The sequence below is a fragment of the Oncorhynchus keta genome, chromosome 33 (assembly GCF_023373465.1).
Source record: "Oncorhynchus keta strain PuntledgeMale-10-30-2019 chromosome 33, Oket_V2, whole genome shotgun sequence".
NCBI lineage: Eukaryota > Metazoa > Chordata > Actinopteri > Salmoniformes > Salmonidae > Oncorhynchus > Oncorhynchus keta.
In genome coordinates, this window is record NC_068453.1 from 23,198,439 (window position 1) to 23,342,617 (window position 144,179).

The 144,179-nt window shown below is 42.4% G+C and overlaps 2 protein-coding genes, 2 long non-coding RNA genes and 3 gene segments (V, D, J or C); 4 read left to right on the top strand and 3 right to left on the bottom strand.

Annotated features, from left to right (window-relative positions):
- Positions 1-21,011: 21,011 nt before the first annotated feature.
- On the bottom strand, positions 21,012-21,711 carry LOC127914654 (probable non-functional immunoglobulin kappa variable 6D-41). The segment is given in 2 exon segments: positions 21,012-21,370; positions 21,505-21,711. Coding segments are annotated over 2 exon segments (387 nt in total).
- Positions 21,712-36,467: 14,756 nt separating this feature from the next.
- On the bottom strand, positions 36,468-52,849 carry LOC118365995 (Ig kappa chain V region 3381-like). The segment is given in 3 exon segments: positions 36,468-36,539; positions 51,031-51,293; positions 51,432-52,849. Coding segments are annotated over 3 exon segments (408 nt in total).
- Positions 52,850-54,121: 1,272 nt separating this feature from the next.
- Positions 54,122-89,414, top strand: LOC118365996 (Ig kappa-b4 chain C region-like). The segment is given in 4 exon segments: positions 54,122-55,106; positions 55,343-55,392; positions 55,555-55,614; positions 88,831-89,414. Coding segments are annotated over 4 exon segments (462 nt in total).
- A 4,957-nt stretch (positions 89,415-94,371) lies between these two features.
- On the top strand, positions 94,372-110,118 carry LOC127914656 (uncharacterized). Of its 5 annotated transcripts, XR_008089248.1 has the most exons (7): positions 94,372-94,430; positions 108,037-108,147; positions 108,444-108,665; positions 108,814-108,887; positions 109,443-109,516; positions 109,702-109,849; positions 109,924-110,118. It is a non-coding gene; the product is annotated as an uncharacterized LOC127914656 (long non-coding RNA). The 5 variants fall into 5 exon arrangements; XR_008089247.1 differs by lacking the exon at positions 94,372-94,430 and having other exon boundaries at positions 107,830-108,147; positions 108,407-108,665; XR_008089246.1 differs by lacking the exon at positions 94,372-94,430 and having other exon boundaries at positions 107,830-108,147.
- Positions 104,244-104,754, bottom strand: LOC118365904 (uncharacterized). The gene is made up of 3 exons (XR_004821852.2): positions 104,707-104,754; positions 104,484-104,585; positions 104,244-104,390 (listed from the first exon to the last, which is right to left on the bottom strand). It is a non-coding gene; the product is annotated as an uncharacterized LOC118365904 (long non-coding RNA).
- Positions 110,119-122,321: 12,203 nt separating the features above from the next.
- LOC118366422 (angiopoietin-4-like) lies at positions 122,322-125,257 on the top strand. Its single transcript, XM_035749069.2, has 7 exons — positions 122,322-122,487; positions 123,117-123,195; positions 123,290-123,317; positions 123,407-123,498; positions 123,707-123,824; positions 124,024-124,212; positions 124,442-125,257. The coding sequence occupies exons 2-7, from the start codon at positions 123,130-123,132 to the stop codon at positions 124,741-124,743; spliced, it is 795 nt and encodes a 264-aa protein (XP_035604962.2). The 5' UTR covers positions 122,322-122,487; positions 123,117-123,129; the 3' UTR covers positions 124,744-125,257.
- Positions 125,258-139,712: 14,455 nt separating this feature from the next.
- The window catches only part of LOC118365905 (angiopoietin-4-like), a 25,335-nt gene continuing 20,868 nt past the window's right edge, over positions 139,713-144,179 (top strand). Inside the window, exons 1-4 of one of the 2 annotated variants that reach the window (XM_052492509.1) lie at positions 140,159-140,922; positions 141,116-141,233; positions 141,432-141,620; positions 141,858-142,258. In XM_052492509.1, coding sequence (XP_052348469.1) covers positions 141,128-141,233; positions 141,432-141,620; positions 141,858-142,174 — 612 coding nt within the window. In that variant the 5' untranslated portion in view covers positions 140,159-140,922; positions 141,116-141,127 and the 3' untranslated portion in view covers positions 142,175-142,258. Of the gene's footprint in view, positions 140,923-141,115; positions 141,234-141,431; positions 141,621-141,857; positions 142,259-144,179 lie in introns of those variants that run through there. The other variant, XM_052492510.1, reaches the window with a different exon arrangement.

Here is a 144,179-nt window from a genome sequence, read left to right on the forward strand (position 1 = left end):
GGTAACACTATTGCATTATCCTCTGTGTAGTTGTTGATGAAGTTCACCACTCGCTGCAAGTCCTCATGCTTCAGGTGTAGTCTGTGCTTGCTTGGGCCAGCTCTCTTTTTGATGGGAGGCATTACACCATTCTCCTAGTATGACTGGTGGAGGAGAGTCAGGCATGTTCTACTGATGCTGAACGACAAGTTCCAGATACAAATATTTAAGCATTATTATACAATAGATGCAAAATGGCATTCTGAGATATCATTACACACAGTTCGTACACGTAATAATGTAATAACTAGCGATGCGAAATGACACTCTGAGAAAACATCACTAACGTTACACACACTTCATACATGTAAATTAATCTACAATGTCTTCAATGAAAATGTTTTTACCTAAATCAGGGATTTCCTCATCGTCTGATTCATTTTCAGAGAGTCAGAGAGAGTCAGCATGGCACGAATGTCCTCCAGGAAGTAGTTGATAAGAGAATTATGTTCTCCAGGTACATCACCCAATTGAATTATATTACTCTCAGTCTGCAAACCAGAATTTGTAAGATCCTGGTCGAATGAAAACAGACAGAGGCCCAGTCTACCACAGTTAAATGTTTATTCACAGGAACGTTCTGAAGTCAAGAATACAAATCAATTCATTTTATACTGACTTCTCACGTCCACACACACACAGCCATACGCACACGCAGACACACACACACACACACACATACACAGCCATACGCGCACACACACACACACACACACACACACACACACACACACACACACACACACACACACACACACACACACACACACACACACACACACACACACACACACACACACACACACACACACACACACACACACACACACAGCCACACACACACACACACACACACACACACACACACACACACACACACACACACACACACACACACACACACACACACACACACACACACACACACACACACACACACACACACACAAACAGACGCACACACATGTCCTGCTACACACACTGTCTTTCTCACTATCCAGCCGACAGAGATAGTGACCTAGTCCTTGAGACATACTCCCCGTTCTCTCCCAAATCTCTAGTCAGGTCGGCACCGAGCTCAGACAGTCTGTGTTTAAAATACCATAAAGACATATTGTTTTACCCTAATTCTGACTAGGACTACACATTTATTGATTATGATTTTATAAATTCTAATCAATTCCATACAATTATATGTTTCAGGACGGAATATTCTAATCATTCAATTAACAGACAATTCTCACCTATCAGTAGTCCATCACAACATTTTACCACTGGCCTTTGTCAATAGCTCCTGTTAAATGCAGGGCAGCAATGTTATTGAGAGCAGTAGGAACATATTTGTAGTTCTCTGTGGCTAACGTTATATCTTTCAGAAAAAAACTGCAGTAGAAAGGATTATCTACTGTTAAGATATTTTATCAAGGTTTAAGATAAATGATTAAATAATTATACCCAGAAACTTAACCATTAGAATTGGAGGTTATGTAGCATGAACAAGGAGTAATTAAAAATAATAAACACAGCTCCAACTAGGTTGGAGGGGGGAAGAGAGGAATGCATGTGTGTGCTTAACGAAAACAAAGAGGATCCTTAACCTATGTTTGAACCGACCCAGCTATAACTGTGGACATATTATAAGACAGCGAGAGCCCCTCCAGGTTTTACATATCTGGGGAGGGGGACTGGAACTGCCAGCTAAGTGGTAATAAACTGTGGTGAGACTTCAGGAGATAATCCAGATATAGTGTGTAATGTATGTGCGTTAGTGGGTTGGAATTGACTTTTTTTTCTGCTTTGTCTTTGTCGGAGAAGAGGAGGGACATCTAAAACACTTTGACGAAATGTGAGGTATATAAACCAATGTACATGGTATTATGACCAGCGCTCTCGAGACTAAACACAATTGGCTCATTTTGGTATACTGGTCTCAGTCTATTTTATGCAAATAAGGATCTTACAAATTCTTAGAAACAGACAGAGTGATTTAAATTGATTTGGTTAATGAACACATAGGAAATGTTAAATTCCTTTAACATCTACTGTTACTGTAATTTAATTATGCCAATGTGCTTTCATTAATTGAAAACGGAGACCAGTCTTTTTAATAATAGTTAACAGAATTTATTCTCGGAGCGCACTCCCATTTCACCACGAGCAACAGTTTATATAGAAATCATGACGTCATTTCATTGCTTTAACCTTTTAAGGATAGGGGGCAGCATTTCCACTTTTGGATAAATAGCGTGCACAAATTCAACTTTCTGGTACTCATGCCAGGAATATATTATATGCATATGATTAGTAGGTGTGGATAGAAAACACTCAATCATGTCTGTGACTATAACAGAACTTATGTAGCAGGCAAAACACAGAGGAAAAACTGTTCAGAATTTATTTTATTTTTTTCCTCTGACGGTTCCCTCAGTTGTCTTTGCCAAGGGATATTTGATAGCGACCATTTTACATTTCCTACGACTTCCACAGGATGTCACCAGTCTTTGGAATTGGGTTGAAGTTAATCATTGGTGCAACGAAGAAGAGGCACATCCTGGAACAACGTTACACTGTTGAGAGTTACGCAAGAGGGAAAATGGTGCATGTTTTGTTTACTTGCTCTATTGAATACAGATTGCCCCGTCTACAATTTGATCGATTATTAACGTTTAAAAATACCTAAAGTTGTATTACAAAAGTAGTTTGAAATATTTTGGCAAAGTTTGTAGGCAACTTTTGAAATGTTTTGTAGTGACGTTGTGTTTTGGCAAGCTGTTTTTTTCCGGATCAAACCTGCTTTATAAATGGACATTTTGGGTATACATGGACGGAATTAATGGAAATAAAGAACCAATTGTGATGTTTATGGGACATATTGTAGTGCCAACAAAGAAGCTTGTCAAAGGTAATGCATGTTTTATATTTTATTTCAGCCTTTTGTGTAGCGCCTGCTACGCTAGTTCTTTTGTTTACAACTGGTTCAGGTGGGTGCATGCTATCAGATAATAGCTTCTCATGCTTTCGCCAAAAAGCATTTTTAAAAACTGACATGTTGGCTGGATTCACAACGAGTGTAGCTTTAATTGAATATCCTGCATCTGTGATTTAATGAAAGTTTGAGTTTTATAGCATTTTATTTGAATTTGGCGCTCTGCATTTCCCGAGGCTATTGGCCACTTGAGACGCTAGCGTCTCACTATCCCCAAGAGTTAACAGAATCCCCTCCTCTCGCCCGGGACAAAGTGAGGTGAAAAGTTCATTCTAACTTACTAACACACTCCCAGGTAACTTTTGACCCCTAAACATTATCGATCAACACTGAGCTGACAGTTCTAATTAACCTCTTGCTTCTACCTGACACGCAGGCGTCCCATCTAGACATCTGGAAATGCAAATGCGCTACGCTAAATGCTAATAGCACTCGTTAAAACTCAAACGTTCATTAAAATACACATGCAGGGTATTGAATTAAAGCTACACTCGTTGTGAATCCAGGCAACAAGTCAGATTTTTAAAATGCTTTTCGGCGAAAGCATGAGAAGCTATTATCTGATAGCATGTAACACCCCAAAAGACCCGCAGGGGACGTAAATAAAATAATTAGCATAGTCGGCGCTACACAAACCGCACAAATAAAATATAAAACATTCATTACCTTTGATCATCTTCTTTGTTGGCACTCCTAGATGTCCCATAAACATCACTATTGGGTCTTTTTTTCGATTAAATCTGTCCATATATAGCCTAGATATCGATCTATGAAGAGTGTGTGATCAACGAAAAAAATAGCATTTTAGAACATAACGTCATATTTTAAAATTTAAAAAGTTGACGATAAACTTTCACAAAACACTTCGAAATACTTTTGTAATGCAACTTTAGGTATTAGTAAACGTTAATAAGCGATCAAATTGATCACGAGGCGATGTATATTCAATAGCTGTACGTCTGGAAATAATGTCCGGGTAAATCTCAACCAAAATATCCGGTCCGAGACCTGAAGAAATGGGCTGTCTCTTCTTCGTTTGACCAAGACACAAAGCCTAGGCAAATGACAAGACTGTTGACATCGTGTGGAAGCGGTAGGTATTGCAACCTCGGCCCCATTTCATCTGGTTCACCTTTATCAATCGGTTGAAGTGGCGCATGGATATTTTTTTCCATTTTCAGTGATCAAATTTTCCTGCACTTTCGATGAAACGCACGTTCTGTTATAGTCACAGCCGTGATTTAACCAGTTTTATACCAAGATGGCGTAGCAATAAGTTGTCCTGTCATATCGTCTCTCTGTAAATATTGTCTCTTTTTCGTTTTAGATATTTTTTCTTCGCATATCTTTAAAAACATTTTGCTAAACCTAAGCTTCCAAATACTCTTCTGCAACCCGCCAATGTAGGTACTTTTCCTAAAGTAGTTATATTTACTTCAGACCCCCTCAACTGAAGCTAGCCAGCTAACTACCAGCTATGCTAGCGGTCTTCAGCTAACCGGTCATCAACTAACCTTCAGCTCGGAAAGCTCTCGCCAGTTCGAACAACGCAACGCTAACCAGAGCATAACGGACCTATTTAATTTTTTACCCCCGGATTCCCACCACAAACGGAACATTCTTCAGCTGGATCTTCACAACTAGCTATCGAGCTAAACAGCAACCCTGGTTGATTACTCCTGGCTAGCGTTTCCACCCACGTAGCTTGAAGCTAGCCCGGCCAGAGCTCCTAGCATACTCCTGGGCTACAATACCTTGACCTACGACCGGTCTATCGATATCACTGCATGAAGAGGAATAAACAGACTCACCCCATCTCGACGTCCTCCAAAGGCTAACTCTCTAGCCCTCGCTATCTCCTTGCTTGCTAATTCGGCATGCTAACTGCTAGCTTGTTTAGCCCAGGTCCGCTAACTACTACCTTGTTTACCCCGGCCTGCTAATCTGTTAGCTTGTTAGCACAGGCCTGCTAACCGTCTGCATCGCCGCGTCCCAAAAACGCAGTGGCCCATATGTACTCTATCTCTTCCCGATTTAAAAAAAAATAATTGTTTGTACCTTCCGGAAACCTGCCTCACCCAATGTGATACGGAATCGCTATTATCTTTATTTTTAGAACACACTCAAGAACCTCCAGAAGCTAACCAGCTAGCTAGCTACAAGCTATTTAGTCATTGTTAGTTTTTTTTAACCTGGATAACACTCGCCAGCCCAGCCCCCCTGCCCCATCCACCGCTGCCCCCTGGACTCTGATCACTTGGCTACATAGCTGATGCACGCTGGACTGTCCATTAATCACGGTACTCCATTCTGCTTGTTTGTTTTATCTGTCGGCCGAGTTGCCTAGTCAATGCCATCTCACCTGCTGTTGTTATGCTAGCTGATTAGCTGTTGTCTCACCCACTGTTTTGCTAGCTTTCCCAATTCAACACCTGTGTTAACTGTATGCCTCGCTGTATGTCTCTCTCAAATGTCAATATGCCTTGTATACTGTTGCTCAGGTTAGTTATCACTGTTTTAGTTCACAATGGAGCCCCTAGTCCCATTCCTCATACCCCTGATACCTCCTTTGTCCCACCTCCCACATATGCGGTGACCTCACCCATTACAACCAGCATGTCCAGAGATAAAACCTCTCTCATCATCACCCAGTGCCTGGGCTTACCTCCGCCGTACCCGCACCCCACCATACCCCTGTCTGTGCATTATGCCCTGAATATATTCTACCATGCCCAGAAACCTGCTCCTCTTATTCTCTGTCCCCAACGCTCTAGGCGACCAGTTTTGATAGCCCTTAGCCGCACCCTCATACTACTCCTTCTCTGTTCCGCGGGTGATGTGGAGGTAAACCCAGGCCCTGCATGTCCCCAGGCACCCTCATTTGTTGACTTCTGTGATCGAAAAAGCCTTGGTTTCATGCATGTCAACATCAGAAGCCTCCTCCCTAAGTTTGTTTTACTCACTGCTTTAGCACACTCTGCTAACCCTGATGTCCTTGCCGTGTCTGAATCCTGGCTCAGGAAGGCCACCAAATATTCAGAGATTTCCATACCCAACTATAACATCTTCCGTCAAGATAGAACTGCCAAAGGGGGAGGAGTCGCAGTCTACTGCAGAGATAGCCTGCAAAGTAATGTCATACTTTCCAGGTCCATACCCAAACAGTTCGAACTACTAATTCTGAAAATGACTCTCTCCAGAAATAAGTCTCTCACTGTTGCCGCCTGCTACCGACCCCGCTCAGCTCCCAGCTGTGCCCTGGACCCCATTTGTGAATTGATTGCCCCCCATCTAGCTTCAGAGTTTGTTCTGTTAGGTGACCTAAACTGGGATATGCTTAACACCCCAGCAGTCCTACAATCTAAGCTAGCTGCCCTCAATCTCACACAAATCATCAAGGAACCCGCCAGGTACAACCCTAACTCTGTAAGCAAGGGCACCCTCATAGACGTCATCCTGACCAACTGACCCTCCAAATACACCTCCGCTGTCTTCAACCAGGATCTCAGCGACCACTGCCTCATTGCCTGTATCCGCTACGGTGCCGCAGTCAAACGACCACCCCTCATCACTGTCAAACGCTCCCTAAAACACTTCTGTGAGCAGGCCTTTCTAATCGACCTGGCCCGGGTATCCTGGAAGGACATTGACCTCATCCCGTCAGTTGAGGATGCCTGGTCATTCTTTAAGAGTAACTTCCTCACCATTTTAGATAAGCATGCTCCGTTCAAAAATGCAGAACTAAGAACAGATACAGCCCTTGGTTCACTCCAGACCTGACTGCCCTCGACCAGCACAAAAACATCCTGTGGCGGACTGCAATAGCATCGAACAGTCCCCGCGATATGCAACTGTTCAGGGAAGTCAGGAACCAATACACGCAGTCAGTCAGGAAAGCTAAGGCCAGCTTCTTCAGGCAGAAGTTTGCATCCTGTAGCTCCAACTCCAAAAAGTTGGCCTCCAACTGCTCTTAAACGCTAGTAAAACCAAATGCATGCTTTTCAACCGATCGCTGCCTGCACCCGCATGCCCGACTAGCATCACCACACTGGATGGTTCCGACCTTGAATATGTGGACACCTATAAGTACCTAGGTGTCTGGCTAGACTGCAAACTCTCCTTCCAGACCCATATCAAACATCTCCAATCGAAAATCAAATCAAGAGTCGGCTTTCTATTCCGCAACAAAGCCTCCTTCACTCACGCTGCCAAGCTTACCCTAGTAAAACTGACTATCCTACCGATCCTCGACTTCGGCGATGTCATCTACAAAACTGCTTCCAACACTCTTCTCAGCAAACTGGATGCAGTTTATCACAGTGCCATCCGTTTTGTCACTAAAGCACCTTATACTACCCACCACTGCGACTTGTATGCTCTAGTCGGCTGGCCCTCACTACATATTCGTCGCCAGACCCACTGGCTCCAGGTCATCTACAAGGCCATGCTAGGCAAAGCTCCGCCTTATCTCAGCTCACTGGTCACGATGGCAACACCCATCCGTAGCACGCGCTCCAGCAGGTGTATCTCATTGATCATCCCTAAAGCCAACACCTCATTCGGCCGCCTTTCGTTCCAGTACTCTGCTGCCTGTGACTGGAACGAATTGCAAAAATCGCTGAAGTTGGAGACTTTTATCTCCCTCACCAACTTCAAACATCAGCTATCTGAGCAGCTAACCGATCGCTGCAGCTGTACATAATCTATTGGTAAATAGCCCACCCATTTTCACCTACCTCATCCCCACAGTTTTTATTTATTTACTTTTCTGCTCTTTTGCACACCAATAGCTCTACCTGTACATGATCATCTGATCATTTATCACTCCAGTGTTAATCTGCAATATTGTAATTATTCGCCTACCTCCTCATGCCTTTTGCACACATTGTATATAGACTCCCCTTTTTTTCTCTACTGTGTTATTGACTTGTTAATTGTTTACTCCATGTGTAACTCTGTGTTGTCTGTTCACACTGCTATGCTTTATCTTGGCCAGGTCGCAGTTGCAAATGAGAACCTGTTCTCAACTAGCCTACCTGGTTAAATAAAGGTGAAATAAAAATAAAAAAATAAATAAAAATAAACGTCTGAGTGTTTTCTATCCACACATACTAATCATATGCATATACTATATTCCTGGCATGAGTAGCAGGGCGCTGAAATGTTGCGTGATTTTTAACAGAATGTTCGAAAAAGTAGGGGGTAGGAGTAACAGGTTAACAGAGAACCTAAGAATGCACTCACTGTCTTATCTAAAAAACCCAAAGGCCCGTTCTGTAGGTTAACGACCTTATGTGTTTACACAGTCCATAACCCATTTGTTTCTTCCTAGTTGGAATGGTGTTCATTAACTTGAATTACTCCTTGTCCTTGTCACACAATCCCTTCTTATGAACTCATATTGTTAATCAGATATAATAAAACATAGTATAAGTTTTACTTCGTTACAGTTCCACTTAAAATGATTTGTTCAGTCATTTAATCATAATTTTCCCAACATCTACGCATAACGAGCAGCTCATTTTATAGACACAAGATGCTACACCCCAGACCAATCTGAAACTCATCTCTCGGCATGTCCAGCCAACTCATTATTCTTCAAAGGGAATCTTTCTGGATCCACAGGCTCAACACACTGCGTCATCTTGACCTTAACGAGGAGTTTGACTTGAAACTGTTTTTATAAATTCTAATATTCTAATTGAATATTTTATGTGTATTACTGTAAATATTGAACACATTCTCTGTGTATGATCATATATTTTGATACATTGAATGATAATATTGTGAAACTATGTTATACATTTTTACCTTTTTCAGGAAGTGATGTCACTGAGTACTGCCCCTATATAGGACCTTCCACCTCCACCTGGGATATGGATACCTAAGGATCGAAACTTTGTTGTAAATAAATATCAGCTGGGAGCATGAGCAGCAGTGTGCAGCATTTTCCTTTCTGTTTTCATGAGTTTGCCACCAATCCAGCACCTGCGGAAAGTAGCTGGATGTGCGTATGTTCTTCAGCTTTTGAACATGAACTCTCCATCATACAGCACTCCTTTTTGAGACTCTCTTTCCACAAGTCTAGCTGTCTTTTGACGTTATGGCTGAAATAGCAGACTCTCAAATGGCAGGCCAAGTAGGTCATTTGAGTTCTCAGATGATAATTATTCCCGGATCTTAATGAAGGACTCACTTTTTGATGAAACTGGCCCAACAACAGACTGCAATGCAGACTTAGTTATCAAATCTCTCAAGAATCTACGGATCCGTGAGACAAAACAATATTATCATGCAGTCACCTTAAGTGATTGTCACCGGCCACGAGGAGCACCACCTCTGGATGAGCGTTTTCCGGACCAGGATGTCTTGCTCCCAGGCAGACTAAATTACTTTTTTTGCCCGCTTTGAGGACAATACAGTGCCACTGACACGGCCTGCAACGAAAACATGCGGACTCGGACTCTCCTTCACTGCAGCCGAGGTGAGTAAGACATTTAAACGTGTTAACCCTCGCAAGGCTGCAGGCCCAGACGGCATCCCCAGCCGCGCCCTCAGAGCATGCGCAGACCAGCTGGCCGGTGTGTTTACGGACATATTCAATCAATCCCTATACCAGTCTGCTGTTCCCACATGCTTCAAGAGGGCCACCATTGTTCCTGTTCCCAAGAAAGCTACGGTAACTGAGCTAAACGACTACCGCCCCGTAGCACTCACTTCCGTCATCATGAAGTGCTTTGAGAGACTAGTCAAGGACCATATCACCTCCACCCTACCTGACACCCTAGACCCATTCCAATTTGCTTACCGCCCAAATAGGTCCACAGACGATGCAATCTCAACCACACTGCACACTGCCCTAACCCATCTGGACAAAAGGAATACCTATGTGAGAATGCTGTTCATCGACTACAGCTCGGCATTCAACACCATAGTACCCTCCAAGCTCGTCATCAAGCTCGAGACCCTGGGTCTCGACCCCGCCCTGTGCAACTGGGTACTGGACTTCCTGACGGGCCGCCCCCAGGTGGTGAGGGTAGGCAACAACATCTCCACCCCGCTGATCCTCAACATTGGGGCCCCACAAGGGTGCGTTCTGAGCCCTCTCCTGTACTCCCTGTTCACCCACGACTGTGTGGCCACGCACGCCTCCAACTCAATCATCAAGTTTGCGGACGACACAACAGTGGTAGGCTTGATTATCAACAACGACAAGACGGCCTACAGGGAGGAGGTGAGGGCCCTCGGAGTGTGGTGTCAGGAAAATAACCTCACACTCAACGTCAACAAAACTAAGGAGATGATTGTGGACTTCAGGAAACAGCAGAGGGAACACCCCCCTATCCACATCGATGGAACAGTAGTGGAGAGGGTAGTAAGTTTTAAGTTCCTCGGCATACACATCACAGACAAACTGAATTGGTCCACTCACACAGACAGCAACGTGAAGAAGGAGCAGCAGCGCCTCTTCAACCTCAGGAGGCTGAAGAAATTCGGCTTGTCACCAAAAGCACTCACAAACTTCTACAGATGCACAATCGAGAGCATCCTGGCGGGCTGTATCACCGCCTGGTACGGCAACCGTAAGTCTCTCCAGAGGCTAGTGAGGTCTGCACAACGCATCACCGGGGGCAAACTACCTGCCGTCCAGGACACCTACACCACCCGATGTTACAGGAAGGCCATAAAGATCATCAAGGACAACAACCACTCGAGCCACTGCCTGTTCACCCCGCTATCATCCAGAATGCTGGCACTAAGACCGCACTCAATGAGCTGTATACGGCCAAAAGCAAACATGAATCAAATCAAATCTAATTTGATTTGTCACATACACATGGTTAGCAGATGTTAATGCGAGTGTAGCGAAATGCTTGTGCTTCTAGTTCCGACAATGCAGTAATAACCAACAAGTAATCTAACTGGACAGTCACATTTTATCAGTACATGTTGTGTGATGTGATGTAGAAACATGATAACTATTTAATCACTGACATGGTTTCTGATAGAACTGCTGAATTGGGAGTGATATATTGATTTTAGACATCTACAATTGAAGCATGTTGTTACTACTGTGTATTAGATCAGACAGTATCTTATTTCTGTCTCCCTCCAGGGGTCAAGATTAGTAACTGCAGTCTTAGTGTGGACTGTGTGATTGATCTAAAGGGGAGATCTCCAGAGCTCTGACGTCTCGAGTCTCCTGCTTCACCTGCTGCTCTCTGGAACTACCACAGTGGTGCGAGGGAGAATGTCTGGGTAGTGTTTAGGGGCTTTATTGTATGTGTTTGAATCATGTTGATGAAATTCTAGCTATTCAAAGTGCAGGTCACTATATATTTTATATTTTACCTCTTGGTGATGTCATTCGGAATCATAATGCTAACTTTCACTGCTATGCGGACCATACACAGCTGTACATTTCGATGAAACAAAGCAAAGCCCCAAAATTGCCCTCCCTGGAAGCCTGTGTTTCTAATTTAAGAGGATGGCGGCAAATATTTTTACTTTTAAACTCTGACAAAACAGAGATGCTAGTTCTAGGTACCAAGAAACAAAGATATCTTCTGTTGGATCTGACAATTATTCTTGATGGTTGTACAGTCGTCTCAAATAAAACTCTGAAGGACCTCGGCGTTACTCTGGACGCTGATCTCTCTTTTGACGAACATATCAAGACTATTTCAAGGACAAGTTTTTTCCATCTACGTAACATTGCAAAAATCAAGAACTTTCTGTCCAAAAATGATGCAAAAAAGTTAATCCATGCGTTGTCACTTCTAGATTATAATACTGCAATGCTCTACTTTCTGGCTACCCGTATAAAGCACTAAACAAACTTCAGTTAGTGCTAAACACGGCTGCTAGAATCTTAACTAGAACCAAACAATGCTAGCCTCTACACTGGCTTCCTGTTAAGGCTAGGGCTAATTTCAAGGTTTTACTGCTAACCTACAAAGCATTGCATGTGCTTGCTCCTACCTATCTCTCCGATTTGGTCCTGCCTACATACCTACAAGTACGCAATGGCCACAAGACTTATTGTCCCTCGAATTTCTAAGCAAACAGCTGGAGGCGGGGCTTTCTCCTATAGTACTTCATTTTATCCATGTGAGAGACGCAGACTCAGTTCTCGACCTTTATATCTTTATTGAAGACTCATCTCTTCAGTAGGTCCTATGATTGAGTGTAGTCTGGACAGGGGAGTGAAGGTGAACGTAAAGACAATGGAGAGACGAACCGCCCTTGCTGTCTCTCTCTGGCCGGTTCCCCTCTCTCCACTGGGATTCTCTGCCTCTAAACTTATTACGGGGGCTGAGTCACTGGCTTACTGGTGCTCTTCCATGAAGTCCCTAGCATGGGTGCGTCACTTGAATGGGTTTGAGTCACTGATGTGATCTTCCTGTCCGGTTTGGCGCCCCCTTCGGGTTCGTGCCATGGGGGAGATCTTCGTGGGCTATACTCAGCATTGTCTCAAGATAGTAAGTTGGTGGTTTGAAGATATCCCTCTAGTGGTGTGGGGGCTGTGCTTTGTCAAAGTGGGTGGGGTTATATCCTGCCTGGTTGGGCCTGTCCGAGGGTATCGTCAGACAGGGCCATTGTGTCTCCAGACCTCTCCTGTCTCAGCCTCTAGTATTTATGCTGTTATATCTTGAGTATTTCTCCAGTCTTATCCGGTGTCCTGTGTGAATGCTCCCTCTAATTCTCTCTCTCTCCCTCTCCCTCTCCCTCCCCTCCTGGAGGACCTGAGCCCTGGGTCCATGCCTCAGGATTACCTGGCCTGATAACTCTATCCTGTCCCCTGGTCGTGCTACTGCTCCAGTTTCAACTGTTCTGCCTGCGGCTATGGAACTCTGACCTGTTCACCGGATGTACTACCTTGTCCCAGACCTTCTGTTTTCGACTCTCTCTCTTTACCGCACCTGCTGTCTCTAACTCTGAATGCTCGGCTATGAAAAGCCAACTGACATCTACTCCTGAGGTGCTAACCTGCATGCACCCTCTACAACCACTGTGATTATTATTATTTGCCCCTGCCGGTCATTTATTAACGTTTGAACATCTTGGCCATGTTCTGTTATAATATCCACCTGGCACAGCCAGAAGAGGACTGGCCACCCCTCAGAGCCTGGTTCCTCTCTAGGTTTCTTTCTAGGTTCCGGCATATCTAGGGAGTTATCCCTAGCCACCGTGCTTTTACATCTGCATTGCTTGCTGTTTGGGGTTTTAGGCTGTGTTTCTGTATAGCACTTTGTGACTTTGGCTGATGTAAGAAGGGCTTTATAAATATATTTGATTGATTGATTGATTGATTTATTGATTGATTGATTGATTGATTAAGGTCATCTTTAGGGGTTTTGATCATTGCACATCATCTCTATTCAGATTGGTTGATGGTTTTCCTTGAGTTACTCAACAGAGTCATGTTATAGAAAAATGACATATTTACCTGGTTTGTTTGATATTAATAGTTAGCAATTAATACTTAACAAAAAGGAAGACATTTCTGTTCTGTTTAATTCTGTGTTTCTGTAAAGAGATGGTTTCCACTCTAGCTTCCTGCAGTTAGTCTGGGCGTAGGGTCAAGGAAATGGGTTTTGCTAGATAGCTTGGGCTGACAATGGCTTGGTGATAATTACCTAAATCTGTCATTATATAGACAAGATGTGGTGTGGTGTGTGTGACCCAAGATAGAGATAGCCTGGAAGAGTTTAGAACAATGCCTCATTGTCTCATCTTCCTGGCATCTGGGAAACTAAGCTGAGTTGGGGGTAAAACACCATCCTGTGTAGATAAACAAGATGGCTTATTGAGTTGGACCCAGTCTGACTTAGCATTTTTAAGTCCTATATAAGGTCTCTTTTATCATTATCAGTTAGGCACTCGGACCAACAGTCAAGACTGTTGGGTCGACGGTTTCACTATTGCAATAATGAATCAATATTGAATTAAGATGATTGTTTGAAGAAATGACCAAGTCTCTCTCAGAACTGAATTTCCACAACATTTTTGATAACGAGGGGGATCTCTGCAACTTCCCCTGTTGACCACTCCTGAAGATCTGGGTAAATTAGGGTAAGTAAGGGTAGGTAATCCTTCTCCCCCCCCCAACAAGATTTAGATGCAAGTGGCTGTTCCACTGGTTGTCATAAGGTGTATGCACCAATTTGTAAGTCGCTCTGGACAAGAGCGTCTGCTAAATGACTTAAATGTAATGTAAATGTAAACTGTGCACAGGGGATCAGGAATTGGGGTTTAAGGGAAAAAACACACTCATTATTGAGCAGCTGGACCCTCCTATGATCTGAGAGTTGCCGGCATGCGTGAATACCAGAGCTCGGACATAGTACTGAGAGAGGTAGGCTTGGACAATTTATCAATACATGGATGAAATTATGAAGGAAAAAAAATGTCAAAAAAATAAAAGCCTCTGTTGAGGGTACACTCAACAGAGGCTCAGCATTTTCACTTTTGGATGAATAGCGTGCCCAGAGTAAACTGCCTCCTACTTAGACCCAGATGCTAATATATGCATGTTATTATTGGTATTGGATAGAAAACACTCTGAAGTTTCTAAAACTGTTTGAATGATGTCTGTGAGTATAACAGAACTCATATGGCAGGGAAAAACCTGAGAATAAATCCAAACAGGAAGTAGGAAATCTGAGGTTTGTAGTTTTTGAACTCAGCCCTATCGAATCCACAGTGGGATATGGGTTATTTTGCACTTCCTAAGGCTTCCACTAGAAGTGGGAGCGAATGAGAGCTGTTTGACTAAGGGTTCTGGCAGCAGCCTCTTTCTCAGTCACGCGCAATCACATGAGAGGTATCTCTCGTTCCATTGCTTTTCTACAGACAATGGAATTCTCCGGTTGGAACATTATTGAACATTTATGCTAAAAACATCCATTGATTATATACTTATTTTGACAAGTTTCTTTGACCTGTAATACAACCTTTTGAACTTTTCGTCTGACTGGACCTGAACGTGCGTTTGGATTTGTTTACCTAACGCCCTAACAAAAGAAGCTATTTGTATTTTCATCAACATTTATGAGTATTTCTGTAAATTCATGTGGCTCTCAGCAATATCACTGCATGTTTTGGAACTACTGAACATAACACGCCAATGTAAAATAAGATTTTTGGTTATAAATATGAACTTTACCAAACAAAACATACATGTATTGTGTAACATGAAGTCCTATGAGTGTCATCTGATGAAGATCATCAAAGGTTAGTGATTAATGTTATATCTATTTGTGCTTTTTGTCACTCCTCTCTTTGGCTGGAAAAATGGCTGGGTTTTCTGTGAGTTGGTGGTGACCTAACATAATCGTTTGTGGAGCTTTCGCTGTAAAGCATTTTGAAATCAGACACTGTGGCTGGATTAACAAGAATTATATCTTTAAATGGTGCCTAATACTTGTAATTTTGAGAAATTTGATTTATGATATTTCTGGTGATTTGTATTTGGCGCCCTGCAATTTCATTGGCTGTTGGCAAGGGCTTCCGCTAGCGGAACGGGGTTTTGATACGGTGTTTTGATATTCCTGGTACTTAGAAAATATGAAGTAAGATTGGATTTTGGGACCGTGTTACAAAGTTAGGTAGGAGACATGGGTACTCTGTAGGTAGTTTTGCACGTTTGGATAGATGTAACTTAACCTCTCTTGGGTAGGGGGCAGTATTTTGAAGTTTGGATGAGGATACATGTGGAGTATTATTCCAATTGGGTAGCGTCCGGCAAATTTGATGATTGATAAGATTTGAGATTTGATAAAGTAATACTGGGAATATAATGAGATGCAACTTAAACAACCCCTACGTACGTCTACGTACTAGAAATTGCTCCCAAGGATGAACCAGACTTGTGGTCTACAAAAAAAATTTCGGAGGTGTTGAAATAATCTGTCTGTAAACAATTGTTGGAAAAATTACTTGTGTCATGCACAAAGTAGTTGTCATAACCGACTTGCCAAACTATAGTTTGGCAACAAGAAATGTGTGGAGTGGTTCAAAAACAAGTTTTAATGACTCCAACCTAAGTGTATGTAAACTTCCGACTTCAACTGTAAATTTACTCTCATGTTTTCAAACAGAATTAAAAGGGCATCTGATCCAACAAATACCCTGCAATAATTTCTACAACTGCTAATTTGATAATAAACCTTGAAGGTTTGCTCTCAGAAATCACACTGCTAAACTGTTACATTCCATGACATACTGGATATATTTATCATGTTTAATTCCAAATATGATTTTATTAAATGATATGTTTTAGCAATGGTTTTCTTCAAAGTGTAGTCTACACTTCATTATATTTCCCCTGGTCTTCTCTACCTCCAACACTCTGGGAACAGAGTGAACATCTGGTGACAGTGTTGCTCTATTCTGGGACAAGCAGAACCACCCAGCCCTGTCTATGTAAATCTCAAATTCACTCCCACAGCTACCAGTCTCGCAGTTGAACAGTTTCACTGCCTGAAATACCCTGGACTGGGCCAGATGTGAGGTAGTGACTGGTTTTAACCTTTATGGTGGATTCAGTGAAGGAGACATAACACATATACCATCATATAAATAATGACAGATGAAATTTCTATTATACTTTATGTAGATAGTGTAGGTCTCTACACGAATGTGTCAAATGTTTGATCCCAGCATCATGTCTCCTTCACAGATGTAACAGTCAGTAAGTAACCTGCTGATCAAAATAGTTCATATAATGCTAGATGATCAATATCTGGTTGTGAGTGTTATGCACGTGAGTGAGGACCCAAAAGCGGTTTAACAAATACAGAGTCCTTTAATGTCAAAACACAGGGAAGACATAGATCCTCTTCAGATGTATATAATGGCAAAATAGACAACCCGCAGAGAGGGCGACAAATGAATCATAAAGTCCTTCTGATAATTACAGAAGAGTCCCCTTCTTAGCAGCATAGGATAATAGCTGGGTTAGAGTCCCCTTCTTAGCAGCAGAGGAGAATAGCTGGGTGAGCGGCGACAGACTGCTGGTCTCTCTGGGTAGGCGCGGGTCGTAGAGGACAGAGGTACCTGATCACACGTAGCATCAGATGAACAGGTAGATTCCGACAGGACGGGACAAGGGTGAAGCAAACAAGACGATAGTTTGGTTCTGGCATGAGAAACTCAAACGAGAATCTGACAAAGACAGAAGCAGGAACAGAGAGAGAAATAGAGACCTAATCAGAGGGAAAAAGGGAACAGGTGGGAAAAGGGTGAACGAGGTAGTTAGAGAAGATGAGGAACAGCTGGGGGAAGGAGAGGAAGAGAAGGTAACCTAATACGACCAGCAGAGGGAGACGGAGTGAAGAGAAAGAACAGGAACAAGACATAATATGACAATACATGACAGTGAGGTTCATATGGGGATTGTATCTAGGGAGGCTGATGCTGATGTCACATCACCTTCTTTTTCTTTACTTCATCTTATTTTACATGTTGGACTGGTATTGTGGGTATTTCAGAACTTCAAATAACTTTTGTAGGTGCACTACAATGATGATGATGATGATGATGATGATGATGATGGGGAACGTGTGATCTGAGTGATGCTTTCTAAACATATTCAAAGCTGACTTCACTCTCCTAGTGTTCCATGTCACTGTCTCTTCCCCCTGAGCATCTGCAGTAGGTCCCAGCTGTAAATGTGGTTGAATCTTTGTTTGAAATTCACTACCGGCCAGAGCGATCTTAGAGACTGAGGGTTTTTATTCTGAAATGATGTGAGACATTACTATTGTTGCACAGAGTCTGTTCAACGTATTAAATCACATGTTATGGCAATGTTTACATATGAACTACAGCAACATGGGAGGAATACTAATGCAATTCAGACATACGGTTGTTATCGCTTAAGGAATGATTTAACACAAGCGGGGATAAGTTTACATTACAGTCACCATCACTGATATATTTAGCTCAGTGTATTTTAGTTCCGTGAGTGTTCCATGTCACTGTCTCTTCCTCCTCAGCACCTGCAGTCATAGCCGACTAGTGCAGTTACTGTGCAATCTGACTAAGGGAGGTTTTTGTACGGCTCTGTGTATCATCTGTGTGAACACATCACCACTGTGGTACCACTGTGGTGACTCTGACAGGGATTGTATCAAGGGAGGCTGATGCTGATGTCACATCACCTGCTTTTTCTTTACTTCTCTACATCTTATTTTACATGTTGGACTGGTATTGTGGGTTTTTCAGAACTTCAAATAACTTTTGGAGGTCCAGCACAATGATGATGATGATGATGATGATAACGATGATGATGACGATGGGCAACATATGATCTGAATGATGCGTTCTAAACATATTCAAAGTTGACTTCACAAACCAGTGGTCCATGTCACTGTCTCTAGTACCTCAGGTTGTTTAAGTGGGTTATAAATCATGTTATATGATCTGAGTAAATATGGTTCAATCTTAGCTTGAAACCCATTACCCAATAGAGGGACATAACAGAGACGGGGATATTTATTCTGAACTCATCTGAGACATTATTATTTCACATAGATAGAGTCCATTCAACTTATTGTCTGAAATGTTAAATAAAAGGTTTCTCAGCCACAGCAAAATATTTATGTAGTCTGGACCTACGGGTGTTGTCAGTTCAGGAATGATTTCACATGAAGGTGGATAAGTTTACATTATAGTCACCATCGCTGATATATTTATCTCAGTGTATTTTAGTTCAGTTAGTGTTCCATGTCACTGTCTCTTCCTCCTCAGCACCTGCAGTAGGTCCCAGCTGTATCAGTACAGTCACTGTGCAGTCTGACTGAGGGAGGTTTTTGTACGACTCTGTATCACTGTGTGAACACATTACCACTGTGGTAACTCTGACAGTAGTAATCTCCTGCATCTTCAGCCTGGACTCCACTGATGGTCAGAGTGAAGTCACTCCCTGATCCACTGCCACTGAATCTAGATGGAGTCCCAGAATGGAGTGTGTTCCCCGGGAGCATCATTAGTTTGGGTTTTTCTCCTGGTTTCTGTTGGTACCAGGATAGACACTGATGGCCCCATGACTGACCATTGTGACAATTACTATACACATTACTGCTGGCTTTACAGATCATAGAGACTTTCTGTCCTGGGAGAACAGTTTTCACTGTAGGAGTCTGGGTCACAGTGACCTGTCCTCTGGATTCTGAAACAGAGAAAACAAATAATTGTACATTACCTGGAATTAAAAACACAATCTCAGTCTTTCAGTTCACTCAAATAGTTTACTTTTCATTGTACAAACACAACTCTTATTGTTTTTTACCCTTGACGTAGAAAGCAAGTGTCCAGATTAAAACTGTGATAAAAGTCATGGTTGTTGTGGGTTCTGTTGTCATGAAGGACAGCTCTCAGTCATGAAGTGTTCAACTCACAGGGATATAAATGCTCTTAGAGCAGCAGGGAGATGCAATATGCAAATGAATGTTTCAAATCTATTTCAGTTTCCAAGTCGGCTCCCATCAGAATATATTTTGTCCTGCATGAGCTTTCTTTTATAATAACTAGGTGGTGCTTATATTTGTCCTATTTCACGCATGTGTGAATTAATAATGTTTATTTTTTTTACATCCTAACTCCCCCTGAGACAGCCTCAGAGAGTGGGGTCACGGCCAGGATCTGCCATTATCAACTGCGACCCTGGAGCAATTAGGTTAAGTCCCTTGCTAAAGGAAACATCAACAGGTGTTTCACCTTGTCAGCCTGGGGATTTGAACTAGCAACCTTTCAGTTACTGGCCCAACACTCTAACCACTAGCTACATGCCACCCCTTCAGTAACATCAAACAGCAACTGTTAACTCTGATAACTGATGTATGGCAACTATTATGACACACCACCATTATATTATTATTCTGATGATATACATGGGGTGGCAGGTAGCGTAGTGGTGAGAGCATTGGACTTATAACTGAAAGGTTACAAGATGGAATCCCCGATAAAATAAAAATCCACTCTTCCTACGCCGTCATTAAAAATAAGATTTTGTTTTTAACTGACTTGCCTAGTTGAATAACAGTAAAATAATAATAGTACTACAATGTTAACAGGAGAGGTCTTGACACATGTAGTAGATGGTATTCGTTTTTCTTGGACAGTTGTTTAATGTCTTGATTTATAGACTCATAAAGAGAGTAAACTAATGTTATTGAACATTTGATCAATATCTTGGACTCTCACCAATGTGCTCAAACCTACATTAAACTACATTTATTTGACATGATCCTCATAATATAGCCAGCATCACAGCTTCATGATAGTCATAGAGTCTTCTCTTCCTCCAACCCTCTGGGGACAAGCTGAACATCTGGTGACTGTACTGCTCTATTCTGGGACAAGCAGAACCACCCAGCCCTGTCTATGTAAATCTCAGTTTCACTCCCACAGCTACCAGTCTAGCAGTTGAACAGTTTCACTGCCTGAAATAAGATGGACTGGGACAGATATGAGGAAGTGACTGGTTTGAACCTCTATGGTGGATTCAGGGAAGTTACAATAAGAGATTTTACATAATTAATGACAGATAAAATATATATTATTCAAACATGTTTCATCATGTCTCATTCACAGATGTTACAGTCAGTAACCTGCTTATCAAGAAAGTTCATATAATGCTAGATGATCACATTCATATCTGGTTGTGAGGTACACATGGGGATTTGATTTAGGGGGCTGATGCTGGTGTAAATTCACCATTATATATATTTTTCCATCTGGAGATCTGACTCTGCATATGAACAGATAGTGTGTGTTTTAAAACTTAATTTAAGTGAACTTTTCAACCATGACAATAATTTTTCACAAGCGTGAGGATGATGATGATGATGATGGGGAACATGTGATCTGAATGATGCTTTGTAAACATATTAAAAGTTGACCTCCTCTACTGATCAGTGTTCCATGTCACTGTCTCTTCCCCTCAGCACCTGCAGTAGGTCCCAGCTGTAGCAGTACAGTCACTGTGCAGTCTGACTGAGGGAGGTTTTTGTACGACTCTGTATCACTGTGTGAACACATTACCACTGTGGTAACTCTGACAGTAGTAATCTCCTGCATCTTCAGCCTGGACTCCACTGATGGTCAGAGTGAAGTCACTCCCTGATCCACTGCCACTGAATCTAGATGGAGTCCCAGTGAACTTGTTGTTTATCTTATAAATGACGAGTTTAGGAGCTTCTCCAGGTCTCTGTAGGTACCAGTGCAGGTAATTACCATATATACCACTGCTGAGTTTACAGCCAATGTTGACCATCTCTCCAGTGTGAACAGCTTTTACTGCAGGTGTCTGAGTCAGAGTGTACTGTCCTCTGGATTCTGAATATTGAAAAGTGAGAGAAACAAACAAAAAACGTTTTAATATCTGAAATTATACAATTAATAGATTATTCTGAGATAATCATGCATTACTTACACAGTTATTGTTACTTATATATTCATAATTCTTATACCTTGTATATAGAAGACAAATATCCAGATAAAGATGGTGATAAAAGTCATGGTTGTTGTGGGTTCTGTTGTCATGAAGGACAGCTCTCAGTCATGAAGTGTTCAACTCACAGGGATATAAATGCTCTTAGAGCAGCAGGGAGATGCAATATGCAAATTAATGTTTCAAATCAATTTCAGTTTCCAAGTCGGCTCCCGTCAGAATATATTTTTTCCTGCATGAGCTTTCCTTTATAACAACTAGGTGGTGCTAATATTTTTCATATTTCACGCATGTGTGAATTAATATCCCTACTCCCCCTGAGACAGCCTCAGAGAGTGGGGTCACGGCCAGGATCTGCCATTATCAACTGCGACCCTGGAGCAATTAGGGTTAAGTGCCTTGCTAAAGGAAACATCAACAGGTGTTTCACCTTGTCAGCCTGGGGATTTGAACTAGCAACCTTTCAGTTACTGGCCCAAAACTCTAACCACTAGCTACATGCCACCCCTTCAGTAACATCAAACAGCAACTGTTAACTCTGATAACTGATGTATTGCAACTATTATGACACACCACCATTATATTATTATTCTGATGATGATCAGATATAATGAACTGTCTGTTCACTCATGCTTGGTCTCTGATGTAAGTTCCTCTAATCAGTTAATGAACACTTCTCTAAACTAAAGCTGGTAGGATTCCTCTGGTAGTGTTGTCTGTCCTCTGTGACTTTACCTCCACTGTTAAATCTGAGATCAACATGTTTTATAAAGGAATATACAACATGGATCACTATCACTACTGCTGCTGCTGTTGTCTTTCATATGGACAATATGGAGGAATACTAGCAACACTGATCTAATGCTGGACTGTATCTACAGAATAGGAGAACCTGATACACAGAGGAAGGAACAAATACTATTATCTGGATTTAAGATACAATTCATATTTATATTATCCACAAACAGCTAATATGAAGTGTTTGTTCTACCTGGAAGATGTTAAAGTGTATCTGTGTTGATTATGATTCTGTATGAGTGATCTTCACTGTAACAGCTGCAGTAACACAACACAGAGAGGTTTTTGTACCAGCAGTAATAGTGATTGTATCACTGTGGTGGACTTTTGGTAGCGGCACCAGACTTGATGTTGGAAGTAAGTAACACATTTTTTTGATATGCCTTTCAGACTACATTTTTTGGTATTTACTTTCCTAAACTCTGTCTCTATTAAAATATTTACATTTGAGATTTTTTAGATGCTTTTGAAATTTCTTTTGACTGAGCCTTCTTTCAAATAATATTGTATATCATCAGTATGTTAAAGTGTAGGTTTATTTGTCTGTCTGATTTGTAAGATTGCAGACTAGAACTCTTAATTCTGGGATTATAACTATTATATAGTATAAGATAAAGAAGACATCACTGTTGCATTGTGTTCATGGTAGCCTTCCCTGTTACTGTGAAGACAAAGGGTCTCAGTTTGTAACCGACTTCATGACCTAACATGTTTGATATGTAATTAAAAATAATTTATGTTCAAATTCTGAAAATACTATGAATATGAGTAGGCTATTCTGATCAGATTCATTCCTTAACAATATCTGTATGACATGTATAACTGACACCGTATGACTAGTAACTCTGGTTGATAAATCTGCTTTGTATAATTACTTTAGTGTTTTCTCTATAGGTTTTAAACAATCTAACTGTTACATTCGTATTTAGAGGGCATTTCCAATTCACTTTATTTGGATGTGTACTTGATTGAAGATCATCTTTAAGTGTAGCTGTACTTGATGTAGTTACTTAGTTGATGTGTTCTGTTTGTTCCAGGTAACAGTTCCCCCACCCTCACCATCCTGCCCCCCTCTAGTGAGGAGCTGTCCAGTACAACAACAGCCACACTGACGTGTCTGGCCAACAAGGGCTTCCCCTCAGACTGGACCATGAGCTGGAAAGTGGATGGGACCGACAAGAACCAGGAGACCAGTCCCGGGGTCTTGGAGAAGGATGGCCTGTACAGCTGGAGCAGCACCCTGACTCTCACTGCCCAGGAGTGGACCAAGGCAGGAGAGGTGACTTGTGAAGCCCAGCAGAAATCCCAGACTCCAGTCACCAAGACCTTGAGGAAGGCTGACTGTTCTGGGTAGGACCCCTCAGTCACACACCCCTGTGGAGAGAGGCTGCTGGTTCCTCTGCTTTGACTCTGTTCTGAGATCAGATGTTCTCTGTTTTATTGATCACTGACATGTAGACTAACAGAGGGCTTTGCTTGAGTTCATGTGTCAATCCTCTCTGTAGACTGAGGTTGTATCAGTGTTAGATGTGATGTGTTCTGTTTTATTACTATTAGATACTGTATGAATGTTTGCTTTGATGAATACATGAAAATAAAGATTTCCCTTTGGAACAAATATTTTTATTTTCTCTTTCAATGTTCTATATATTCATAATGCCTGATTCACAGTTTCTTTTAAAACTATCAGACCTAAATGTCATTGCTTAGTTATTTATGTTCTCACTGCATTGTCATCAACCAGTAGTTCATATTAACACAAGATGCTACAATGTTAACAGATTAACAGGAGAGGTCTAGATACTACAATGTTAACAGATTAACAGTAGAGGTCTAGATACTACAATGTTAACAGATTAACAGTAGAGGTCTAGATACTACAATGTTAACAGATTAACAGTAGAGGTCTAGATACTACAATGTTAACAGATTAACAGTAGAGGTCTAGATACTACAATGTTAACAGATTAACAGTAGAGGTCTAGATACTACAATGTTAACAGATTAACAGGAGAGGTCTAGATACTACAATGTTAACAGATTAACAGTAGAGGTCTAGATACTACAATGTTAACAGATTAACAGGAGAGGTCTAGATACTACAATGTTAACAGATTAACAGTAGAGGTCTAGATACTACAATGTTAACAGATTAACAGTAGAGGTCTAGATACTACAATGTTAACAGATTAACAGGAGAGGTCTAGATACTACAATGTTAACAGATTAACAGTAGATGTCTAGATACTACAATGTTAACAGATTAACAGGAGAGGTCTAGATACTACAATGTTAACAGATTAACAGGAGAGGTCTAGATACTACAATGTTAACAGATTAACAGGAGAGGTCTTGATACTACAATGTTAACAGATTAACAGGAGAGGTCTAGCCACATGTAGTAGATGGTATTAATATTTCTTGGACAGTTTTTTACCTGTTTGATTTATAGACACATAAAGACAGTAAACTAATGCTATTGAACATTTGATCAATATCTTGGACTCTCACCAATGTGATCACACCTACATTAAGCTAAATATGTTTTACAAGATCCACATAATAAAAACCAGTATCACAGCTTCACGATAGTCATAGAGTCTTCTCTTCCTCCAACCCTCTGGGAACAGAGTGAACATCTGGTGACAGTACTGCTCTATTCTGGGACAAGCAGAACCACCCAGCCCTGTCTATGTAAATCTCAGTTTCACTCCCACAGCTACCAGTCTAGCAGGTGAACAGTTTCACTGCCTGAAATAACCTGGACTGGGACAGATATGAGGAAGTGACTGGTTCTAACCTCTTTGGTGGATTCAGGGCAGTTACAATAACAGATATTCCATCATATAATTAATGACAGATAAAACATATATTCTTCAAATATGTTTCATGTTTGAGCCCAGCATCATGTCTCATTCACAGATGTAACAGTCAGTAACCTGCTTATCAGGATAGTTAATATAATGCTAGATGATCACATCAATAATTGTTTGTGAGGTTCATATTGGGATGCGATTTATGTGGCTGATGCTGATGTAACATCATAATTATTATTTTTTACATCTGTGGATTTGACTCTGATTATGAACAGGTAATGTGTGTTTTAAAACTTCATGTAACTTTTATATGTGAACTTCACAACCATGACTATAATTATTCACAAGTATGATGATGGGGAACATGTGATCTGAATGATGCTTTGTAAACATATTAAAAGTTGACCTCCTCTACTGATCAGTGTTCCATGTCACTGTCTCTTCCCCTCAGCACCTGCAGTAGGTCACATCTGTAGCAGTACAGTCAATAGACTGAAGGGTTTTAGCATGGTAAATAAGGAGTTTAGGAGCTCCTCCAGGTTTCTGTTGGTACCAGGCTAGGCGATTATTAAAATACACATTACTGCTGGTTTTACAGTTCAGAGAGACTGTCTGTCCTGGGACAACAGCTTTCACTGCAGGAGTCTGTGTCACAACGTACTGTCCTCTGGATTCTGAAAAATCTAATACATTGTTTTATATGAATGAAATATTACATATAGTAATGAATAGTTCTGAATAGAAATAGTTACATTTCTATGGTACAGTTGATAACCATTGCTATGAACGCTAAGACGACAACCTTACTGAAGCATAACTCACTCGCTGCCCTATCCCTCTGTGCTGGCACAAATCTACTACTCACTGGGATCCCTCACCCTTGACCCATCCTCTTCCACTTCATTGCCTCAGCATATGACACCCTCTGCACTACTCTGACTCTGGTCACGTCAACCTGCCTCTCTCGCACCTGACACGATCTCTAGCAACATCAGCACCCCTACAGTTGACACAACTTTATCTCCTGGGGTGGCAGGGTAGCCTAGTGGTTAGAGTGTTGGACTAGTAACCAGAAGTTTGCAAGTTCAAACCCCAGAGCTGACAAGGTACAAATCTGTTGTTCTGCCCCTGAACAGGCAGTTAACCCACTGTTCCTAGGCCATCATTGAAAATAAGAATTTCTTCTTAACTGACTTGCCTAGTTAACTAAAGGTATATTAAATTAAATGAATACACAGTAGATTTAATTCATTTTCAACAATAAATTACAAGAACTGTAACCTTGAAAGCAGAAAGCAAGTGTCCAGATGATTCTGTTGTCCTGAACAGCTGTCAGTCATGAAGTGTTAAACTCACAGGGAAGTATTCTTTCTATGCAAACAGACTTTATGATCCCCCAGGGAACTGAAGTTGAAGAGCTCTTCTTTGGGATTGGGTTGGCGGATCTGTTCTCTCTTGAAGTCGTCGAGTCCAACTTCTTTGGACCTCATTTCCGGTCACAACTTGCAGACTTGTTTACGAGTTGCTGTGTGTTTTGTTGCCAACCTATTTTGCTACCTGACAACTTTACAGTTTTTACTTTTTAATTACCGTTCATATTTTTGTTTTTTCCCTCAACTTTTTCACTCCGGACGCTTTATCTGGACACGATTCGTCAGGACCTCCAACAGCCGAAGCTAAGTAGTAACATTAACATGATGCCTTCTAATTGCAGTCGCTGTACTCATAATATACAGGAGAACGATCGCCTTACGGCGAGGATAGCTGTGCTGCAAGCCCAGCTTCAGACGCAATCGTTAGGCAAGGGTAATTTCAGTGTAGGAAAGGATGAAACAGCGTCTGTGCCACCAGTAAGTACAGATAGTAATATAAATCCCCTGGCACAGTCCCCGCAGCCGGACAACTTTCTCACGGTTTCTGGAAGGAAATGCTGTAGGAATGCTCAACCGGTGTCGCTCATTCAGCCGACAGAAACTTTCAACCGGTTTTCCCCATTAAGCAGCGAGTCGGAGTCAGAGGCCGAGTCTTCTCTGGTCTCTACTCCTCCCGTTACGGGGTCTGAGACGCCGAAGCTTCCCAACATTAGCTCTGACAAATTGAAAACTCTTAGTCATTGGCAACTCCATTACCCGCAGTATTAGACTTAAAACGAATCATCCAGCGATCATACACTGTTTACCAGGGGGCAGGGCTACCGACGTTAAGGCTAATCTGAAGATGGTGCTGGCTAAAGCTAAAACTGGCGAGTGTAGAGAGTATAGAGATATTGTTATCCACGTCGGCACCAACGATGTTAGGCTGAAACAGTCAGAGATCACCCAGCGCAACATAGCTTCTGTGTGTAAATCAGATAGAAAGATGTGTCGGCATCGAGTAATTGTCTCTGGCCCCCTCCCAGTTAGGGGGAGTGATGAGCTCTACAGCAGAGTCTCACAACTCAATCGCTGGTTGAAAACTATTTTCTGCCCCTCCCAAAAGATAGAATTTGTAGATAATTGGCCCTCTTTCTGGGACTCACCCACAAACAGGACCAAGCCTGACCTGCTGAAGAGTGAAGGTCACCATCCTGGAGGGCTGTTCTCATCTTATCTACCAACATAGACAGGGCTCCAACTCCTCTAGCTCCACAATGAAATAGGGTGCAGGCCAGGCAGCAGGCTGTTAGCCAGCCTGCTAGCATAGTGGAGTCTGCCACTAGCACAGTCAGTGTTGTCAGCTCAGCTATCACCATTGAGACCGTGTCTGTGCCTCGACCTAGGTTGGGCAAAACTAAACATGGCAGTGTTCGCCTTAGCAATCTCACTAGGATAAAGACCACCTCCATTCTGATAGAGGAATTCTAAATTCCTGTATGTTTTATTGCCAAAACCAATTCACACTCATTTCTAATTCATTAATGAGTTGTAAGTTCATTAATTATGCATGAAGTAGATTGAGACCAGTCTTAAAAGCCAAAGGTAACAGTGTTTATTACAAGAGAGTACTAACCACATACACATATTTCCACAGGTTATAAACTGAAAATGACATCATCAGTTTCCCACCCTCTCTCCGATTCTCACAAGAGCCCATTGTTTTTAGGTCTGGACTCTCCTTCTACTCCCCCCATAAAACTACATTCCAAACTGTCTAAAATATATACTTTTCTCCACTAATGGAACACCACCCAAACATTTCTTATCTGTCTGAAAAGCTATAGCATCCCTTCCCCTTAAACTTCCCAAGAGGCACAGACAATTAATTCATTCTGCTTACATTTTCAGTAACAGCTTAACCAAGAACTCATACTTTTCATACCATAACATAATAGTATTAGAATAAATGGTTCTAATCAATAATGTATACATAATTAATCATTTCAACTATAATTTCCTCTATCACATTCCTGTCATTATTGAAAGAGATCATGATACCTCACATCTCAAAATAGGGCTACTTAATGTTAGATCCCTTACTTCAAAGGCAGTTATAGTCAATTAACTAATCACTGATCATAATCTTGATGTGAGTGGCCTGACTGAAACATGGCTTAAGCCTGATGAATTTACTGTGTTAAATGAGGCCTCACCTCCTGGCTACACTAGTGACCATATCCCCCGTGCATCTCGCAAAGGCGGAGGTGTTGCTAACATTTACGATAGCAAATTTCAATTTACAAAAAAAATAAAATGTTTTCGTCTTTTGAGCTTCTAGTCATGAAATCTATGCAGCCTACTCAATCACGTTTTATAGCTACTGTTCACAGGCCTCCTGGGCCATATACAGTGTTCCTCATTGAGTTCCCTGAATTCCTATCGGACCTTGTAGTCCGATAGGACTAGCAGATAATATTCTAATCTTTGGTGACTTTAATATTCACATGGAAAAGTCCACAGACCCACTCCAAAAGGCTTTCGGAGCCATCATCGACTCAGTGGGTTTTGTCCAACATGTCTCTGGACCCACTCACTAGTTTTGTCCCATGGAATAACTGTTGTGGATCTTAATGTTTTTCCTCATAATCCTGGACTATCGGACCACCATTTTATTACGTTTGCAATTGCAACAAATAATCTGCTCAGACCCCAACCAAGGAACATCAAAAGTCGTGCTATAAATTCACAGACAACACAAAGATTCCTTGATGTCCTTCCAGATTCCCTCTGTCTACCCAAGGACGCCAGAGGACAAAAATCAGTTAACCACCTAACTGAGGAACTCAATTTAACCTTGCGCAATACCCTAGATGCAGTTGCACCCCTAAAAAACATCTCTCTTTCTCATAATATATAATATAATATATGCCATTTAGCTGACGCTTTTATCCAAAGCGACTTACAGTCATGTGTGCATACATTCTACGTATGGGTGGTCCCGGGAATCGAACCCACTACCCTGGCGTTACAAGCGCCATGCTCTACCAACTGAGCCACAGAAGGACCACAGCTAGTCATAAGAAACTAGCTCGCTGGTACACAGAAAATACCCAAGCTCTGAAGCAAGCTTCCAGAAAATTGGAACGGAAATGGCGCCACACCAAACTGGAAGTCTTCCGACTAGCTTGGAAAGACAGTACCGTGCAGTACTGAAGAGCCCTTACTGCTGCTCGATCATCCTATTTTTCTAACTTAATTGAGGAAAATAAGAAAAATCCGAAATTCCTTTTTGATAATGTCGCAAAGCTAACTAAAAAGCAGCATTCCCCAAGAGAGGATGGCTTTCACTTTAGCAGTGATAAATTCATTAACTTATTTGAGGAAAAGATTATGATTATTAGCAAACAAATTACGGACTCCTCTTTAAATCTGCGTATTCCTTCAAAGCTCAGTTGTCCTGAGTCTGCACAACTCTGCCAGGACCTAGGATCAAGAGAGACGCTCAAGTGTTTTAGTACTATATCTCTTGACACAATGATGAAAATAATCATGGCCTCTAAACCTTCAAGCTGCATACTGGACCCAACTAAACTACTGAAAGAGCTGCTTCCTGTGCTTGGCCCTCCTATGTTGAACATAATAAACGGCTCTCTATCCACCGGATGTGTACCAAACTCACTAAAAGTGGCAGTAATAAAGCCTCTCTTGAAAGAGCCAAACCTTGACCCAGAAAATATAAAAAACTATCGGCCTATATCGAATCTTCCATTCCTCTCAAATTTTTTAGAAAAGGCTGTTGCGCAGCAACTCACTGCCTTCCTGAAGACAAACAATGTATACGAAATGCTTCAGTCTGGTTTTAGACCCCATCATTGCACTGAGACTGCACTTGTGAAGGTGGTAAATTACATTTGAATGGCATCGGACCGAGGCTCTGCATCTGTCCTTGTGCTCCTAGACCTTAGTGCTGCTTTTGATACCATCGATCACCACATTCTTTTGGAGAGATTGGAAACCCAAATTGGTATACACGGACAAGTTCTGGCCTGGTTTAGATCTTATCTGTCGGAAAGATATCAGTTTGTCTCTGTGAATGGTTTGTCCTCTGACAAATCAACTGTAAATTTCGGTGTTCCTCAAGGTTCCGTTTTAGGACTACTATTGTTTTCACTATATATTTTACCATTTGGGGATGTCATTCGAAAACATAATGTTAACTTTCACTGCTATGCGGATGACACACAGCTGTACATTTCAATGAAACATGGTGAAGCCCCAAAATTGCCCTTGTAAGAAGCATGTGTTTCAGACATAAGGAAGTGGATGGCTGCAAACGTTCTACTTTTAAATTCGGACAAAACAGAGATGCTTGTTCTAGGTCCGAAGAAACAAAGAGATATTCTGTTGAATCTGACAATTAATCTTAATGGTTGTACAGTCGTCTCAAATAAAACTGTGAAGGACCTCGGCGTTACTCTGGACCCTGATCTCTCTTTTGAAGAAGATATCAAGACCATTTCAAGGACAGCTTTTTTCCATCTACGTAACATTGCAAAAATCAGAAACTTTCTGTCCAAAAATGATGCAGAAAAATTAATCCATGCTTTTGTCACTTCTAGGTTAGACTACTGCAATGCTCTACTTTCCGGCTACCCGGATAAAGCACTAAATAAACTTCAGTTAGTGCTAAATACGGCTGCTATAATCCTGACTAGAACCCAAAAATGTGATAATATTACTCCAGTGCTAGCCTCCCTACACTGGGTTCCTGTCAAAGCAAGGGCTGATTTCAAGGTTTTACTGCTAACCTACAAAGCATTACATGGGCTTGCTCCTACCTATCTCTCTGATTTGGTCCTGCCGTACATACCTACACGCACGCTACGGTCACAAGATGCAGGCCTCCTAATTGTCCCTAGAATTTCTAAGCAAACAGCCTCTAGGCAGGGATTTCTCCTATAGAGCTCCATTTTTATGGAACGGTCTGCCTACCCACGTCAGAGACGCAAACTCTGTCTCAACCTTTAAGTCTTTACTGAAGACTCATCTCTTCAGTGAGTCACATGATTGAGTGTAGTCTGGCCCAGGAGTGGGAAGGTGAACGGAAAGGCTCTGGAGCAACGAACCGCCCTTGCTGTCTCTGCCTGGCCAGTTCCCCTCTTTCCACTGGGATTCTCTGCCTCTAACCCTATTACAGGGGCTGAGTCACTGGCTTACTGGGGCTCTCTCATGCTGTCCCTGGAAGGGGTACGTCACCTGAGTGGGTTGATTAACTGATGTGGTCATCCTGTCTGGGTTGCCCCCCCCCCCCTTGGTTTGTGCCATGGCGGAGATCTTTGTGGGCTATACTCAGCCTTGTCTCAGGATGGACAAGTTGGTGGTTGAAGATATCCCTCTAGTGGTGTGGGGGGCTGTGCTTTGGCAAAGTGGGTGGGGTTATATCCTTCCTGTTTGGCCCTGTCCGGGGGTGTCCTCGGATGGGGCAACAGTGTCTCCCGACCCCTCCTGTCTCAGCCTCCAGTATTTATGCTGCAGTAGTTTATGTGTCGGGGGGCTAGGGTCAGTTTGTTATATCTGGAGTACTTCTCCTGTCCTATTCGGTGTCCTGTGTGAATTTAAGTGTGCTTTCTCTAATTCTCTCTTTCTCTCTTTCTTTCTCTCTCTCGGAGGACCTGAGCCCTAGGACCATGCCCCAGGACTACTTGACATGATGACTCTTTGCTGTCCCCAGTCCACCTGGCCGTGCTGCTGCTCCAGTTTCAACTGTTCTGCCTTATTATTATTCAACCATGCTGGTCATTTATGAACATTTGAACATCTTGGCCATGTTCTGTTATAATCTCCACCTGGCACAGCCAGAAGAGGACTGGCCACCCCACATGTGCTCTCTCTAATTCTCTCTTTCTCTCTTTCTTTCTCTCTCTCGGAGGACCTGAGCCCTAGGACCATGCCCCAGGACTACCTGACATGATGACTCCTTGCTGCCCCCAGTCCACCTGGATGTGCTGCTGCTCCAGTTTCAACTGTTCTGCCTTATTATTATTCGACCATGCTGGTCATTTATGAACATTTGAACATCTTGGCCATGTTCTGTTATAATCTCCACCCGGCACAGCCAGAAGAGGACTGGCCACCCCACATAGCCTGGTTCCTCTCTTTTTTCCTAGCCACCATGCTTCTACACCTGCATTTATGTTCCATTTCTATAGTACAGTTGATAACCATTGCTATGAACGCTAAGACGACAACCTTACTGAAGCATAACTCACTCGCTGCCCTATCCCTCTGTGCTGGCACAAATCTACTAGGATCACTGGGATCACTGGGATCCCTCACTCTTGACCCATCCTCTTCCACTTCATTGCCTCAGCATATGACACCCTCTGCACTAATCTAACTTTGGTCACGTCAACCTGCCTCTCTCGCACCTGACACGATCTCTAGCAACATCAGCACCCCTACAGTTGACACAACTTTATCCCCGAAACTGCACAATCCTCTATCCCATGCCCTCATGCATACTTCCCACATCTTGGAATCTCCCTCCCACACACTGCTGCAACATGTACAGTGGATTCTGCACAAAAGGATAACTAATATAGACTCAAAACTCAAAAGGACTGACAAGGACTTCTGTTTCACTCTCTGTCACTGTCTCTTCCCCCTCAGCACCTGCAGTAGGTCCCAGCTGTAGCTGTACAGTCACTGTGCAGTCTGACTGAGGGAGGTTTTTGTACGACTCTGTATCACTGTGTGAACACATTACCACTGTGGTAACTCTGACAGTAGTAATCTCCTGCATCTTCAGCCTGGACTCCACTGATGGTCAGAGTGAAGTCACTCCCAGATCCACTACCACTGAATCTAGATGGAGTCCCAGACTGAAGTGTTGTAGCATAGTAAATAAGGAGTTTAGGAGCTCCTCTGGGTTTCTGTTGGTACCAGGCCATCCTCTGTCCATAGATGTTACTGTATACAGCACTGCTGGTCTTACAGCTGAGACTGACTGAGTGACCCTCTGAAACAGCTTTCACTGCAGGAGTCTGAGTCACAGTGTACTGCCCTCTGGACTCTAAAATAGAGATGGCATGTATCATTAACATTCCACCTCTCATACATTTCTCCAATACATCATATAACATCAACTGTAAGTAGATTATTTATTTATTGCTATGGTCCAGGTCAATTTCAGTCAAATATATTACCTTGGAGACACAGGGCAAATATCCAGATGAAGACGGTGATAAAAGTCATGGTTGTTGTGGGTTCTGTTGTCATGAAGGACAGCTCTCAGTCATGAAATGTTAAACTCACAGGCCTATAAACACTCACAGAGCCGCACTGAAGCATGTGCTCTCTATGCAAAGTGTCCTCACTATGCAAATATACTTTTTTGGTTCCTAAGAGAAACTGTAGTTGAAGGGAACTGTGAGAACAGCAGAATTTAAAAGGTTGAGGCTGATTGTCCAGTCATTCACGGCCTTGATTGATAAACAAGCCTCATGTGAGCTCAATCAAAGGCTGGGAAGGTTCTGGAATGTTCTAGCCGGGCGTGGCAGGAGGGAGATTATGCCTTGACAGACCATTAGATCGTTGTTGTGGGTTATAATCATGTTATATCATCTCAAAGCAAAGTTTCTTATATGTAATTAGTTTCTTATATGTGGTTTGAGCCCTGATTGCTGATTTGCTGACAGACGTGGTATTTGAGAACGTATACATTGGTAATTACATTGGTAACCAGTTTATAATAGCAATAAGGCACCTCGGGGGGTTGTGATATATGGCCTATATACCACAGCTAAGGGTTGTGTCGAGGCACTCCGCGTTGCGCATAAGAACGGCCCTTAGCCGTGGGATATTGGCAATATACCACACCGCCTTGGGCCTTATAAACTGGGTGTTTTGAGCCCTGAATGTTGATTGGCTGACAGACATGGTATACGAGACCGTATACCACATTGGTAACCAGTTTATAATAGGAAGAAGGCTCCTTGGTGGTTTGTGATATATGGCCCATATACCACGGCTAAGGGCATTATCCAGGAACTCTGTGTTGCACCGTGTCTGAGAACAGCCCTTAGCCGTGGTATTTCGGCCATATTCCACACTTCTTCTGGCCTAGACTTCCTGGACAGTCAGATTGTATTAATACATGTTGTGTGATGTGATGTAGAAACATGATAGCTATGTAATCACTGACGTGGTTTTTGATATACAGTACCAGTAAAAGGTTTGAACACACCTACTCATTCAAGGGTTTTCTTTATTTGTACTACTTCCTACATTGTAGAACAATAGTGAAAACATCAAAACTATGAAATAACACCTATGGAATCATGTAGTAACCAAAAAAAGTGTTAATGAAATCAAAATGTATTTTAAATTTGAGATTCTTCAAAGTAGGCACCCCTTTGCATTGATGACAGCTTTGCATGCTCTTGGCATTGTCTCAACCAGCTTCATGATGTAGTCACCTGGAATGCATTGTTTAAAGTTAAATAGTGGAACTTCTTTCCTTCTTATTGCGTTTGAAACAATCAGTTGTGTTGTGACAAGGAAGGGGTGGTATACACAAGGTAGACCTATTTGGTAAAAGACCAAGTCCCTATAATGGCAAGAACAGCTCAAATAAGCAAAGAGAAATGACAGTCCATCATTACTTTAAGAAATGAAGGTCAGTCAATCCAAAACATTAAGAACTTTGAAAGTGCTATGACGAAACTGGCTCTCATGAGGACCGCCACAGGAAAGGAAGACCCAGAGTTAACTCTGCTGCAGAGGATAAGTTCATTGGAGTTACCAGCCTCAGAAATTGCAGCCCAAATAAATTATTCAAGTAACAGACATCTCAACATCAACTGTTCAGAGGAGACTGCGTGAATCAGGCCTTCATGGTCGAATTACTGCAAAGAAACCATTACTAAAGGACACCAATAATAATAAGAGACTGCTTCAGCCAAGAAACACAAGCAATGGACATTAAACCGGTGGAAATCTGTTCTTTGGTCTGATGAGTCCAAATTTGAGAATTTGCCTCCAACCGCCGTGTCTTTGTGAGACGCAGAGTAGGTGAACGGAAAATCTCTGCATGTGTGTCTCACTGTGAAGCATGGAGGAGGAGGTGTGATGGTGTGGGGCTTTGCTAGTGACACTGTCAGTGATTTAGTTAGAGTTCAAGGCACACTTAACCATCGTGGCTACCAAAGCATTCTGCAGGGATACGACATCCCATCTGGTTTGCGTTTAATGGGACTATCATTTGTTTTTCAACAGGACACTGACCCAACACACCTCCAGGCTGTGTAAGGACTGCATGGAGTGATGTGTAAGGACTGCATGGAGTGCTGCATCAGATGACCTGGCTTCCACACACACCCAACCTCAACCCAGTTGAGATGGTTTGAGATGAGTTGGACCGCAGAGTGAAAGAAAAGCAGCCAACAGCATATGTGAGAACTCCTTCATAACTGTTAGAAAATAATTCCAGGTAAAGCTGGTTGAGAGAATCCCAAGAGTGTGCAAAGTTGTCATCAACGCAAAGGGTGGCTACTTTGATGAATCTCAAATATAAAATAAATTTAGCTTTGTTTAACACTTTTTTGGTAACTACATGATTCCAGTGTTATTTCAAAGTGTTGATGTCTTCACTACTATTTTACAAAGTAGCAAATAGTCTAAATAAAGAAAAACCCTTAAATGAGTAGGTGTGCCCAAACGTTTGACTGGTACTGTAAGTGTTGAATGGGGCCTGATATATTGATTATAGACTTCTTCAAATGGAGCATATTGTTGTTACTATGTTTTTAGACCAGATAGTATCTGCTTTCTATCTCCCTCATGTGGCCAGGGACAGCAACTGCAGTCTGTGTGTAAACTGTTTGATGCTGCTGACTGACTTCATTAAAACAAAATATATATATATATATATATACATTTTTTAACTACGTAGGCAAGTCCGTTAAGAACATGATGCTGGGCCAATTGTGTGCCGGTTTTTGTACCACTCTGAATCACTGTGTGAACACCCAGACACTGTTGGGGTAGTGTAAACTCTGACAGTAGTAATCTCCTGCATCTTCAGCCTGGACTCCACTGATGGTCAGAGTGAAGTCACTCCCAGATCCACTGCCACTGAATCTATATGGATTTCCAGACTGAAGAGTTAAGAACATCAATATCCATACAGTGGTGTAAAGTACTTAAGTAAAAATACTTTACATTTTGAATGCTTAGCAGGACAGGAAAATGGTCCAATTCACAGACTTATCAAGAGAACATCACTGGTCATCCCTACTGCCTATGATCTGGCGGACTCACTAAACACACATGCTTCATTTGTAAATGATGTCTGAATGTTGTAGTGTGCCACTGGCTATCTGTAAATAATGTCTGAGTGTTGGAGTGTGCCCATGGCTATCTGTAAATGAGGTCTGAGTGTTGGTGTGTTCCTCTGGCTATCTGTGAATGATCTGTGCGTTTTGGACTGTGCCCCTGGCTTTCTGTAAATTATGTGTTGGAGTGTTACCTTGGCTAAAAACAAGATAATGGTGCTGTCTGGAATTTGAATTTATTTGTACTTTTATATTTACTTTTGACACTTAAGTATATTTTAGCAATTACATTTACTTTTTATACTTTTACTCAAGTTGTATTTTATTGGGTGACATTCACTTTTACTTGAGTCATTTTCTATTAAGGTATCTATACTTTTATTCAAGTATGATAATTGGATACTTTTCCCACCACTGTATCCAAACAAATGTAATGATAAATGTCATCATTGAAGTCATATTGTCATGATGGACAGCTCTGTCATGAGGTATTTAACTCACACCATGCCCAGACTGGACGCGCGCAAATTGATTTTGTCCCCCCACATCAAACGCAATCACGACACGCAGGTTGAAATGTCAAAACAAACTCTGAAACAATTATATTAATTTAGGGACAGGTCGAAAAGCATTAAACATGTATGTTTAATTAGCTAGCTAGCTTGCAGTTGCTCGCTAATTTGTCCTATTTAGCTAGCTTGCTGTTGCCAGCTAATTTGCCCTGGGATATAAATATTGAGTTGTTATTTTACCTGAAATGCACAAGGTCCTCCACTCCGACAATTAATCCACACATAAAACGGTCAACCGAATCGTTTCTAGTCATCTCTCCTCCTTCCCGGCTTTTTCTTTTTTGGATGTTATATGGCGATTGGCATCTACACTTTCATGGTATTACCACGACCGACCAACCTCACTTCATCTTTCAATCACCCACGTGGGTATAACCAATGAGGAGATGGCACGTGGGTATCTGCTTCTATAAACCAATGAGGAGATGGGAGAGGCAGGACTTGCACCACATTCAGCGTGACAAATAGAACTGACTTCTATTTTAGAGCTTGGCAATGCAGACGCTCGTTGGCACGCGCGAGCAGTGTGGGTGCAATGATTGAATAACATGTACGTGTAAATTTATTTTGCAATACTCGCACACGCGATGCGAGCGGTGTGGTCAGCATGTCACAGGGATATTAACACACCCAGAGCACTGAAAGATGGGCTGCCTATGCAAAGTGTCCTCATTATGCAAACATACTTTTTGGGTTCCTAAGAGAAACTGTAGTTGAAAGGATGAAAGGCATTTGGTAAAGTACAACTATAATTTCCATATAAATGCCTGGATTACTTTTATTTACACAATGGGTTAAAGTTATGTACAGCAACCCCAGAATAATGGGTACTTCTCAGAAAGTTGAGCGTTTAAGAGAAGTAAAACAAGGCTGTCCGTTGTCTCCATTTATATTTATTATCGCCATTGGAATGCTAGCAATTAAAATGAGATCCAACATGAACATCAAGGGTTTAGAAATCCAGGGGATAAAAACAAAAGTGTCAATGTATGCCAAGTTTTTTCTTAAATCCGCAATCTGGAACCCTGCACAGTCTCGTTGAAGATCTTGATCACTTTTCTAGCCTCTCTGGATTCAAATCTAATTATGACAAGTGTCCCATATTACGTATTGGTTAAAAAATACCACCTTGTAGTTTACCAATAAAATGGGCGGATGGTGAAGTAGACATACTTGGTATTCACATCTCAAAAAGGATAAAGGAACTTACCACAATCAATTTCAAAAGACAGTTAGCAAACATTGATAAGATTCTGCAACTATGGACAGATAAATACTTGTCTATTCATGAAAAAAATATCACATTAACACTTTGGTCCTATCACAGTTTTTCTTCCGGCGCCGACAGAGATGGCCGCCTCGCTTCGCATTCCTAGGAAACTATGCAGTTTTTTTTTACGTGTTATTTCTTACATTGGTACCCCAGGTAATCTTAGGTTTCATTACATACAGTCGGGAAGAACTACTGAATATAAGAGCAACGTCAACTCACCATCAGTACGGCCAGGAATATGACTTTCCCGAAGCGGATCCTGTGTTCTGCCTTCCACCCAGGACAACGGAATGGATCCCAGCCTGCGACCCAAAACAAAGACGTCGTAAAAGAGGGAAACGTAGCGGTCTTCTGGTCAGGCTCCAGAGACGGGCACATCGCGCACCACTCCCATACCTTAAGGGAACATTTTGACGCTTGCCATATGGTTAGTGAGAAAGTTCACATTGCAAATGTACGGTCCCTTACTAGATGCCTGAAAACGTTTGTAAAATTTGCGGACAGCGTCGGGCCGTGCGGCAGGGCCGGATCTACCAGGAAGTCATCAAATTAACTCTCTCTGACATTCGGTTTCCGTTTTATAAAATATTCAAATGTTGGTCATTTTTCCGCTGTCCCGGTAAATCCCACAAGAGGGCGAATGGAATCATATTGCAAATGTACAAAACATCACGAATCATAACGTGGCCTTATCTCCTAAACGGAAAAGACTTCGAAGACGAAACTTGGTGAGCATAGGTTTGGCATAATGGGCAGTCGGCCCCGAACAAGATGGCGTCTAGGCCTCAAAGGTTTTTGAGTTATGGCCATTTTTCTGGGATTAAAGGTCCAAAATGAAAATAGAGCAATAATTTTTCCGCTTCACGTCAAAGTACAGGAACCTACGGTGTCAATAAAAAAAGAACCAGACATTTATCTATCGTCATTTAAGAGAAATCATACAATGTCATATTGGTGATGTTCAAAAATAGGTGTTTTGTTTTAAACAGTTACAGATCCAGTTGGAGCGTGTTCATACAAATCTTTTTAAAGAGTGCTTCGGAGCTCTGCGAGATTTCTGTGATTTTCTGAAATAACACACACTCACTAAACCCTCCGTAAATAAGTCAGTTCTTAACGTAAGGACTAAAACTCAAAATTCTATAATTGCCTACCCCAAGGAGGATATGTGTTCACTTTCAGCTTCCTGTGTAAACCGGAAGTGCCTTAAAATGGTGTCATAGGTGCTGTTTCGAAGGGTTAAAAAGGTCAGATCTTTTCAAAACTTCATATGTGTGATTAGGCAACCCTCATGAACTGTAAGTCAGTCATTTCTCATAACAGATGTCAAAGAAAAGCTCTCTCTCTCTCTCTCTCTCTCTCTCACACACACACACACACACACACACACACACACACACACACACACACACACACACACACACACACACACACACACACACACACACACACACACACACACACACACACACACACACACACACACACACACACACACAGCAAGGATGGAATGACAAAGTGTGGTGCTTAAAGACACACAGAGCCTGCAATGGCATTTCCATATTCTCAAGGCCGAGTTCAACGAGATGCCCGCTTGACCTTAGCTCGCTCTGAGTGCAGCGACCTTGAAGAAAAAAAGGCCCAAAATGAAGCCTGTCCCTAAATGTAATTTGCTTTTGGGTGACAAGCACAATTCAACCTCAGGTACGTTCCTGAGGTCCTACCGATCTGTGCAAGCCTAACCTTGACCGTGTGGCATTAACCCTTAACAGTTAATCAAGCTTTTTTGATCTCACAGATTACAATGACTTCTCTCCCCATAGGAATACATTGCCTGCTCCTCTCAAGTCAACCTGAAGCCTATGTGGGTTATGAATGCCTTATGAACCTGTCTTCGATGACAGTCGAATGCGGCCTACCTGTGTCGATACTAAGCTTCCTGAAGCAACCGGAAGTGGTTAAAATCACCCTAAAAGTGTTTTTCCATACCCAACCTGCAGTTTGATAGAAATAGTGCATTCAACCCTGTGTAAATCAGTCAGTTTTTAACGTAAAGACGAAAAACTCAGGATTCTGTAAAAGCATACCTCAATGAGGATATGTCTTTACTGTTAGCTTCCTGTGCCAACCGGAAGTGCCATAATTGGTGTCACAGGGGCTGTTTTGAAGGGTTAAAAAAGTCAGATCTTTCCAAAATTTCATATGTACGATTAGGCAACCCTCATGAACTGTAAATCAGTCATGTCTCCCATAAAATTTAAAAGAAAAACTAAATCACACACACACACACACAGCTTGGAAGGAGGGACATATTGGGGTGCGTAGAGATAGACAGTGCCTGCAATAGTTACCTTTGTTCAAGTTAAAAAAGAACCGTCAGACCTAGAGTTCTGAAACTTTAGAAAACTGTTCTAGAGCTCAGGTCAATAGTGCGTGGTGAGTTATGTCGCTCTAGAAGGTTCTCGGACTGAGAAACAACCTTGTACATTTGCAATAACTTCAATTCATTTTTGCATCACGAAAATGCCGACATTTAGAAATGTCCCAGAGTCACAAGACTAGGTGCATTGCAACCGCCTCAGACCATATAGATGGACCCCAATGTTAATGTCTGATTTTCAGCACCAATTAAGGTCTTGCTCGGGCACCAAATGACCTATCGAGTCGAAACTTGGGATTCGGGGTCGCTTCAGATAGGCCTACACATAATGTCAGAACTGGACCTGCAGCTAGAACGTAACTACGTGTTTTACGTTTTTATTATGGTTTGAACAGAAGGCGTTGTGAATTTTCGGCCAGCTCTGAAGTATGTGATCGTTGGCTTCTAAACGAGTTGGAAAAAGCTGGTTTGGTGTCAGAATGATATCTAATTGACTGATGGACGGTGACTTGCTGGTGACTTTTGTCAATTTCCAATATGTTTCAACAGTGAGGTACCATCACCAAATGGACATGATGAAATCAACACAACGAGCGATGGAGAGGAACCAGAATCACTGCCCAGCTATCCCGAGTTCATCGGGCCAGTCAATTTCACATTCCTGCAGGATTTTTGAGCATGCCAAATTCGTGATGGTAAATGCCCATTGAACCATATTGCAAATGCACAGTGAATTTGCAACAGTGAGAAAACATCACCAAATGGACATGATGAAATCAACACAACGAGCGATGGAGAAGAAACTGAAAGCGCGAACCGCTGCTTTTAACCAAGAAAAGGTGACCGGAAACATGACCGAATACAAACAGTGTAGCTATTCCCTCTGCAAGGCAATCAAACAAGCTAAGCGTCAGTATAGAGACAAAGTAGTCACAATTCAACGGCTCAGACACAAGAGGTATGTGGCAGGGTCTACAGTCAATCATGGATTACAAAAAGAAAACCAGCCCCGTCACGGACCAGGATGTCTTGCTCCCATTCAGACTAAAAACGTTTTTTCCCGCTTTGAGGACAATACAGTGCCACTGACACGGCCCGCAACCAAAACCTGCAGACTCTCCTTCACTGCAGCCGAGGTGAGGAAAATATTTAAACGTGTTAACCCTCGCAACGCTGCAGGCCCAGCTGTCATCCCCAGCCGCTCAGAGCATGTGCAGACCAGCTGGCTGGTGTGTTTACGGACATATTCAATCAATCCTTATCCCAGTCTGATGTTCCCACATGCTTCAAGAGGGCCACCATTGTCCCTGTTCCCAAGAAAGCTACGGTAACTGAGCAAAATGACTACTGCCCTGTAGAACTCACTTACATCATCATGAACTGCTTTGAGAGACTAGTCAAGGACCATATCACCTCCACCCTACCTGACACCCTAGACCCACTCCAACTTGCTAACCGCCCAAATAGGTCCACAGACGATGCAATCTCAACCACACTGCACACTGCCCTAACCCATCTGGACAAGAGGAATATCTATGTGAGAATGCTGTTCATCAACTACAGCTCGGCATTCAACACCATAGTACCCTCCAAGCTCGTCATCAAGCTCGAGACCCTGGGTCTCGATCCCGCCCTGTGCAACTGGGTACTGGACTTCCTGACGGGCCGCCCCAAGGTGGTGAGGGTAGGTAACAACATCTCCACCCCGCTGATCCTCAACACTGGGGCCCCACAAGGGTGCGTTCTGAGCCCTCTCCTGTACTCCCTGTTCACCCATGACTGCGTGGCCATGCACGCCTCCAACTCAATCATCAAGTTTGCGGACGACACTACAGTGGTAGGCTTGATTACCAACAACAATGAGACGGCCTACAGGGAGGAGGTGAGGGCCCTCAGAGTGTGGTGTCAGGAAAATAACCTCACACTCAATGTCAACAAAACAAAGGAGATGATTGTGGACTTCAGGAAACAGCAGAGGGAGCACCCCCCTATCCACATTGATGGGACAGTAGTGGAGAGGGTAGTAAGTTTTAAGTTCCTCGGCATACACATCATGGACAAACTGAATTGGTCCACCCACACAGACAGTGTCGTGAAGAAGGCGCAGCAGCGCCTCTTCAATCTCAGGAGGATGAAGAAATTCGTCTTGTCACCAAAAGCACTCACAAACTTCTCCATATATGCACAATCGAGAGCATCCTGTCGGGCTGTATCACCGCCTTGTACGGCAACTGCTCCGCTCACAACCGTAAAGCTCTCCAGAGGGTAGTGAGGTCTGCACAACGCATCACCGGGGGCAAACTACCTGCCCTCCAGGACACCTATACCACCCAATGTCACAGGAAGGCCATAAAGATCATCAAGGACAACAACCACCCGAGCCACTGCCTGTTATCATCCAGAAGGCGAGGTCAGTACAGGTGCATCAAAGCAGGGACCGAGAGACTGAAAAACAGCTTCTATCTCAAGGCCATCAGACTGTTAAACAGCCACCACTAACATTGAGTGGCTGCTGCCAACACACTGACTCAACTCCAGCCACTTTAATAATGGGAATTGATGGAAATTGATGTAAAATATATCACTAGCCACTTTAAACAATGCTACTTAATATAATGTTTACATACCCTTCATTACTCATCTCATATGTACAGTATATGTAAAGTTGTGGGGCGGCAGCGTAGCCGTTCTACTGGTTAGAGCGTTGGACTAGTAACTGGAAGGTTGCGAGTTCAAACCCCCGAGCTGACAAGGTACAAATCTGTCGTTCTGCCCCTGAACAGGCAGTTAACCCACTGTTCCCAGGCCGTCATTGAAAATAAGATTATGTTCTTAACTGACTTGCCTGGTTAAATAAAGGTAAAAAATAAAAAAAATAAACAAGTTCTTAGGAGTGGACAGAGTGCTAAATTTAATTGGGTTTTAAAACATGTAGGAATTTAATTCCAGTAACAAGCACTGCCTATAAGCTTCAGGCACCAACTCATAAGCCAGCAACATGGTAGCTTTAACTGTATCATAGTGTAAACTGTCTTCCAGGGAGAGAGCAGCTACTACTTCCTGGGCATTCCCAGACACTTTACATTGCAACAGGAGCGGCCAAACCTTGAGTGGCCAATGCAGCGCAGCTGCCACACGCTCAAACGCCGAGAAATAGGAATCAACTTCCGACTCTCGAAATGGAGGGACTAAAGCAATATTTCTACTTACATCAAAGTGGACTTGATGATAAGCAGTTTGTGGAGTCGCACTGGAGCCAGCATCTAGCTCTAGTTGTCAGATCCTCACCTCCTTGTCGGCTTCTATTTTCCTCATTTCAAGTTCAAACTGCATCTGTCTCTCTTTACCTTTTTGCTCCATTTCTAAACGGGCCAGCCTCACCTTCAGCCTAGTGGTCCCACCTGAACGACCTGAAGCTGAAGATAAAGGATCAAATCGAGGCAAGGTAAATGGGGTACGAGCCTACCCTTCCTCCGCCCTGTCCTCCGACTTGGCATCGGATGGTCTACCCGTCTCCTCTTCTTGTGATGAGAGAATTCGTTCTCTCACTAAACCCTCCCTGACGAGCACCAAAAGCTCAGCCTTTAGGGCTCTCTCAGGGATAACGAATCCATAATTGGCAGCTACAGCTAAAAAAGGTCTACTTTACGAAACCTCACCAAACAATCAATAGAGGGCGCTTCAAAAAACTTGGATATGGCTGAGGCAGCCATCTTGTACACAGCAATCTACTGGACACAAAAACTAAACAAGTCATCCAAACTCACAACCAACCATCACACCTCAATCACTAACCACAGAGAGCTCAGAGCAGCAGGGTCTGGTGGGTTTAATGGAATGATCCCGGGTGAGCCCCCATTATGTTACGCACGCCTCTATGAAGAGGGAACGCAACACCCTGCTATAATTCAACTCTCCGTGAAGTGATAGATGTATGGACTGTAGGTGCGAGTAAGGATGACAATAGGCAGAGAATTTACCGTTTACTAGGAATTTATTCCTTCACACGGTAATATGGGGAAAAGGGGCTGGACGGAACCAAAGCTAAGAAAGTAAATGTCAAAGCCCCCCTCTCCTATCTAACCTGCCGACCTATCTAACTTAGCACCACCTGGTTCCCTAACCAAAATACAAGGGGGTGGTCCGCCCAGGTCTTACCTAGTGTGCCTAGACAGTGAATATACTAAAGGTATATGTATGCCCGCGGGCCTCTTGCCTAAGCACTCCATAAGTGCCTTCCCCTTCCCCCCCGGGAACAAATGAAACAGAATATTATTAACAATTTCACAAATTTTATTATTAACAATTTCACACTGAGAAACACAGGACATCAAATAGGCTCTGTCTGACTGAGCAACAAACTCACACAGAACATACCAACTTCTCCCAGCAACAACTAACACAGTAAATTACCTACAGCCATCAGCCTCCTCTCTCAATGCATTCTACAATAATCTCTCTGCAATCTATATCTCTTCTGAACAGAACACTGGCTTTTATATAGCTTCAGAAGGAGTCTAATCGGATACAGCTGTATCCTGACGAGGGGGCGGGGTCAGCTCCAATTAGCCATGGAGTCGACCAATCAGCTGCTTGGGGGATTTCAGGAATCCATTTCCTGAAATACACACATGCAAATACACCAACTACAACACAGAAACTGGGGAATGTAACAGCCTGCCATATATTAAAGATACAAATTGGCTGAAAGGAATTGGCATAAATATAAAAATATACCCGTTTTCATTTAAGGACACAAATGTTGACAGTTGCGGCATACAGGTTGCAAAATACATGGGAAGAGATTTTCGATGTACAAATTCCATAGTACATGGTTTATAAACTGGTATAAAAAACTACACGTAATTCAACACAGAGTTTTTCAATTTAAATTATTAAGGACATTTCCTTCCACCAACAGAATGCTATATATATATGGGGCATACAACAATCTCAGCTCTGTAGATTTTACTGTGAAGAGACAGAATCACTAGATAATTTATTCTGGTATTTCACCTATGTAGCTTGTTTCTTGTCACCGGTTCTGGAATGGTTAAAAAATCACAACCTGCACTTAAAATGAACCTTACAAATAGCAGTGTTGGGTGATTTGGAAAGCCATAGTCAGTCAAAAAGTAATATAACACTCGTAGGAAAGGTTTTTATCTTTAGCTCACAATCTGTGGATACTTTACGATTAGAAAGGTAAAGAAATGATGTAAAACATCACAGCACAATTGAAAAATATATGGCACATGGAAACCAAACAAGGGTGGACTATGGAAATAGGTGGGTAGTGTGGCTGAGGATTGGGAATAAAGAGTTTATGTGTAACGGTCGTCGGTGGTGGAATAAGAGGAGGACCAAGGTGCAGAGTGGTATGTGTCCATATCTATTAAGTGAACACAGAAATAACAAAATAACAACGAGAACGACCGAAAACAGTTCTGGCTGGTGAAAACACACAACAGAAAACAATCACCCACAACTCAAAGGTGAAACCAGGCTACCTAAGTATGGTTCTCAATCAGGGACAACGATTGACAGCTGCCTCTGATTGAGAACCATACCAGGCCAAACACAGAAATCCCAAATTATAGAAAAAAGAACACAGACTGCCCACCCCAACTCACGCCCTGATCATACTAAAACAAAGACAAAACAAAGAAACTAAGGTCAGAACGTGACATTATGTTTGGTAATGTATTATTGTTATGTGACTGCTTTATATAAAAGCACCATGTGTGTAAAATGTGCATGCAACATTTGTATGAAAAATGTATATGTAAAATGTATGTACAGTTGAAGTCAGAAGTTTACATACACCTTAGCCAATTACATTTGAACTCATTTAAACTCACATTTAATCCTAGTAAAGATTCCCTGGCTTAGGTCAGTTAGGATCACCACTTTAATTTAATAATGTGAAATGTCAGAATAGTAGTCGAAATAATAATTATTTCAGTTATTATTTCGTTCATAACATTCCCAGTGGGTCAGAAGTTTACATACACTTCATTAGCATTTGGTAGCATTGCCTTTAAATTGTTAAACTTGGGTCAAACATTTCGGGGGGCCTTCCACAAGCTTCACCACAATAAGTTGGGTGAATTTTGGCCCATTCCTCCTGACAGAGCTGGTGTAACTGAGTCAGGTTTGTAGGCCTCTTTGCTCACATGCTTTTTTAGTTCTGCCCACAAATTTTCTATAGGATTGAGGTCAGGGCTTTGGATGGCCACTCCAATACCTTGACTTTGTTGTCCTTAAGCCATTTTGCCACAACTTTGGAACTATGCTTGGGGTCATTGTCCATTTGGAAGACCCATTTGCGACCAAGCTTTAACTTCCTGGCGGATGTCTTGAGATGCTGCTTCAATATATCCACATAATTTCCCCTCCTCATGATGCCATCTATTTTGTGAAGTGCACCAGTCCATCCTGCAGCGAAGCACCCCCACAACATGATACCGCCTCCCCCTTGCTTCACGGTTGGGATGGTGTTCTTCGGCTTGCAAGCCTCCCCCTTTTTCCTCCAAACATAATGATGGTCATTATGGCCAAACAGTTATATTTTTGTGTCATCAGACAAGAGGACATTTCTCCAAAAAGTACGATCTTTGTCCGCATGCGCAGTTACAAACCGTTTTGGAGCAGTGGCTTCTTCCTTGCTGAGCGGCCTTTCAGGTTATGTTGGTATAGGACTCGTTTTACTGTGGATATAGATACTTTTGTACCTGTTTCCTCCAGCATCTTCACAAGGTCCTTTGCTGTTGTTCTGGGATTGATTTACACTTTTCGCACCAAAGTACGTTCATCTCTAGGAGACAGAACGCGTATCCTTCCTGAGCGGTATGACTTCTGCGTGGTCCCATGGTGTTTATATTTGCATACTCTTGTTTGTACAGATGAATGTGGTACCTTCAGGCGTTTGGAAATTGCTCCCAAGGATGAACCAGATTTGTGGAGGTCTACAATGTTGCGGTAGGCCTTGAAATACATCTACAGGTACACCTCCAATTGACTCAAATTATATCAATTAGCCTATCAGAAGCTTCTAAAGCCATGACATCATTTTCTGGAATTTTCCAAGTTGTTTAAAGGCACAGTCATCTTAGTGTATGTAAACTTATGACCCACTGGAATTGTGATACAGTGAATTATAAGTGAAATAATCTGACTGTAAACAATTGTTGGAAAAATTACTTGTGTCATGTACAAATTAGATGTCCTAACCAACTTGCCAAAACTATAGTTTGTTTAACAAGAAATTTGTGGAGTGGTTGAAAAATGAGTTTTAATGACTCCAACCCAAGTGTATGTAAACTTCCGACTTCCACTGTATGTTCTCCCCCACCTTCTTCCCATCTCGTGTTATCTGGAGGGGCTTTGCTATGTTAACAATTTCTGGAACTCATGTAATAACTCCCTTCACCCACTTCCGCCCAGTTTGATCCGGCATGCTACTATCAACCAAACGTTTGCATACCTGCTTGAGTTTGAGCTCCTTCTCATACTATTTAACATTGAAACACACCACCACCAAACTTCCATCACAAAGAACTTTTGCAGAGTTAACCTCTCCTACATTACTCTCCAAATCCCTAGTCAACACGATCAGACTCACCGCCGTGACTCCATCTTGATCCTTAAATTTCACCAACACCTTGAACTCCACTTCTCTCAGTACAAAACTGGGAACCGAACCTCCCCCATCCCTATTGTTGTGGAAATTCTTACACAGGGACACTCAAAGTCAATCTTAAATGAATCATTGTTTATTGTCAGCGCGCTGGAGCGATTCCAACCAACTCAATACACCGTAGTACTCATGTCAATCAGGAGCTCTCCCTGGGCAGTCCCAGCATTTGTCTTATATACGGCTATACACAGATTTAACATGATTTAACATAATTAATGAATCATTACTGTTTTGTTTCATTCATGTGACCGACCAATACTGGTTCATAACATGTGACAGACAAATATCTCACAAGACTTCTTCTCTCTAATCTGAGACTTTGAAACTGAGATATCTTTCATTCTCGTTTTCAAAACAAGGTCTGGGCATACTGCCAAATTGCAGCTACTAATAGTGAGGATTCGTTCAGTCAGCCACTTGCATGCACACAGAAATTGGTTTATAGAACAGCACATAAATAGAACACAGAAATTAGTTAGAAGAAAAGGACAAATATTAAAATTCCATTACACTACTCTACTCTACTCAGGCTTCCTCATCTTCTTAACCTTTACTCTTACTATACCTCCACCTTTTTCCACTCCGCCACTACACTCCATTCCGTCCACCTCAACTCCTAACCCCATTCATTACCTGTCACAACTGCTCCCGCTCTTCCCTTCCCCTGGTGCTTGAGGGCGCCAGATTACCCTGCACCACACGCTCCTGCCATCATCACTCACACCTGCCCTCCCTCGTCACTCGCTTCAGCGTTATTGGACACACCTGGACTCACTTATCACCTGTGATTTCCTCCCCTATATTTGTCAGTTCCCCAGCTCTGTTCCCCGCTGCTGCATTGTATTGTTTTTGTCTTTTGAATTTGTTTCTGACGCTGTTCCTGTCCGTTATAATTACCTGTTTTATTCCCCGTACCTGCTTCGTCTCAAAAGCGTCATTCCGTGTGACACTACCTTTTTATCCATCTCTGCTCCAGTCACAGCCCAGTGTTACTCAACCACCGCCACCCAAACCTTGAAGCCAGCCTGAAATATGCAATTTCATATAATCGTGTATGGAATTGAGCGTGTTTGCTCATGGGGTAGCTTGTTGCTTTGTGCCCACGTTTCGGACCGATAGCATCCAACGAAAAATCTTCCTGGTTCAAATTCATGCAGTCTTTCCATTGGAGAGATCTGTGTGAGCAGCAATTTTTTAAAGGTTGAGGCTGATTGTCTAGCAGCGTTGCAGTTCTTGACACAAAATCCACGTCTCAATTGTCTCAAGGCTTGAAAATCCATCTTTAACCTGTGTCCTCCCCTTTAATCTTTAATTGAAGTGGATTTAACATGCGACATCAATAAGGGATCATATCTTTCACCTGGATTCACCTGTTCAGTTCTATGTCATGGAAAGGGCAGGTGTTCTTAATGTTTTGTACACTCAGTGTGTATAATTGTGTCTGTTGCTTAGTGTTCATGGTAATTAGTGTGGCAGGTAACCTAGCGGTTAAGAGCATTGGTCAGGTAACCAAAAGGTTGGTGGTTTAAATCTCCGAGCTGACTAGGTGAAATAATCTTTTGATGTGCCCCTGAACAAGGCACTTAACCCTAAATTCTCTAGGGTTGCCCTCAGTAATGGCTGATCCCTGGCTAAGAGTACCATATACCAAAACATATTTTACAATTCACCTGTGCATAATAGACACTTTTACATATGTGAAATAAGACAAATGTAAACAGCCAACAAATGATTTAATATTGTAAATACTGGACTACTGGACTGCTGGACTAACACTGTGGGAAGAGGGGCTCCAATGTGCAGGACTACTACTCTGTTCCTGACTCTGTTCCTGAGTTCAGCTCCCTCCCTCCTCTCCTGTGTCTCTGATCAGACACACTGGGACTTTGTAGACCATAATTACAGTACATGAAACTCAGCACCTTTTCTACATCTTAGAAATACAATTTCCAAACGGTCTGAAGTAAGGAAGGCTGTTTTGGAAGATTTGAACCATTTTGTAGATAGATGGTTTCCTGTTTCTCCATGAGATACTCAATAATAATGAGTTAAAATGTGGTAAGGAACACATGGGATAATGACTGAATATGATCTAACAGCTTAGAGTTATCAGACAGATATTGTTGTTCAGCTCTACTACACCCTGTGTCGTTATACTGGATCATCTTCTCCCCTCAGCACCTGCAGTAGGTCCCAGCTGTATCAGTACAGTCACTGTACAGTCTGACTGAGGGAGGTTTTTGTACGTCTCTGTATCACTGTGTGAACACATCACCACTGTGGTAACTCTGACAGTAGTAATCTCCTGCATCTTCAGCCTGGACTCCACTGATGGTCAGAGTGAAGTCACTCCCAGATCCACTACCACTGAATCTAGATGGAGTCCCAGACTGAAGGGTTTTAGCTAAGTATATTAGGAGTTTAGGAGCTCCTCCAGGTTTCTGTTGGTACCAGGCCAACCTCTGTCCAAAGAAGTCACTGTATACAGCACTGCTGGTCTTACAGCTGAGACTGACTGAGTGACCCACTGAAACAGTTTCCACTGCAGGAGTCTGAGACACAGTGTACTGCCCTCTGGTCTCTGAAACAGAGATGGCATGTATCATTAACATTCCATCTCTCATACATTTCTCCAATGCATCATTTTAACATCAACTGTAAGGAGATTCTATATATTATTGTTAATAAGGTCCAGGTCATTTTCTGTTAAATATTTTACCTTGGAGACACAGGGCAAATATCCAGATGAAGAAGGTGTTAAAAGTCATGGTTGTTGTGGGTTCTGTTATCATCAAGGACAGTTCTCAGACATGAAATGTAAAACACACAGGGCTATAAACACTCTTAGAGCGCTGAAGCATGTGCTGTCTATGCAAAGTGTCCTTACTATGCAAATATACTTTTTGATGCCACATGGATACTGTAGTTGAAGGGTTCTGTGTGAACAGCAGCATTTTAATGGTTGAGGCTCATTGTCCAGCCAGTCATGGCCTTGATTGGTAAACAAGCCTCATCTGGGCTCAATCATAGGCTGGGAAGGTTCTGGAAGGTTCTAGCCGGGTGTGGCAGGAGAGAGGTTATAACTTGACAGAACCTTAGATTGTTTAAGTGGGTTATAATCATGTTATGTTATCTCAAATCAAAGTGTCTTATATGTAATTATAAACTGGGGTGTTCGAGCGCTCAGCGATGATTGGCTGGCAGCCGTGGTCTATGAGACCGTATACCATGGGTATGAAAACAACTTTTATTTTTACTGCTCTAATTATTTTGGTAACCATTTTATAACATAAATAAAGCACCTCAGGGGTTTGTGATATATGGCAAATATGCCAGGCTAAGGTCTGTGTCCAGACACTCCGCGTTGAGTCGTGCTTAAGAACAGCCTTTAACCATGGTATATTGGCCATATACAACACCTCCTCTGGCTTTTTCACTTAAATAGTCTTCCAGATTTTATTAATAAATGTTGTGTGATGTGATGTAGAAACATGATAGCTATGTAATCACTGACAGGGTTTCTGATATACAGTACCTGCTGAATGGGGACTGATGTATTGATTGTAGACATCTACAAATGGAGCATATTGTTATTAATGTGTTATTAGATCAGACAGTATCTGCTCTCATTCTCTCCCGAGTGGTCAGGCTCAGTAACTGCAGTCTGTGTGGACTGTAGTGCTGCTGACTGATTGATCTGAAAGGGAGATCTCCAGAGCTCTGACATCTCCAGTCTCCTGCTTCACCTGCTGCTCTCTGGAACTACCACAGTGGTGTGAGGGAGGATGTATGGGTAATGTTTAGGGGCTTTATTGTATGTGTTTGAATCATTTTGCTATTCAAAACACAAGTCATCTTTAGGGGTTTTGATCATTGCACAATATCTCTATTCAGATTGGTTGATGGTTTTCCTTGAATTACTCAACAGAGTCAACATGTAGTTAATGGTGAGGAGAAACATTTAGTGATCAGTAATGGTCTTCTAGCTCTAGTTTGACTCTCATGTTGTTCAGCTCTACTACACCCTGTGTCGTTATACTGGATCCTCTCCTCCCCTCAGCACCTGCAGTAGGTCCCAGCTGTAGCAGTACAGTCACTGTACAGTCTGACTGAGGGAGGTTTATGTACGGCCTCTCCCATTAAACATTATTAGTAGTAGCTGAACCTCCTCTCTCCTCTCCTCTAGCTGGTTCTTCTGTCAGGCCCACAGTGTCTCTGCTCCCCCTGTCCTCTGAGCTGCTCTCTGGGGTCTCGGCCACACTGGCCTGCCTGCTGAGCTGCTATTGCCCCGAGGAGGTGTTGGTGATCTGGGAGGTGGTCAGGGCAGAGGTGATGGAGGGGTCCTGACCACCACAGAGGAAAAGAATGGTGTCTTTCACAGCCGCAGCAACCTGACCCTGAGCAAGGCACGCTGGGAAGAGGGAGAGGTGTACACCTGCAGGGTAGCCCAGGTCGACACCCTTCCCGGAAAAGTCAGTGTAGCATCTAGAGACAGGAGAAGCCATTGTAAAGGTCTTGAAAGTCCCCACATGAAGCTAGTTCTGGAAACATTAGTGTTTTAGAGCTGAATGTTACAGTATAATAGCAAATAATATCAGTAGTGCTGTGTGTTAAATGAACTATTTTGAGAGTAAGTTGAAGTTGAATATGTATGTATAAATATATGGATGAGCGATGGTTGTGCGGCGTAGGCAAGATGCAGTAGATGGTATACAATACAGTATATGCATATGAGATGAGTAATGTAGGACATGTAAACATTATTAAAGTGGCGTTATTTAAAGTGACTAGTGATCCATTTATTAAAGTGGCCAGAGATTGAGTCTGTATGTTGGCAGCAGCCTCTCTATGTTAGTGATGGCTGTTTAACAGACTGATGGCCTTGAGATAGAAGCTGTTTTTCAGTCTCGGTCTCAGCTTTGATGCACCTGTACTGACCTCGCCTTCTGGATGATAGCAGGGTGAACAGGCAGTGGCTCGGGTGGTTGTTGTCCTTGATGATCTTTTTGGCCTTCCTGTGACATTAGGTGGTGTAGGTGTCCTGGAGGGCAGGTAGTTTGCCCCCGGTGATGCATTTTGCAGACCGTACTACCCTCCATAGTTGCTGTACCAGGCGGTGATACAGCTCGAAAGGATGCTCTTGATTGTGCATCTGTAAAAGTTTGTGACTGTTTTTGGTGACAAGCCATATTTCTTCAGCCTCTTGAGGTTGAAGAGGCGCTGTTGCGCCTTCTTCACCACGCTGTCTGTGTGGGTGGACCATTTTAGTTTGTCCGTGATGTGTACACAGAGGAACTTAAAATGTTTCACCTTCTCCACTACTGTCCTGTCGATGTGGATGGGGGGAGGTGCTCACTCTGCTGTTTCCTGAAGTCCACGATCATCTCCTTTGTTTTGTTGACGTTGAGTGTGAGGTTATTTTCCTGACACCACACTCCGAGGCCCCTCACCTCCTCCCTGTAGGCTGTCCCGTCGTTGTTGGTAACCAAGCCTATCACTCTAGTGTCGTCTGCAAACTTGATGATTGAGTTGGAGGCATGCATGCATAAGCAGTCATGGGTGAACAGGGAGTACAGGAGAGGGCTGAGAACGCACCCTTGTGGGGTCCAAGTGTTGAGGATCTGCGGAGTGGATATGTTGTTTCCTACCTTCACCACCTGGGGGGCGGCCCGTCAGAAATTCCAGGACCCAGTTGCACAGGGCGGGGTCGAGACCCGGAGTCTCTAGCTTAATGATGAGTTTGGAGTGTACTATAGAGTTGAATGCTGAGGTGTAGTCAATGAACAGCATTCTTGCATAGGTATTCCTCTTGTCCAAATGGGATAGGGCAGTATGCAGTGTGATGGCATCGTCTGTGGACCTATTGGGGCGGTAAGCAAATTGGAGAGGGTCTAGGGTGTCAGGTAGGGTGGATGTGATATGATCCTTGACTAGTCTCTCAAAGCACTTCATGACGACGGGGCGATAGTCATTTAGTTCAGTTAGCTTTCTTGGGAAAAGGAAAAATGGTGGCCATCTTGAAGCATGTGGGGACAACAGACTGGGATAGGGATTGATTGAATATGTCTGTAAACACACCAGCCAGTTGGTCTGCGCATGCTCTGAGGAGACGGCTAGGGATGAGCCGGCAGCCTTGCGAGGGTTAACACGTGTAAATGTTTTACTCACATTGGCCACGGAGAAGGAGAGCCCACAGGCTTTGGTAGCGGGCCGTGTCAGTTGCACTGTATTGTCCTCAAAGTGAGGAAAGAGATTGTTTAATTTGTCTGGGAGCAAGGCGTCGATATTCGCAACACGGCTGGTTTTCTTTTTGTAATCCGTGATTGTGATTGTCTGTAGACCCTGCCACATAAGATATAATGAACTGTCTGTTCACTCATGCTTGGTCTCTCATGTAAGTTCCTCTAATCAGTTAGTGAACACTTCTCTAAACTAAAGCTGGTAGGATTCCTCTGGTAGTGTTGTCTGTCCTCTGTGACTTTACCTCCACTGTTAAATCTGAGATCAACATGTTTAATAAAGGAATATACAACATGGATCACTATCACTACTGCTGCTGCTGTTGTCTTTCATATGGACAATATGGAGGAATACTAGCAACACTGATCTAATGCTGGACTGTTCCTCCAGACTAGGAGAACCTGATACACAGAGGAAGGAACAAATACTATTATCTGGATGTAAGATACAATTCATATTTCTACCCCTAGAAATGTAATTATGAAGTGTTTGTTCTACCTGGAAGATGTTAAAGTGTATCTGTGTTGATTATGATTCTGTATGAGTGATCTTCACTGTAACAGCTGCAGTAACACAACACAGAGAGGTTTTTGTACCAGCAGTAATAGTGATTGTATCACTGTGGTGGACTTTTGGTAGTGGCACCAGACTTGATGTTGGAAGTAAGTAAACACCAAATTAACTGTTTTATTCACGTTTTTATGTTGTGTTTCAATTTCTCTATACATTTAACCTCAATATTGAGGATTTAAATACAAAAAATACACAAGGCCAGCAGTACAAGGCCTTCACAGACTATGGTCAAATAGAATATAAATGTTATTACATCTAATCAAATTTGACTTGCATTTTTGAAAGATGTTAGAGATTAGCCTACATCTTAGACTAGTTGTATGAATAAACACACGGCACCGAGTCGAAACTATAAAATAAACAGTAGGTTGAAAAAAATAAACAATAAACACTTCCTTTAAAATGTAGAAGATAAAACAATATTTGGCAATTATTCATACCATATTAGAGTTAGATATTTGAACTACAGTCTAAAGAAATTCAGCTTCCCCAATAGTCAGAAGGTTTTTGTACCAGCAGTAATAGGGATTGTATCACTGTGGTACACTTTTGGTAGCGGAACCAGACTTGATGTTGGAAGTAAGTAACAAGCTCTCTTCATATTTCTTTCTGATTACATTTTTTTTTAACTTGCTTAAATATATTACGATTTTATAAATCTTTATTTTAAATATATTGCATTTTTCTATTGCTTTACACTGAGCCTTCTTTCAAATAATATTTTATTCAATCAAAATGTTAAATAGTAGGTTTTTTTGTATGTCTGATTTGTTTGAGAGCAGACTTTATAACTCTTAAAGTGTTGGTTATTCCGGTTATTGTTGCATTGTAAAAGAGTCTTATGTCTGTATACAACCTCTGGATTATCTTAATATACTGTAGATGGTCTGAGTATTCTGATCAGAACAATCCTAAAATATCTGACATAATAGTAACGCTAAAGATAACCACTTACACTTGACTCATATTGTTCATAAATCTGCATTGTATATCTATCATATTATGTTTAGTGTTTTCTTCAAACCTTTACCAATCTAACTACATTATATTTAAAAGGCATTTCCAAATCAATGTATTTGTATGTCTATTGCTTTTATAAATCTTTTAGACATAGTAGTTGCAGTTGATGTGTTCTGTTTGTTCCAGGTAACAGTGCCCCCACCCTCACCGTCCTGCCCCCTCTAGTGAGGAGCTGTCCAGTACAACAACAGCCACCCTGACATGTCTGGCCAACAAGGGCTTCCCTCAGACTGGACCATGAGCTGGAAAGTGGACGGGACCAACAAGAACCAGGAGACCAGTTCTAGGGTCCTGGAGAAGGATGGCCTGTACAGCTGGAGCAGCACCCTGACTCTCACTGCCCAGGAGTGGACCAAGGCAGGAGAGGTGACTTGTGAAGCCCAGCAGAAATCCCAGAATCCGGTCACTAAGACCCTGAGGAGGGCTGACTGTTCTGGATAGGACCCCTCAGACACACACCCCTGTGGAGAGAGGCTGCTGGTTCCTCTGCTTTGACTCTGTTCTGAGATCAGATGTTCTCTGTCTTATTGATCTCTGACATGTAGACTAACAGAGGGCTTTGCTTGAGTTCATGTGTCAATCCTCTCTGTAGACTGAGGTTGTATCATTGTTAGATTTGATGTGTTCTGTTTTATTACAATTAGATGCTGTAGGAATGTTTGCTTTGATGAATACATGAAAATAAAGATTTCCCTTTGGAACAAATATTTTCATTGTCTCTTTAAATAAACCCAAATAGACTTTAATCTTAAATGTTGTTGAATGATACAGCAACATATTAATCAAGCCAGATTCACAGTTTCTTTGAAACTATCAGATCTAAACCTCATTGTTTAGTGCACCCCCCCTCTTTAGCTTCCACTTGTCAGAGATGGAAGTGGATCAACCGATTCAAACCTAGAACCCTGACCCTCTAACCCTGACCCTCTAACCCTGACCCTCTAACCCTGACCCTCTAACCCTGACCCTCTAACCCTGACCCTCTAACCCTGACCCTAATGCATTTGAACATTTGATCGATATGTCTGGCTCTCACCAATATGATCATTCATGTATTTTGCTTAAATGCAATACATTTGTCCACTTAATATTAAAAGTATCACATCTTCAAGATAGAGTCTTCTCTACCTCCAACCCCCTGGGAACAGAGTGAACATCTGGTGACAGTACTGCTCTATTCTGGGACAAGCAGAACCACCCAGCCCTGTCTATGTAAATCTCAGTTTCACTCCCACAGCTACCAGTCTAGCAGTTGAACAGTTTCACCACCTGAAATACCATGTACTAGGTCAGATGTGAGGGAGTGGATTGGTTTTAACCTCTATGGTGAAATCAGGGAGAGGGACATAAATGATATGGCACCATGGAATTAATTACAGATAAAATGGGTATTATACTTCATGTAGATTGTGTATGTAGTGCAGAGGAGGCTGGTGGGAGGAGCAATAGGAACATGGCATAATTGTAATGGCTGGAATGGAATCAAATCAACACAACATGCATTCCATTTCAGCCATTATGATGAGCCTGTCCGTCCCATAGCTCCTCCCATCTGTAGAGTACATGTGTCTGATGTTTGAGCCAAGCATGATTTCTCATTAACAGATGTAATAGTCAGTAACCTGCTCATCAAAATAGTTCATATAATGTTAGAAGATCACATCCATTTAAATCAGACATTTGGTTGAGGTCCATATGAGGACTTGTTTTGGGGGGCTGAAGTGATTGTAACTATGAAGTAATGTTGAGGTCATAACACCTTTTGTTTAACTTCTGTAGATATTGCTTTGCATATGGACAGGAATTGTGTTTAAAAACATACAATAATTTACAGTGGGGCAAAAAAGTATTTAGTCAGCCACCAATTGTGCAAGTTCTCCCACTTAAAAAATACTTATTTTCCACCATCATTTGCAAATAAATTCATTAAAAATCCTACAATGTGATTTTCTGGATTTTTTTTTTCATTTTGTCTGTCATAGTTGAAGTGTACCTATGATGAACATTACAGGCCTCTCATATTTTTAAGTGGGAGAATTTGCACAATTGGTGGCTGACTAAATACTTTTTCCCCCACTGTAAATGTTATTGGTCAATTTGTAAAAAGAAAAATAATTCATCTATATGCGGATGATACTATTATGTACTATTATGTAACAGCCCTGACTGCTGACCTAGCTGTGACAGTGGGATTTTGCATCTGTGCAGAAAGCCCTTACTGATTCAAAACTCATACTTAACGCGGGCAAAACCAAATACATAGAGTTTTCATGTTCTCGTAAGATTGTCTCAGATTGATTACATCTTCACTCATTAGATGGTTCTATAATCCCTGCATACAAATACCTTTAGTAATTCAGATTGAGAATGATTTAACGTTTGAAAACATATGAATGAGCTTGATATGAAGCTAAGATTTAAAGTGGGCTTTTTCTTTTACAGAAACAGATCTTGACACATTTTAGAGTGGCCTTGTATTGTCCCCAGCACAAGGTGCAACTGTATAATGATCATGCTGTTTAATTAGCTTCTTGATATGCCACACCTGTCAGGTGGATGGATAATCTTGGCAAAATCAGAAATGCTCACTAACAGGGATGTAAACACATTTGTGTCATTTTTTGTTGTTGTTGAAATATAAGCTTTTTGTGCGTATGGAACAATTCTGGGATCTTTCATTTCAGCTCATGAAACACTTTACATGTTGCGTTCATATTTTTGTTTGTTGTATAACGAACAACTGGGTTGCCTCCATAGAAACAGAACAAAAAGATGGGCGAGGCCCCTTTTTTCTCCACTTTCTCCTCTTACATTTTAGGGTATCTGAGGGGTAATATAAACTTATTTTGACTTGTTGAAACAAAGTTAAGTACATTTTCGGATTCCTTTCTCTGCTCTCTACTCAAATGGATCAGCGCGCCACCACTATTACTTTTACAACTACTAGTCTTAGCACCTGTATCTTGTCATGGATGATTTTAAATGTAGTGTTTCATCCACTAATGTTTGAAGAATGATGCCAAAAAGAAGAGGAGGAGCAGGATATGAAATAAATGAAACAAGAAGAAGAGCAAGTGGACCAGCAACCTGGGGCTAGCATTAATGTTAGTCATGCAGAAATCAGTAACATTAGCGCTGCTATAGACGACATAGAATAGTGAATTAGGAAGCTAGCTACATCAAGACCGACCAACTGGGCAGTGAAGTGCATTCTGGAATGGCTGTCAGAAAAGGGGATAAACATCTGTAATACCCATGTAAAAAGAAGTATAGTGTATAGAGTTTATTTGATTTGTAATGGTGTTAATGCATTTTTTTAAAAGCAATGTTTCTTTATTAATGTACAAGTGAATAGGTTGGTTAACTTTTAAATGTGTTTCTCACTTATCTTGTTAAGTATTGGCCAATGAGGTAGCTTGTTAAGTTGTGGCCAATGGGATAGTGGACCTGGTTAACAGGAGGCCTGGGAAAAAGGTAGTGGAAGATGTAGAGGAGAAACGTGATCGGCGTTGGTGAAGAAAAACGACTAAAGGAGATAAAGAGAGAACAAAAACACACCTCCAGAGTTTTGAAGGGAAATCATGATTTTTTTTATTTTTATAAAAGAGTATTATTATTTTGTTAATGGGGCGGCAGGTAGCCTAGTGGTTAGAGCGTTGGACTAGTAACCGAAAGGTTGCAAGATTGAATCCCAGAGCTGACAAGGTAAACCTCTGTCGTTCTGCCCCTGAACAAGGCGGTTCACCCACTGTTCCTATGTCATCATTGAAAATAAGAATTTGTTCTTGACTGACTTGCCTAGTTAAATAAAGGTCTAATTAAAATGAAGACTTATTGGAGACTGAAGTTGCCTTTGCATTGTGGAGACATTTGACATCCTCGAGGTTAGCCTATCATCGTGTGAGACCTGGAGAGAACTGCTTGTGGACGATTGACGAGTTTGGGTTTCACAGGGATGTCTGTTGCTGCTACGGAGTTTTGGTAGCTGTGTTTGCTGTGGATCTTGTCCTCACAAGATCCACTTGTCGATTGAGGACACCTGCACAGAACTACTATACTTTGCTGAGGCAATATCTACGAGTAGTGAGTTACCACAAATGGGAGTACTTTGGAACTTTATGTATGCATGTCGTCATTGTTTTAGCTCCAATGTGCGCCAATGGTTTAAGCAAAATTGCCATTTTTGGACATTGGTTGTGCATCGGGGTTTATTATTTTTTATTTATTTTGATGTGGTACATTGAAAATGTGATTAAAACGTCACTTGACAAACAGTGTTAGTGAATGTAGCATCACGTTTTGTTGAGAAATGCATGGTTTGGGAAATAAAATATATATATATATTTTTTTTATGCTGGTAAGCCTTTGTATAAAGGCAATAATATACTCGAGGCCATATGTTTTGGACACAGATCATGTTCTTCGCCTCAAGGCTATGACGATATCACAGCAATGATAAAAATGTCATAACACATGGCCTCATGCATTATTGCTTAGCCTTATTGTTTTGCTTCTTACTCGCATTTGGACTGGTAATAGCTCCCATTTGGCCTGTGTACCTCCATTGTCAACCAGACAAATTACAAATATCATCTACACTCACATGACTCTATCTTGTTGACTGTACCTAAAGCCCTTACATAGCTGTGTTAAAAAAAACTTTCTAGGAGGTCCTCTCTTTGAATGAGTAGCTAGGGTCGACTGTAGACTGACTACTGTAGCTAGGGTAGACTGTAGACTGACTACTGTAGCTAGGGTCGACTGTTGACTGACTACTGTAGCTAGGGTAGACTGTAGACTGACTACTGTAGCTAGGGTAGACTGTAGACTGATTACTGTAGCTAGGGTAGACTGTAGACTGATTACTGTAGCTAGGGTCGACTGTAGACTGATTACTGTAGCTAGGGTAGACTGTAGACTGACTACTGTAGCTAGGGTCGACTGTATACTGATTACTGTAGCTAGGGTCGACTGTAGACTGATTACTGTAGCTAGGGTAGACTGTAGACTGACTACTCTAGCTTGGGTAAAAACTATGGTGGACAATGAAGTGTGGGGGGCTGTCAATGTTTTTGACCCCCAGATGCACTACACCTCTATAAATAATTATTGCCTTCTCAATGTGTGCATTTCTGTTTTTAAACTGTAGTGCGTTGTGTTTTATGTTGTAAATCTGTGTACAACTTTGTGTGCTGCTGTTTTGACCAGGTATCTCTTGTAAAATATATGTTTAATCTCAATGAGACTAATCTGGGAAAATAGTCCAATTAAATAAAAATGTCAAATAAATGCTTTTCAAAACGTCTAACTTTTATAAGTGAACTTTCAGGCCATGACAAATATAACTAGTCTCAACCTTGATAACAAAGATAATGATGATGATGATGATGAGGAACATGTGATCTGAATGATACTTTCTAAACATATTCAAAAATGACCTCCTCTACTGATCAGTGTTCCATGTCACTGTTTCTTCCCCTCATCACCTGCAGTAGGTCCCAGCTGTAGAAGGACAATCACTGTACAGTCTGACTGAGGGAGGTTTTTGTACGACTCTGTATCACTGTGTGAACACATTACCACTGTGGTAACTCTGACAGTAGTAATCTCCTGCATCTTCAGCCTGGACTCCACTGATGGTCAGAGTGAAGTCACTCCCAGATCCACTACCACTGAATCTAGATGGAGTCCCAGAATGGAGTGTGTTCCCTGGAAGCATCATTAGTTTGGGTTTTTCTCCTGGTTTCTGTTGGTACCAGGATAGACACTGATGGCCCGATGACTGACCATTGTGACAATTACTATACACATTACTGCTGGCTTTACAGATCATAGAGACTTTCTGTCCTGGGAGAACAGTTTTCACTGTAGGAGTCTGTGTCACAGTGACCTGTCCTCTGGATTCTGAAACAGAGACATTTAAGAATTGTTCATTAAACTGTGTTTGTTTTGTCTACATGTTCATGAATCTCAATCTTTTTTGAGACAGAGGCAATTTACATTTAATATTTTGATAAGAAAAATAATTTGCAGATCATGATATTCAATAGTCTTACCCTGAATTAAGAACATCAATATCCACAAGAATCTCATAATCAAAGCCATTGTTGAAGTTCTGTTGTCATGAAGGACAGCTATCAGTCATGAAGTGTTAAACTCTCACAGGGCTATAAACACTCCCAGCACTGAAGCATGTGCTGCCAATGCAAAGTATCTTATATGTAAATTGCCTTCCTAGACAGTCCAATTTTATTAATACCTGTTGTGTGATGTAGACACATGATAACTTTGTTACTGGTTTCTGATATAAGTGCTGAATGGGGACTGATATATTAATTATAGACATCTACAAATGGAGCATATTGTTATTACTGTGTTATTATAACAGATAGTATATTTCTGTGTCTCTCCAGTGGTCAGGGTTAATAACTGCAGTCTGTGTGTGGACTGATGCTGCTGACTGACTGATCTAAAGGGAGATCTCCAGAGCTCTGACATCTCCAGTCTCCTGCTTCACCTGCTGCTCTCTGGAACTACCACAGTGGTGTGAGGGAGGATATATTGGTAATGTTTAGGGGCTTTATTGTATATGTTTTAATCATCTTGATTAAATTCTAACTATTCAAAACACAAATGAATAATACATCTTTAGGGTTTTGATCATTGTATATCTCTAATTCAGTTTGGTTGATGGTTTTCCTTGAGTTACTCAACAGAGTCAACATGTAGTTAATGGTCAGGAGAAATATTAGGTGATCAGTTATGATTTAAGGTCTTCTAGACATACAGTAGCTCTAGTTTGACTCTTGTTGTTCAGCTCTACTACACACTGATTCAGCTACCCGCAACTCCTTTTCCACCCAGCGGTGAAACAGAGGAGTCATTGTCAGTCCTTTTGAGTTTTGAGCCTGACAAAGTCATGTTATGATGTATTAGTTATCCTGTTAGAGCTTTTGTGCAGAATCCACTGCTCTGTTTCAGGTGCAACGTTCATGGTCATGTTGTAGCAGTGTGTAGGAGGGAAATTCCAAGATGTGGGAAGTGTGCAGGAGGGCATGGGACAGAGGATTGTGTAGTTTGGCTGGATAAAGTTGTGTAAACAGTAGGGGTTCTCCTATTGCTGGAGATCAGCGGTGTCCGGTGTGAGAGAGGCAGGTTGAAGTGGTCAGAGTAGCGCAGAGGGTGTCTCTCACATGCTGCGGCAGCGAAGAAAGAGGAGGAGGATGGGTGAAGGGTGAGTGATACTGAGAGGATCCCAGTGAGTAGTAGATTTGTGCCAGCACAGAGGGATAGGCCAGCGAGTGAGTTATGCTTCAGTAAGGTTGTCTTCTTAGCGATCATAGCAATGGTTATCAACTGTACCACAGAAATGGAATATAAACTACAGAGAAAGGCTGTTGTGGTGGCAGCTGCAGAGAAGTATTTAAGTAAACGAGATTTGACTTCAGAAGAGTTACAGGGTGTGTTTAGGGGCGGTGTCCCGTCCTCCCAGGTCGTTGGCATCGTGCAGGAGCAGATAGGGTCAAAGTAGTGGAATGGGGGAGTGTTTTTTTTTTGTAACAGTATTTTTTATTGGAATTTCACAATTTTCACCCATATTAAGAGATACAACAACGGAGACAAAGCAACAAAAAAAACAGCACTCACTTACACATACCTACGTATACATATATACATGCATATACACACATACGTACACCATTTTCCTCTTCCCGCTCGGTGCTTCTCTCACCCCATCCCCATCATTGCGTCTCTCAATACATACATTTTAAACAGAAATTAACCAAAAAAGCTCAGTTTAAACCAAGAGGTTAGGTTCCACACATGGAACGTACAGTGTAGTTCTGAAATACATAGATCCCCGCCATTCTAAGAGAATCCTTGCAGCATAATAGCTGATACCTCAGGTTCTAGGTCATTTAGATAAGGTTCCCATACTTTGTAGAACTGGTCTGTTTTAGAATGCAATGTACATGTCAGATATTCCAGAGGCACCCATTCAAATAGTATCTTATGCCAATCTTTAATAGAAGGAACCTTATCACTAATCCCCTGTAAAAGGATGTTTTTCCTCGCTGCGAAGGTAAGGATGTTGTAAAGCCTCCTTTTACCCACAGAAGTAACATGCCTACTAGGGAGACCTAACAGTAAAGAAACTGGGTCCAATTCTAGATCAACCCCTAGGATCTTTTCAATTTCTTGCAGAACACCAGACCAGTATCTTTTGGTACATGACCATAAACAATGTGTTTGGGTGCCTGTATCAGTTTTGCATTTAAGACACTGAGGGGAAGAGGAAGTGGGGCTTAAATCATGTCTGCGATTTGGGGATATATGCAATCTGTGTATTATTCTTAATTGGATTGCTCTAGTACGATTACATATAGATATTGTTTTTGCATATCTCCAAATGTCCTCCCACATCTCTTCCTCAATAGAAACAGACAATTCTTTCTCCCACACTTGTTTCACCCTCTGTGTGTTGACAGCAGAAAAGGACCTTAAGTATCATAAAGCATTCTTTCGATGACAGACACATCAGGGTTACCAATTAAGGTGGTGCTCTTCAGAATATAATGTCTTACTTGTAGGAAGCGGAAAAAGTCCTGCTTTGTGAGTCGATATTTCCCGACCATCTGCTCAAATGACAATAAAATCTTATCAGCAAATAAGTCATTTAGTCTGCGTATGCCCTTATTAAGCCAAAAGTTAAAGCCAGCATCCAGCAATCCTGGACTGAAATCTGGGTTGTTAAGAATTGGGGTAAGAGCAGAGGTTAGTTTGGACCTTCCCAGGAAGTGTTGAACTGACCTCCATACTTTGAGTGTGTTAAGTGTAACGGGATTATTGCAGTGATCTTCTACAGACTTGAAACTTCTGAAAAATAAAAGATCCTGTATATATAGGGGTATTTTGAAAGAGAATTCGCAATGTCTAACCAAATAGAGGAGTCGTCATTTATGATCCAGTCAGAAAAATAACAAAGGTGGGCACACCATTGGTAGAACCTGATATTGGGCAGGTCCAAGCCGCCCATAGAACTTGGCAGCTGCAATATTGCCATCTTAAGTCTTGGCTTGCGTTTACTCCATATAAAGGAACAGCCATCCATTTACATCCTTTATTACCTTATTGGAGAGTAATACTTGGATCATTTGGATTGGGTAAAGTAGTCTAGGTAAAATGTTCATTTTCAAGAGGGATATTCTACCCAACCAAGAAATCGGGAGAGAGTTCCAGCGCTCCAGATCCTGTTTTATTGCATCAAACAAGGGAACAAAATTGGCTTTGTACATTTTCTGGAATTTAGGAATTACAAATATACCCAGATACATGAAACCTGAGGGAGACCATTTAAAAGGGAAGGGGGAGACGTATTAGGTACAGAGTGTAGGCTACCAAGTGGCAAAGCCTCTGATTTAGTTAGGTTAATCTTGTAGCCTGAGAATTCGCTGAATAATTCAATAATATTAATAAGAGATGTAATTGAAGTCTCGGGACTAGAGATGAATATCAGAGGGGACAAAGGACAGCCCTGTCTGGTACCTCTGTGTATAGAGAAGCTATTTGACCTTAGTCCATTAGTAAGGACAGCAGCCTGAGGATCATCATATAAAACTTTCACCCATTTTATAAAGTTGTCCCGTAGACTGAATTGACTTAGAGCAAATAATAGGTAAGACCACTCCACACGATCAAATGCTTTCTCAGCATCTAGGGAGAGCACAAGACCATCCGTAGCACTTTGTTGGTAGGCTTGAATTACATTAAGAAGCCGCCTGACATTGTTGCATGACTTTACGGCCCTTAATGAAGCCAGTTTCGTCTCCTTTCACAATTAGTGGCAGTGAGTCCCGGGTAGTGGGTTTTAATGTGTAGGTGGTAGCTGAAGAGAAGTACCTGGGAGTACTAGATTTTACTGCAGACGAGTTAATAGGGTGGTGATTTTTATTTTATGAAATAGTGGTAAATACAATGCCTTCGGAAAGTATTCAGTCCCTTTGACCTTTTGTTAGGTTACAGTCTTATTCTAAAGTTGATTAAATACCCCATAATGACAAACCCCATTCCACTAAGTTTAGATAAAAATAATATCATGCAATGAAAATTATATTCACCTGAAGTGATTGTACTGCTTGATCTGTGGCAATGACCTGAAATACTGAGTAGGGTGTTGCTGCCAACCATAGCTTTCCACCAGCACCGTACCATCCTTCAGTCCAACCAGCTGTGTGATGTGAGATCAATAAAAGTAGTACCAATCATGTTGGAGGTTAATTAAATAATCAACACGTGTTTAGATTTTACATACCAAGTGTTGCCATCGATTCCTTGTAGAGACGCCACACTGCTGCTTTTGTCACATGGGATGGCAGCAGTTTTCCACTAAAGAGTTTGTGTCCTGGGTGGCGTCCTGGTAACACTATTGCATTATCCTCTGTGTAGTTGTTGATGAAGTTCACCACTCGCTGCAAGTCCTCATGCTTCAGGTGTAGTCTGTGCTTGCTTGGGCCAGCTCTCTTTTTGATGGGAGGCATTACACCATTCTCCTAGTATGACTGGTGGAGGAGAGTCAGGCATGTTCTACTGATGCTGAAGTTCCAGATACAAATATTTAAGCATTATTATACAATAGATGCAAAATGGCATTCTGAGATATCATTACACACAGTTCGTACACGTAATAATGTAATAACTAGCAATGCGAAATGACACTCTGAGAAAACATCACTAACGTTACACACACTTCATACATGTAAATTAATCTACAATGTCTTCAATGAAAATGTTTTTACCTAAATCAGGGATTTCCTCATCGTCTGATTCATTTTCAGAGTCAGAGAGAGTCAGCATGGCACGAATGTCCTCCAGGAAGTAGTTGATAAGAGAATTATGTTCTCCAGGTACATCACCCAATTGAATTATATTACTCTCAGTCTGCAAACCAGAATTTGTAAGATCCTGGTCGAATGAAAACAGACAGAGGCCCAGTCTACCACAGTTAAATGTTTATTCACAGGAACGTTCTGAAGTCAAGAATACAAATCAATTCATTTTATACTGACTTCTCACGTCCACACACACACAGCCATACGCACACGCAGACACACACACACACACACACATACACAGCCATACGCGCACACACACACACACACACACACACACACACACACACACACACACACACACACACACACACACACACACACACACACACACACACACACACACACACACACACACACACACACAAACAGACGCACACACATGTCCTGCTACACACACTGTCTTTCTCACTATCCAGCCGACAGAGATAGTGACCTAGTCCTTGAGACATACTCCCGTTCTCTCCCAAATCTCTAGTCAGGTCGGCACCGAGCTCAGACAGTCTGTGTTTAAAATACCATAAAGACATATTGTTTTACCCTAATTCTGACTAGGACTACACATTTATTGATTATGATTTTATAAATTCTAATCAATTCCATACAATTATATGTTTCAGGACGGAATATTCTAATCATTCAATTAACAGACAATTCTCACCTATCAGTAGTCCATCACAACATTTTACCACTGGCCTTTGTCAATAGCTCCTGTTAAATTCAGGGCAGCAATGTTATTGAGAGCAGTAGGAACATATTTGTAGTTCTCTGTGGCTAACGTTATATCTTTCAGAAAAAAACTGCAGTAGAAAGGATTATCTACTGTTAAGATATTTTATCAAGGTTTAAGATAAATGATTAAATAATTCTACCCAGAAACTTAACCATTAGAATTGGAGGTTATGTAGCATGAACAAGGAGTAATTAAAAATAATAAACACAGCTCCAACTAGGTTGGAGGGGGGAAGAGAGGAATGCATGTGTGTGCTTAACGAAAACAAAGAGGATCCTTAACCTATGTTTGAACCGACCCGGCTATAACTGTGGACATATTATAAGACAGCGAGAGCCCCTCCAGGTTTTCCATATCTGGGGGGGGGGACTGGAACTGCCAGCTAAGTGGTAATAAACTGTGGTGAGACTTCAGGAGATAATCCAGATATAGTGTGTAATGTATGTGCGTTAGTGGGTTGGAATTGACTTTTTTTCTGCTTTGTCTTTGTCGGAGAAGAGGAGGGACATCTAAAACGCTTTGACGAAATGTGAGGTATATAAACCAATGTACATGGTATTATGACCAGCGCTCTCGAGACTAAACGCAATTGGCTCATTTTGGTATACTGGTCTCAGTCTATTTTATGCAAATAAGGATCTTACAAATTATTAGAAACAGACAGAGTGATTTAAATTGATTTGGTTAATGAACACATAGGAAATGTTCAATTCCTTTAACATCTACTGTTACTGTAATTTAATTATGCCAATGTGCTTTCATTAATTGAAAACGGAGACCAGTCCTTTTAATAATAGGTAACAGAATTTATTCTCGGAGCGCACTCCCATTTCACCACGAGCAACAGTTTATATAGAAATCATGACGTCATTTCATTGCTTTAACCTTTTAAGGATAGGGGGCAGCATTTCCACTTTTGGATAAATAGCGTGCACAAATTCAACTTTCTGGTACTCATGCCAGGAATATTTTATATGCATATGATTAGTAGGTGTGGATAGAAAACACTCAATCATGTCTGTGACTATAACATAACTTATGTAGCAGGCAAAACCCAGAGGAAAAACTGTTCAGAATTTATTTTATTTTTTTCCTCTGACGGTTCCCTCAGTTGTCTTTGCCAAGGGATATTTGATAGCGACCATTTTACATTTCCTACGACTTCCACAGGATGTCACCAGTCTTTGGAATTGGGTTGAAGTTAATCATTGGTGTAACGAAGAAGAGGCACATCCTGGAACAACGTTACACTGTTGATAGTTACGCAAGAGGGAAAATGGTGCATGTTTTGTTTACTTGCTCTATTGAATACAGTTTGCCCCGTCTACAATTTGATCGATTATTAACGTTTAAAAATACCTAAAGTTGTATTACAAAAGTAGTTTGAAATATTTTGGCAAAGTTTGTAGGCAACTTTTGAAATGTTTTGTAGTGACGTTGTGTTTTGGCAAGCTGTTTTTTTCCGGATCAAACCTGCTTTATAAATGGACATTTTGGGTATACATGGACGGAATTAATGGAAATAAAGGACCAATTGTGATGTTTATGGGACATATTGTAGTGCCAACAAAGAAGCTCGTCAAAGGTAATGCATGTTTTATATTTTATTTCAGCGTTTTGTGTAGCGCCTGCTACGCTAGTTCTTTTGTTTACAACTGGTTCAGGTGGGTGCATGCTATCAGATAATAGCTTCTCATGCTTTCGCCAAAAAGCATTTTTAAAATCTGACATGTTGGCTGGATTCACAACGAGTGTAGCTTTAATTGAATATCCTGCATCTGTGATTTAATGAAAGTTTGAGTTTTATAGCGTTTTATTTGAATTTGGCGCTCTGCATTTCCCGAGGCTATTGGCCACTTGAGACGCTAGCGTCTCACTATCCCCAAGAGTTAACAGAATCCCCTCCTCTCGACCGGGACAAAGTGAGGTGAAAAGTTCATTCTAACTTACTAACACACTCCCAGGTAACTTTTGACCCCTAAACATTATCGATCAACACTGAGCTGACAGTTCTAATTAACCTCTTGCTTCTACCTGACACGCAGGCGTCCCATCTAGACATCTGGAAATGCAAATGCGCTACGCTAAATGCTAATAGCACTCGTTAAAACTCAAACGTTCATTAAAATACACATGCAGGGTATTGAATTAAAGCTACACTCGTTGTGAATCCAGGCAACAAGTCAGATTTTTAAAATGCTTTTCGGCGAAAGCATGAGAAGCTATTATCTGATAGCATGTAACACCCCAAAAGACCCGCAGGGGACGTAAATAAAATAATTAGCATAGTCGGCGCTACACAAACCACACAAATAAAATATAAAACATTCATTACCTTTGATCATCTTCTTTGTTGGCACTCCTAGATGTCCCATAAACATCACTATTGGGTCTTTTTTTCGATTAAATCTGTCCATATATAGCCTAGATATCGATCTATGAAGAGTGTGTGATCAACGAAAAAAATAGCGTTTTAGAACATAACGTCATTTTTTAAAATTAAAAAAGTTGACGATAAACTTTCACAAAACACTTCGAAATACTTTTGTAATGCAACTTTAGGTATTAGTAAACGTTAATAAGCGATCAAATTGATCACGAGGCGATGTATATTCAATAGCTGTACGTCTGGAAATAATGTCCGGGTAAATCTCAACCAAAATATCCGGTCCGAGACCTGAAGAAATGGGCTGTCTCTTCTTCGTTTGACCAAGACACAAAGCCTAGGCAAATGACAAGACTGTTGACATCGTGTGGAAGCGGTAGGTATTGCAACCTCGGCCCCATTTCATCTGGTTCACCTTTATCAATCGGTTGAAGTGGCGCATGGATATTTTTTTCCATTTTCAGTGATCAGATTTTCCTGCACTTTTCGATGAAACGCACGTTCTGTTATAGTCACAGCCGTGATTTAACCAGTTTTATACAAAGATGGCGTAGCAGTAAGTTGTCCTGTCATATCGTCTCTCTGTAAATATCGTCTCTTTTTCGTTTTAGATATTTTTTCTTCGCATATCTTTAAAAACATTTTGCTAAACCTAAGCTTCCAAATAGTCTTCTGCAACCCGCCAATGTAGGTACTTTTCCTAAAGTAGTTATATTTACTTCGGAACCGGACCCCCTCAACTGAAGCTAGCCAGCTAACTACCAGCTATGCTAGCGGTCTTCAGCTAACCGGTCATCAACTAACCTTCAGCTCGGAAAGCTCTCGCCAGTTCGAACAACGCAACGCTAACCAGAGCATAATGGACCTATTTAATTTTTTACCCCCGGATTCCCACCACAAACGGAACATTCTTCAGCTGGATCTTCACAACTAGCTATCGAGCTAAACAGCAACCCTGGTTGATTACTCCTGGCTAGCGTTTCCACCCACGTAGCTTGAAGCTAGCCCGGCCAGAGCTCCTAGCATACTCCTGGGCTACAATACCTTGACCTACGACCGGTCTATCGATATCACTGCATGAAGAGGAATAAACAGACTCACCCCATCGCGACGTCCTCCAAAGGCTAACTCTCTAGCCCTCGCTATCTCCTTGCTTGCTAATTCGGCATGCTAACTGCTAGCTTGTTTAGCCCAGGTCCGCTAACTACTACCTTGTTTACCCCGGCCTGCTACTAATCTGTTAGCTTGTTAGCACAGGCCTGCTAACCGTCTGCATCGCCGCGTCCCAAAAACGCAGTGGCCCATATGTACTCTATCTCTTCCCGATTTAAAAAAAATAATTGTTTGTACCTTCCGGAAACCTGCCTCACCCAATGTGATACGGAATCGCTATTATCTTTATTTTTAGAACACACTCAAGAACCTCCAGAAGCTAACCAGCTAGCTAGCTACAAGCTATTTAGTCATTGTTAGTTTTTTTTAACCTGGATAACACTCGCCAGCCCAGCCCCCCTGCCCCATCCACCGCTGCCCCCTGGACTCTGATCACTTGGCTACATAGCTGATGCACGCTGGACTGTCCATTAATCACGGTACTCCATTCTGCTTGTTTGTTTTATCTGTCGGCCGAGTTGCCTAGTCAATGCCATCTCACCTGCTGTTGTTATGCTAGCTGATTAGCTGTTGTCTCGCCCACTGTTTTAGCTAGCTTTCCCAATTCAACACCTGTGTTAACGGTATGCCTCGCTGTATGTCTCTCTCAAATGTCAATATGCCTTGTATACTGTTGCTCAGGTTAGTTATCACTGTTTTAGTTCACAATGGAGCCCCTAGTCCCATTCCTCATACCCCTGATACCTCCTTTGTCCCACCTCCCACATATGCGGTGACCTCACCCATTACAACCAGCATGTCCAGAGATAAAACCTCTCTCATCATCACCCAGTGCCTGGGCTTACCTCCGCCGTATCCGCACCCCACCATACCCCTGTCTGCGCATTATGCCCTGAATATATTCTACCATGCCCACAAACCCGCTCCTCTTATTCTCTGTCCCCAACGCTCTAGGCGACCAGTTTTGATAGCCCTTAGCCGCACACTCATACTACTCCTTCTCTGTTCCGCGGGTGATGTGGAGGTAAACCCAGGCCCTGCATGTCCCCAGGCACCCTCATTTGTTGACTTCTGTGATCGAAAAAGCCTTGGTTTCATGCATGTCAACATCAGAAGCCTCCTCCCTAAGTTTGTTTTACTCACTGCTTTAGCACACTCTGCTAACCCTGATGTCCTTGCCGTGTCTGAATCCTGGCTCAGGAAGGACACCAAAAATTCAGAGATTTCCATACCCAACTATAACATCTTCCGTCAAGATAGAACTGCCAAAGGGGGAGGAGTCGCAGTCTACTGCAGAGATAGCCTGCAAAGTAATGTCATACTTTCCAGGTCCATACCCAAACAGTTCGAACTACTAATTCTGAAAATTACTCTCTCCAGAAATAAGTCTCTCACTGTTGCCGCCTGCTACCGACCCCGCTCAGCTCCCAGCTGTGCCCTGGACCCCATTTGTGAATTGCCCCCCATCTAGCTTCAGAGTTTGTTCTGTTAGGTGACCTAAACTGGGATATGCTTAACACCCCGGCAGTCCTACAATCTAAGCTAGCTGCCCTCAATCTCACACAAATCATCAAGGAACCCGCCAGGTACAACCCTAACTCTGTAAGCAAGGGCACCCTCATAGACGTCATCCTGACCAACTGACCCTCCAAATACACCTCCGCTGTCTTCAACCAGGAGCTCAGCGACCACTGCCTCATTGCCTGTATCCGCTACGGTGCCGCAGTCAAACGACCACCCCTCATCACTGTCAAACGCTCCCTAAAACACTTCTGTGAGCAGGCCTTTCTAATCGACCTGGCCCGGGTATCCTGGAAGGACATTGACCTCATCCCGTCAGTTGAGGATGCCTGGTCATTCTTTAAGAGTAACTTCCTCACCATTTTAGATAAGCATGCTCCGTTCAAAAAATGCAGAACTAAGAACAGATACAGCCCTTGGTTCACTCCAGACCTGACTGCCCTCGACCAGCACAAAAACATCCTGTGGCGGACTGCAATAGCATCGAACAGTCCCCGCGATATGCAACTGTTCAGGGAAGTCAGGAACCAATACACACAGTCAGTCAGGAAAGCTAAGGCCAGCTTCTTCAGGCAGAAGTTTGCATCCTGTAGCTCCAACTCCAAAAAGTTGGCCTCCAACTGCTCTTAAACGCTAGTAAAACCAAATGCATGCTTTTCAACCGATCGCTGCCTGCACCCGCATGCCCGACTAACATCACCACACTGGATGGTTCCGACCTTGAATATGTGGACACCTATAAGTACCTAGGTGTCTGGCTAGACTGCAAACTCTCCTTCCAGACCCATATCAAACATCTCCAATCGAAAATCAAATCAAGAGTCGGCTTTCTATTCCGCAACAAAGCCTCCTTCACTCACGCTGCCAAGCTTACCCTAGTAAAACTGACTATCCTACCGATCCTCGACTTCGGCGATGTCATCTACAAAACTGCTTCCAACACTCTTCTCAGCAAACTGGATGCAGTTTATCACAGTGCCATCCGTTTTGTCACTAAAACACCTTATACTACCCACCACTGCGACTTGTATGCTCTAGTCGGCTGGCCCTCGCTACATATTTGTCGCCAGACCCACTGGATCCAGGTCATCTACAAGGCCATGCTAGGCAAAGCTCCGCCTTATCTCAGCTCACTGGTCACGATGGCAACACCCATCCGTAGCACGCGCTCCAGCAGGTGTATCTCATTGATCATCCCTAAAGCCAACACCTCATTCGGCCGCCTTTCGTTCCAGTACTCTGCTGCCTGTGACTGGAACGAATTGCAAAAATCGCTGAAGTTGGAGACTTTTATCTCCCTCACCAACTTCAAACATCAGCTATCTGAGCAGCTAACCGATCGCTGCAGCTGTACATAATCTATTGGTAAATAGCCCACCCATTTTCACCTACCTCATCCCCACAGTTTTTATTTATTTACTTTTCTGCTCTTTTGCACACCAATATCTCTACCTGTACATGATCATCTGATCATTTATCACTCCAGTGTTAATCTGCAATATTGTAATTATTCGCCTACCTCCTCATGCCTTTTGCACACATTGTATATAGACTCCCCTTTTTTTCTCTACTGTGTTATTGACTTGTTAATTGTTTACTCCATGTGTAACTCTGTGTTGTCTGTTCACACTGCTATGCTTTATCTTGGCCAGGTCGCAGTTGCAAATGAGAACCTGTTCTCAACTAGCCTACCTGGTTAAATAAAGGTGAAATAAAAATAAAAAAATAAATAAAAATAAACGTCTGAGTGTTTTCTATCCACACATACTAATCATATGCATATACTATATTCCTGGCATGAGTAGCAGGGCGCTGAAATGTTGCGTGATTTTTAACAGAATGTTCGAAAAAGTAGGGGGTAGGAGTAACAGGTTAACAGAGAACCTAAGAATGCACTCACTGTCTTATCTAAAAAACCCAAAGGCCCGTTCTGTAGGTTAACGACCTTATGTGTTTACACAGTCCATAACCCATTTGTTTCTTCATAGTTGGAATGGTGTTCATTAACTTTAATTACTCCTTGTCCATGTCTCACAATCCCTTCTTATGAACTCATATTGTTAATCAGATATAATAAAACAGAGTATAAGTTTTACTTCGTTACAGTTCCACTTAAAATGATTGTTCAGTCATTTAATCATAATTTTCCCAACATCTACGCATAACGAGCAGCTCATTTTATAGACACAAGATGCTACACCCCAGACCAATCTGAAACTCATCTCTCGGCATGTCCAGCCAACTCATTATTCTTCAAAGGGAATCTATCTGGATCCACAGGCTCAACACACTGCGTCATCTTGGCCTTAACGAGGAGTTTGACTTGAAACTGTTTTTATAATTTCTAATATTCTAATTGAATATTTTACGTGTATTACTGTAAATATTGAACACATTCTCTGTGTATGATCATATATTTTGATACATTGAATGATAATATTGTGAAACTATGTTATACATTTTTACCTTTTTCAGGAAGTGATGTCACTGAGTACTGCCCCTATATAGGACCTTCCACCTCCACCTGGGATATGGATACCTAAGGATCGAAACTTTGTTGTAAATAAATATCAGCTGGGAGCATGAGCAGCAGTGTGCAGCATTTTCCTTTCTGTTTTCATGAGTTTGCCACCAATCCAGCACCTGCGGAAAGTAGCTGGATGTGCGTATGTTCTTCAGCTTTTGAACATGAACTCTCCATCATACAGCACTCCTTTTTGAGACTCTCTTTCCACAAGTCTAGCTGTCTTTTGACGTTATGGCTGAAATAGCAGACTCTCAAATGGCAGGCCAAGTAGGTCATTTGAGTTCTCAGATGATAATCATTCCCGGATCATAATGAAGGACTCACTTTTTGATGAAACTGGCCCAACAACAGACTGCAATGCAGACTTAGTTATCAAATCTCTCAAGAATCTACGGATCCGTGAGACAAAACAATATTATCATGCAGTCACCTTAAGTGATTATCTAAGGAATAAAATCATTCCACGAGGATTACAGATACAGAAAGCACCTGCTCTTAGTTTGAACAATCCCTCTTTTTGTGACCGATGGTGCGAGATTCTTAATAAATACTCTCTTTTGATTTAATGGCGCTTACCATACAATAAGTGACAGAACAATTGGGAGCAACCAGAGATCAAGTAACACAGTTAAATGTTGATCTTAAAACCAAGATCACTGATAAGGACAAAATAGAGAACATTCTGACCAATGTGGAAAACATTTGTGATGAACTTGCGGAGGAGACAAAGACAAACAAGTGGAAAAAGTTTGAGCGTGATACAATGGACTACAAGGCGCAGAAGGTATATTTCTGGAGACAATTGACACTCCCCCACGAGCAAGCTGGAAGGGTTAACACCAGCCCAGCAATAATCCTAGAGGGCCACTACTGTGGCGATCAACCAACTCCCTTACATCTGACTCCAGTGACTGATGTGGTGTACTCCTCAATGTCATCGGAAGAATCCTGGAACATATTCCAGTCTGTGCTAGCAAAACAGTTCACTGGTGCTTCCTCCTTAAGTTTTTGCTTGTAAGCCAAATGGAGGGCAGGGGAGAGCTTTGTACGCGTCTCTGTGTTTGGAGTAAAGGTGGTCCAGAGTGTTTTTTCCCTTTGGTTGCACATTTAACATGCTGGTAGAAATGAGGTAAAATGAGGTACAATGGATTTAAGTATCCCTGCATTAAAGTCACCGGCCACGAGGAGCACCACCTCTGGATGAGCGTTTTCCGGACAAGGATGTCTTGCTCCCAGGCAGACTAAATTACTTTTTTTGCCCGCTTTGAGGACAATACAGTGCCACTGACACGGCCTGCAACGAAAACATGCGGACTCTCCTTCACTGCAGCCGAGGTGAGTAAGACATTTAAACGTGTTAACCCTCGCAAGGCTGCAGGCCCAGACGGCATCCCCAGCCGCGCCCTCAGAGCATGCGCAGACCAGCTGGCCGGTGTGTTTACGGACATATTCAATCAATCCCTATACCAGTCTGCTGTTCCCACATGCTTCAAGAGGGCCACCATTGTTCCTGTTCCCAAGAAAGCTACGGTAACTGAGCTAAACGACTACCGCCCCGTAGCACTCACTTCCGTCATCATGAAGTGCTTTGAGAGACTAGTCAAGGACCATATCACCTCCACCCTACCTGACACCCTAGAGCCATTCCAATTTGCTTACCGCCCAAATAGGTCCACAGACGATGCAATCTCAACCACACTGCACACTGCCCTAACCCATCTGGACAAGAGGAATACCTATGTGAGAATGCTGTTCATAGACTACAGCTCGGCATTCAACACCATAGTACCCTCCAAGCTCGTCATCAAGCTCGAGACCCTGGGTCTCGACCCCGCCCTGTGCAACTGGGTACTGGACTTCCTGACGGGCCGCCCCCAGGTGGTGAGGGTAGGCAACAACATCTCCACCCCGCTGATCCTCAACATTGGGGCCCCACAAGGGTGCGTTCTGAGCCCTCTCCTGTACTCCCTGTTCACCCACGACTGTGTGGCCACGCACGCCTCCAACTCAATCATCAAGTTTGCGGACGACACAACAGTGGTAGGCTTGATTACCAACAACGACAAGACGGCCTACAGGGAGGAAGTGAGGGCCCTCGGAGTGTGGTGTCAGGAAAATAACCTCACACTCAACGTCAACAAAACTAAGGAGATGATTGTGGACTTCAGGAAACAGCAGAGGGAACACCCCCCTATCCACATCGATGGAACAGTAGTGGAGAGGGTAGTAAGTTTTAAGTTCCTCGGCATACACATCACAGACAAACTGAATTGGTCCACTCACACAGACAGCATCGTGAAGAAGGAGCAGCAGCGCCTCTTCAACCTCAGGAGGCTGAAGAAATTTGGCTTGTCACCAAAAGCACTCACAAACTTCTACAGATGCACAATCGAGAGCATCCTGGCGGGCTGTATCACCGCCTGGTACGGCAACCGTAAGGCTCTCCAGAGGCTAGTGAGGTCTGCACAACGCATCACCGGGGGCAAACTACCTGCCGTCCAGGACACCTACACCACCCGATGTTACAGGAAGGCCATAAAGATCATCAAGGACAACAACCACTCGAGCCACTGCCTGTTCACCCCGCTATCATCCAGAATGCTGGCACTAAGACCGCACTCAATGAGCTGTATACGGCCAAAAGCAAACATGAATCAAATCAAATCTAATTTGATTTGTCACATACACATGGTTAGTAGATGTTAATGCGAGTGTCGCGAAATGCTTGTGCTTCTAGTTCCGACAATGCAGTAATAACCAACAAGTAATCTAACTGGACAGTCACATTTTATCAGTACATGTTGTGTGATGTGATGTAGAAACATGATAACTATTTAATCACTGACATGGTTTCTGATAGAACTGCTGAATTGGGAGTGATATATTGATTTTAGACATCTACAATTGAAGCATGTTGTTACTACTGTGTATTAGATCAGACAGTATCTTATTTCTGTCTCCCTCCAGGGGTCAAGATTAGTAACTGCAGTCTTAGTGTGGACTGTGTGATTGATCTAAAGGGGAGATCTCCAGAGCTCTGACGTCTCGAGTCTCCTGCTTCACCTGCTGCTCTCTGGAACTACCACAGTGGTGCGAGGGAGGATGTCTGGGTAGTGTTTAGGGGCTTTATTGTATGTGTTTGAATCATGTTGATGAAATTCTAGCTATTCAAAGTGCAGGTCACTATATATTTTATATTTTACCTCTTGGTGATGTCATTCGGAATCATAATGCTAACTTTCACTGCTATGCGGACCATACACAGCTGTACATTTCGATGAAACAAAGCAAAGCCCCAAAATTGCCCTCCCTGGAAGCCTGTGTTTCTAATTTAAGAGGATGGCGGCAAATATTTTTACTTTTAAACTCTGACAAAACAGAGATGCTAGTTCTAGGTACCAAGAAACAAAGATATCTTCTGTTGGATCTGACAATTATTCTTGATGGTTGTACAGTCGTCTCAAATAAAACTCTGAAGGACCTCGGCGTTACTCTGGACGCTGATCTCTCTTTGACGAACATATCAAGACTATTTCAAGGACAAGTTTTTTCCATCTACGTAACATTGCAAAAATCAAGAACTTTCTGTCCAAAAATGATGCAAAAAAGTTAATCCATGCGTTGTCACTTTTAGATTATAATACTGCAATGCTCTACTTTCTGGCTACCCGTATAAAGCACTAAACAAACTTCAGTTAGTGCTAAACACGGCTGCTAGAATCTTAACTAGAACCAAACAATGCTAGCCTCTACACTGGCTTCCTGTTAAGGCTAGGGCTAATTTCAAGGTTTTACTGCTAACCTACAAAGCATTGCATGTGCTTGCTCCTACCTATCTCTCCGATTTGGTCCTGCCTACATACCTACAAGTACGCAACGGCCACAAGACTTATTGTCCCTCGAATTTCTAAGCAAACAGCTGGAGGCGGGGCTTTCTCCTATAGTACTTCATTTTATCCATGTGAGAGACGCAGACTCAGTTCTCAACCTTTATATCTTTATTGAAGACTCATCTCTTCAGTAGGTCCTATGATTGAGTGTAGTCTGGACAGGGGAGTGAAGGTGAACGTAAAGACAATGGAGAGACGAACCGCCCTTGCTGTCTCTCTCTGGCCGGTTCCCCTCTCTCCACTGGGATTCTCTGCCTCTAAACTTATTACGGGGGCTGAGTCACTGGCTTACTGGTGCTCTTCCATGAAGTCCCTAGCATGGGTGCGTCACTTGAATGGGTTTGAGTCACTGATGTGATCTTCCTGTCCGGTTTGTCGCCCCCCTCGGGTTCGTGCCATGGGGGAGATCTTCGTGGGCTATACTCAGCATTGTCTCAAGATAGTAAGTTGGTGGTTTGAAGATATCCCTCTAGTGGTGTGGGGGCTGTGCTTTGTCAAAGTGGGTGGGGTTATATCCTGCCTGGTTGGGCCTGTCCGAGGGTATCGTCAGACAGGGCCATTGTGTCTCCAGACCTCTCCTGTCTCAGCCTCTAGTATTTATGCTGCAATAGTTTGTGTTGGGCGGCTAAGGTCAGTCTGTTATATCTTGAGTATTTCTCCAGTCTTATCCGGTGTCCTGTGTGAATGCTCCCTCTAATTCTCTCTCTCTCCCTCTCCCTCTCCCTCCCCTCCTGGAGGACCTGAGCCCTGGGTCCATGCCTCAGGATTACCTGGCCTGATAACTCTATCCTGTCCCCTGGTCGTGCTACTGCTCCAGTTTCAACTGTTCTGCCTGTGGCTATGGAACTCTGACCTGTTCACCGGATGTACTACCTTGTCCCAGACCTTCTGTTTTCGACTCTCTCTCTTTACCGCACCTGCTGTCTCTAACTCTGAATGTTCGGCTATGAAAAGCCAACTGACATCTACTCCTGAGGTGCTAACCTGCATGCACCCTCTACAACCACTGTGATTATTATTATTTGCCCCTGCCGGTCATTTATTAACGTTTGAACATCTTGGCCATGTTCTGTTATAATATCCACCCGGCACAGCCAGAAGAGGACTGGCCACCCCTCAGAGCCTGGTTCCTCTCTAGGTTTCTTTCTAGGTTCCGGCATATCTAGGGAGTTATCCCTAGCCACCGTGCTTTTACATCTGCATTGCTTGCTGTTTGGGGTTTTAGGCTGTGTTTCTGTATAGCACTTTGTGACTTTGGCTGATGTAAGAAGGGCTTTATAAATATATTTGATTGATTGATTGATTGATTGATTGATTGATTGATTGATTGATTGATTGATTTATTTATTGATTGATTGATTGATTGATTGATTAAGGTCATCTTTAGGGGTTTTGATCATTGCACATCATCTCTATTCAGATTGGTTGATGGTTTTCCTTGAGTTACTCAACAGAGTCATGTTATAGAAAAATGACATATTTACCTGGTTTGTTTGATATTAATAGTTAGCAATTAATACTTAACAAAAAGGAAGACATTTCTGTTCTGTTTAATTCTGTGTTTCTGTAAAGAGATGGTTTCCACTCTAGCTTCCTGCAGTTAGTCTGGGCGTAGGGTCAAGGAAATGGGTTTTGCTAGATAGCTTGGGCTGACAATGGCTTGGTGATAATTACCTAAATCTGTCATTATATAGACAAGATGTGGTGTGGTGTGTGTGACCCAAGATAGAGATAGCCTGGAAGAGTTTAGAACAATGCCTCATTGTCTCATCTTCCTGGCATCTGGGAAACTAAGCTGAGTTGGGGGTAAAACACCATCCTGTGTAGATAAACAAGATGGCTTATTGAGTTGGACCCAGTCTGACTTAGCATTTTTAAGTCCTATATAAGGTCTCTTTTATCATTATCAGTTAGGCACTCGGACCAACAGTCAAGACTGTTGGGTCGACGGTTTCACTATTGCAATAATGAATCAATATTGAATTAAGATGATTGTTTGAAGAAATGACCAAGTCTCTCTCAGAACTGAATTTCCACAACATTTTTGATAACGAGGGGGATCTCTGCAACTTCCCCTGTTGACCACTCCTGAAGATCTGGGTAAACTGTGCACAGGGGATCAGGAATTGGGGTTTAAGGGAAAAAACACACTCATTATTGAGCAGCTGGACCCTCCTATGATCTGAGAGTTGTCGGCATGCGTGAATACCAGAGCTCGGACATAGTACTGAGAGAGGTAGGCTTGGACAATCTATCAATACATGGATGAAATTATGTAGGAAAAAAAATGTCAAAAAAATAAAAGCCTCTGTTGAGGGTACACTCAACAGAGGCTCAGCATTTTCACTTTTGGATGAATAGCGTGCCCAGAGTAAACTGCCTCCTACTTAGACCCAGATGCTAATATATGCATGTTATTATTGGTATTGGATAGAAAACACTCTGAAGTTTCTAAAACTGTTTGAATGATGTCTGTGAGTATAACAGAACTCATATGGCAGGGAAAAACCTGAGAATAAATCCAAACAGGAAGTAGGAAATCTGAGGTTTGTAGTTTTTGAACTCAGCCCTATCGAATCCACAGTGGGATATGGGTTATTTTGCACTTCCTAAGGCTTCCACTAGAAGTGGGAGCGAATGAGAGCTGTTTGACTAAGGGTTCTGGCAGCAGCCTCTTTCTCAGTCACGCGCAATCACATGAGAGGTATCTCTCGTTCCATTGCTTTTCTACAGACAATGGAATTCTCCGGTTGGAACATTATTGAACATTTATGCTAAAAACATCCATTGATTATATACTTATTTTGACAAGTTTCTTTGACCTGTAATACAACCTTTTGAACTTTTCGTCTGACTGGACCTGAACGTGCGTTTGGATTTGTTTACCTAACGCCCTAACAAAAGAAGCTATTTGTATTTTCATCAACATTTATGAGTATTTCTGTAAATTCATGTGGCTCTCAGCAATATCACTGCATGTTTTGGAACTACTGAACATAACACGCCAATGTAAAATAAGATTTTTGGTTATAAATATGAACTTTACCAAACAAAACATACATGTATTGTGTAACATGAAGTCCTATGAGTGTCATCTGATGAAGATCATCAAAGGTTAGTGATTAATGTTATATCTATTTGTGCTTTTTGTCACTCCTCTCTTTGGCTGGAAAAATGGCTGGGTTTTTCTGTGAGTTGGTGGTGACCTAACATAATCGTTTGTGGAGCTTTCGCTGTAAAGCATTTTTGAAATCAGACACTGTGGCTGGATTAACAAGAATTATATCTTTAAATGGTGCCTAATACTTGTAATTTTGAGAAATTTGATTTATGATATTTCTGGTGATTTGTATTTGGCGCCCTGCAATTTCATTGGCTGTTGGCAAGGGCTTCCGCTAGCGGAACGGGGTTTTGATACGGTGTTTTGATATTCCTGGTACTTAGAAAATATGAAGTAAGATTGGATTTTTGGGACCGTGTTACAAAGTTAGGTAGGAGACATGGGTACTCTGTAGGTAGTTTTGCACGTTTGGATAGATGTAACTTAACCTCTCTTGGATAGGGGGCAGTATTTTGAAGTTTGGATGAGGATACATGTGGAGTATTATTCCAATTGGGTAGCGTCCGGCAAATTTGATGATTGATAAGATTTGAGATTTGATAAAGTAATACTGGGAATATAATGAGATGCAACTTAAACAACCCCTACGTACGTCTACGTACTGGAAATTGCTCCCAAGGATGAACCAGACTTGTGGTCTACAAAAAAAAATCGGAGGTGTTGAAATAATCTGTCTGTAAACAATTGTTGGAAAAATTACTTGTGTCATGCACAAAGTAGTTGTCATAACCGACTTGCCAAACTATAGTTTGGCAACAAGAAATGTGTGGAGTGGTTCAAAAACAAGTTTTAATGACTCCAACCTAAGTGTATGTAAACTTCCGACTTCAACTGTAAATTTACTCTCATGTTTTCAAACAGAATTAAAAGGGCATCTGATCCAACAAATACTCTGCAATAATTTCTACAACTGCTAATTTGATAATAAACCTTGAAGGTTTGCTCTCAGAAATCACACTGCTAAACTGTTACATTCCATGACATACTGGATATATTTATCATGTTTAATTCCAAATATGATTTTATTAAATGATATGTTTTAGCAATGGTTTTCTTCAAAGTGTAGTCTACACTTCATTATATTTCCCCTGGTCTTCTCTACCTCCAACACTCTGGGAACAGAGTGAACATCTGGTGACAGTGTTGCTCTATTCTGGGACAAGCAGAACCACCCAGCCCTGTCTATGTAAATCTCAAATTCACTCCCACAGCTACCAGTCTAGAAGGTGAACAGTTTCACTGCCTGAAATGCCCTGGACTGGGCCAGATGTGAGGTAGTGACTGGTTTTAACCTTTATGGTGGATTCAGTCAAGGAGACATAACACATATACCATCATATAAATAATGACAGATGAAATTTCTATTATACTTTATGTAGATAGTGTAGGTCTCTACACGAATGTGTCAAATGTTTGATCCCAGCATCATGTCTCCTTCACACATGTAACAGTCAGTAACCTGCTCATCAAAATAGTTCATATAATGCTAGATGATCAATATCTGGTTGTGAGTGTTATGCACGTGAGTGAGGACCCAAAAGCGGTTTAACAAATACAGAGTCCTTTAATGTCAAAACACAGGGAAGACATAGATCCTCTTCAGATGTATATAATGGCAAAATAGACAACCCGCAGAGAGGGCGACAAATGAATCATAAAGTCCTTCTGATAATTACAGAAGAGTCCCCTTCTTAGCAGCATAGGATAATAGCTGGGTTAGAGTCCCCTTCTTAGCAGCAGAGGAGAATAGCTGGGTGAGCGGCGACAGACTGCTGGTCTCTCTGGGTAGGCGCGGGTCGTAGAGGACAGAGGTACCTGATCACACGTAGCATCAGATGAACAGGTAGATTCCGACAGGACGGGACAAGGGTGAAGCAAACAAGACGATAGTTTGGTTCTGGCATGAGAAACTCAAACGAGAATCTGACAAAGACAGAAGCAGGAACAGAGAGAGAAATAGAGACCTAATCAGAGGGAAAAAGGGAACAGGTGGGAAAAGGGTGAACGAGGTAGTTAAAGAAGATGAGGAACAGCTGGGGGAAGGAGAGGAAGAGAAGGTAACCTAATACGACCAGCAGAGGGAGACGGAGTGAAGAGAAAGAACAGGAACAAGACATAATATGACAATACATGACAGTGAGGTTCATATGGGGATTGTATCTAGGGAGGCTGATGCTGATGTCACATCACCTTCTTTTTCTTTACTTCATCTTATTTTACATGTTGGACTGGTATTGTGGGTATTTCAGAACTTCAAATAACTTTTGTAGGTGCACTACAATGATGATGATGATGATGATGATGATGATGGGGAACGTGTGATCTGAGTGATGCTTTCTAAACATATTCAAAGCTGACTTCACTCTCCTAGTGTTCCATGTCACTGTCTCTTCCCCCTGAGCATCTGCAGTAGGTCCCAGCTGTAAATGTGGTTGAATCTTTGTTTGAAATTCACTACCGGCCAGAGCGATCTTAGAGACTGAGGGTTTTTATTCTGAAATGATGTGAGACATTACTATTGTTGCACAGAGTCTGTTCAACGTATTAAATCACATGTTATGGCAATGTTTACATATGAACTACAGCAACATGGGAGGAATACTAATGCAATTCAGACATACGGTTGTTATCGCTTAAGGAATGATTTAACACAAGCGGGGATAAGTTTACATTACAGTCACCGTCACTGATATATTTAGCTCAGTGTATTTTAGTTCCGTGAGTGTTCCATGTCACTGTCTCTTCCTCCTCAGCACCTGCAGTCATAGCCGACTAGTGCAGTTACTGTGCAATCTGACTAAGGGAGGTTTTTGTACGGCTCTGTGTATCATCTGTGTGAACACATCACCACTGTGGTACCACTGTGGTGACTCTGACAGGGATTGTATCAAGGGAGGCTGATGCTGATGTCACATCACCTGCTTTTTCTTTACTTCTCTACATCTTATTTTACATGTTGGACTGGTATTGTGGGTTTTTCAGAACTTCAAATAACTTTTGGAGGTCCAGCACAATGATGATGATGATGATGATGATAACGATGATGATGACGATGGGCAACATATGATCTGAATGATGCGTTCTAAACATATTCAAAGTTGACTTCACAAACCAGTGGTCCATGTCACTGTCTCTAGTACCTCAGGTTGTTTAAGTGGGTTATAAATCATGTTATATGATCTGAGTAAATATGGTTCAATCTTAGCTTGAAACCCATTACCCAATAGAGGGACATAACAGAGATGGGGATATTTATTCTGAACTCATCTGAGACATTATTATTTCACATAGATAGAGTCCATTCAACTTATTGTCTGAAATGTTAAATAAAAGGTTTCTCAGCCACAGCAAAATATTTATGTAGTCTGGACCTACGGGTGTTGTCAGTTCAGGAATGATTTCACATGAAGGTGGATAAGTTTACATTATAGTCACCATCGCTGATATATTTATCTCAGTGTATTTTAGTTCAGTTAGTGTTCCATGTCACTGTCTCTTCCTCCTCATCACCTGCAGTAGGTCCCAGCTGTAGCAGTACAGTCACTGTACAGTCTGACTGAGGGAGGTTTTTGTACGACTCTGTATCACTGTGTGAACACATAACCACTGTGGTAACTCTGACAGTAGTAATCTCCTGCATCTTCAGCCTGGACTCCACTGATGGTCAGAGTGAAGTCACTATGAGACCCACTGCCACTGAATCTAGATGGAGTCCCAGACTCAAGTTCTTCAGCACAATAAATAAGGAGTTTAGGAGCTCCTCCAGGTTTCTGTTGGTACCAGGCCATACAGGTGTGATCCCCAGAACAAGCATCTGCTACATCTGCACTGGTTTTACAGTTTATAATAACTGTCTGTTCTGGGAGAACAGTTTTCACTGCAGGAGTCTGAGTCACAGTGACCTGTCCTCTGGCTTCTGAAACAGACACATTCAATAACTTTTCATTGATCTGTGTTTGTTTTGTCTCATTTTAGGCAGACATATTATTCAGTTCACATATTTCAATGAAATATTACATATTTATATTACATATTACTTGTAAGGAAGTCATTTTAGGAGCAATAAATTGTAAAATCTTACTCTGAATTAAGAATATCAATATCCACAAAAAGCTCACGATAAAAGTCATGGTTGTTGTGGGTTCTGTTGTCATGAAGGACGGCTCTCAGTCATGAAGTGTTAAACTCACAGGGATATAAACACTCCTAGAGCAGTGGAGCAGATGCATTATGCAAATGAATGTTTCAAATCTATTTCAGTTTCCAAGTAGGCTCCCATCAGAATATATTTTGTCCTGGTTGAGCTTTCTTTTATAATAATTAGGTGGGTGATTAAATGTGTCCTATTTCACACATGTACACGTGTGTTTTATGCCCATGTGTGAATTGTAAAAAAAAATGTTTTCATTTCCCAACTCCCCTTGAGTCATCCTTGTAGAGTAGGGTCAAGACCAAGGTCTGCCGGGCCTTGCTCAAAGGTACATCAACATATTTCTCACCTTGTCGACCCGGATATTTGAAATCATGACCTTTCATTTACTAGCACAACACTCTAACCGCTAGCTACCTGCTGCCCCTTTTATAACATCAAACAGCAACTGTTTACTCAGATAACTAATATATGGTAACTTTTATGTCACACCACCTTCATATTGTTATTCTGATGATGATCAGATATAATGAACTGTCTGTTCACTCATGCTCGGTCTCTGATATAAGTTCCTCTAATCAGTTAGTGAACACTTCTCTAAACTAAAGCTGGTAGGATTCCTCTGGTAGTGTTGTCTGTCCTCTGTGACTTTACCTCCACTGTTAAATCTGAGATCAACATGTTTAATAAAGGACTATACAACATGGATCACTATCACTACTGCTGCTGCTGTTGTCTTTCATATGGACAATATGGAGGAATACTAGCAACACTGATCTAATGCTGGACTGTTCCTCCAGACTAGGAGAACCTGATACACAGAGGAAGGAACAAATACTCATATCTGGATTTAAGATACAATTCATTTGTATTATCTAGAAACAGCTAATATGAAGTGTTTGTTCTACCTGGAAGATGTTAAAGTGTATCTGTGTTGATTATGATTCTGTATGAGTGATCTTCACTGTAACAGCTGCAGCATCACAACACAGAGAGGTTTTTGTACCAGCAGTAATAGTGATTGTATCACTGTGGTGGACTTTTGGTAGTGGCACCAGACTTGATGTTGGAAGTAAGTAACACGCTCTTTGATATTTCTTTCTGATTATTTTGGGGGTTATTTTACTCTGTGAAACTCTGTCTACATGAAAATATTGTGATTCTACATACTTTACTTTCTAAAAAAATAACTTTTTATATTTCTTTTGACTAACAACCAACATGTTCAAATGTAGGTGTTTATTTAAATGTGTGGTTTGATGAATTGCAGAGGATAGTTCTAGTATGATAACTATTTAATAATATGGAATATAGCTGTTGCATTGTGTATTACTGTTTGTGTGCGATTTAAAAAAAAATCTTTATCTCAAATATTTTGGTTAAATGTAGCTTTTGACTGAGCCTTCTTTCAAGTAAATATTTATTAAATCAAAAAGATAATTTGTAGGTTTATTTGTATGTCTGATTCATATAATTGCAGTATATCATTCCTAATTCTGGTATAATAACTAATAGTATTGTATATAGTTTTCATCATTGTTGCATTGTGTTTATGGTAGACTTCACTGATAGGGAGAAGACAAAGGGTCTCAGTTATGTTTGTAACTGACTTCATAATCTAACATGGATGATATGTTATGAAAATACTATGAATATGACTTGGCTATTCTGATCAGATCCAATACTAAACAATATATGTATGACATGTATATCTGACACCGTATGATTGGCAACCCTAGTTAACCAATTTATACTTGTTTGGTTCATAAATCTGCTTTGTATCATGTTACTTTAGTGTTTTCTCCACATCCTCTAATCAATCTGACTCCTACATTCATATTTAGAGGGCATTTCTATTTCACTTTATTTTGTTGTGTCCTTTGCTGAAGATAATCTCTTACTGTAGCTGTACTTGATGTAGTTACTTAGTTGATGATATGTTCTGTTTGTTCCAGGTAACAGTGCCCCCACCCTCACTGTCCTGACCCCCTCTAGTGAGGAGCTGTCCAGTACAACAACAGCCACACTGACGTGTCTGGCCAACAAGGGCTTCCCCTCAGACTGGACCATGAGCTGGAAAGTGGACGGGACCAACAAGAACCAGGAGACCAGTTCTAGGGTCCTGGAGAAGGATGGTCTGTACAGCTGGAGCAGCACCCTGACTCTCACTGCCCAGGAGTGGACCAAGGCAGGAGAGGTGACCTGTGAAGCCCAGCAGAAATCCCAGACTCCAGTCACCAAGACCCTGAGGAGGGCTGACTGTTCTGGGTAGGACCCCTCAGTCACACCCCTGAAGAGAGAGGCTGCTGATTCCTCTGCTTTGACTCTGTTCTGAGATCAGCAGATTTCTCTGCCTTATTGATCACTGACATGTAGACTAACAGAGGGCTTTGCTTGAGTTCATGTGTCAAACCTCTCTGTAGACTGAGGTTGAATCAGTGTTAGATTTGATCTGTTTTATTACTACTAGATACTGTAGGAATGTTTGCTTTGATGCTTTAATGAATAGATGAAAATAAAGATTTTCCTTTGGAACACACATTTTAGTTTTTTGTTGACTCTTTTTGTTGACTCTTTTATGGTATAGACATACAGTATATCAAAAAAGCCTGGTTCACAGTTTCTTTGAAAACTATCAGACCTAAATGTCATTGCTTAGTTATGTATGTTCTCACAAACCACATCATCTTCAACCAGCAAATGTAATCAAATGTTACTAGTCACATGTGCTGAATACATCAGATGTAGACCTTACTGAAAAATGCTTACTTACGAGCCCCTAACCAACAACGCAGTTTAAAAAAAATATGGATAAGAAGAAGAGATTAAAGTGACAAGTAATTAATGAGCAGCAGTAAAATAACAGTAGCAAGACAATATACAGGGGGGTACTGATACAAAGTCAATGTGCGGGGCCACCAGTTAGTTGAGGTAGTATGTACATGTAGGTAGTGTTATTAAAGTGACAAAGCATAGATGACAACAGAGAGAAGAAGTGGTGTAAAGAGGGGAGGGGGGCAATGCAAATAGTCTGGGTAGCCATTTGATTAGATGTTCAGGAGTCATATGGCTTGGGGAAGGAAGCTGATTAGAAGCCTCTTGGAACGAGACATGGCGCTCTGGTACCGCTTGCCGTGCGGGAGCAGAGAGAACAGTCTATGACTAGGGTGGCTGGAGGCTTTGACCATTTTTAGGGCCTTCCTCTGACACCGCCTGGTATAGAGGTCCTGGATGGCATGAAGCTTGCCCCAGTGATGTACTGGGCCGTTCGCACTACCATCTATAGTGCCTTGCGGTTGGAGGCCGAGCAGTTGCCATACCAGGCAGTGAAGCAACCTGGTTCAGTTGTAGAACATTTTGAGGATCTGAGGACCCATACCAAATCTTTTCAGTCTCCAGAAGGGAAATAGGTTTTGTCGTGCCCTCTTCACGACTGTCTTGGTGTGCTTGGACCATGTTAGTTTGTTGGTGATGTGGACACCGAGGAACACCAAGGAACTTGAAGCTCTCAACCTGCTCCACTGCAGCCCTGTTGATGAGAATGGGGGCGTGCTCGGTCCTCTTTTTCCTGTAGTCCACAATCATCTCCTTTGTCTTGATCACATTGAGGGAGAGGTTGTTGCTGGCAACACATGGCCAGGTCTCTGACCTCCTCCCTATAGGCTGTCTCGTCGTTGTCGGTGATCAGGCCTGCCACTGTTGTGTCGTCGACAAACTTAATTTATGGTGTTGGAGTCATGCTTGGCCATGCAGTCATGGGTGAACAGGGAGTACAGGAGGGGACTTAGCACGCACCCCTGAAGGGCCCCCGTGTTGAGGATCAGCGTGGCAGACGTGTTGTTACCTACCCTTACCACCTGGGGCTGCCCGTCAGGAAGTCCAGGATCCAGTTGCAAAGGGAGGTGTTTAGTCCAAGGGTCCTTACATTATTGATGAGCTTTGAGGATACTATGGTGTTGAAATCTTAGCTGTCGTCAACGAATAGCATTCTCACATAGGTGTTCCTTTTGTCCAGGTGGGAAAGGGCAGTGTGGAGTGCAATAGAGATTGCATCATCTGTGGATCTGTTGGGGCAGTATGCAAATTGGAGTGGGTCTAGAATTGCCGGGATGATGGTGGAGATGTGAGCCATGACCAGCCTTTCAAAGCACTTAATGTCTACAGACGTGAGTGCTACGGGTCGGTAGTCATTTAGGCCAGTTACCTTAGTATTCTTGGGCATGGGCACAGGCACTAGGTCTGCTTGAAATGTGTTGGTATTACAGACTCGGACAGGGAGAGATTGAAAATGTAATTGAAGACACTTGCCAGTTGATCAGCCCATGCTCGGAGTACACGTTCTTGTAATCCGTCTAGCCCTGCGGCCTTGCGAATGTTGACCTGTTTAAAGGTCTTGCTCACATTGGCTGCGGAGCGTGTGATCACTCTGTCTTCCATGACAGTTGGTGCTCTCATGCATGTTTAAATGTTATTTGCCTCGAAGCTAGCATAGAAGTAGTTTAGCTCGTCTGATATGCTCGTGTCACTGTGCAGCTCTCGGCTGTGCTTCCCTTTCTAGTCTGTAATGGTTTGCAAGACCTGCCACATCCGACTAGCGTCAAAGCTGGTGTAGTGTGATTCGATCTTAATCCTGTATTGATGCTTTGCCTGTTTGACGATTTGTCGGAGGGCATAGCGGGATTTATTAGAAGCTTCCGGGTTAGAGGCCCACTCCTTGAAAGCGGCAGCTCTAGCCTTTAGCTTAGTGCTGATGCTGCCTGTAATCCATGGCTTCTGGTTGGGGTATGTACATACGGTCACTGTGGGGACAAAATCATCAATGCACTTATTGATGAAGCCAATGACTGATGTGGTGTACTCCTCAATGCCATCGGAGGAATTCTGGAACATATTCCAGCCTATGCTTGCAAAACAGTCCAGTAGCTTAGCATCTGCTTCATCTGATCACTTTTTTATTGATCTAGTTACTGGTGCTTCCTGCTTTAATTTTAGCTTGGAGGCAGGAATCAGGAGGATCGATTTATGGTCAGATTTGCCAAATTGAGGGTGAGGGAGAGCTTTGTATGCGTGTCTGTGTGTGGAGTATAGGTGGTCCAGAGTTATTTTTCCTCTGGTTGCACATTTTTTACATGCTGATAGAAATTTGGTAAAACAAATGTAAGTTTCCCTGCACTAGGAGCGCCGCCTCTGGGTGAACATTTTCTTGTTTGCTTATGGCGGAATAGAGCTCATTCAATGCTGTCTTAGTGCCAGCCTCTGACTGTGGTGGTATGTAAACAGCTAAAACGAATACAGATGGAAACTCTCTAGGTAAGTAGTGTGGTCTACAGTTTATCATGAGATACTCTACCGCAGGTGAGCAATAGCTCAAGACTTCCTTAGATATCGTGCACCAGCTGTTATTTACAAAAATATATAGTCCGCCGCACCTTATCTTACCAGACGCTGCTGTTCTATCCTCCCGGTACATCGTATAACCAGCCAGCTCTATGTTGATATTGTCGTTGCTCAGCCACGACTCAGAGAAACATAAGATATTATAGTTTTTAATGTCCCGTTGGTAGTTTAATTTTCCGCGTAACTCATCAATTTTATTCTCCAAAGATTGCACGTTTGCTATCAGAATGGAGGGAAGTGGGGGTTTACGAATTCTCAGAAGTCAGGCCGCCCTTTCGGCCCCTCTTTCTCTGCCTCCTCTTCACACAGATCCAGCGGATCGGGGCCTGTTCCCGAGGAAGCAGTATATCCTTTGCGTCGGATTCGTCAGAGTCGTGAAAGGAAATTAAGGATTCTGCTAGTCCGTGGTAATCGCAGCCACTAAGAGACGGTAGTGGCAACATTATGTACACTACATAAGTAAAAATACAAGTTACAAACAACACACACAAAAAAAAACACAGTTCATATTAACACAAGATGCTACAATGTTAACAGATTAACAGGAGAGGTCTAGATCCTACAACGTTAACAGATTAACAGGAGAGGTGTAGTTACTACAATGTAAATTGATTAACAGGAGAGGTCTGGATACTAAACTTGTCCTCTCACTGTCAACTGCATTTATTTTCAGCAAACATAACATGTGTAAATATTAGTATGAACATAACACAATTCAACAACTGAGACATAAACTGAGCAAGTTCCACAGACTTGTGACTAACAGAAACGGAATAATGTGTCCCTGAACAAAGGTGGGGGTCAAAATCAAAAGTTACATTCAGTATCTGTTGTGGCCACCAGCTGCATTAAGTACTGCAGTGCATCTCCTCCTCGTGGACTGCACCAGCTTTGCTGTGAGATGTTACCCCACTCTTCCATCAAGGCTCCTGCAAGTTCCCGGACATTTCTGGGGCGAATTGCCCTAGCCCTCACCTTTTGATCCAACAGGTCCCTGACGTGCTCAATGGGATTGAGATCCGGGCTCTTCGCTGGCCATGGCAGAACACTGACATTCCTGTCTTGCAGGAAATCATGCACAGAACGATCAGTATGGCTGGTGGCATTGTCATGCGGGATGAGGGAGGAGGATGTCTTCCCTGTAACGCACAGCATTGAGATTGCCTGCAATGACAACAAGCTCAGTCCGATGATGCTGTGACACACCGCTCCAGACCATGATGGAACCTCCACCTCCAAATCGATCCCCCTCCAGTGTACAGGCCTCGGAGTAACGCTCATTCCTTCGATGATAAACGCGAATCTGAACATCATCCCTGGTGAGACAAAATCGCGACTCATCAGTGAAGATAACTTTTTGCAAGTCTTGTATGGTCCAGCGACGGTGGGTTTGTGCCCATAGGCTACATTGTTGCCGGTGATGTCTGGTGAGGACCTGCCTTACAACAGGCCTACAAGCCCTCAGTCCAGCCTCTCTCAGCCTATTGCGGACAGTCTGAGCACTGATGGAGGGATTGGGCGTTCCTGGTGTAACTCGGGCAGTTGATGTTGCCATCCTGTACCTGTCCCGCAGGTGTGATGTTCGGATGTACCGATCCTTTGCAGGTGTTGTTACACATGGTCTGCCACTGTGGCGATGATCAGTTGTCCATCCTGTCTCCCTGTAGCGCTGTCTTAGGCATCTCAAAGTATGGACATTGCAATTTATTGCCCTGGCCATATCTGCAGTCCTCATGCCACCTTGCAGCATGCCTAAGATACGTTAACGCAGATGAGCAGGGACCCTGGGCATCTTTCTTTTGGTGTTTTTCAGAGTCAGTAGAAAGGCCTCTTTAGTGTCCTAAGTTTTCATAACAGTGACCTTAATTGCCTACCGTCTGTAAGCCGTAAGTGTTCCACAGGTGCATGTTCATTAATTGTTTATGGTTCATTGAACAAGCATGGGAACAATTGTTTAAACACTTTACACCAATGATCTGTGAAGTTATTTGGATTTTTATTAATTATCTTTGAAAGACAGGGTCCTGAAAAAGGGACGTTTCTTTTTTTGCTGAGTTTACAATGTTAACAGGTGAACAAGAGAGGCCGAAATACTCTATTGTTAACAGATTAACAGGAGAGGTCTAGATACTACAATGTTAACATATTAACAGGAGAGGTGTAGATACTATAATGTTTTGCTTAGCAGGAAAGGTCTAGCCACATGTGGTAGGTGATTTTTGATTAATATCTTTGGATTTTTTTTGACCTACTTGATTTACAGTGGCTGGTGAAGGTATTCACGCCCCTTTTGCTATTCCTATTCCTATTTTCCTATTTTGGTGCCTTACAACCTGAAATTAAAATTGATTTTTAGGTGGGTTTTGTATCATTTGATTTACAAGACATTCCTACCACTTTGAAGATGCAAAATATTTTTTTTGTGAAACAAACAAGAAATAAGACAAAAAAACTGAAAACTTTAGCATGCATAACTATTCACCACCCCAAAGTCAATACTATGTAGAGCCACCTTTTGCAGCAATTACAGCTGCAAGTCTCTTGGTGAATGTCTCTATAAGCTTGGCACATCTATCCACTGGGATTTTTGCCCATTCTTCAAGACAAAACGTGCTCCAGCTCCTTCAAGTTGGATGGGTTCCGCTGATGTACAGCAATCTTTAAGTCATACCACAGATTTTCAATTGGATTGAGGTCTGGTCTTTGACTAGGCCATTCCAAAACATGTAAATGTTCCCGTTAAACCACTTGAGTGTTGCTTTATGCTCAGGGTCATTGTCCTGCTGGAAGGTGAACCAAGAGTTCTCATCTATATTCTTTATAGCCGTCTATTTACCACCACAGAACGAAGCTGGCACTAAGACCTCTCTCAACCAACTCTGTAAGGCCATAAGCAAAGAAGAAAATGCTCACCCAGAAGCGGCGCTCCTAGTGGCCTGGGACTTTAATGCAGGCAAACTTAAATCAGTTTTACCAAATTTTTACCAGCATGTCACAAATCCTAGACCACTCAAATCAAATTTATTTATATAGCCCTTCGTACATCAGCTGATATCTCAAAGTGCTGTACAGAAACCCAGCCTAAAACCCCAAACAAGAGGAACCAGGCTATGTGGGGTGGCCAGTCCTCTTCTGGCTGTGCCGGGTGGAGATTATAACAGAACATGGCCAAGATGTTCAAATGTTCATAAATGACCAGCACGGTCAAATAATAATAAGGCAGAACAGTTGAAACTGGAGCAGCAGCACGGCCAGGTGGACTGGGGACAGCAAGGAGTCATCATGTCAGGTAGTCCTGGGGCATGGTCCTAGGGCTCAGGTCCTCCAAGAGAGAGAAAGAAAGAGAGAAAGAGAGAATTAGAGAGAGCACACTTAAATTCACACAGGACACCGAATAGGACAGGAGAAGTACTCCAGATATAACAAACTGACCCTAGCCCCCCGACACAAACTATTTCAGCATAAATACTGGAGGCTGAGACAGGAGGGGTCAGGAGACACTCCACAGACAGAGATGCATACAAAGCTCTCCCCCGCCCTCCATTTGGCAAATCAGACCATAATTCTATCCTCCTGATTCCTGCTTTCAAGCAAAAACTAAAGCAGGAAGTACCAGTGACTAGGATGCTACACTAAAGGATTGTTTTGCTAGCACAGACTGGAATATGTTCCGGGATTCATACAATGGCATTGAGGAGTACACCATGTCAGTCATCGGCATCATCAATAAGTTAATTGACAACATCGTCCCCACAGTGACTGTACGTACATATCCCAACCAGAAGCCATGGATTACAGGCAACATCCGCATCGGGCTAAAAGCTAGAGCTGACTAATCCGGACACTTATAAGAAATCCCGCTATGCCCTCAGACGAACCCTCAAACAAGCAAAGCGTTAATACAGGATTAAGATTGAATCCTACTACACTGGCTCTGACACTCGTCGGTTGTGGCAGGGCTTGAAAACTATTACGGAGTACAAAGGGAAACCCAGATGCGAACTGCCCAGTGACGCGAGCCTACCAGACGAGATAAATGCCTTTTATGCTCGCGTTGAGGCAAGCAACACTGAAGCATGCACCAGCTGTTCGGAACGACTGTGTGATACCGCTCTCGGTAGGAGATGGGAACAAAACCTTTAACTTCTCTAGGGTAGGGGGCACTATTTTCACCTCCTGATGAAAAGCATGCCCAAAGTAAACTGCCTGCTACTCAGGCCCAGAAGCTAGGATATGCATATAGATTTGGATAGAAAACACTCTAAAGTTTCCAAAACTGTTAAAATAATGTCTGTGAGTATAATAGAACTGATTTTGCAGGTGAACATTTGAGAAAAATCCATCCATGAAGTGGGATTTTTGTTGTTGTAGTTTTCTATTCAATGCCTTTACAGTATCCATTGACTTAAGACTCAAATTGCACATCGTATGCCTTCCACTAGATGTCAACAGTCTTTAGAAATTGTTTCAGGCTTGTATTCTGAAAAATGAGGGAGTAAGAGCACTCTGAATGAGTGGACACCGAAGTGGCCTAGAGATTTTTCATGTGCGAGACCGAGAGCATGCCTTTCTTGTTTACCTTCTATATTGACAACGTTATTGTCCGGTTGAAATATTATCGATTATTTAGGCTAAAATCAACCTTATGATTGATTATAAACATTGTTTGACATGTTGCTATGAACTTTTTGGATACTATTTGGATTTTTCGTCTGCCTGTTGTGACTGCGTTTGAGCCTGTAGATTACTGAACAAAACGGAGGTTTTTGGATATAAACAGGGACTTTATCAAACAAAACAAACATTTATTGAGTAAATGGGAGACTTGTGAGTGCACCAATATGAAGATCATCAAAGGTAAGTGATAAGGGAATTTATATGTTTAAAGTAATGACTGAAGTATTACACCCTGAAATCATATAATTGTATGAAATGTGTTAGTAGCCTGAAATCATTGTGTTGCTGTGTAGTGGTGTGAGAACTGAGAAAACACAGAGAACAATTGAACTATACATGACCTGACCGGGTTGGAACTCTGAAAAACGTACGACAGGAAGAAGGGCCTGTCAAGGTCCCTCTAATCTAGGGAGGCAGGGAACAGCAGGGAACTGCCAGCTTGGTCGAATATTGATAAACGAGGAATGTGGACCGTGGGGAAAGATACAGCCCACCTACTGTGTGTGTGTGGGTGTGTGCGTAGGTGGGAGTGAGAGTGAGAGTTATAAAATGTCTGTGTTTGCATTTTGGACTTTAGAGCTCTCATGAATAAACTACAATGGACCTTTTGCAGAATCTGAGTCTTTGCCTAATTCTTATTAACCCTAGCTTTACAACCTAGGGGGAATTGGTCAAAGCTATAGTGACTGTTATCATCATTGGGATTGAAAATTCTCGTGACAGCTTGGTCCTTTCGAACCGGATCTCAATACCTTTTTCTGTCATGCCATGGGACACCTAAACTGTGCATGGGCTGATTAAATATCAGTAGATTAAAGACCTGGCCCCATTCTGAGGGTTCTTTACAGGCCGGTGGCGAACTGGTACGTGACAGAAACGGTGACGAGATCCAACCTACATTGAATTATCAGCTGCAAGGTAGGCCAGTAATCTGTATTCATTAGTTTGGGGATAACTTCTAAATTGACTAAAATTGACTTAGAATGGACTGGATTAAATTCCTAGAAAGCATTGGTCAAGATAAATGTGAGGGAGGATTTCAACAGTAAATCTAACAGTAAGTAAGATTTGTATCGGGTATACCGTCCATATAATCTAATGTAGAGAAAGTTTAAGACAAAAATATCTATGTTAGTGTTGGCGGCACTGGGTCACAGATCGCAGTTAGACATTTTGAAGTAAGTACATTTGGGTCTGTAATGACCCAAGGTATCCGTGGCCACTACCAATGTAAATTATCTAACAGTAAGACCTAAAAGTAAAACTGGTTGATATACAGTAGCCGGAAAATGTAATATAGAAGGCGAAATAAAGTACAGTAAGTTACGTTAGTCTAGGACTAATGTCAGTAAGTATAGTAAATGTGAGAACACACACATAGATAGTCAAAAGTAAGCGAGATTAAGTATAATAACAGTAAGAAAGTAAGAGGCGGGGTAGGGTAGCCTTGTGGTTAGAGCGTCGGGCTAGTAACCGAATGGTTGCAAGTTCCAATCCCTGAGCTGACAAGGTATAAATCTGATGTTCTTTCCCTGAACAAGGCAGTTAACTGACTGTTCCTAGGCTGTCATTGAAAGTAAGAATTTGTTCTTAACTTCTAAACCACCCACCCCGGATCTGGGATAATTGTCATCAGCAACGCTGAATAGCATAGCGCAACAGTCAAATAATATTACTAGAAAATATTAATATTCATGAAATCACAAGTGCAATATTTTGAAACACAGCTTAGCCTTTTGTTAACCTGTGTCCGCGAAACCACCCCTCAAAGTTTTGTTGTTCTTCATGGGCTCAACTGTACAGCATGATTGTACCTTACATTTAAAAAAAAAAACCCTGTCTAGACTTTTTTCGTTTGCCTATTTATTTATATATTAAGTGTTCTTGGTTGTTCTCTGTACTGTAGCTAGTTGTTTATACTTGTGTACTGTTGATCTGAAATATTTTTGTTCACTGATAACATAGTGGCCGTGTCCGAATACTCATATTAGCCTACTATATGCTTAAACTGCATAATCATTTTGGCCTTCGATGTAGTAGATTTCATTAGTCTTTTCTGACTCACGTGTTTGACAAAAGCTGATAATCAGATAGATTGAGAGGCTGTACCAAATGGCTGGCGTCAACACAATTGTGCATTAGATGGAGCATTCAAAGTACAGTGTATGACATTTCATAAACTATAAAACACTATTTTTCGCATACTATTTAGTGAGGTAGTATGGGTATTCAGACATGGCCAGTGTTTTTTCCCCCTGCTCCTCTGGGCAGTTTTTCTCCCCTCTCCTCATGTTAGAGTAGTAGTAGTAGTAGTAACTGACCCTCTTCTCTCCTAATGTTATAGATTAGTAGTGGTAGTAGATTAGCTGACCCTGCCCTAAAAATATAGAGTAGTAGTAGTAGTAGTAGTAGTAGTAGTAGTCGTAGTAGCTGACCCTCTCCTAATATATTCCATTATAGAGTAGTGGCAGCTGAACCTCCTCTCCAGCTGGTCCCTCTGTCAGGCCCACAGTGTCTCTGCTCCCAACGTCCTCTGAGCTGCTCTCTGGGGGCTCGGCCAGACTGGCCTGCCTGCTGAGTGACTACTCCCCCCAGGGGGCGATGGTGAGCTGGGAGGTAGACGGGGAGGAAGAGAAGGAGGGGGTCCTGACCACCACAGAAGAAGAGAAGGACGGCCGCTACAGCCGCAGCAGCACCCTGACCCTGAGCAAGGCACGCTGGGAAGAGGGGGAGGTGTACACCTGCAGGGTCACCCACGACAAGACAGGTGATTCGGCCACCTTCCGGAAAAGTCAGTGTAGCATCTAGAGACAGGAGAAGCCATTGCAGGGGTCTAGAGAGTCTCTACATGGTGCTAGTTCTGGAAACATTAGTATTTTACAGCTGAATGTTACAGTATAGTAGTCTATAATATCAGTAGTGCTGTGTGCTAAATGAACTATTTTGAGATTAAGTCGTCCATGTCTTCTTGCCTCTGAGTTGAAATACATCTTGTTTTGATGAGAAAATAACCATTAGAGTTAATTTAATATTGATTCCAGGGACCACCGTCTCATGAATAGGCAGATAATTTCATAATAATTTATATCAATCAGCTTCTTTCATAATTTAGCATTGCAGTGTGACAGGTTACTTGGAGTGGTGGGTAGGAGACAGGCGCAGCGAGCATAGGGTTCAGTGATTTGTAGATTTATTTCCCCGGCACAAAACGGTCACGCCAAATACAGGGCGCATAAACACTGACCAGCCCAAACACAGGGCAAACGATCTGGAGAACAATGAAAACACATCCACAACCGACAGAGAACACAAATAATCCCGCACAAACCTAAGCGGGCCTAAAAGGCTTAAATAGACAAAAAATCAAGAAACACAAAAGGAACAGATGCAACTAATAAGACTAAACTAACAGAACAGGAAAAAGGGATCGGTGGCGGCTAGTAGACCGGCGACGACGACCACTGAGCACCGCCTGAGCACTCTCATGTTCGGACTAGGCCCATTAGTTCCAGTGAAGGGAAATCTTCACGCTACAGAATACAATGACGTTCTAGACAGTTCTAGAAGGCCAAACTGTTGCCACAAATGCCCCCATGCACAAAGGGAGGTATAAGGGAACAGGGAGAGACTCAGATGCAGACACAGGAGGAAGATGGTTTGAGTCTCTGAAATGTATTATAGTCAAAGAGGTAGGCAAGAGAATAGTCGTGGACAGGCAAAATATCATAAATACAGTCAGAGTCCAGGAGGTACAGAGTGGCAGGCAGACTCGAGGTCAGGGTGATCAGCATGGTCAGGCAGTCGGGTTCAGAGTCAAGGCAGACAATGGTCAAAACCGGGAGGACTAGCAAAAGAGAGATAAGAAAAAGCAGGCGAACTAGAAAACATGCTGGTTGACTTGACAAGACGAACTGGCAACAGACAAAGAGGGAACACCGGAAAAAATACCCAGGGACTAATGGGGAAAACGGGTGACACCTGGTATTGGGTGGAGACAATCACAAAGACAGGTGAAACAGATCAGGGCGTGACATGAGGTCCATACAGAAATGGCTTGTCAAGATCAGTGTGGAAGAACTTGACTGGCCTGCACAGAGCCCTCACCTCAACCCTATCGAACAGCTTTGGGATAATGACTGTGAGCCAGTCCTAACCGCCAAACATCTGTGCCCGACCTCACTAATGCTCTGTGGCTGAATGGAAGCAAGTCCCCACAGCAATGTTCCAACATCTAGTGGGCAGCCTTCCCAGAAGAGTGGAGGCTGTAATATTAGCAAAAGGGGAACCAACTCCATATTAATGCCTATGATTTTGGAATAAGACGTTTGACGAGCAGATGTCCACATACTTTTGGTCATGTAGTGTAGTTGATTTAATCATGATTCCAGTGATCACTATCACATGAATAGGCAGAACATTTCCTAATAATTTGTATCAATCAGCTTCTTTCATTATTTAGCATTGTAGTTTATAGCTAATATCATGTTTTCAAACATAATTAAAAGGACATCTGATCCAACAAATACTCTGTAATCATTTCTACAACTGTATGATCCTGTTATACTGTAGCAACAATACCAGTGATAATAATTTATGATATTTGATAATAAACCTCTAAAAGCTGCTCTCAGATCTCAGATCTCACACTGCTAAACAGTTACTTCCCATAACATATATATTTATAATGTTTCATTCCTAATATGATGTTATTAAATGAGATGTTTTAGTAATGGTTTTCAACTATGTGTAGTCTACACTTCTTCATTACATTTACCCTGGTCTTCTCTACCTCCAACCTCCTGGGAACAGAGTGAACATATGGTGACAGTACTGCTCTATTCTGGGACAAGCAGAACCACCCAGCCCTGTCTATGCAAATCTATTTCACTCCACTGTTACAAGTCTAGTGTCACAGTTTCACTGCCTGGTCTGGGCCAGATGTGAGTGGGTGGGCTAGTTTTACTGTAACCTCTATGGTGGGTTCAAGGAGGGGGACTTTCTTACAATGAATAAACCACCATGTAATAGGTGATATATAAGATGGGTATTACTAAAGAGCCATTGACAGTTACTGACGTGTCTAATGTCTGAGACCACATATTTTATTTTCATACAGGGGAAGTGGGGGCTGAAATGTTTCTCATTTTAATTTGGTAATGTTTTGACTTACTTTTTATATTTGCACTTAGGTGTCATGACAATATAGGGATAATAATCTGTAATTGAATCAGCATAGAAGCATAATAGGTCTCCCCCAGGAGACTTTCTCCGGGACACCGTCTTCTGGGTCACGGGTCTTGCTGTATCCTGGGGGGAACAAAACTGAGCTCCCTCCGTTATATCCCTGGGACTGAGCACGACTATGAAGAGAGTAACCTCCCTTCTCCCAGTCCCCTCTCTTGTGTGCTGCCCTTCTGGCAGCTTTATGGGACTAGTCCAGCTGGTGAGCAATCAGCCCATTGATTACTCACGAACCACAATCAGACCCAATTAGTCCTGGCTAGAGAGCCCGTCGGGACCTGGCACATTCACCTGTCACCAGGCCTCAATGAGTCTCCCCCTGGTGGATAACCATCTGAATGCCACACTTTTTTGGTAACTACATGATTCCATATGTGTTATTTCATAGTTTTGATGTCTTCACTATTATTCTACAATGTAGATAAGAAGAAAAAAACCATTGAATGAGTCGGTGTGTCCAATCTTTTGACTGGTACTGTATATCTACACAAAAGGTTTAGAACACCTACTCATTCAAGGGTTTTTCTTTATTTTTTTCACTTATTTTCTACTTTGTAGAATAACATTGAAGATGTCAAAACTATGAAATAATACATATGGAACCATGTAGTAACCAAAAAAGTGTTAAATAAATCCAAATATATTTTATATTTGAGATTATTCAAATAGCCACCCTTTGCCTTGACAACAGCTTTGCACACTCTTGGCATTCTCTCGTCCAGCTTCATGAGGCAGTCACCTGGAATGCATTTCAATTAACAGGTATGCCTTGTTGATAGTTAATTTGTGGAATTTATTTATTTCTTAATGCGTTTGAATGAATCAGTTGTGTTGTGACAATGTAGGGGGGTATACAGAAGATAGCCCCATTTGTTAAAAGACCAAGTCCATATTATGGCAAGAACAGCTCAAATAAGCAGAGAGAAACAACAGTCCGTCATTACTTTAAGACATGAAGGTCAGTCAATACGGAAAATGTAAGGTTTCTTCAAGTGTTTCTTCAAGTGCAAAAATCATCAAGCGCTATGATGAAACTGTCTCTCATGAGGACCGCCACAGGAATGGAAGACCCAGAGGATAAGTTCATTAGAACTACAAACCTTAGAAATTGCAGCCCAGGTAACCTGGAGTGTTGTTTTATCAGATGACCTGGCCTCCACAATCACCCAACCTGTCACGTTGCTGATGAAGGTCGGACCAAGGCGCAGCGTGTGTAGAGTTCCACATCTTTATTTAACGAGATAACTATGGTATCTGTTATTGTAGTCATCGTTGCATTGAGTTTATGATAGCCACATTGTTAATGTGAAACTAAAGGGTTTCCGTTATGTTTGTATCAAACCACTTGGATTCTGCAAATACTATAAATATGAGTATTCTGATCAGATACGTTCCTAAAAATATATCTGTATGACAAAGTAATGCCAAAGTTAAACACTTCATACTTGTATCCTTCTTGCTTGTGTACTTTATACTTGTAATCTGCTTTATATCATATTACTGTTTGAGTTTTCTTCACATCTTTTAGCAATCTAACTTGTATATTAATTTACAGTTAAAGAAGTCATTTCCAAAGTGCTTTGTTTTGATGTAGTTGATGTGTTTCTTCCAGGGAACAGTTCCCCTACTCTGACCATCCTGCAGCTCGAGCAGCATCTTCACTCTCACTGTCCAGGAGTGTTTGGAGCCTTTATTGTATGTGTTTGAATCATGTTGATTAAATTTGAGCTATTCAAAACACAGGTCACCTTTGGGGGTTTGGATCATTGCACATCATCTCTAGTTTGATTTGAGTTTGGTTGAGTTACTCAACAGAGTCAACATGTAGTTAATAGTCAGGAGAAACATTTAGTGATCAGTTATGATTTAAGGTCTTCTAGACATACAGTAGCTCTAGTTTGACTCTATTGTTGTTCAGCTCTACTACACCCTGTGTCGTTATACTGGATCCTCTCCTCCCCTCAGCAGCCGCAGTAGGTCCCAGCTGTATCAATACAGTCACTGTGCAGTCTGACTGAGGGAGGTTTTTGTACGGCTCTGTATCACTGTGTGAACACCCAGACACTGTTGGGGTAGTGTAAACTCTGACAGTAGTAATCTCCTGCATCTTCAGCCTGGACTCCACTGATGGTCAGAGTGAAGTCACTCCCAGATCCACTGCCACTGAATCTAGATGGAGTCCCAGAATGGAGTGTGTTCCCTGGAAGCATTATTAGTTTGGGTTTTTCTCCTGGTTTCTGTTGGTACCAGGATAGACACTGATGGTTCCATGACTGACCATTGTAACAATTACCATATACATTACTACTGGTTCTACAGTTCAGAGAGACTGGCTGTCCTGAGAGAACAGCTTTCATTGTAGGAGTCTGAGTCGCAGTGATCTGTCCTCTTGATTCTGAAACATAGAAAACACTAATAATTGTACATCACCAGAAATGAATAAAACAATCATTCGGTTCACTCAAATGTATTACTTTTCATTATACAAACACATAACTCTTCTTTGTTTGTTTTACCCTTGATGTAGAAGACAAGTGTCCAGATGAAGATGGTGATAAAAGTCATGGTTGTTGTGGGTTCTGTTGTCATGAAGGACAGCTCTCAGTCATGAAGTGTTCAACTCACAGGGATATAAATGCTCTTAGAGCAGCAGGGAGATGCATTATGCAAATTATGTTTCAAATCTATTTCAGTTGCCAAGAAGGCTCACATCTTTAGAATGTATTTTATCCTGCAGTTTTTATGCTGCAGTAGTTTATGTGTCGGGGGGCTTGGGTCAGTCTGTTATATCTGGAGTACTTCTCCTGTCTTATCTGGTGTCCTGTGTGAATTTAAGTATGCTCTCTCTAATTCTTTCTTTCTTTCTTTCTCTCTCTTGGAGGACCTGAGCCCTAGGACCATGCCTCAGGACTACCTGGCATGATGACTCCTTGCTGTCCCCAGTCCACCTGGCCGTGCTGCTGCTCCAGTTTCAACTGTTTTGCCTGCGGCTATGGAACCCTGACCTGTTCACCGGATGTGCTACCTGTCCCAGACCTGCTGTTTTCAACTCTCTGATCAGCTATGAAAAGCCAACTGACATTTACTCCTGAGGTGCTGACTTGCAACACCCTCGACAACTACTGTGATTATTATTATTTGAACATGCTGGTCATTTATGAACATTTGAACATCTTGGCCATGTTCTGTTATAATCTCCACCCGGCACAGCCAGAAGAGGACTGGCCACCCATCATAGCCTGGTTCCTCTCTAGGTTTCTTCCTAGGTTTTGGCCTTTCGAGGGAGTTTTTCCTAGCCACCGTGCTTCTACACCTGCATTGCTTGCTGTTTGGGGTTTTAGGCTGGGTTTCTGTACAGCACTTTGAGATATCAGCTGATGTAAGAAGGGCTATATAAATACATTTGATTTTATTGTATTTATCCTGCATAACATCAAACCACACATTTTTACTCATATCATTAATGTATGACGTTTTATTGACACACCATCATTGTATTGTTATTCTGATGATGATCAGATATAATGAACTGTCTGTTCACTCATGCTCGGTCTCTGATGGAAGTTCCTCTAATCAGTTAGTGAACACTTCTCTAAACTAAAGCTGGTAGGATTCCTCTGGTAGTGTTGCCGGTCCTTTGTATTCTGTCCTTTGTTGTCAGTCCTCTGTGTCCACCCTCACTGTCCTGCCCCCTCCAGCCACACCGGGGTCCTGGAGAAGCACGGCCTATACAGCTGGAACAGCACTCTGACCCTCACTGTCCTGCCCCCTCCAGCCACACCGGGGTCCTGGAGAAGCACGGCCTATACAGCTGGAACAGCACTCTGACCCTCACTGTCCTGCCCCCTCCAGCCACACCGGGGTCCTGGAGAAGCACGGCCTATACAGCTGGAACAGCACTCTGACTCTCACTGTCCTGCCCCCTCCAGCCACACCGGGGTCCTGGAGAAGCACGGCCTATACAGCTGGAACAGCACTCTGACCCTCACTGTCCTGCCCCCTCCAGCCACACCGGGGTCCTGGAGAAGCACGGCCTATACAGCTGGAACAGCACTCTGACCCTCACTGTCCTGCCCCCTCCAGCCACACCGGGGTCCTGGAGAAGCACGGCCTATACAGCTGGAAAAGCACTCTGACCCTCACTGTCCTGCCCCCTCCAGCCACACCGGGGTCCTGGAGAAGCACGGCCTATACAGCTGGAACAGCACTCTGACTCTCACTGTCCTGCCCCCTCCAGCCACACCGGGGTCCTGGAGAAGCACGGCCTATACAGCTGGAACAGCACTCTGACCCTCACTGTCCTGCCCCCTCCAGCCACACCGGGGTCCTGGAGAAGCACGGCCTATACAGCTGGAACAGCACTCTGACCCTCACTGTCCTGCCCCCTCCAGCCACACCGGGGTCCTGGAGAAGCACGGCCTATACAGCTGGAACAGCACTCTGACCCTCACTGTCCTGCCCCCTCCAGCCACACCGGGGTCCTGGAGAAGCACAGCCTATACAGCTGGAACAGCACTCTGACTCTCACTGCCCAGGAGTGGACCAAGGCAGGAGAGGTGACCTCTGAAGCCCAGTAGAAATCCCAGACTCCAGTCACCAAGACCCTGAGGAGGACTAACTGTTCTGGGAAGGACCCCTCAGTCACACACCCCTGTGGAGAGAGGCTGCTGGTTCCTCTGCTTTGACTCTGTTCTGAGATCAGATGTTCTCTGTCTTATTGATCACTGACATGTAGACTAACAGAGGCCTGAGTTCATGTGTCAATCTGTTTTATTACTATTAGATACTATAGGAAATTTTGCTTTGATGATTTGATGAAAATAAAGATTTCCCTTAGGAAAAAATATTTTCGTTGTCTCCCAATAATTTGACTTTCGTCTTAAATGTTGAATGATATAGAAATATATTAATAAATCCTGATTGATTGTTTATTTTAAAACTATCAGACCTAAAGGTCATTGCTTAGTTATTTATGTTCTCACTGCAGTGTCATCAACCAATAGTTCATTGTAAGGGATGGATCGAAATGTACAGAAATGGTACCTGGAGGAAAATGGGTTCATGCCTTTTCAATTTATGTCAAGGGGAGAGTATTTTTTTTTCAATGTAGTCCAGGGGAGTGTCATGTAATTTGCATTTCATGGAATGTGTGTATGTCTCAGTGTTTTAGAATGAGTTGCTTATTAGGCTATACAGTATATCGATGTGTGTCAGGATGCCGCCCCTCATAATCAAGTGTGCCTATAGGCTATTTAGTGTGGTCTCAATCAAATGATCCATAGCCTAGAGGTTATAGGCTACAAAGTGCATGCTCAGAGAAGCAGAGAGCAAAGTTATATTTCTAAGATAGTAGCTGAGATGGTGTAAATAAAACTAGGCTGCATTACACAATCCTGTCTATAGACTGAGGTTGTATCAGTGTTAGATGTGCTCTGCTTAATTACTATTAGATAGTGTAGGAACGTTTGCTTTTAAAAATGTTGTTTCAATCTTAAATGTTGAATGATATAGAAATATATTCATAATGCCTGGTGGACTGTTTCTTTAAAACTATCAGACCTAAAGGTCAATGCTTAGTTATTTATGTTCTCACTGCAGTGTCATCAACCAGTAGTTCATATTAACACAAGATGCTACAATGTTAACAGATTAACAGGAGAGGTCTAGATACTACAATGTTAACAGATTAACAGGAGAGGTCTAGATACTACAATGTTAACAGATTAACAGGAGAGGTCTAGATACTACAATGTTAACAGATTAACAGGAGAAGTCTAGATACTACAATGTTAACAGATTAACAGGAGAGGTCTAGATACTACAATGTTAACAGATTAACAGGAGAGGTCTAGATACTACAATGTTAACAGATTAACAGGAGAGGTCTAGATACTACAATGTTAACAGATTAACAGGAGAGGTCTAGATAATACAATGTTAACAGATTAACAGGAGAGGTCTAGATACTACAATGTTAACAGATTAACAGGAGAGATCTAGATACTACAATGGTAACAGATTAACAGGAGAGGTCTAGAGACTACAATGTTAACAGATTAACAGGAGAGGTCTAGATACTACAATGCTAACAGATTAACAGCAGAGGTCTAGATAATACAATGTTAACAGATTAACAGGAGAGGTCTAGATACTACAACGTTAACAGATTAACAGGAGAAGTCTAGATACTACAATGTTAACAGATTAACAGGAGAGGTCTAGATACTACAATGTTAACAGATTAACAGGAGAGGTCTAGATACTACAATGTTAACAGATTAACAGGAGAGGTCTAGATACTACAATGTTAACAGATTAACAGGAGAGGTCTAGATACTACAATGTTAACAGATTAACAGGAGAGGTCTAGATACTACAATGTTAACAGATTAACAGGAGAGGTCTAGATACTACAATGTTAACAGATTAACAGGAGAGGTCTAGATACTACAATGTTAACAGATTAACAGGAGAGGTCTAGATACTACAATGTTAACAGATTAACACGAGAGATCTAGATACTACAATGGTAACAGATTAACAGGAGAGGTCTAGAGACTACAATGTTAACAGATTAACAGGAGAGGTCTAGATACTACAATGTTAACAGATTAACAGCAGAGGTCTAGATAATACAATGTTAACAGATTAACAGGAGAGGTCTAGATACTACAATGTTAACAGATTAACAGGAGAGGTCTAGATACTACAATGTTAACAGATTAACAGGAGAGGTCTAGATACTACAATGTTAACAGATTAACAGGAGAGATCTAGATACTACAATGGTAACAGATTAACAGGAGAGGTCTAGAGACTACAATGTTAACAGATTAACAGGAGAGGTCTAGATACTACAATGTTAACAGATTAACAGCAGAGGTCTAGATAATACAATGTTAACAGATTAACAGGAGAGGTCTAGATACTACAATGCTAACAGATTAACAGCAGAGGTCTAGATACTACAATGTTAACAGATTAACAGGAGAGGTCTAGATACTACAATGTTAACAGATTAACAGGAGAGGTCTAGATACTACAATGTTAACAGATTAACAGGAGAGATCTAGATACTACAATGGTAACAGATTAACAGGAGAGGTCTAGAGACTACAATGTTAACAGATTAACAGGAGAGGTCTAGATACTACAATGTTAACAGATTAACAGCAGAGGTCTAGATAATACAATGTTAACAGATTAACAGGAGAGGTCTAGATACTACAATGCTAACAGATTAACAGCAGAGGTCTAGATAATACAATGTTAACAGATTAACAGGAGAGGTCTAGATAATACAATGTTAACAGATTAACAGGAGAGGTCTAGATACTACAATGCTAACAGATTAACAGCAGAGGTCTAGATAATACAATGTTAACAGATTAACAGGAGAGGTCTAGATACTACAATGTTAACAGATTAACAGTAGAGGTCTAGAGACTACAATGTTAACAGATTAACAGCAGAGGTCTAGATAATACAATGGTAACAGATTAACAGGAGAGGTCTAGATACTACAATGTTAACAGATTAACAGGAGAGGTCTAGATACTACAATGTTAACAGATTAACAGTAGAGGTCTAGATACTACAATGTTAACAGATTAACAGTAGAGGTCTAGATACTACAATGTTAACAGATTAACAGTAGAGGTCTAGATACTACAATGTTAACAGATTAACAGGAGAGATCTAGATACTACAATGGTAACAGATTAACAGGAGAGGTCTAGATACTACAATGTTAACAGATTAACAGTAGAGGTCTAGATACTACAATGTTAACAGATTAACAGTAGAGGTCTAGATACTACAATGTTAACAGATTAACAGGAGAGGTCTAGATACTACAATGTTAACAGATTAACAGCAGAGGTCTAGATACTACAATGTTAACAGATTAACAGTAGAGGTCTAGAGACTACAATGTTAACAGATTAACAGGAGAGGTCTAGATACTACAATGTTAACAGATTAACAGGAGAGGTCTAGATACTACAATGTTAACAGATTAACAGGAGAGGTCTGGCCACATGTAGTAGATGGTACTATTTATTAAACTTTGAACAGTTTTTGACCTGCTTGATTTATAGACTTATAAAGGCTGTAATCTACAGATGTAGGATCTTAATTTGATCACCCTGTTGCAGGAGAACTGTCCTTCAATGCAAGAAACGTAAAACGTTTAGTGTATTTGAGGTTTAAAATGGCTTCTGAAGTTTGTAATTTCCACCAAATTTCAGACTTGATTTTCCCTGATAAAAAATGCATCATCCCTACAAAAATGTTAATTGTTTATAATCCACATTATAATTCACATTTTTGTTACTGCTGGATGGTTTTCCTGCTATCGCAAATTGGCTCAAATTAAGATTGCTATTGAACATTTGAACACTCACCAATGTGATCACACCTGTATTTAACAACCCCCTGGGAACAGAGTGAACATCTGGTGACAGTACTGCTCTATTCTGGGACAAGCAGAACCACCCAGCCCTGTCTATGTAAATCTCAGTTTCACTCCCACAGCTACCAGTCTAGAAGGTGAACAGTTTCACTGCCTGAAATACCCTGGAGAGAAGGAGTGGAGATGACTCAATGAAATGAATGGATGATTAAAACTGTTAAACAATTTCAGTCACATTGTGGTGACCATTATAGAAACTATACTCAGCACTGCTAAAAATAGCCAGGAATCAACATTTATCGATCTAATCTCTTTTCCCTCATTTAACAAGAGGTGAGTACTTCTGCTGGCATTTTGATTCCTTTGCTAATGCTGCCCTCTACTGTGGTTTTCTTTGGCCTTTGTCTTGTTTTTTCAATAATATTTATCATAAGCCCGGGCTGTCTATTCAGACAAGTTAAATGTGACAAACACGAGCTGGCACAATGGGTATGACGATGGAATAGGAAGAATCTCATGGCATGGATGTTACCATACCTGTGGACAATATTCCAGGCTTGGTTTACACAGAACCTTTCTCAGCCCCACCTCACTAGTGGAAGACACTAGTTAAAAGGCCCTCCAAGGTTTGGCCCTCTGCCCTGCTCCTCTCCCCTGGAACCCCCCTTTTCCCTGCACCTCCCCCTGATGGATGGTTGTCCTTTTCAAATGACGCTTTCATTGCGCAAATGTGTTTAATTTGCGGAAGGGGATTTAATGAACCCTGATTGGTGTGTTTGTGTCTGTCTGTGTGAGTGTGTCTGTGTGTGTGTGTATCTGTGTCTGTATCTGTGTGTGAGTGTGACGCAGAAGGAAGATGGGGGTGACCAATGTCTGAGAGGAATGCACTCATTCCAGCAGGGAACAACAGGTTGCCATTTAACAGCACCTGAGAGAAGGAGATATCTTCGGTCCATGAATTGGGAGTCTATATTTAGCATTCAGAATCTATTTGGTGCAGATACCGTAACCTGTTTCCTCTCTTCCACAACTAAACACAGTAAACCAATGCTATTTCTGGGAAATATATATATAACATTGGGGTCAGGTACATTTTCAGCAAACTCCGAGGGGAAAGTATATGATTGTGTCCAGGAAGCCCAAGATGGAGTATATACCATGATATAGTGGTGGGGCTATGACATCAAACTGAGACCGTCAACATGGCTAATGGCTCCATGTTGTTAATGGCAGTCAGGCCAATAAGCCTGTTACCTCCAACAAACTCTTTAGCTGTATTTGGTTTCCTATATTGACTATCAAAATCACCTCCGGTCTATTCCAATTAAAACATTGCCCTTTTCATGCACTTGTTCACAAAATTGCTGAAGCGTATCACAGGAGTAGAGGGGATCCAAAAGGTACTGTTGTAATCTCGATGTAAATTACTCAGATGTTACCAAAAATGGAAGCTAGCATGACAAACTGTGTCTAGAACACGCCAGCTAACCAATTACATTGTCAAGTTTATTTTGGTCTCATGATGAAAGTGGAGGCTGCTGAGGGGAGAACAGCTCATAATAATGGCTGGAATGGAGAAAATGGAATGGTTTCAAAAACATATGTTTGATACTGTTCCATTCACTCCATTCTACTCCATTCCAGACATCATTATGAGCTGTTCTCCCCTCAGCAGCCTCCACTGCATGACGAAAGTATCACACTTTGTACGTTTGTTTTGAAAATTACAGCAATCAGCTCAATTTACATTCAAAAGCTAACTTTGGTAATAATCGCTAATATCTATGGGAAGGCTAGGGGATATGCCAGTCCTTTGACGACTTATCATTTGTAGCAGAATTTCTGCTGCAACCTCTGATTTGCATGGATTTTGCAGGATATTATGGGATTGGTCGGGCTATAGTCAACAAAACAATTATATAGCCTATGTAAGGATGTGTAACCAGTTGTGTTTCGATATCGAATACAGTTTATCAGATTCAGAGCACACATTTAGTATACTGTATTTCCAGTTGTGTTAGTTTCTATGGCCATCCATTCCAAGTGCCATAAAGTACAGTAGTCCATACAGGTACTGGACTGATATAGGGTCACAAAATGCTTGTCTACCAATTGCCTTATCTCAATAGAATATCAATATAACATGTGAGTGCATGTGTCTTTATTCGGATGATATTCACAAAATACAGGACATACCAGAATAGGGGACTTTCTTTCCGGCTCGTTGATGCTACAAATCGAACCAGGGTAGGTACTAAAATCCTGACAAGTGACTCCTCCGCACCGAGAGAGGGGGTGCGTGGTTGATTTCCAAGTCCTACCCATCATAAACACCTCTGCCCCTGAGCATAGAGCGAGAGGATGCGGCACTCACCATAGTGACATGGAACTCTGGTGACCACGCAGGTGGAAGGAATCCCCAAAACAAACAGATAAATAAGACAGAACGAGGGGGGCATACGGATGCAGATAACACCACGACACGACGCCTCCGTCAATGAGATTTACTGTGAAGTGGGGCTACGGAGGGGGGGGTGTTGGGAAGGTGGGTTAACAGCCAGTCGTAAAGAACTGGGGGAGGGGTTGCCTCATAGGGAGAAACAAGGAAGAACGGGAGGAGAGAAAGAAAAAGAGAAAGAGAGAGAGAAAGAGAGGAAGAGAGAGAGAGAGCAAGAAAGGGAGGTAGATAAAGCCTGAACCAGCATCATGAGCTGTCCACTGCCCTACGACTCCTTGCCCGCTCGGCTGAGCCCCAGGCGAGAGGTGGACTGGGAACGTGAGCAGCTAGCGGCGCGGAGGCTCTCCTCTCCCAGAAGGCTGAGCCTACTCAACCCTTCTACTGGGCTTCGGCGGCACTCGGCACTCCCCGGGTACACGCTCTCCCCCTTCCAGGAGAAGCAACACCAGGAGCACCAGGAGCAGCTGCAACAGCATCTCTCAATATCCCTGTGCTCCGAGGCCTCCATGGCGCCACCAGCTCCCATCATGGGTGGACCCCTGCCCTGCTGCCAGCCAGTGGGCATCATGCCCCTGCTGCGCCTGGCCCTGCTGGCCTTCAGCTGCCTCTTTTGGGCATCCGGTCTGGCCATCTTCACCCTGGGCGTGTGGGCCCAGGTATCGCTGGCCAACTACATGCTGCTGTCGGCCAACCACTACCCCAACACCCCGCTCATCCTTCTGGCCACTGGGGCCACCGTCACGGCCTGGGGCTTCCTGGGCTGTCTGGGAGTGGCCGCCAACCTACCCTTTGTGCTGCGGGCATACGGCTTCATACAGTTGGCGGCACTGATGGCAGGGCTCGCCGCCGGCCTCTCGGGCCTGTTTTACCGCGAGGACATCGCCGGAGGGTTCCGTAGCGGACTGCAGCAGGCAGTGGCGGGCTATGGCGAAGACGAGGGCCTCTCCAATGCTCTGGATAGTCTGCAGAGGGGGCTAGAGTGCTGCGGGGCTGAGGGCTGGCGCGATTGGCTGACCTCGGACTGGGCCAATCAGGATGCAGCATTCTCGCCCATGGGCAACGGCTCCTCTGTGTCGCTACCCGAGAGCTGCTGCGTCCGACGCAAGGGCTGCCGGAACCGACCCCTGCCAGCAGTGGGGGGCGAAGGGGTGGCAGCTGCTGGGATCCATCCCCACGGATGTTTCCGGAAGGTGTTCAGTTTCGTCAATGACAACGTCTTCCACATTGCTGCTACCGTGCTGGGGCTAGCCTTCACCCAGATAGGTGGCATCGCCCTGGCCTGTCTACTAGCTAATCGCCTACAACCAAGACCACACCGACCAGTCGCACACTAATAAAGAGAGTGGGCAATACTGGACCTTGACTAGGGATCAACCAATCGGAGAGTAATACCATTTGGACTGTACAATGCCTCTAACTTCAAATTTCTGATTGTGTGTGGAAGAGGAAAATATAGGAAATATAATTTTACTCTGTCTCTGACAGTGTAGTGTCACTACTTTAACCCAAGAATGAGGTTAGTTGCTCCTTTTCATATCCACTCACCATCTCTTTCTCCGACCAACAATCCTGAGATATTTACTGTATATACACGGACATCTGTGAAGAGCGACCATTGACATGACTGTAAATATACTGCTTGCTGCTTACGAACATGACCCTTTATGAAAAGTGCAGTGAAAAAAAGTGTTATTCTGTGCTATTTTGGCAAGTCATACCAACTAATTTGGTTGTTTCTTGTAAATAATCTGAGAAATTGCACATTTACTGGTATATTTGAACCGTATGATTGTTATGATCAGCTTTAACCATACACTCTTAAAAAAAGGGGTTCCAAAAGGGTTCTTCGACTGTCCCCATAGGAACATCCTTTTTGGTTCAAGGCAGAACTCTTTTGGGTTCAATGTAGAACCCTCTGTGGAACGGGGTTCTACATGGAACCAAAAAAGGGTTCTTCCAAGTGTTCTCCTATAGGGACAGCCGAAGCACCTTTTTTTCTAAGAGTGTACTGACTATACCATTTTCCGTTTGGTGATATTTGTCTTGTATATCAATATTTGATAGTCAGTTGACCATTATGGAAGATGTCTAATGTCCAAATTGCTTCAGCAGACACACCCTAGGTCTAGTTCAATGTATACATTTTTGTGCAGTTATATATTTAGATACATACTCATCTTATGATGGTACACTCCCAACATAAATTGACAGGTTAAGCTTTTGAAAAGACCAGATACATGTCTATACCTCCATTTGGTGTATTTTGATGGGAATGTTCATCCTTTTCTGATCTCGGTTTGCTAAGTTCCTGTGACAATAATACTTTGTTATATTTAGCACATACACCAATTCAACCACACACCAATTCTGTAATGGTCCCAAAGCATTGGCATGACACGGATATAGTCCATTGGTTGGGCTGTCACATAAGCATGAAGCAGTACTGGACAGCCTGAAAAAAATCATCATTACCTCGGTCATTCCTTTTTTACAACTATTGCAATTCCTCACAATGTGCATTGTTGTTCATCAAACTGTAATAAGAATGGCAATTGACATTGATTTTATATGAAATATGATTGCTATTTATAATCAATGGCATTGAAATAAATCAACGTGAGGATCATTTCACGGTCAAGTAACTCAGACCTATGGAAGTCAACCAGGAATTAAATAGGGATTGTGTAGGCGGGGGAACTGTCTTCAAAATGTCTTGTTTCCCCTAATCATTTGTAATAGACATCTATTCCCATTATAGGTTGTTTCAACAACCCGCCTCCTAATTTATGTCTTGTGTACAACCCAATGGATCAATACATTCCCTAATATGATCTCACGATCACCATTTATCCTCTACCCTCCAATACTCACTGTGCATTTTGATTCTCTTCCTCTTGTAATTGTGTTGTGTGTGTGTGTTGAGTTCCAGGTGTTATAATTAAGTAGTAATGCCCAAGGGGGTATGGTATATGGCCAATATACCACGGCTAAGGGCTGTTCTTAATGCACAACGCAACGCGAAGTGCATGGGTACCACCCTTAGCCATGTATATTGGCCATATATCACAAATCCATGAGGTGCCTTATTGCTATTATAAGCTGGTTACGTAATTAGAGCAGTAAAAATACATGTTTTGTCATACCTGTGGTATACGGTCTGATATACTACGGCTGTCAGCCAATTAGCATTCAGGACTCAAACCACCCAGTTTATAATGTGTAACATCTATTCTAATGCTTATCGGTGATGGTGAACCCGACACACAGACATTACCTCATGACTGATGAACAAAATATTTGTGTCATACCTTGTGACAGAGAATGGGTGTACTACACAGTCGGTTGGTTGTCCTTGACACAAACACATGACACCACTGTACTACTCATGTTGATGTGGCCATAATCGGAAAAACACAACTCATGTATATAAAAATACATTCACCGGAAAGTCAATTTCACTCAAATACTCAAAGGAAAGGACGAGGGTGAGTTCTTTACTTTAAGGAACTACACTCCAAAGACAACATTATCTAGTGAGTGAATCTTTGAAAACAGATTGTGTGTGTTGATGTTTCTGCAACTCTTTATAAACCATCTGTAGTGTATATTCTTTATGTATTTTGTGACGGTATACAGTATATGACTTGCTGTTGTACACATTTAATCTATGGGAATATGCATGATAGTGGCCAATTGTGTCAAATGCCTATACTGTATTTTTCAAACTAGGCCTTTATGATTAAAAGTCCATAATCATATCCCACCATTTTGCCCAAAACGAATCCAGGGAGTCCTTCCCCAGTGCTTCCTCTTTAAAGATATTAACTGCCTATTTTATCTCCAGCTTCACAGATAGGCAGGCACAGCACTTCCATCTGCATTTTAAAAGCCTTGGATGCTAGCTGGGTTTATTTTATGACCAGGATCTGTGCTGGAAGCGGACGTGAGTGTTAAATCTTCTGCATCGGGAATGGTCAATTCTGCCAGGGCCTCTCTGGCCAGACACAGTCACAGTGTTGAATTATGGGTACCTGTATGACATCTCATTTCAACCCGAGACAGGGGTGATAAGATCTCCTGCACAAGGAAGCAATAATGTGCCCTGGTCTATATTATTGGCAATTAAAAAGGTTACATTACAAACTACAAACACATAGCTACACACCCACACACATAGCTACACAGGCATACACAACGCAACACACACTAAGCTACACACACATATACCTTACTTACACATGTGCACATGCACACACACACACACACCCACACACACACACTTTGAAAGCTCACTGTAGAATAATACTTTCTAAGAGCATTGTAGCCCACTCCATCAGGCAAATAACATTCCCAATCTGGTTTAACCAAGGCAAAATAGACTAGAGGGGTGTCACATGACCATAATGACAACCTTCAAGTGAGTCAAATTAAGACTTTAAAGACTAGGCTGTTTTTGAATAGTGCACTAATAAACTCCACTCACTGTTTTGCACCATGATCCAGTCAGTGCGAACGAGTTGCCATAGGCTAAATCTATGGGTGGATTATAGAGCACTTTTTGTTTTGTGCCGGGCACGACTAACTGGCCGACCCGACCCGACCTCTGTTGACTGTCGGCATGGACTTGGAAGGCTCTGCATCCTCATCTCTCAAGCGCCTACCTTTCAACAATGTTGCGTTGAAAAAACCTTCCTTCATTCCAGCATCAGGGAGTTCCTGTGCAGCGAGGCCATGGCCGCTCTGGGCATTCCCACCACCCGTGCCACATCTCTGGTTACATCGGACCTCTATGTCAACAGAGACCCCCTCAACAATGGCCGGCGACTGGGCTATGCAGTAGGTTAACCCCAAATGACTGGGCTATACAGTAGGTTAACCCCAAATGACTGGGCTATACAGTAGGTTAACCCCAAATGACTGGGATATACAGTAGGTTAACCCCAAATGACTGGACTATATAGTAGGCAAACCCCAAATGACTGGGCTATACAGTAGGTTAACCCCAAATGACTGGGCTATATAGTAGGCAAACCCCAAATGACTGGGCTATACAGTAGGTTAACCTCAAATGACTGGGATATACAGTAGGTTAACTCCAAATGACTGGGCTATACAGTAGGCAAACCCCAAATGACTGGGCTATACAGTATGCAAACCCCAAATGACTGGGCTATACAGTAGGTTAAGCCCAAATGACTGGGCTATAGTAGTTAGGTGATGCCGGATTGAGGATCTTACTCAATCAAAACCACCTACTTGGTTAATGATGAAATAAATAGCATGATTCCTGCTTACCAAAGCATATATGAAGTGATCCATACTTTCTTGGTATTGTTTCACACCAGTGGTGGCTGGTGGCATTTTAAATTGGGAGGACAGGCTCATAATAATGGCTGGAACAGAATAAATGGAATGGTCTCAAACACATCAAACACCTGTTTTCTATGTGTTTTATACCATTCCATTCACTCCATTCGGTTAATTATTATGAGCTTTCCTCGCCTCACCAGCCTCCTCTGTTTCACGCTGTAATCATGGTTTACATCATCCTCCCTGTGTGTTTGATTACCCAGGAAGTGGTTGGTGAAGGAGTGTGATGGAGCAATTGAGGTGTGTACCATAGAGGAAGAGAGGATCCGTGTGATGGACAGCACCAACCCGTGGTGCTCCGCAACTACATTGCCCAGAATGCAATACAGGCTGCCGAAAATGGAGACTTCTCAGAGGTATAGAATTGATGTTGTATCTACTTTATACACTGTAGCTATCAACACATGGTGAATATTTTTGTTGTTGCACTTTCTGTTTGTAGTTATATTATAGTATACAGTGAGCTCCAAAAGTATTGGGACAGTGACACATTGCTAGGAATATTCTGTGCTAGGAATATGGGACCAAATATTCAACTTTTGACCTCTTTAATACACTTAAGTGAATTTGTTCCAATACTTTTGCCCCCCTAAAATGGAGGGACCATGTACAAAAGTGCTGGAATTTCTAAATGATCACCCAATATGGATGAGAATACCCTCAAATTAAAGCTGACAGTCTGTACTTTAATCTCATAGCAAAATCCAAAGTGCTGGAGTACAGATCCAAAAATAAACAAATGTGTCACTGTCCCAACACTTTTGGAGCTCACTGTACTGCATATCCATGGTTGGGCTGATTACTTGAAAAATGTAATCAGTAACTGATTACAAATTACGCAACAATGAATCATTAGTAATGTAATCCATTGGATTACTCGAAATGAGTAACATAATCTGATTACTTTTGCAATACTTCTTTGGTTAGCCAGCATCCTGAGTTTATGCTGCAGATGTCTTTAAGCAAGTGCTGGCTCAGCTGCCTTATGCCTCTTCTTGATGAAATGGCATCACTGCTAAAAGGTCAGCTGCACTGTCAGGTTCCAAGGAAAGCATTCCCAACACTCATTCTCTGGTTGTGCAATGGGTCTACTCCACCCAGCCACCAAGCAGATCATGGCCAGTAAAAGAGGAAATGTTCATCTGAATGTCTGACCCAGCTATGAATGTCTGACCCATAACAGTCTACTATGATAAAGACGTCAATAGACAGATGTAACAGATCCAGGAGTAATCAGATTATTTCATGAGTTGGATGATCAATTGTGCAAATACTTTGAACGTGGACTATTCTAAATTTGCAAAACACTATCTGAAAAGCAGACAGGTAGATTTTAGTGTACTCATTTCTACTGAAACTAGAGGTTTAGCTTAGTAAGCAGCTTATTTGTCATGTGTGTCATCCCAGTACTTGGGAAATGAACAGAATGAGGCTGTGTTAACTAACCCAAAAAATCATTTTGACCCAACGATCCTGATGAAATTTGGGATGATTCAGTTTTCAGGAAGTGGGGGTCTGATGTTTTTAGTTTTAAAAAAGGAGAGAACTTGGCCGTTTTGGAGATTTAAAATACATTCGAACAGCTGGGAAAAGCTTCCATTCCAACTGAATGGTGACTTCCGGGTTGTTTAACGGCAGGTAGCCTAGCAGTTAAGAATGTTATGCTAGAAACCGGAAGGTCAATGGTTCAAATCCACGAGCCAACTGAAAATCTCATGTGCCCTTGAGCAAGGCACTTGACTCTATTATGCTATTATGTAAGTGTCTCAGGATAAGAGCATCTGCTTAAAATGTAAAAACCTGCTACTTCAGTGTGCTTGAGTCAAACACATGCAGCTCATATCTTGATGTTAGTTGAAGTAATCCAAAATGTAATCAGCTGATTTTAAGACGAACTGTAATCCCATTATTATTGATTTTTTTTGTAACCTGGGTTGATTAGTTTATTTTTGTAGCCTAATTAAGTCATCCCTGTTACATGAAATCCGTTAGTACCCAACCCTGTATATGATTGCTCATTATGTTAAATCAACTCTTGTTCATTCTCTCAGGTCTGCAGAGTTCTAAATGTTCTAGTGAATCCCTACTCTGCCCAATCTGAGTCAGAACTACCTGGTGGGCCTAAAACATTTGGAGAGAGGGACCAGAAAGGGATGGAGAAAGACAAAGAGGGAAGGAAGGACGAGGGGAGGACAGATGGAAACCAAAATTGTGTCCCATATGACAGCAAGCCTCCTGTATGAGCAAGAGTGATCTGTGTCACCTGATCATCATAATAGTGCCTCCCTGACCCCAAAACTCAACTGACAGCGGAGAAAGATGTAGATGGTGTTCCTCAGGGCACTGTTCTAGGTCCATTCCGCTTTTCAATGATGTAACCCTCTTTGTTCTGAGTCAGTTGGGTTAATGTCAAGGGAGGTAGTTTGTATACTTCAGAATGCTCCTGGATGTCAATCAGTAGAATAAACTGATGGTGAATGAAGACTCAGGTAATCAGTCAGTGACCTGTCTGTGTTGGAGAGACCAGGAGCACCCTGACTGTGTGCCTATTCACACACACACACGCACGCACGCACGCACGCACGCACGCACGCACGCACGCACACACACACACACACACACACACACACACACACACACACACACACACACACACACACACACACACACACACTTGACTTTTGCATATATTTAGATTATTTCACACACACCATGTAGTGTATGCATGAATGAAGAGATATAATCAAATAAACTCATACATTCAGAAACATAATCATTGATCATCTTGCTAACACCCGCAAATGGTCTTCATCTTAGAACGTATCTACACACAATCTCTTGAATCCATAAATAAAATAGTGTATATCTTAATAATAAATATTTATACAAGAGGCAAGGTTTCACACAATGTTATGTTAATTTATATTATGTGATGTGTTGAAAGTGGGAAAAAATGCTTTAAAATATTTTTTTTCTGAACTTTGATGTGTATTTAAAAAATATTTATGCAAATATTTATGTACAGCAGATTTTGAATTGCTTAGAGATTTTGAATTCACTCTGTGAAAACAGCAAACATTTAAATAAACCTATCATTACTTTATATTCAGCTATATCTTTAAATTCTTCTGGATTTGATTCACATTTCTTTTCAGAATGTAGATATTGCTGTACGTTTGTTTCATATTGATAGTACATACAGAACAGTGCTCAGAACGCAGCCGATGTGCCACATTTTATTATCGTCACTTGGAGTGTTATCATAAGAGGGCTTGATTTGACTGTCCTGATTGCTACAACCAACCCACAAGAGACAGTCTAACTAATACATCTACTGTGGTAGAGTGAACCTAGAGCTATGGCCATAGCCTTGTTACATAAATCAGGCACAGTACTACAGGTGTTTCCTGGTTTTATTCATTTTAATCCTGTCGTTCTCCTATCCAATGGTTGTTCTTACCTGGACCAGAGGGTGGCGCTAGTAGTTAGGAAACAATTCCTTTTGAAACACTGCAATTGTTTTTGAATAGGATATATCTAAAGGAATTTGAGAGACATACACATATAGATTGGGAACAAAAGTGTCCGTTCTTTTACTTGATTCATTGTTCATTGGACTGTGCTGTGTGTATTCCTGGCTGTTTGTAATTTCCTGTAAAGTCCAGCATTGGAATGTCAAGAGTGTTTGCTTTGGAGCTGGGGCTCTGAGTAACAGGGATCGCCCACAATAACATTAGCACAAGCACGGTGTGGGGGAGTGTTTTTCCGCAACAACACTATGGGCAAGTTAATTTTGCATGGCCCGGTGCCCCGGTTGGGAGGAGTTTTGTCATTTTAGAACCTTCCATTGGTCCTTAAGTGAAATCTCCCTGTCTGTGAGCCCTGTCTGTGATACTTTGAGGCATCTGACAACACGAAACTGGAAACGTGGAGTCAGGGTGTGTGCAGAAGGCGGTGCTTGAGTCAATAAATAAAGGCTTACAAGAAATCCTCTCTGAATGAACTTTAAACTGGCTGGTTGTAGACGATACACCATAAAGGAATACACAGGAGGAGGTAGGTTTTCTCTACATATGTGAATCACACGATGACAATTTCAAATTTGCAATTATAATATTATATTATGTGATGTATTATGCATAATATTTATCCTGTGTGAAATGTCTAGTGATGGCAGCATAACAAAAAATGATCTATAATTTGTCCTTTTCCCTTATTTGGGTACATGTATGGTGTTTACTGTTTTGTTAATGGAGTGGATATGGTGATGTTTCAAGTTCTCTGCAAATGTTTGAGTTTTGTAACAAAAGTACAGTAGCTCTGACTGTTTCTCAATTTTTGGTTTTGTACATAATTACATTTAGAGGAGACAGAAAAAGTAATTTACTTGCATGAATGGCCTACAACAAATGTTTACTTGTGTAGGGGACCAGTGTGGTTTCAGATGTGGACAGGTTACTGATGGCGCAATAATCATACTAACACACACCGAATACTACTAAGAGATAGATATGGGTCTAAGGATATTCACTATGTTTGACATGACTTTTCTGTTTAGGACCTGTACAGGATACAATTTAGGAAACATTGCATTTTTACAATGTTGGGTCAAACAGGGATAATAAGGAAACAACAGAAGAAAAAGTAACTAAAATGACATTTTCATCTCTCCCTCTGTCTCTCAGAAAATTGGATAAAATGTGGAATAGGATATTTTTTTGTGGACTGGTGGTCTGTCTCATCTGCCTCACTGACCAGACTCAGGTAAATATACAGTCAGTCAGCACTGAACAACAGAGAAACATGTTATTCCTTTAAGCATGGGAGTAACCATTACTTATCTGCTGGTTTTGTACAGGGCCAGACCACACCTTTAGTTGTTCAAGGTAAAGTGTTAGCTATTTTTCTTAAATCACTTACATTGTAAAGACAAGAGTTTGTGTACTGTATGTGCATGGGTGTTTGCTTGTTTCAGGGACAGATTGCACACAGATCAAAGCTCTCTCCCCTCAAGCCACCAGTGGAGTGTATGTCATTCAGCCTGCAGGAGTCAGATCCCCCTTTAAGGTATGGAAACATCTAAATATATAGGCCAGGTACTATATCTACAGTTGTCATTTGGTTGCACAGCCACACAGGGGCAGTAAAACTGGAATGTTAAAGGTGTCGCCAGGCTTGCCAGGGTTACTGAAGTTCTACACAGTTCCATTCTTGGACCCTTTTTGTTCACAAAAAAAAAAATGTTGATTCAAAAGTACATTGATGTTGTATACAGGTGTATTGTGAGATGCTGGCAGATGGAGGCTGGACAGTCTTTCAAAGGCGCACCGGGGCAGAGGTTCTTTTCAACAGGAAGTGGGCAGTGTACAAACAAGGCTTTGGGAATCTACGGAGTAATGAAGGGTCCCTCTGAGCACCTCACATTTCACCAGCAACTAATACTGTAAACTCTGTCATTTGCTGAGCCAATGTTGGCCAAATTTAAATGAATTTTTGTCTATAATATATTACCTCTAAGGCAACTTATAGAGGGTTCCCTAAACTGTCTGTTTTTCACTTCTCAATTCAGTTCTCTTCCCTGTTGTTTCCTAGAGGACCACTGGCTGGGTCTGAGTAAGGTGTTTGCTCTAACCAAGGGGGGCAGGGGGCGGAGTTCGACTATGCGGGTCAACCTGTGGGACTTTGAAGGGGACACTGCCTTCGCTGAGTACAGTGACTTCCGTCTGGGCACGGAGAAGGAGAGCTACAAGCTGAACGTTGGAGCCTACAAGGGCAACGCAGGTAACAGTTCATTTCAACAGCACAAGGTGACAGGGGTCATATTACTTACTTCAGTGTTATAGTTATTTCACATTTGGTGGCAGCAATGGGACCATTACACATCACATATGTCATATGATATGTATTCTGGGTTGATATTTATAAATGGTGTATCCTTTGGAAGTCAATACAATCAAGAGTGAAGTAGAACTGATGTACTCTCTCTGCATCCCTCCCTGTCTCTCCGTAGGTGATGCCATCCGTGGGAAATACGCCGGCATTGACCAGAACGGCTTTGGCTTCAGCACAACCGACAAGGACAACGACGGCTGCTCACCCTGCATCTTTGGCGACATCGCCGAGGACGAGTGCAGCTTCTCGGAGGGAGGAGGAGGGTGGTGGTACAGTCGCTGTGGCTCTGCCAGCCTGAACGGAGACTGGCACCCCGCCGGCGAACACATCGGCTGGGCCTCCGGCCTCCACTGGGCAACCTGGAAAGGACCTGCTCCATACTCGGCCCGAGCGAGCCGCATGATGATCAAATCTGTGTGAGGCCACGTCTCAATACATCTGAAATGGTTTCCTAGGCCTATGTCTCCTTTGCTTTATGACCACTGGTCTGAGCCACATTAGTGGGCATGAGTAGAGGAAACCATTGAAATAACTGGAACACACACAGCTATGTGTTCCATGGAGTGATGCCTGCATATCGTGGCATAGTGCTTAGCTTGAATGGTCTGTTTATTTGGGTCTGTTGTGCAATCAACACACTGTATTTGTTTGTTTTTTTGTTTATCCCATTCGCTTTGTTGTTTTATATCATGATGCATAAATCAGAGCCAACATGTAAGTGACAGATATCGAAAATATCAATTTTCTACACTTTTTTAAACTCAAGTCTACCATGAGTTATGTTTTCAGTGAAGAGAAAATACCTTGTGGAAGTTATATTTGTTACACTGCAACAATTCTACATTTAACTTCTGAGCCGTTTCATCACATAGTTTGACATAATTTAAATGATAGAATGTTGATATTGCATTTTTAAATAAAATACATTTTTGAACATTTGTTTAGCATGAACATATTCAATAATGTTCAGAAACCATTCATTTTGCTTGAATTCACACATTCAAAGCTCTGTGTTTATAGAGAAATAGAAGTTGTACTTGTTGCATATTAAATCATTCATGGTTTCTCATCAGACAGTAAATAGGTTTGTTGTTATCCTAGCCTAGAAGTCTGGTTTCTGGCTTTGATTGATTATGGATCTTTAACAAAGAAATTATGGTGACATCATTTAGGACCTTTAAGGTCGCAGTGACACATCCATAACCTAAGCAGAAAGCAGATTGCATACCAGAGAGAATACTATAGACATCAAGAAAGTCAGTCAGTTTTTCCAACACTTTTGATTAATAGGGCAAAATAGAAATAGGCCTATAACAGTTAGGATCAGCTTGATCTCCCCCTTTAAATAAAGGACTAACTCTGGCTGTCTTCCAAGCAATGGGAACCTCCCCAGAAAGGAGAGACAGGTTTAGTGAGTGTATACATGTTGTTACGTATTATTTCTCCATACTGGTTCTCTGTGGGAATCGAACACACAACCCTGGCGTTGAAAGCACCAATGCTGTACCAACTCTTGGTGATCTCTGCCTGTATCTAAAAACAACATGGATCCACCAGAGACTCTGGATTCGTGCCCAGGCTCTGTCGTAACCGGCTGCGACCGGGAGGTCCGTGGGCGACGCACAATTGGCCTAGCGTCGTCCGGGTTAGGGAGGGTTTGGCCAGTAGGGAAATCCTTGTCTCATCGTGCACTAGCGACTCCTGTGGCGGGCCGGGTGCAGTGCGCGCTAGCCAAGGTTGCCAGGTGTACGGTGATTCCTCCGACACATTGGTGCGGCTGGCTTCAGGGTTGGATGGCGCTGTGTTTTAAAAAGCAGCGCGGCTTGTTTGGGTTGTGTATCGGAGGTCGCATGACTGTCAACCTTCGTATCTCCCGAGCCCGTATGGGAGTTGTAGCGATGAGACCAGATAGTAGCTACTAAACAATTGGATACCACGAAATTGGGGAGAAAAACTGGTAAAAAAAAATATATATATTTTTTTTAACTTAAATTCAAAATTAAACAATTAAAATAAAAACAACATGGATGATAAATGCTGTACAAAGATGTGATCACAGGAAATGATCTGATGGCCATTTACTCATTTGTATAAGTGTTGTCACAATTTGTCACAATTTGAATAAGTGTTGTCACAAGGTATTCTTTCACTTTATTGATTAGACAGTACATCACTGTCAAAGAGCCATAGCAAATCTATAGCAAAGATCCAAAGTTCCTCCCTAAAACTAATATTCCTGTTGATTTTCAAAGGTATTGGATTTTAATTATGGCCTAATAAGGTTGATTTGTGTGTTTAATGCCTGCACTGGCTGTTCCTTATGTTTGTGAAGATCCTCTCTTTTAGCTTCTGTTACATCACTACTGATACTAAAGGTTAAATGGCTGGATATGTTGCCATCAGACTTCTGTTACCTTCCATGTACCTGTATCTTCATGAAGGAATGAAAACGAGGACAGTACATCTATTTTTGAGGATTGGGACACTCCTGAAAAATTCTTCTCTCACCTGGGCCATAATTTGCTCTGAAACTGTATCAAATTCTCTGCTCTGCAATTAGTTGAGCCCTTCAGATAGCCCTTTAGATAGCACTCCTGTCAACCTTTTGAGAAGATGAAAATGTACATGTAGAAATAACATATAGAATCCCTAGAATAGACAATGAGATTCTTGCAACATGCCTAAGAAACAAATCAAATACGGTAAAGCATTGTATCAAACAATGAATTTGTATATATATATATATATATATATATATATATTAGGCAATAAGGTCTGTTGAACGATGACGCTGTGAGTCGAGAAGCAGGTGCAGGTGAAACGTTTAATAAAATAACAGACATGAAACAAGACAGCGTAACAGTGGCGAGATACATGAAAACAGGAACAATACCAACTGAGGAATGAACAAAGGGATGGGACATAATAAAGGGAGGTAATGAGGTCCAGGTGTGCGTAGTGATTAGTGCCAAGACCGGTGGTTAGTATTCCGGCGACGTCGCAGGGGAGGAGCAGGAGTAGACGTGACAGTACCCCCTGTTGTAACCTATATGTCACCTCGTTGACCCTCCAGAGAATCTTGAACGGCCTGACAAATCAGGGGCTCAGTGTTCGATCCCCAGAGCGGAACACAGGGGTCTCACTGCGGTAGCGGTCTGCAAGTTCTTTTTGACAATGGAAGGCGCGCTGGAGTCTCACTTGAGTGTCTCTCCACACTTCTGTGCGCCGGAACCACTCATCAAATGCAGGTGCTTCGGTCTGGTCAGGGGTCCATGGGGCCAGGGACGGCTGAAAACCCAAAACACACTGGAAGGGGGGTCAACCCAGTGGAGGAGTGACGCAGCAAGTTCTGGGCAAACTCTGCCCATCGAAGAAATCGTGCCCACTCACCCTGTCGGTCCTGACAGTGACTCCTCAGGAACCTCCCCAGCTACTCTCTTCCTGGACTCCCCACTGCTCTCCAGGTCGCTGAGGCACTCTTCCAGCAGGTCTTCCGTCATTATGGCCTTCCAGAGGACATCGTCTCCGACTGTGGCCCCCAATTCACATCACGAGTATCGAGGGCCTTCATGGAGAAGCTCAGAGTCACGGTCAGCCTCACTTCCCGGGTAACGGCCTCAGTCCAACGGGCAAGTGGAGAGGATGAACCAGGGATTAAACAACATGACTTAGAAAATCTATCCACTACCACCAGAATAGTGCTGAAACCGCCTAGGTCAGCAGTCGATCCCTTATCCATGTGGGAACGTAGATGCACTCAGGAGGACAGTTCAGGGTTGTGGGCTCCCTCTCTGTGTTCCAGGCCACTGGACCTACGACTCGAGAGGATGGGATTATAGGTGCACTCTGGACAGGACCCTCTCCCGAATCGTAGATACAGGACAGGGCATCAGCCTTGATGTTCTTGGAACCTGGGCGATAGGTCAGCGTGAAGTCGAACCTGGTGAAGAAAAGTGCCCACCTGGCTTGGCGCGGATTCAGTCTCCACGCTGTCCGTATGTACTCATGGTCGGTGAGCATGACGAAAGGTTCCTTGGCACCCTCCAGCCAGTGTCTCCACTCCTCTAATGCCAACTTCCCCGCCGGGAGCTCACAATTGCCGACATTGTATTTCCTCTCTGTGGGGGAAGGTTTCTGTGGGGGAAAGAGAAGAATGCACATGGATACAATTTTAATGGGTTACCCTGTCGTTGAGACAAAACTCAAACACAACTCAAACACAAAGTATATCGTGGGATCTGGGTGTTTGAGCAATGAGGCGGAGGTGAAATATCCCTTGAGGAGACAAAAGGCTTAGTCGGCTGCTGGGCTCCACACCAATGTATGAGGCCCACCCTTGAGGAGAGAGGTGAGTGCAGAGGTGACGGAGCTGAAGTTCCTGATGAAGCGGCGGTAGAAGTTGGCAAACCCCAAAAACGTTGTAACCCCTTTATGGTGGTTGGGACTGGCCGTGACCTAACCGCATCTACCTTCTTGTCATCCATCCTTACTCCCTGTGGGCTGATTTGGTACACTAGGAAGGATACAGCCTTCTGATGGAATTGATACTGTAGTGGCCAATCGGTTCAAATATGACACAATGAAAAACTTTGAATTCAATGATAGACTTTTAATACAAGAGTATAACAAGCCGGAGAGCCCCGCGGGACCCACACCCTCCAGAGCTCTCGCTCTTCCCTTTATATCCATGCATACATCATCAGTTCATCCCCCAATGCAAATACAGTTACATCCCAATCTGTGCGTCCTGCTTGTTCAGCCCAGTAATGCCCACATCTGCTTTCAGCCAGATAATGATAAGACCCTTGCTTTGTTCCTGCACTTAACTAAATGCATTCTTTTGTTTGTGTATTATCTAAGATCAGCAGACTATGTGTCTCCTCAGATTCTAGCGTGTCCAGCTATACTAAAAATACTATACATTCCTCTTCCTGTGGCCTGTGTTTTAGACCCTGTAATTAACCCCATGTGTCCCTCTGCATGTGTCTTTCCTCTCCTCCAGCTTCAGTGTGTTCAGCTGCCCTGGTCGCCTTCTCTTCACATAGTTGTCTAAGATCAAACAGACTTGTGTTTCCCCTATGATGTGATTGATGCCTGCAATCCATCAGTTGGTCATTTGGCTGACCTCCTCCTTAGACAACCTCTGATCTTTGTATGTCCAGCTGGTCTAAGCGTCTATGTGTCTGCATTTTTAGTGTCCAACTATTCTATATATCTTATGCATTTGTCTATGTGTTATATTTTGCACCCACAACACTTCTCAGCCTTGATGAACAGGTGGTTAGCCAAGAGGACTGCTCGAACGTGAACGTGAATGATGTGATCCTCCAGGGTAGCCGAGTAGACCAGGATGTATACACGACCATCTGGCATCCGAGCATGTCCCTGAACACCTCATTCATGAATGCCTGGAACACTGACGGAGCATTGGCTAAGCCAAATGGCATCCCCAAGTACTCGTAGTGGCCAGACATCCTGCTGAAAGCTGTCTTCCACTCATCCCCCTCCCGAATGCGGATGAGATTATAAACACCCCGCAGGTCCAGTTTGCTGAAGAACCGGGCCCCGAAGAGCTGTTCGATTGCTGTCGGCACCAGATGGAAAGGGTACTGATACTTTGTGGTAAGTTCATTGGGTCCTCTGTAGTCAAGGCATGTGCGTAAACCTCCATCCTTCTTGTCCACAAAGAAGAAACCAGCAGACACAGGGGAAGTGGACGTGAGGATGCAACCTTGTTGAAGCGCCTCTTGGATGTAATCCTTTATGGCCTGGGTCTCAGCCACAGACAGAGGGTAGATTCGTCTGTGCGGAGGTATTGCACCAGCAAGCAGGTCAATGGCGCAGTCCCAGGGGCGATGAGGAGGAAGACAGGTGGCGCGGTCTTGGAGATCCTGGTATACCTCCGGGATGTTGGGCTGAAGGGCAACCACAGGACTCTCAACCCGACGTGGAACCACAGGGGCCAGGGAAGCAGGTCCTCCGGCATTCAGGTGACCAGTCTGTGATTCTCAACCTCGACCATGAAAGGGTTATGGCGTTGAAGCCATGGGAGGCCAAGAATGATCTTGTGAACTGGTGCACTGGTGATGAAGAAGGGGATGTTTTCCTGATGAGTGGACTACACAGTGAGGGAGAGTGGTTGAGTGATGTGGGTGACGGTTCCGGACCCAAGAGGCCGACTATCAAGGACTTGAATCGGGAAAGGAGAGGAGAGTGGGTATGAGTTGATGTTAAGAGACGAGACAAGGGTCTGGTCAATAAAGTTCCCAGTGGCACCGGAATCCACTAACGCTGTTGACACAGTACATGAGAGACAGTTAGGCAGCATAATGGACACCAAAAAGGGCATAGCAGACAGTGATGAAGATGGAATATTCACTCCTGCCCTAGGCGCTGGAGTCTCACGTGACCGTCCCTCTGCTCTTGTGGATCCTGGATTTGGACATGCCGGACACCTCTGGAGCTCATGCCCTCCTTGTCCACAGTATAGACAGCGCCCCAGCTGTATCCGTCTGCAGCGCTCTGCCGCGGGGAGACGAGTGAACTCTACCTCCACGGGTTCTGGCTCTGATGCCGAGTATTCACTTAGGGAGATAGAGAAATTATGAGATTACTGGTGCTCCCGAAGTAGGTTATCCAGACGGATGGCCATCGCAATGAGTGCGTCCAAGGTGAGTTTGCTGTCTCGACAGGCCAGTTCCGTCTGGACCTCTTCACAAACCTCTTCTAAATAGTGTGTGAAGTGCTGGCTCATTCCACCCACTGGATGCTGCTATAGTCTGAAAGGTGAGCGCGTACTCAGTAGCTATCTGGATCCCCTTCCGTAAATGCGGTAGCCGTTCACTTTCCTCTCTGTCCTCTGGAGAATTATCAAAAATAAATTTAAACAGAGCCACGAACCCCTCATAAATCCATCTCCTCCTCTCCTCTCTCCCAGACATCCGTAAACCATTCCAACGCCTGCCCAGTCTGCAGAGAAATTACTGTGTACCTCTCGGTGGTGGGAGCTCCCCTCTGATGCAAAAACTAGAGTGAGCACTGAAGTAGGAAGCCATGGCATTTGGATGGTGTAACGTCATATTTATCCGGGAGGGATAAATGGGCATCGCTGACTTGAGCGGGTTGATGAATGGGCTGATGTACTGGCTCACTGGGTCGACTGGTTGTAGATTATCCTCCGCTGGATGAAGCCAACGCCTCCCGGGTGTGTTTGAGACGTTGCACACTGTGAAGAACCTCCTCCAAAGCTGATCCCAGTTATGCCAGCTGGTCATGGTGTTGATATTAAAGAGAACCCTGTTCATTGACCGTCTGAGAGAGATTTGAATTTCCTGCTGCTTCCATGGTTTGAGTTGGTATTCTGTAACAATGACACTATGAGTCAAGGTGCAGGTGAAACATTTAATAAACAACAAACATGAAACAAGACGGTGTAACAGTGGTGAGATGCATGAAAAATAAAATTAAATAAAATAAAATGTATTTATATAGCCCTTCGTACATCAGCTGATATCTCAAAGTGCTGTACAGAAACCCAGCCTAAAACCCCAAACAGCAAGCAATGCAGGTGTAGAAGCACGGTGGCTAGGAAAAACTCCCTGGAAAGGCCAAAACCTAGGAAGAAACCTAGAGAGGAACCAGGTTATGTGGGGTGGCCAGTCCTCTTCTGGCTGTGCCGGGTGGAGATTATAACAGAACAGGAATAATGCCAACTTGAGGAGTGAACAAAGGGAAGGGATCTACAATGAATTCCAGGTGTGAATCATAATGCTGACTACCAGTTGCGCATGATGAGTGCCAGGTTTGCGTAATGATGATTCCCAGGACCTGTGGTTAGTGTTCCGGTGATGTCACACACTGGAGGGGAGGAGCAGGAGTAGACGTGACAGTGTAAGGCGGTTTGGTATAATTAAGCAATAAGGCCCGGTTGATGGCCCGATTTAATGCTCTAATTACGTTGGTAACCAGTTTTAATAGCAATAAGGCACCTCAGGGGTTTGTGGTATATGGCCAATATACCACGGCTAAGGGCTGTTCTTATGCACAACGCAAGGCGGTATATTGGTCATATACCACAAACCCCGAGGTGCCTTATTGCTATTAAATACTGGTTACCAATGTAATTAGAGCAGTAAAAATAAATGTTTTGTCATACCCTTGGTATACGGTCTGATATACCAATCAGAATTCAGGGCTTGAACCACCCTGTTTATAAAGGTCAATATACCACTGCTAAGTGCTGTTCTTAGGCACGACGTAAAGAAGGTAAAACAGTTCAACACCACAGGAGTAAATGTAAGTTGGCTTTTCATAGCCGAGCATTCAGAGGTCCAGACAGCAGGTCCAAGAGAGAAAGTGAGAGTGAGAGAGCGAAAGACAGGGTTGAAACAGCAGGTCCGGGACAAGGTAACACATTTGGTAAAACAGGTCAGGGTTCCATAACCGAAGGTAGAGACACTAGAACTAGATTGGCAGCACTACTAGGTGGACTAGGGACAGGGACAGACGGGAGTCATCATGCCAGGTAGTCCTGAGGCATGATCCTGGGGCTCAGGTTCTCCGGGATGGGGAGGGGGGATATAAAGAGAGAGAGGAGAATTAGAGGGAGTATGCCTAACACCACTCTGTACAGCAGATAGGACAGACTGACCCGAGCCCACCGCCACATAGGGTAGCATAGATACTGGAGACTGAAACAGAGTGGGTTGGGGAACACTGTGGCCCGTCCAAAGTTACCCTTGAACAGGGCCAATCAGGCTGGATATAATCCCACCCATTTACCAAAGCACAGACCCAACAAGGGATATCAGCAGACCACTAATGTACTACCCTGAGACATGGCCAAGTATAGCTCACAAAATATCTCCCCCACCATATGAGCAGAGGAGCCAGTGAGTTATCGCCCATAAAATGGTCAGGGGCAGAGAATCCCACTGGGGAGCCAGCCAGGCAGAGACAGCAAGGCTGGTTCATCACTCCAGTGCCTTATTGCCATTCACCTTTGCACCTCTCGGCCAGACTATGCTCAATAATAGGACTTACTGAAGAGATGAGTATTCAGTAAGTCTTCAGTAACATTTAAGTCTTCAGTAAAGCCTTAAAGTTTGAGACAGAGTCTGCATCTCTCACATAGATCGGCAGACCATTCCATAAAAGAGGAGCTCTATAGGAGAAAGCCCTGACTCCAGCTGTTTGCTTAGAAATTCTAGGAACAATAAGGAGGTCTGCATCTTGTGACTAAACTATGGTATTTCACATGAACAAAAACTATTATTTTGTGTTTATGACTATGTGGTGGTGTAACGGTAAATGAGTGATGAGGTGTGGAGTCACGCGCAGAGAGCAAAAGATGTGGGAAAAAAACACGCTTTAATGTCCCGGAAACAAAACATGACCAAAAGTGGAAACACAAATGAACAGAAATATAAACGGACAGCGTGAAACCCAAATGCAAACAAAATACACTCAACCAACAAAACAGACGAACAAGCCCGCACGAAACAGAAGCGGGCTGAACAGACTATATATAACCCTACCCTAACAACCAAACAAGAAACAGGTGCTACCAATTAGACAGAACTAAAGGAACACAGAACAACGGATCGGCGATAGCTAGTAGACCGGCGACGACGACCGCCGAGCGCCACCCGAACAAGAAGGGGAGTCACCTTCGGTAATATTCGTGACAGGTGGAAGATGTGTTCAACACCAGAGAGAGCTTTTCAAAGATTCTGAACATAAAACACGGGCATTAAAAGTGAAATTCAAGTTTTGTAAATATACCACTTATATTTGAAAAACGTGCCAAAGTGATAGATAAGAACATATATATACTGAGTGTACAAAATATTGAGAACACCTTTCTAATATTGAGTTGCACCCCCTTTTGCCCTCAGAACAGCCTCCATTCGTCAGGGCATGGACTCTACAAAGTGTCGAAAGCGTTCCACAGGGATTCTGGCCCATGTTGACTCCAATGCTTCTCACAGTTGTGTGAAGTTGGCTGGATGTCCTTTGAGTGGTGGACCATTGTTAATACTCACGGGAAATTGTTGAGTGTGAAAAACCCAGCAGCGTTACAGATACTGCCACACTGAAACTGGTGCGCCTCGCACGTAATACCATACCACGTTCAAACACGGGGGCCCCACAAGGGTGCGTTCTGAGCCCTCTCCTGTACTCCCTGTTCACCCACGACTGCGTGGCCACGCACGCCTCCAACTCAATCATCAAGTTTGCGGACGACACAACAGTGGTAGGCTTGATTACCAACAACGACGAGACGGCCTACAGGGAGGAGGTGAGGGCCCTCGGAGTGTGGTGTCAGGAAAATAACATCACACTCAACGTCAACAAAACTAAGGAGATGATTGTGGACTTCAGGAAACAGCAGAGGGAACACCCCCCTATCCACATTGATGGAACAGTAGTGGAGAGGGTAGCATGTTTTAAGTTCCTCGGCATACACATCACAGACAAACTGGATTGGTCCACTCACACTGACAGAGTCGTGAAGAAGGCGCAGCAGCGCCTCTTCAACCTCAGGAGGCTGAAGAAATTCGGCTTGTCACCAAAAGCACTCACAAACTTCTACAGATGCACAATCGAGAGCATCCTGGCGGGCTGTATCACCGCCTGGTACGGCAACTGCTCCGCCCTCAACCGTAAGGCTCTCCAGAGGGTAGTGAGGTCTGCACAACGCATCACCGGGGGCAAACTACCTGCCCTCCAGGACATCTACACCACCCGATGTTACAGGAAGGCCATAAAGATCATCAAGGACATCAACCACCCGAGCCACTGCCTGTTCACCCCGTTATCATCCAGAAGGCGAGGTCAGTACAGGTGCATCAAAGCTGGGACCGAGAGACTGAAAAACAGCTTCTATCTCAAGGCCATCAGACTGTTAAACAGCCACCACTAACATTGAGTGGCTGCTGCCAACACACTGTCATTGACACTGACCCAACTCCAGCCACTTTAATAATGGGAATTGATGGGAAATGATGTAAATATATCACTAGCCACTTTAAACAATGCTACCTTATATAATGTTACTTACCCTACATTATTCATCTCATATGCATACGTATACACTGTACTCTATATCATCGACTGCATCCTTATGTAATACATGTATCACTAGCCACTTTAACTATGCCACTTTGTTTACTTTGTCTACATACTCATCTCATATGTATATACTGTACTCGATACCATCTACTGTATGCTGCCCTGTACCATTACTCATTCATATATCCTTATGTACATATTCTTTATCCCCTTACACTGTGTATAAGACAGTAGTTTTGGAATTGTTAGTTAGATTACTTGTTGGTTATCACTGCATTGTCGGAACTAGAAGCACAAGCATTTCGCTACACTCGCATTAACATTACATTTACATTTACATTTAAGTCATTTAGCAGACGCTCTTATCCAGAGCGACTTACAAATTGGTGCATACACCTTATGACATAGAAATGTAGAAAGTTTGAGCAGAGGGAAGAGATGATAGGATGGAAGAGGAGAGAGTAGCGGGGGAGAGAGAGCGAAGGTTGGGACGGCGCGATACCATCCGAGTAGGGGCAGTGTGGGAAGTGTTGGATGAGAGCGAGAGGGAAAAGGATACAAGGTAGTGGTCGGAGACTTGGAGGGGAGTTGCAATGAGGTTAGTGGAAGAACAGCATCTAGTAAAGATGAGGTCAAGCGTATTGCCTGCCTTGTGAGTAGGGGGGGAAGGTGAGAGGGTGAGGTCAAAAGAGGAGAGGAGTGGAAAGAAGGAGGCAGAGAGGAATGAGTCAAAGGTAGACGTGGGGAGGTTAAAGTCGCCCAGAACTGTGAGAGGTGAGCCGTCCTCAGGAAAGGAGCTTATCAAGGCATCAAGCTCATTGATGAACTCTCCGAGGGAACCTGGAGGGCGATAAATGATAAGGATGTTAAGCTTGAAAGGGCTGGTAACTGTGACAGCATGGAATTCAAAGGAGGCGATAGACAGATGGGTAAGGGGAGAAAGAGAGAAAGACCACTTGGGAGAGATGAGGATCCCGGTGCCACCACCCCGCTGACCAGAAGCTCTCGGGGTGTGCGAGAACACGTGGGCGGACGAGGAGAGAGCAGTAGGAGTAGCATCTGCTAACCATGTGTATGTGACAAATAAAATTGGATTTGATTTGATTTGAAGGCCCTTAAATATTTTGTCTTGCACATTCACCCTCGGAATGGCACACACACTGTGCACAATCCATGTCTCAAGGCTTAAAGATCCTTATTAAACCTGTCTCCTCCCCTTCAAAACCTGTCTCCTCCCCTTCATCTACACTGATTATAGTGGATTTAACAGGTGCCATCAAAAAGGCATCATAACTTTCAACTGGATTCACGTGGTCGGTCTTGGTCAAGGAAAAAGCATGTGTTCCTAATGTTTTTATGCTCAGTGCATATTGTAGCAATCCTCACTATATGAGGTATAATTCCCACCATGTGGGTTAACCCTATTGGCGTGATGTGTAAGGTGTTTGCAGAGATTGATGAGACGTTTTGAAAGGACGTTGGCCGTCGGACAAGTCAGGAATCTTTTTTGGGTTGCTCAAAGATTATGATCACTTGCCCGAAAATATAGATTAGCTATTTACATGCAGAAATGTTATATACATTATTGCAAGCCTTTCACCTACACATAGGGGATGAACCAGAAAGATCAGTTGTGGAATTCTTTGTATTTTAGTTGTCAGTAAAAAATGTTTCGCAGAGCAGGCTTAACTTGCTTGACTATAAAATGGGGAGGAACGAGAAGGTTCAGCTTTCGGCTGGAATTATTTGCAGTTTGGTTGTTTTTTAAAAATCATCTGCCCAATGGGGCAACCTCAGAGTAGGCTCAACTAGTACGACTGCTAAGTACACTTCCCGCAGACAATAGGGCAACTCTTAGTGTCAATCCCTGTTCACATCCCTGCCCTGCTGTTCGATACAATATCTTAAATGACAGTGTTTTTAATGAATTAGATTATATAATCTTGAAGCCTATTCAAAACAGCATGGGAAAGGATACTGAAGTAAAGCATAAGCAGCTGTCACCTTCACAGCGAATATAAATTCCCTGATTACACATGAAGGCGATATCATGACGACGTTAGCTGGCTACACGCATGCACTTCTCCCTTAACCATAGCCCTAACCTTAAAGAGTGACTCCCTTTAAAAAGACACAAATCCCTTTGAAAGCGGCCTGTGTGGCATCAATATGAGTCAGAAACAGTTATTCTAGTGTCAAAATTGTCTTCTAATTTTGGCCAAGTCAGAGTTTGGAACATCAGGGCGTCATAACAAGTCATGTCCATTTGCCCACTAACATGGGGTGAACAGTTCTGGTGATTGCTCTCTACTCAATAGCATAGACAGTGAGACTGCCCAGCATCTTCGACTCTGTTTACATAAAACAACACATTGCACATTTTTTTACTTGAGAAAAACTGTCCCAAACACCTTAGTTATAATGCAAAAAATAATTACAGATTTATTGAGTTATCTTAGACTCATTCTGGGGATTTTGAGGAAGTGAAATAGGATTACGCAAAATGAGTAATGTTCTTTTGATAATATGATTACTTTTGGACACTCCTCAGTTTATGCTCTAGACTGATCAGTTTCTTCTCTAACACTGTGTCTCATGGTAGACAAAAATCAAAATGCAGAATCAGTCAGGAAACCTCCAAGACTGAAATTTAAAAAAGTACATGTGCCAATCGCACTTTAACCAAGTTGAAGCGTTGGCTAAACTGGGTTATTGTGAAATTGAATCATCATTTTGATACGCTAATGTCATTATTTTGACAAAGCAAGTGAATTCTTGTCATAATTCAACATTCCAAAATCCGACATTTGCGACTGTTGGAGAAACGTCTAGTATCGCAGTGAGTTGACATTAAAAACTTTTTGTGACAACTGTCAGTGACACAAGCAACAATGGAGGCAAACACATACTTAGAAAGGGAATACTTTCCCTGGACCACAATTGAAGGACGTCGACTTAAAACAACTTGCCATTAACTATCTTTAGATGGTAAATCAGCTGGTCTGGAGAAAGTCTGGTCATGCAGCAGTAGGTGAGGTCTACCTCTCCAGTGCTCAGAATGGTATTCTATGAAGCAAGATACTGTACATCTACTCAGGGTTTTCTGAAGCTAACCAGCTTCAGTTAGCTTCATGTTCCAGGTCAGGCTTAATCTGTACTACGACCTCTAGCAGGCTTGTAACTCCGCTTGCATGTCGCACATGGCTGGTCAGACACCAAACTCTTCATTGAGACAATGTTAAAACATAAATCCATGGGCAAGTCAGTGCCACATTTAAATTTGTACTGAAATCAAAATTAAAGAAAAAGTTATCTTGCAAATTCTGCAAGCTATGGTATGAAATAGTATTTTAGAAGGGCTGCCTTTATTGTATTACTTATTGTTAATGGTCGATTTTGGTGAGTTTATCACTGCACAACCACAAGCATCTTTCTCCTAGCTATAAAATAATTGTATTAAGTCATACAAAAGTGTCACTGTGTGTAAAGTTTAAATTGCATTATTTCATTACTAAATGTGCAATGTGATATATTTAAGAGGAGTTAGCCTGCCCCAGAGCAGGCTACTTCTGAAGGATTTGTTGCAATAGAAATTGACCTGGCTAAAAGGTGAGCCACTTTTGTCAGACCAGTTATTCTGAGTTGCTGAGTTACCTCGCTAACACCTCAAACCTGCTTCGTAGGGTTACCCATCTGGTCACCTCTGAGCCTGTGTTTGGCAGGGTGTGTCAGGACAAAACATTTTTTGAGTCCTGATACCTCCACTATGGGTTCAATGCATCAAACCAATGACATCTTTCTGCTCCAGCAAGCATTACTCATGTCAGAGTTTTTGCAGAGCAGAGTCACAGAGGATCCATCTCATTCTAGAACATTGGTGTTGGACACTGAGGATAAATCTGAGGGAAGAGCATCCACAGAAAAGTGTTAGAGAAGGAACTGATGGGGGGGGGGGGCTGTGAGTAGCATAGCAACAGGGCTCACAGAGCCCACAATAACATTAGCACAAGCACATGGTGGTGGAGTGTTTTTTGCAACAACATTAACTATCTATCTATCATACTGAATCAGTGTCTGCAAGATCACATAATGATAGTATATTACATAACATAACCAAATAAGGCATAGTATAACGTTACTGTAAGACAAAAAACATACATTTTTTTACATTTTAGGATGATTGTATGAATGGTCAAATTTTTGTCTCATACAGCAACAACTCAACAACACGTGCCACTAGGAAAAATATGTGCTTTGATTGAAACAAAACACTAGTATTCTACAGTTTCTTAACACCATTTTCTCTACATTTGCACGCTGTACATAACTAAAAAGATCTAAATGCGTATTCCCATGAATCTGATTGAGATCAAATGGTTGGCATGCAGATGCTGCATGGACATTTCACTGGTTAAACTTGAAGAATTATAATTCACAAATGACAGTGAGAAATGTGAAGGGAGGGTGACCAAAACAATTTGTGTGTAAAGTAAAGGTAAAGAAACATGTGCGCAATACATGATACAGATCTTTCCAGGAGATCAAGAGGGGCGGAACGAGGGCTGTACGGATGGTTACCTACAGATCCACCCTCTTGGCCTAAATAAATAGGCTTACAGGAAACCCTCTCTGAATAACCTTTAAACTGACTGGGAGTCGACCATAGAACGTAAAGGAATACATGGGACAAGGTAGGTTTTCTCTCCACAAATCACACGCATGCATGTTTCAAAATTGTGACTTTAATAACTTACATAATATTTATCCTGTGTGAAATGTCTAATGATGGCAGCATAACAAAAAGCATATACTTTAACTGTTCCATTTTCCCTTATTTGGTCAAACTGAATTTCAACTGTACATGTATGGTGACCACTGTGTTGTGAATGGAGAGGGAATGGTGAGGTTTCATGTTCTCTGTGATAATGTTGTGATATTTGTCACTAGTTTGCTCAGATTTGAGATGAATTAGACATTTCCTTTTCAGTTTAAAAAATAAAATAATTTTGGTGGGATTACAATTTTAAAGAATTGCAATATGTAATATCAATGCCACCCATAAAAAGAAAAAGCTGACAATGTTAATCACTTTACCTCTCTCTCAGAAAATTGTGACAAAATGTGGAATAGGATATTTTTTTTTGGACTGGTGGTCTGTCTCATCTGCCTCACTGACCAGACTCAGGTAAATATACAGTCAGTCAGCACTGAACAACAGAGAAACATGTTATTCCTTTAAACATGGGAGTAACCATTACTTATCTGCTGGTTTTGTACAGGAACAGAAAACACCTTTAGTTGTTCAAGGTAAGTGTTAGTTTTTTGTCTTTGTTTAACTTACATTGGAAACACAAGAGACAATCATTCTTAACCTCTGACCCCTGCCCTTTTCAATATGTTATTGTGTATGTGCATGTGTGTTTGATAATTTCAGGGACAGATTGCACACAGATCAAAGCTCTCTCCCCTCGAGCCACCAGTGGGGTGTTTGTCATTCAGCCTGCAGGAGTCACATCCCCCTTTAAGGTATGGAAACATCTAAATATATAGGCCAGGTACTATATCTACAGTTGTCATTTGGTTACACAGCCACACAGGGGAAGTAAAGCTTAGCTATGGAATGTTGAAGGTGTCGCCAGGCTTGCCAGAGTTACTGGAATTCCACAGGGTTTCAAAAAAACTATTTGTTGATTCAAAAGTATATTTACATTGTATACAGGTGTATTGTGAGATGCTGGCAGACGGAGGCTGGACAGTCTTTCAAATGCGCACTGGGGCAGAGGTTCTTTTCAACAAGACGTGGGCTGAATACGAACAAGGCTTTGGGAATTTACAGAGTAAGAAAGGGTCCCTCTAAACACCACATATTCCACCAGCAACGGATACTGAGAACTGTGTAGTTTGCTGAGCCATTGTTAGACTAATTGAAATACATTTTTGTCAAATTATCATAGAGGGTTCCCCATAATGCAGTGCATTTACTTTAGGTATGTTTTTCACTTCTCAATTCAGTTCTCTTCCCTGTTGTTTCCTAGAGGACCACTGGCTGGGTCTGAGTAAGGTGTTTGCTCTAACCAAGGGGGGTAGGGGGCGGAGTTCGACTATGCGGGTCAACCTGTGGGACTTTGAAGGGGGCACTGCCTTCGCTGAGTACAGTGACTTCCGTCTGGGCACGGAGAAGGAGAGCTACAAGCTGAACGTTGGAGCCTACAAGGGCAACGCAGGTAACAGTTCATTTCAACAGCACAAGGTGACAGGGGTCATATTATTTACTTCAGTATAACAATTATTTCACATTTGGTGGCAGCAATGGAACCTCTCCGCCTCTCTTTTATGTCATATGATATGTATGCTGTGTTGATATTCTTAAATGGTGTATGCTTTTGAAGTCAATACAATTAAGAGTGACTTTGAAGTGGAACTGATGTACTCTCTCTTCCTCCCTCCCTGTCTCTCCGTAGGTGATGCCATCCGTGGGAAATACGCCGGCATTGACCAGAACGGCTTTGGCTTCAGCACAACCGACAAGGACAATGACGGCTGCTCACCCTGCATCTTATTTGGCGACATCGCCGTGGACAAGTGCAGCTTCTTGGATGGAGGAGGGTGGTGGTACAGTCGCTGTGGCTCTGCCAGCCTGAACGGTGACTGGCACCCTGCCGGCGAACACATCGGCTGGAACTCTGGCCTCCACTGGGCGACCTGGAAAGGACGTGTCCCGTACTCAACGCGAGCCAGCCGCATGATGATCAAGTCTGTGTGGGAGAAGTTATTATAGCAAACTAAAACTGAAACCTAAACTAATCATGCAAAAACGATTTTGTAAACTGAAATAAAATTATGAACAAGCCCATTTGAAGAACTAAAACTATGCTGAAACTATTATCTTTGACTCCAAAACCAAATAAAATACAAATGAATTATGTTCAGTTGTATTAATAATTTTTTTATTTATACTTTTGGGCAAAAATCTAAATGGAATTTTCAAGCCTTTTTCTAATGGGGTTTTAAAGTTTCTGAATCTGGAGATTGCGATGTTTTAGATAGGCCTAGCTTGTGCAACACTATCACTATCTAACAGAGAAAAATCCACAAATGTATGTCCCTAACATTAAAACTTCAACTGAAAATAAACTTAATAAAAACGCAATAGCAATGTTTTTATAAAACTCATACTAAATAAAAACGACTAAATCAGGTCTGAAAACTAAACTGAAACTAAACTGAATATCAAATAAACATAAAAAATATGTTATAGAAATAAAACACAAAACGAAAACCATTTCAGATGTGCTGAGACATGGCCTTTCACACCAAGGTTATGGTGTGAAAGGCCCTGTCTCAACACATCTGAAATGGTTACCTCTGCCAATGTCTCATTTCCTTTATGACCACCGGTCTGAGAAGCACCTGATAGTGTCACGCAGTAGTGGGCATAAATAGAGGAAGCATTAAAAACAATAAACAGTATTTGTACATTTTGTACTTGTTTATTTTAACCCCTTCTCTTTCTTATATATTTAGTCATATTGCATAAATCAGAACCAACCTGTGACATATTTTTTACCCTGTTTCCACTGGCACTAGCTAGCTAATGAGAGCCAGCAGGAATTTTAGTTGGCCAGGCATATTGAAAGCTAGCTAGCTACATCATATCAAACCTTTCTGGTTTGCTTGGTTAGGCAGCTAGCTCATGCCATGGCAAGCGAGGTAGGAATTAAGCTAGCTAGCCTGTTATGCTCACGACAACACTAACTGTTTAGCTATCTAGCTAATGTCAGCAAGCTAAATACAGTACATGGCTCTGAGTCTGTCTGGCACTGGCAGGAGTATGGGGTAATGTTAGTTACAGCATAGTGAGGATGAATTAAATTCTTCAAAATCTTGCTAGCTAGCAACAATAGCGAAGCCAGCTGCAGTTACATATTGGCGAACTAGCAACATTACATAATTTCTCATTTCTAGCAGTGGAAGCGCAATTTCTGCTAGCCAAACCAAGGCCAGCACAACCTGGGTTGACTTCAAAGCGCCAATGGAAAGGGGGCTTTGGGGTGTCTTCTGGGCGTTCATGAATTTAGAGTGTTGTCAGATTGTGCGTTTCACATTTCACTCTTGGAGAGTTCAGAGCACACACTGGATGCGGCCGGCACAGGTCTCGAACCAGCATGTTTGCACTGTGATGCAGGGTCTTAGACTGCTGCGCCGCTCGGGAGGCTCCATCCACAAAGTTTTTAATTCTTATCAATTGCCTTGCACACAGTATCAAAATAATAAAATATTACACAGGACTCTTAAAGAATTTATTTTTTGATGACAGAAACCATGGGAAAAAATATGGGAAAATGCATAATGAAATGTTATCATCTGCCAGAGAGTAGCCCCAATCGGCCCGAGTCCAAGTAATATATACATTTGGGCCAGAATCTGCCCGAGCCCCAAGTAATATATTTGGGCCAGATAACTCACACCGGAATCGGCCTGAACTCAATCCCCGCATACGAGCCATAAGTAATACTGACTAGGGACACATGATGTCAGCCAAGTCTGACTCTCATCCAAGTCTGACTCTCATCCAAGTCTGACTCTCATCCAAGTGCCCTGACTCAGGCAGAATCATCCCAAATCCACTGTTTTATTTATTTATATTTTACCTTTTGACTAGGCAAGTCAGTTAAGAACAAATTCTTATTTTCAATGACGGCCTAGGAACAGTGGGTTAACTGCCTGTTCAGGGGCAGAACGACAGATTTGTACCTTGTCAGCTCGGGGGTTTGAACTTACAA

Coding starts and splice junctions, on each gene's coding strand:
- LOC118366422 (XM_035749069.2), top strand. CDS start 123,130: ATGTGGAATAGGATATTTTTTTGTGGACTGGTGGTCTGTCTCATCTGC. Junction 123,196..123,289: donor GCCTCACTGACCAGACTCAG/GTAAATATACAG, acceptor GGTTTTGTACAG/GGCCAGACCACACCTTTAGT. Junction 124,213..124,441: donor AGCCTACAAGGGCAACGCAG/GTAACAGTTCAT, acceptor GTCTCTCCGTAG/GTGATGCCATCCGTGGGAAA.